The 144,179-nt window shown below is 37.8% G+C and overlaps 6 protein-coding genes across 13 annotated transcripts in view; 3 read left to right on the forward strand and 3 right to left on the reverse strand.

Moving 5' to 3' along the window:
* Nucleotides 1-4,393: 4,393 nt before the first annotated feature.
* CALCOCO2 (calcium binding and coiled-coil domain 2) lies at nucleotides 4,394-35,517 on the reverse strand. 2 transcript variants are annotated; one of them, XM_026710761.2, is made up of 14 exons: nucleotides 35,414-35,517; nucleotides 34,617-34,671; nucleotides 32,361-32,434; nucleotides 23,778-23,975; nucleotides 22,178-22,280; nucleotides 21,187-21,320; nucleotides 19,396-19,521; nucleotides 18,548-18,654; nucleotides 13,443-13,533; nucleotides 12,865-12,987; nucleotides 11,104-11,190; nucleotides 7,721-7,841; nucleotides 6,837-6,865; nucleotides 4,394-6,419 (listed from the first exon to the last, which is right to left on the reverse strand). In XM_026710761.2, the coding sequence occupies exons 4-14, from the start codon at nucleotides 23,964-23,966 to the stop codon at nucleotides 6,237-6,239; spliced, it is 1,293 nt and encodes a 430-aa protein (XP_026566546.1). In that variant the 5' UTR covers nucleotides 23,967-23,975; nucleotides 32,361-32,434; nucleotides 34,617-34,671; nucleotides 35,414-35,517; the 3' UTR covers nucleotides 4,394-6,236. The 2 variants fall into 2 exon arrangements, with proteins under 2 accessions (XP_026566546.1, XP_087773600.1); XM_087917474.1 differs by lacking the exon at nucleotides 35,414-35,517 and having other exon boundaries at nucleotides 34,616-34,665.
* A 4,671-nt stretch (nucleotides 35,518-40,188) lies between these two features.
* On the forward strand, nucleotides 40,189-49,663 carry ATP5MC1 (ATP synthase membrane subunit c locus 1). 4 transcript variants are annotated; one of them, XM_026710763.2, is made up of 5 exons: nucleotides 40,189-40,267; nucleotides 41,807-41,855; nucleotides 43,967-44,044; nucleotides 45,605-45,780; nucleotides 49,472-49,663. In XM_026710763.2, the coding sequence occupies exons 2-5, from the start codon at nucleotides 41,817-41,819 to the stop codon at nucleotides 49,584-49,586; spliced, it is 408 nt and encodes a 135-aa protein (XP_026566548.1). In that variant the 5' UTR covers nucleotides 40,189-40,267; nucleotides 41,807-41,816; the 3' UTR covers nucleotides 49,587-49,663. The 4 variants fall into 4 exon arrangements, with proteins under 4 accessions (XP_026566548.1, XP_026566549.1, XP_026566547.1 ...); XM_026710764.2 differs by having other exon boundaries at nucleotides 40,242-40,414; XM_026710762.2 differs by having other exon boundaries at nucleotides 40,254-40,352.
* A 1,065-nt stretch (nucleotides 49,664-50,728) lies between these two features.
* UBE2Z (ubiquitin conjugating enzyme E2 Z) lies at nucleotides 50,729-75,165 on the forward strand. The gene is made up of 7 exons (XM_026710867.2): nucleotides 50,729-52,454; nucleotides 54,398-54,470; nucleotides 58,992-59,179; nucleotides 65,153-65,264; nucleotides 68,594-68,706; nucleotides 70,337-70,427; nucleotides 72,738-75,165. The coding sequence occupies exons 1-7, from the start codon at nucleotides 52,102-52,104 to the stop codon at nucleotides 72,906-72,908; spliced, it is 1,101 nt and encodes a 366-aa protein (XP_026566652.1). The 5' UTR covers nucleotides 50,729-52,101; the 3' UTR covers nucleotides 72,909-75,165.
* A 1,132-nt stretch (nucleotides 75,166-76,297) lies between these two features.
* SNF8 (SNF8 subunit of ESCRT-II) lies at nucleotides 76,298-89,163 on the reverse strand. Of its 2 annotated transcripts, none has more exons than XM_026710869.2 (8): nucleotides 88,989-89,163; nucleotides 87,002-87,052; nucleotides 86,507-86,555; nucleotides 85,475-85,579; nucleotides 83,269-83,341; nucleotides 79,582-79,723; nucleotides 78,740-78,814; nucleotides 76,298-78,195 (listed from the first exon to the last, which is right to left on the reverse strand). In XM_026710869.2, exons 1-8 carry the CDS (start codon nucleotides 89,040-89,042, stop codon nucleotides 78,058-78,060), a joined length of 687 nt encoding a protein of 228 aa, XP_026566654.1. In that variant the 5' UTR covers nucleotides 89,043-89,163; the 3' UTR covers nucleotides 76,298-78,057. The 2 variants fall into 2 exon arrangements, with proteins under 2 accessions (XP_026566654.1, XP_026566653.1); XM_026710868.2 differs by having other exon boundaries at nucleotides 86,417-86,555.
* Nucleotides 89,164-93,398: 4,235 nt separating this feature from the next.
* GIP (gastric inhibitory polypeptide) lies at nucleotides 93,399-123,310 on the reverse strand. The gene is made up of 5 exons (XM_087917208.1): nucleotides 123,172-123,310; nucleotides 98,074-98,163; nucleotides 96,353-96,493; nucleotides 94,224-94,358; nucleotides 93,399-93,495 (listed from the first exon to the last, which is right to left on the reverse strand). Exons 1-5 carry the CDS (start codon nucleotides 123,192-123,194, stop codon nucleotides 93,399-93,401), a joined length of 486 nt encoding a protein of 161 aa, XP_087773334.1. The 5' UTR covers nucleotides 123,195-123,310.
* IGF2BP1 (insulin like growth factor 2 mRNA binding protein 1) overlaps nucleotides 123,200-144,179 on the forward strand; it is a 96,251-nt gene continuing 75,271 nt past the window's right edge. For 2 of the 3 annotated variants that reach the window (XM_026710936.2, XM_087917386.1), the window contains exons 1-2: nucleotides 123,200-123,374; nucleotides 124,871-124,931. In XM_026710936.2, the coding sequence (XP_026566721.1) occupies nucleotides 123,200-123,374; nucleotides 124,871-124,931 (236 nt within the window). Of the gene's footprint in view, nucleotides 123,375-123,682; nucleotides 123,752-124,870; nucleotides 124,932-144,179 lie in introns of those variants that run through there. The other variant, XM_087917387.1, reaches the window with a different exon arrangement.

Consider the following 144,179-nt stretch of genomic DNA (forward strand, 5'->3'; position numbering starts at 1 on the left):
TATTGTTAAAACAGCTGGATTTATGTCCGATGAATTTCTTCTGTATATAGAATTTGAAGAAAGCACTATCTCATATTGAGAGGCACCTGGGATACATTCTTGTCTCAGAGGATGAGAATTCACATTTGTTGAATGTCTGCCAAGGGCCTAGGCACATAGCTCTAAAGTTCCAAAGTAAGCCTGAAAAAGTAAGGTGAAACGTATGTAAGCAGGTGAGTGGGATTGGTAACACCATCATAGAACAGTGACCAGATCAAGTTTTTGCAGTTTACGGAGATGCTAAACTACCTATATTATAGGGAACTGCTGTAAGTTTGGATTGCCTCAAAATGATGATAGACATGCATCATGGTTTGATGCAAACACTATCCTGACATTTAACAAAAGTATTTAAAGGGACCATGCTGTATGTTTCATACTTGTCTCTCTTGCAAAACCTATACAATTTCCTGGCTTCTTTGAAGCATGGGTAGAGATTAGGGGCATTTGATATCAACTATTATCCAAGCTTTTTAAATTAATGAATGTGTAAGATTTTATAAGATAAATAACTTATCAATAGAGCTTGAATGAATTTGTTTGAGTTCAGTATGAGCAAGTAACACCATTTTGGAAAGAGTACTTATATTTGGGGATGCAGTTTATTGTTTCTGCCAAAATAGGCAAATAGTCTAATAGAATATTAAAGCTCCCACAAGACGAGCTGAAATGTAGTTTCTTTTACAATTTATCTTCTGCTTGCCTACTTTCTACATTCCAATGTAACAGTGATTAATTTATTTAGTTCCTAAACCAACCCTTTCCCCCAGATTAAATTTCATGTTTACTTAATGTATTGCCATCAATTAGATCAGATTGATTCTTCAGATTTTAGCTTAAAGATCCATGAAAAACAAAGATGATAGCTGTTCATTTTTGAGCCACCACCTTTTATTTAATGATTCCAGGATGTTGGCTTATATCAGCAAATAAAGTTATCCCAAGAATATACAATGATTTTTGGCATAACGGATTATGGTTCTTGCTTTAAATCATTGACATCCAGAAGGGGGCGAAAAAGTTTCATTTCTGCAGACTTAGAACAAAAGATTATTTCTGTCTTGTTTTTGCAACTAGTGGATGAACCCTGCTTGTAATAATTGCCATGCATACTGGTTGAATTTACACACACACTTACCATATTCTTGCGCATGAATCATGGCTAGTGTGATTTAGTATATTGTATGAATCCAGCCTGTTTAATTAATTTATAATTCACTGTATTATTAAGGTTTGGCAACCAAATTAAAGATATGGTGTGAACTCAGCCATCTCTTTAAAAAAAGAGTATCTTAAAACAACCTGTCAACATAATTGTTGCCTCATTAAAATAATTCAAAACTTCATTATTATGTATAACTGTAATTAATTACCAGTATGTTAAAATGGGAGCATCAAATGGAGTTCATATTTCTAAGTTAGGTTTTACTTAAGGTATTTTCTGAGTTTCTAACCCTTGGAAGTTATTTTGTCAATGGACAAGGATATAACCCTTCATTGTTATTTATCTGTAAATCAGTAATGGCACAGACACTATGAATTAATAGTGGGAGAAGGAAGGCATGCAGCCAACAGCAAACTTCTTCCTATAGGCTTCTCTTCTCTTTGCAATAGCATTCAGCCAAAGATAAATCTCACATTCCTTCATGCCCCAAATCCTTCATAAAAGTGTTTTAGCAAAAAGCAGAGGGGCATGAATGCAGGAATGCCAACCTGTTCTCCTTTCCTACACCGACATCTTGAACTCTGGATATCTTTGAAAAGGTAAGTGAGCGATCGTTGACGGGGTTGGTGTGAAGACCCAAGCAGTTATGGGGACCTCAAGGTGTGAGAAATGGACCATGGGATGGGTGAGGAGAGGACTTGGGTGGCCAGAAGTCTTGTTCCTGCACTAGTTTTCCTCCCCTGGTTTTCCCCACTCCTGAGGCACTCTGGGTTCTCTTAACGATGAATATATGGGGCGGGGGGGGGGTAGGGATGAGGGCTCATTTACTTAATATAATTCACTTAATGTTCTCTTGGCTTATGATGGCAATGGACAACTCCATTATAGTTGTAACTTGAGGACTACCTGTATTCTTTTTGATAGGGAGAGTGGTATATGACAACTCTGCAGAGTAGTATCATTCAGTTTCCTGCTATACTAGGATTCACAGCTTCTGGTACTGTATGATTTTTGGGTGGAGGTAGATTATAAAAGTAATAAACCATTTTCAAATTATCCCATATCTTAGCAATCTCAAACTATCAAATGATGTTATTTTATACTTCTGAGGTTTCAAGTAGGAATAAATATATAAACAGCAGTTCGGTGTAGTTGTGAAGATGCTGACCTAGAAACTAGGAGATTTGTGAGTTCTAGTCCTGCCTTAGACATGAAAGGCAGTTCTGGGTAACTTTGGTAATCTACCTCACAGGATTGTTGTTATGGGGAAATAGAAGAGATATGATTTATGTAAGTTCACCACCTTGAGATATTTATAAAGTAACAAAGATGGGATATATTTGTTATATGTGTGTGTAGTGTAAAATTTGACAATTTATGACTTTTTGTGCATATTATGGATGATAATAATGAGTTAATGCAGGGGTTAGCAAATGAGGGTTTATCAAGTTGTGTGAGTTCAATGACAGGATAGTTCATTGGGTATCTCTCTATATATTTTGAAGGCCATCTGCCAATATAGCAGGCAGCACAACTTCAGGTATGCTGGATGAAGTTCAGTAAATTTGGAAGATCCCAACCTGTGCTTTATCACCTTGACTATAAAAACATTGCTAAATGCATTTCTGTATCACAGAAACACATTTTGGATTTATATCCACCTTTCATTCAGGAGTTCAAAGTGGCATTATGTAGTGCTCCTTCACCAATTTTTCTCCAAAAAATCCCAGACCATTAGGAAGCATCTATTGTGAAGGATGGACCAGAACTTAGTGTCTGTTTCTAATCCAACACCTTCACCACCATTTTGTATGTCTAGATAGGGATAAGAAAATTCAATATAATTTTAAAAATAATTTTAATTACTCCTTCAGCTCTACATTCTACCTCACTAGTTCCCCAAATTGCACAAAGAAACCTTCTGAATGTTTAAATATTTGTGGAGTACCATATGACATTAGCAGAACTTTCAGACTCTGTTGACTAAAGTACAAAAATAATAAAAACTTAACATGAATTCAACTTTAATTTTAATTCAATGTATTTTACGAAACGCCATTAAAACACACAGTCATTGCATAGGCGATGGAAGTTTCCTCACTATACAAAAGTTAATAATTTGGGGTGGAAAATGCATATTGGTGAGGCTGGTGCTCAGATGAGACTGAAAAGGAAACCAGTGGTATGACCTAAGGAGTAAGGTGGGTGGCATGCCACATTTATGGAAGAAGAAAATAGAAGAGGGGATTGTAACAGATGAGAACCTTGGTGGGATAACAGGAGCTCTTGGGGCAGGGAATGCAGAACAAGGAAATGTAGAGGGCAGTGGTGATAGTTGTGCTAGTAATAGGACAAAAAAAAAACCACCCAACCATGGGCAGTTCAGGATTGCAACTAGGCTGAAAAAAATTACTCTTAGCCAGTAGGAAGAAGAGAACTGGCCTAAATCAGTTGTGAATCTACCTCCTAACACAGTTTAGTATTTATTTTCTTCCCTATACTTCAGACAATAAAGCATCTGTGTCAGCAGAAGAACCATGTGGCTTGTTTTATTCTCCATTTTTGATACATATTGTAGATCCTTGCAATAATTCCAGGGACCCCCCCCCCCAACTCAGAATTTAGGATTAGTAGTTCAACTAGTTGCATAATGATAGTAGGATCTTCTTTTCTCTGGAAGAAAATGTTTATATTTGGTGTTCCCCAATAAGTTAATTATGTATATTCCCATATTTCATATTATTACAGATTGGAAATTGCCCAAATCAGATGTGGGAAGGATAGATAAATGAGACCTTCTCCAATCCTGTCACAATGCTGATTGTGTGTGTGTGTGTGAGAGAGAGAGAGATGTTTGTGTGTGATTTCCTAACAGGATGCTGCAGTATTGGCTTTATCATTAGACAGGCCCTGGAACTACTAAGCAGTAGCTATTGCTAAAAAATGAGACCTGGATATGTCAGAAACTGGTTTATTGCAATTTCATTTGTGTAAACCATTTTACATCTGTGCGTCATTGAGGAAAAATTCTACTGCCAATCCATTCAGCTTCTCTATATGAAACTGGGAAAATAAAATATTGGGCATTACTTCAGGCAGCAAAATATCTTAAGGCATCTTTATACAGCACATCTGTTACAATCTTTATGCAGCTCCTATGGTAGAAATCTCACCAAGGAAGACCAACAATTAGAGAGTATCCAGATAATAATTTTATTTTGGTAAAAGCAGCCAAGTGTGTAGACAGCCAAAGTAAATTTTCAAGGAAGCTACAGAACTTAATCAAAAGAAACAGATGGCACATAGAACAAACAGAAAATATAAAGGAAGAAACTACTTTTACAACTGATAAGGCAGGATGTTTAATTTATTTCTGAGTGTCTTCTGGAAACTAGACTAATCCTGTTTTTTCTGGTATGCTTAATTATCTGAGTTAATATATTAAGTAGTAAAATGGTCTCATTAACTTTAGTAGTAGAAGGTAAAATATTTAGAATTGACTACATAGGATTCACTGGATATGCATATCTCTATTCTGAAAAGAATTTGATATATTTTCAATAAGTAATCAATAAGTACTTGGAAAAGATCATCCAAAACTTATTTAATTATCTAAACTGAATTAAATTAAATGCTCTGTTTGGCCAAATATGATTAGACACACAAGGAATTTGTCTCTGGAACAGAAGCACTCGGTGTATATGCAAAGCAAAATAATCATAATCATCATAATGTAAATAAAAGAGCAAGTAAAGAAAATAAGGATAAATAATAACACTATAACCATGCTATATGGGTTAATATATATAGAGATATTAGACAGCACTGTGAGAGTGAGGTGTTTAGCAGAGTGATGGCAATGGAGTAAGTACTCCATTGTTACAAACTGGAAAACATTTCCCCAATTTATAAAGCAGTAATAGAACTTAAAAGACAAAAATATTACTAAAATAGATTTTGCTACATATAATATTAATTATTTAGCTAATCAATACATAGTATATAATCTGTATGTAAACAGCTTATCTCTATTACAGTATTCAGTCTTAAAGAGTAGAAAGTGCACAGTTAAACTAAAAAATAATATTGTGATTTCTCAAGAAAAGGAATTCCACGCATGTGTTGTGTTCTAATGCAGTATTCTTAATTATAAGCGTGGTCTTTTGACAATCCAGTCATATAGAAAGAAAAATTTCAACAAAACAGCACATTTCTACATTATCATAAAGAGATTCTGGTTATAAGATTATTGCAACTCCTTAATGCTGGAGATATGATACTACAGTCCAATCTGAAGAATCCAATAAATTGACTATGCTGAAGCCCTAAAAAGTATTAATATTTTATTTTAAAAAAACATTCTTTTTTATTTAATCCTTTCCATACAGTGACAATACTGGTGAAAACTTGTCAGTGCCTTTATCAATCTCAATGTCATTAAAAAATTGGGTTCATTCTTTAGATAACTTTCTGATATGAGAGTGAGCTCCCTGACAACAGTTATGGCACATTGTTGCTTTGCCTAAACAGGCATAAAACAAGCAAAGCAAGCAAAAATGCAATTTTTATTCTTTACGACAGGCAGAGCTAGAAATCACAAAAGAAGGTGAATATACGTGTCCCAGGATAATGTTGTAGGATCCAGTCTGAGGGACCAGAGGTTTTCTCTCCCAAACTTTCAGACTTGTGCTGGAGCCCATATGCTAGAGATATTCTTTCTAGCAAAGCTAGAAATCTCTACTTATCATGAACATGATCCATTATTCATGGAAGATTTAGGGTGGGTGGGGGGGGGAGGAAGCATCTTATTTTTAAATATAAGATTTAAATATGGAAAATTCTGCTTCCAAAGCAACAGCATAATCTATTATTTAACACATGTATCAGCACTTCAGGCCCAATGATATGTCAATTTTAGCAGATCAAGTATCTATCCCTGCCAAATCATACAAAGGAGAGAAATGGAAAAAGTGGGGGAAAGAAATAAAAAAGGCATTAGTGTAATAGTTTAGGGCAAGTGATGCAAGCAGGCTTAAGCCTGGTCTAAGCGATGGCAAAAGACATGGTCATCATACACTTGCTTGTCGGAGCTGTCAAAGGTTTTATTGCAATATGGACAATCGAGAATGTGATTTTGCACATGATCCAAATATTGTTGTTGTCCAATGTCATTAGGGAAGACTTCCTCGCATATGGGACACTTTTTCAGAGAGACCTGAAAGAAGACAGTGGAAAAGTTTGTTTTCCCCCCGAATTGTTTTGCAATTGCATGATATACAGTACATTTATGTTAAAGGGATGGGAAGGCTTTATTCTGTAGTATTCTGGCAAGTGATGGAGTGGGCAGAGAAAAAAGAGATGGATACCTCAAAACAACAAGTGCAAAATGTTAAGTGACTAAGGACCCACAGCACCAGTCTGCCTTTCCTTTAATTCTAAACAAGGCTGGTTTAAAGTACCAAGAGATAGGGATAGGATAATGACTATAACCAACAATTGCGGCTTCAACAATCACGTATCTTTTCCCTGTTTTCTCTGACTTCTCTTCACTGTGTCATTGTCTTTACTGGGTGGTTTCAGGGTTTTTTTTGCATTGTGCTCAATAATAAAGACATTAAAAGTGAAAACTCACCGGATTCGTCTGAACAATTTTTGGTGATGCTGTAAGACAAAACCATACTGAGAAAAGTAAATCACTTTAATATTAATTAATTTACATGAATTATTTAATGTTCATTAATGTTAATATATAGTATCAGTGACATTTCAAAATACTGTGTGATGTAGGGAAGGAACAGTGATGTCAGAAATCAGTCATGGAGTCTATACATTTGAATATCAGATTTGTAAGATCTGCCAGTACATAATCTATTCCATCTTATCTGGATGTTATAACTCAGAATCTGCCAACGTCTGTCTCAGGGCATTGTTACTATTTCTCAGCAAAAGATAGCATATCCAAAAGAAGTAGCACTTCTCATAACTGCAAAATTTGGTACTGCAGTCCTTCACTTATGCTTAGTGACTGTTCAAACTTAGCATGGAACACCACCACCCCTAGTTATAACTAAAGGTAGTTATAACTTGATTTCAGTGATTGCTCCTGCCTACAGTCATGTGACCTCATTTTGGGTACTTGGCCACTGGCTTGCATATACAACCATTTGCAGCGTCTCAGGGTCAAGTGCCTGCAATTTACGAAGTTTTGCCAAAACCCTTTGTTTGCTTTTGATTTTTGGCAAAAATCCCATAGTGAACAATGGATTTGCTTAACAACCATGGATTCACTTAACAACCGCTGCAAAAAAGGAACATAAAATCGGGTCAGTCACCTGATGACCAACTTTATGATCATCATGACTTATGTCAATAATGAACAGGTTCTATTACAGCCATAAGTTGAGCAATGACCACCTGAGCAATTACGTGTTTTTAAACAGCCCAGCACTGGGTTATCAGTTAGCATACTTTTGCTGCTAGTTGGAACCCCCCAACTGGATGGCAAAGGGCACTCACCAGAATATGGATTTTCAAACAAGAGCCCAGAATTAGGTGGTGACTGGGATGGGAGTCCAGCAGATGAACTGTGTATTTCACGGATGGTTGCCTTCAAGTCTTCATTTTCTTGCCATAATTTCTGTAAAAAAAAAAAAAAAGCTAAAATGCAAAAACCAGTAACTTTGGAAGTTATGATATATAGATAGTTGGGCCCAGGAATAGTTGTTTTTATCTGAAATATAGCAACAAAATTCACTGCTTGCACACAGAAGTTGGTTTCTCACCAGTCCCATAACATAGTTTCACAGTGGGAACATCCACACAAAGATTTGCAACAGTTCAGAAGCAGCTGTAGGTTTTTCTGATTTCGTACAGCTAGTTGATCCAGGGAACTGGAAAAAAATTTTTTTTTTGTTCTGTAGTGATTTGAAACCTGAGCAAAATTGGATGCCACCCTTTGCAATACTGCAGCACTTATAAGCAGGCTCTTCTTCCATACTTGAAACTTTTGCTTATCCCACCTTTTGCTACCAAAACTCACATTACTTTTTCTTATCTCTTCCATCCTATAGCATCAGTGTCTACAGATAAAATTTAGTACGCCCTTGCCCACTGAAGCAACATTCAACCATAGTTGTAACAAATGAGTTATAAAAATGCTAAACCCCAGCCTAGTTGAAAATTACAGACCAATCTCCTTATGCTGCGTCACCTGTCAAGTCATGGAATCAATTATTAACCAATCCATTATCCTCCACTTAGAGACAAACAACCTACTCTCTAATAAACAATTTGGTTTCAGAAGAAAACTACCATGTAATCTGCAATCCTTACACTGCAATAGCATATCGACTACAAACATGATCAGGGCAAAGCAATAGACACAATCTACATAGACTTCTGTAAAGGCTTGATTCAGTGGTACACGAGAAACTACTACTAAAACTAAAATCTTATGGTATCTCTGGACACCTACATAACTGCATAAAAGCATTCTTCTCAAACAGACAACAAATGGTCAAAATTGGGAATGTCCTATCAAATTCTGTACCTGTCAATAGTAGTGTCCCCCAAGGCAGTGTTTTAGGACCAACTCTCTTCATACTCTACATAAATGTGATCATATTAAGAGCAACTGCGTTCTCTTTGCTAATGATGTAAAGCTGTTCAACACCACAGACAATACTGCTACCCTCCAAAAAGACCTTGACTATGTATCAGAATAGTCAATCAAATGGTAACTTCAAATCTCAACAAATAAATGCTCTATCTTACATACTGGCAGAAAAAAATCAGAAAATAAAATACAAGCTAAATAGTCAAAACCTTGTTGAGGATCCAAACTTTGTCAAGGATCTTGGAGTACTCATCTCAAATGATCTAAGTGCTAAAGCCCACTGTAACTACATAGCCAAAAAGGCATTAAGAGTTGTTAATGTAATCCTACGTAGCTTCTTCTCTGGTAATATCACTAGAGTATACAAAACATTTGCTAGACCTATATTGAATACAACTCATCAGTCTGGAACCCATAATATGTGATATTAACACAATTGAAAAAGTCCAGAAATATTTCACAAGAAGAATTCTCTGCTCCTCTCGTTGCAGAATACCTTATGCCACCAGACTTGAAACTCGAGATCTAGAAAACCTAGAACTACACTGCCTCCGGTCCGATCTAAATATAGTATATAAAATCATACATTGCAATGTCCTACCTGCAAATGAATACTTCAGCTTTAATCATAACAATACAAGAGCACACAATAGATACAAACTCAAGGTAAACCACACCAAACTTGACTGCAGAAAATACGACTTCAGCAACAGAGTGGTCAATGTTTGTAATACTCTACCTGACTCTGTGGTTTCTTCCCCAAACCTTTAACCTTAGGCTGTCTACTATTGACCTCACCCCCTTCCTAAGAGGCCTGTAGGGGCGTGCATAAGTGCACAATCGTGCCTACCATCACTATCCTATTGTTTTTTATTTTTCTTATAAGTATCTATCTCATGTATTCAAAGCTATATTTATTCTTACACCTGTATCTTGTAAGCGATTGACAAATCAAATAAATACAAAAAAAAAATACTAAATACTAAATTTAACTTTTTATAATTTGCAACAATATTGTAGAATATTGCACTGCAGAGTAAAGGAACTTTCCTTCATAAGGACCACTTCGTTTTGTTTCAAATCATCAGACTAATGGACACAACATGTATTGAAAATATGTACAGATATTAGGAACTAATTTTATTTCTCTTTGTATAAGGGGATGGCATAATAACCTCCTTGTTATGGGAGGTTTTATTGTCTTTCTGGGAAATAACCTGGAAGGAGGTACCCCACATCCTTTGATGGCACCGTTCAATCATCATGATTTTTTATTCTTGCTCCAGGATCTGTGTTAGCTCAAGGGCAGGACATCTTTTGTTTTTGTTTTTACCATGTCTTCTGTTCACTACAGATAGACTCTTAAAGTTCCATGGGTTCCCAGCAGTTCAAGAAGGATTGGGGAATAAAAGCCGAGTGGTACTTTAGTGCTCAATGTTGGAAAATCTGTATCAATCTATGAGAAAATAATTTTTAATGGCAATTCAGAATAAAAAACTTTCATGGATAAGCCAAAGCAGATGGGGGTGGGGGGTGGGGGTGGAGAGTTACTGTTAATAAAGGAATGTGTTAGTAAAGGAATCATGTGCAGCCATAAATAGTATTTCCAAGAAGTCCCTAGTACAGGTAAAGATAAAGAATCAAATCATTTTATAAACATCTACACAGTAATATATGTGCAAAGCAACAGATTTGGCTTGGTGCTCAAGATTGAATTATTGTTTAAGAAAACAAGAAGCATACCTGCAGACTGTACTAAGCATAATGTTCTATCTAAACATTTTATTTTTTAATACCAGATTAGGCTGATTAGTAGTGGCAGAAAGAAATATTAAAATGATGGCAGGGAAACTCTATACTTTGTGAATTATTATTGTGTTTTCTGGAATAACAATGGATATGAATTAATGATTCAACATTTTTTTAGAGAAATTAGGTGATTAATCCACACTCTTTTAGGTTGTATGTTTCCTGGTACTAAAATATTGCAAGCTTTATTTACAAGCTTTCTTTCATAAGCAATCACATTTATAATTAATAATATCTTCCTCAAACACACCTCTCATGGGAAAGGTCAGGATCTCTTCCCTGTTGAGAATCGTGGCTTATCCAATCTGTATTTGAAATGTTTGGGAATTAAAAATTCCAGAATTTTCAGCCACAAGAAGACTATAAAAAGCTACCCCAAGCAACTTCTATATTTCCCTAATTGTACGATACTGCCCTCTTCACAATAATCCAACAATAGCATCTCTCATCACTTCCCATATGACAAAGTTTGCACCTGATTTTCTTGCTCTAGATCATCTTTTTGCTTCTTCAGGATTTGAAGTGTAAGTGTTTGTTCTTCATGGATCTTGTTCAACATTTGCTGAGAAAAGAAAAAACACTGGAGCAAAATTAGAAGCCAAAGGCAAATGGTAAACATTTTTCCACCACTACCTCCAAACTCTTATTTCATACTTCTTCCACTAGAACTTATGGTTAAGATCTATTCATTCTTAGTGCAGCCATGTGGAAGTTTAGACTGCATCAGATTAGACTGAAAGATAACATGGAATGCAAGATCTTCCACTATGTCTCAGGACTGGGAATTTAAATTGGGCATGCTCCATCTCTAATTATTATACAAGCCAGCATTTCCAGAAGGATGCTAGCATTCACACTGGGTGCCCTAGTTGAAGAATCTCTATATAGTTCTCAAGCACTGATAGGAGGTTTTGTCGTTTTAGGCACAAATAAAATGGGTGGTGGGCAACAGGAAGACATTAGAATTGTCCCAGTTTAAAATATGCACCAAAACTCTCTAACAGTAGGATTTATAAACTAAGTGAATAGGCACTTAGTTATGAGAGAGAATTTTTTTTATAAAAGGACAAGTAGGTGGATGGATGGATGTATATGTATGTCTACAAACACACACACAACTAATTAAAGAGAAATGGACCACAAGGTGTTTAGGACAAGCTTCAGTATAGGGCAAATAACAGAATGGTATGGCTATGGAGGGGTATTTTTGTCCAAAACTGGAGAAAGAAGTTCATCAAATGTTTTAATGAACAGTATATACAGAGAAAGTCAAAACAATGTGGATTATCCTCCAAACATAGCTCAAAATTTCTGCCATAGTTGATTCTCATTTTTTCTCCTTAATTAGGCACTGAAGGAAAACAATGATATTGAACAGATTGGGAGCCTCAAACTAAAATGTTCACAGATGCTGAATTAAGGACTAACTGAAAACTATACCTAGGATGATATAACCTATGACATTCATCCCACTGTCCAAGTCTGGCTTATATTTTTCTTCTTATTGTTAAACAAACTAATTCTTCGTTCCTGTCTTTCTTTCTTGTTTCTTTCTTTACTTTTAGCAGAGGCTTTGTTTGCTAAATTCTCCTTCCCCCTCTTGGCCCAATAGAAAAATCCTTATGGTAGAACTGTGAGCCTTCACCCTTTTGACTGCCTTTCCTCCCCTGGGCAGAAAGTGCGTCAGCATAGTCTATCACACCAACTCTTACTGCATAGACACAGTCAACCACAGACATCTGCAAGGTTAGTCTATGGAAGGCCACTGCCGTCATATTGTGCACTTCAGAAAACGATGATTGTGAATTATGGTGAATTTGAGTCCATTGTAGACAAAACATTTTCTGGGTGCTTATAATCTGACAGCGGTGCCTGAAGTCTGCAACAACAACAAAATGCTGAGGGAGGTCAGGGCAACCGAGAAGGAATTTAGAGGCAAATAATTGTTTTCATTCTTATATACCATCCAAGGAAATTTGTCTCCATGACTGACTATATCTATGGGAGGAAAGGTGGTGTGATAAACTATAGTGAAGTGGCAAATTCCAAGGAAACTTTTTGCAGAGTTGGAAAAGCATGCATCAATCTGCAGCAGCTAGATTATCTGGAGAATAGGATCTCTATGGAGGGACTGCTTCATTAGATTAATAATGCTGTTTTAGTGAAGAATGCAAATTTAAAGTTATTTAAGGTTTAAAAAGTATATATGAAAAGAAAAAAAATGCAGGAAAATTACCTGTCTAAACAAGGCAGCATTTAATAGATAATTCTCTCCCTTCAATTCTTTCAGGTGCTTTGCTTTATCTTTAATTGTCTCCTGCAGGTTGTCTATCTCCTTCTTTTGAATTTGCACTTGTAACTAAAAAAAGGGAGAGAGGTATATCATTTTCCAAATGCAGATCAAAAAAAGGAACATTAGACAATCAGGCTCAAAGTTTTATGACAGCTGTAAAATTTCCAAATTTGATAATTATGAAATTATAATCCTGAGAGATATGGAAGCTAGAAAACCTTGACCATTTTGGCAGGTGTTTTGATTAATGCCATAAAATGATTGAACTCTTTCAATAGCTAAGGCGAGTAGAAAATAAACAAAAATCTTCTGTATGTATAGATTATTTAGAAATCCTCTACTCTCTATCCTCTGAAAATGGTGTTCGGAGCTGTTGGACGTTCCCCCCCCCACTCCCCCCCGGTTGTTGAATAGCTACAGAATCTGCACTGCTGGTCAAGTTGGCTGACATATCTGGAGACAACGTGGTCAGAAGCAATTCTTGTAAACCCTTAAGAAAGATCCCAGAGTTGTTAACTCACTTGAAATTCTTCTTTTTGGCACAAAGTGGTTTTCAGCTGGCTTTCCATCTTTTCTTTCTCAGATAATACAGATTCTTTCTCTTCTTTGATCCTGTTTGGAAATAGGTATAAGAGATTATTATTCTTTATTGCATTTAAATACTGCCAAGAACAGCAGTTTTCTGGATAATTCAGAGGATAAAAATTATACTATAAATGCAGATAGCATGCAAATGCAGTATTTATTGATATTGGTCAAGTACAAGTAACCAGAAAGATTCATGAAGAGGCCCAGGTAGATACTTTACTGCTGATCACCCACATTACAAGAATCTCGCCAGCCTCTCTGCCTTCTCTTGGGAAATGGCAGATATAGATCTAAGGCTTTCCTCCTTAAAATTGACTTGAAGCTAGAATGTTTTTTACTCCTCTAGAGGGGACCTGTTTCCTTCATCTGGTGATTCTACCACATCTTGTCCTCCTCTCTAAACAACCCCCCTCTTTCCTACGTTTTGTCTTCTTTGTCTCCTGGGAACTGGACAATGGGGACAGCAATAGCATAACATGTAAGAAGAGCTTTCCTCCTCCAAGTCTGAGGAATTCTCCCAGTTAGGTGGTTCTCCCTGCAAAATATCTAAAGCATTAGAAGGGTCCTCCCCCTCCCTTTCCCTCAGAAAGTGAAGATCCACAGTTAAAAGACTGAACAACTGAACAACAAGTCCCCACAACAAACTGCCAGTCTCATGTCTCTCCCTAAAGAGTACCCTTGAATAGTTAACCCCTTCACTCACTGGTTCTCCTCAGGCTCAGGACTGAAGCTGGTACTGGGAGCATGGAAGTTCTTCAATCACTTGAGACTTTCAAGAAGAGATTGCCATTTGTCAGAAATGGTGTAGGGTCTCCTGCTTGGGTGGGGGGTTGGATTAGATGACCTACAAGGTCCCTTCCAACTCTGATTATCTGTAAATCTGAATCTGCTTGAGAAGCACTTGTGAAAATTTTATTAATTCTAGAGCATCCATGTATTTTGCATTTTCTCACAAATGCTCTGTTTCTGGGTAGCCCTTCTAGTGAATCAAACACTATATTCTTTTCTTCTGCCTAATACTTCCCTCACTTTGAATTCACTTGGTCTTCAATGTTCATGGGTGGAAGCCATGTGTGGAGGCTGCCAATAACTACAGAGTGCCTCCTTCAACATCAATGAAGAATGAAAATGGCTGCACTTTGATAGATGGTGGCAATTGCCAATAAAGGTCCATAGAACTGACCTATCATAGTACCTTAAAAATGCCCCCAAGTTTTGTGTGTAGCTTTTTTGAGGGTGTGGAATCAGTTTAAAATGTAGTAGAAAGTCACACACTGTCCTCCTCTGTAATTGCCAGAGTCTTTTATATTGTTGTTGTGTGTATCTAAGGGCCTGTTGGAAGACAGTTTGTCTAGCTGCTCTTTCAACAGTGCCTGAGCAGTGCATTGCTCCTCTGGAAAATCCAAGCCCCAGGGATGCAACCCTAGTGTGAGGTTGCAGATAAAACCCGTGTGTGTTTTCCATGAGGCCTGGAATTGGGTCGTTGCAATTGATGTATGGATAGAATTATTATATACAAAATTGGCTAATGGGTTAAATGATGGCCAACTGTGTTGGCTGTATGTACAACAACATCTCAAATACTACTGCAACTTCTGGTTGTTAGTGAAGAGATCCTCCATCACCAATATGGTTATATAACCTGCACTGGTTGAAAATCTATTCTAAAGTCAAATGATACGGTATGCCAAGGCTGGGAGGGGGTATTTTTAGAGGCTTGTCTCTTTGGCACACTTGTCTTTAATTCTTACATCATCCTGGGCCACCAAAGTCTCTTAAGGTTCTGTGCAGTGTCTTGTCCAGCCGTCTCAGTACCATTTCAAAATTGCAGCACATCCTCCCTTAAAAGGTACAAGCATGAAGATCCTATCTTTATGCTGCAGATTTTCCATCTTTGACCAAAAACAGATAATGTACTTTGATGAGTCCCCAAGTGGTCATCCATCCAAGCCTGAATGTATGGGTCTAGCTGCTGCTATGTCTTGATTCTTGTAAATAAATCCTGAACCTGTTATCCTGTCCCCAAATTTCTTTGCTAGTATTTGCTGGTGCTGACTAAAGTTGCAAGACTATAAAATCCTTGCAGGGTGGTGCTTATTGCAATTGAAGATATTCGGCCTACAGAATAGGAGGGCTGGGCAACAAATATAGCACTGCCTGCATCTTAGTAAATCTGCAGACCATTGGTTGAAATCCTATAGCCTAAGTAGTCCAATTGATGGAGGGTAAAGATGAATTTCTCAAGCGTCACGAGCAGCTTATTCTCCTGTAGCTTTCACAACATCTCCCTAAAATGCTGCACACGTCTCTGCATTCTGAGAGCCAATAGAGTTGTCATCCAAATATATTATTGCAAATGTGTCGTATCCGGGGAAAAATTGGTTCATGAATCTAAAAAATACTACTCCACAACTAGCTAATCCAAAATGTACATGGGTAATCTCTCAAATTACAAACCCCAATTAAGCCCCAGATTTCAGTTGATAAGCAAGGCAGTTGTTAACTTTTGGCCCATTCCACGATCTTTTTGCCATAGTGATTAAGCAAATTTCTGCAACTGTAATGTGAATCATCTGGTCATAAAGTGAATCTGCTTTCCCACACTAATTTTGCTTGTGGGAAAACAATGAGAAAGTTAAAAATGGTGATCATATGACCACAATACAGTTATAAATGCATGTTAGTTGCCAAGCGACTGAATTTTGATCATGTGAGCATGGGGGTGTTGTAGTGATCATAAATGTGAAAAACAGTTACAAGTCCCTTTTTTTAGTCCTGTTGTAACTTTGAACAGTCACTAAATGGATGGTTGTAAGTTGAGGACTTTCCATAACTTGGTATCAAAGATTGTCTTTGTTATAACGAGATTATACACATTCTGAAGATCCCAAGTGCTTGGTAAATATGTGAGCCCTCTATAATCTGCCCATCAAATCTGAGAGCAGGAAACGATCTCTTATTGTGACATTGTTGAGATTCTTGTAATAGTGGACTCTAAGCATCGGAACATCTCCCTTCAAGTTTGGAATATCTGCCTCCTGCTTCTTTGGAACAAAAAAAGTAGGTACTGAAGATAGTGATTTAGAAGGGCTTTTCTCTAATTTTGAATACAAGTGCTCGACTGAAAGCTTTTTTTTGCTAATATTGGATATTATCTCTGGTTTCAGATCAATATTACAGTCATAATACAGGGTGAAGATTGAAGCCTCATCTCCTCCCAAAATGTCTGCAAAAGTGGCATGCATGGCTTGGCTATATAAGCCCCTCTACCTCAGGGTATCCAGTGGAAAACTGCAGATTGTGCTGCAGGCTGGAGAAAGGAATGACGTTGCTCTCCTCTCCCCATTTACTCTTGGATTATGTAGCTTTAGCCATGCTGTCCCTAAGATGATCAGTGCCCAGAGTCAAAAGATAATTTGAGAGAAACAATCAAGAGTGTACTATGGTCTAACATGAGCTCTCTTTACAAGATGAATGGTCCCTTCTGTGAGCTCTTGAGAGAAGGGCCATTGTTGTTTCCTTAAATTGGTGATTGATGAGAGGAATGAGGCTGTTCTGCATCTTGGTCAGCTCTCCAGCTCTCTCTCCATGGCTCCTTGGCTGGGCAAGCTCTGACGATATGCCCTGATTTGCCGCAGTAAAAGCAAGCCGCTGCATCCCGTCGTCTTTGTCTTTCCTTAGCAATGGCCATTCTTCTGGCTGTCTCCAACTGCATCGGCTCTTCCACCTGCCTACTGGTTGAGGCGAGAGGAAAGAGAGGGGGCCTCATGAAATTTGATTTAACCTTAGGCCTGCACGATGTCTCCTGTTTCCATTTCAATTCTTCCAAATGGGCATCTATGAGCAAGCAACTGTGGAATAACTCATCTAGATTCCGTGGAACTCCTTGCTTTGCCAGCTCACTCTGAATTTCACTGTGCAAACCAAGCTTGAACTGATCAATCAAGGCTGACTCATCCCAATCAGCCTCCGCTGCCAATAATTTAAAATCAGCAATGTACAACTGCACTCTTCTGTTGCCCTGCTTAAGCTGCTGAATCTTTTGACTGGCTGTGACTGTTTGGATCAGATTTCCAAAATACGCTTTGAATCTCTCCATGAAGTTTTGATAGTTGTTCATTATTGGGTCATTGCTTTCTATGATTGGTTGTGCCCACTTGGCTGCGGATTTCTTTAACAAACTCAATATAAAAGATACTTTTGCATGATCTGTTGGAAATTCTGCAGCTCGGGTTCCCATAAACAATTCACACTGACCAATGAAGTTTTTCATTTTGTCTGCTTCTCCTCCAAATTTCTCTGGCAAACCACTATGGGAGGAGACCGGTTGCTCTACCAGAGCTATTGGGACCACCAATGGCTGGACCAATTGAAGTATCGTTGCTTGTAACTTCCTCATTTCTGCTTCCACTTCATGTTGATGTAGAAGTAAGGTGTTCACCATCTCTTGTGAAGACATAGCAAGTGCTTGCGATTCTGCTGCCATATCCGTTGTTTTCTCATTCCCAGAAGCGCCGAGTCTGGCAAGATTAATGTCAGGTGGAAATAACCAGAACCATTCCATGAACAGCCCCAAGTAGCTACTTTATTGCTGATCATGCATATTATAAACAAACCATCTGCCTTCCCTATAGGTTTAACCTTAGATGTTTCCTCCCCCGAACCAATTCCAAGTTGGAATATCTTTTAACTCCCCGTAGAGGGTCCCCTCTCCTTTAGCCAGTAATTCCACTGCAACCCAGAGAATAAAGTTTTTAACTACAATATTCATGTTATAGTGTTATTAGTCTTATAGCGAAACTATATCTACTAAAAAAACAACAACCCAGTTTCATTTGTTTTCTTTTTGCATTTGTTTCCACACATAACATAAAATATTGAAAACAGAATTAAGGGGTTCCAAAAAATTTTTTATAGCTGCATTGAAAAGAAAACAGGGATTTCATGCATCCAAGGCTTCCCTAGGCTTTGATCACTAAAGGTTTACTTAGTGCTGTGTCTGAAACAGCTATCTCTGGGAGGAAAAATAAATACTTACTGCATCAGGTCGTCCTTTATGGCATACTTCTCCTTTTCCAGATCTTTCATTTGGGATTCAAATTTCTCACATTTGTTCTCTAAAGAGTTCACTTTATCTTGAAGAACCTGAAGTTGCAGGGCAGAAAACAAATAATAAATATTTCCATTTATTATAATGTCATAGATAAGAAAAGAGTAATTGACATTTCTGTTTTACTTGTTTAGCATATAGTTATATTTTAACCTTGTCACCTTACTGTATTTTGGGACAATCTATTAGCTATTCTACAGTGAATAATCAGTGGGTTCTCATTTCTCTTTGTTTTGCGGTTTTTCTATAGCTTTCATTATTAAAGCTAATTAATTCTAAGGAAACCTAGTTCTAAATTCAGACAATTCTTAAAGCACTATGGTCTCAGCCATCAAAATATCCTGTGTTCCGAAGCTCCTTTATTTTTCTTTGAACATACATCCAGAGTGTCCTAACATCAATATTATCTTAGGGACTAGGATTCCACCAACTTTTTCTAACCTCTGCATAATTTGTCCTCCTTCTATTTTTTAGACTTGCATTTTTAAAAAGAACTGCATAGTATTACATGCCTCCTTTTTTAGTAGCCTGGATATTAAACCAATACACATTGTCTATATAGTAATCGACAATGGTCTTTCCTCCAGATTCTCCCCAATCTGGGTGGATTGTTTTCTTAGCACTTTGAATAGCACATAGCTATTTCTACCTTCCTCTAAGGCAATTTCTGTGGAGACTGTAAACTCTATATCATTCCAGGAAGAAAACACTAGTTAAATGCATTCAGTTTTCTTTTTCGTAGTTGTGTTTTGTTATGCTTTGGAGAAGGTTCCTACCTTAGCTGCCACAAGTTCTTCTTGTAGATGCATATTCTGCTCCTGGAGATTTGCCAGGTTCTTCTTCAGGTTTTTGTTTTCTTGAAGCAACATTGCATTTTGCTGCTGTATTTTCTCCACTTCTCCCTGCAAACCAAAATCAAAAGAACCAAAGTGCATGGTATTGATATGTTCTGGAGAGGTATGCTAGATCCTTCTGGATACAAATGGTTTTTCTGATCTAAATGTTTATTATATATTATATTACCAATATTATGTATTTGTAATAAGTCCTGAGTTTATTAGTCTTTGATTACATGCAGTGCTAATTGTGTCAACAGAAACAGTACATTAAGGATGTTTTTGATCTCTCTAATTTGGTCAAACCACCTCGGATCCATTTTCTGAAATATTAAACAATAAAAAATAGAAGATCACTTTAGTTAGTCACCATGCTTCCCTATGCTGCACTATCTTAGTAAGCATTATTTGCATATTTTATCATCTGTCACAGATGAAGCACTAGCTGTTTGAATTACTGGGACTCTGACATTTTTTAGATAGAATAATTTAACTTATTTTATTTTTATAAATGCGATGTACTACTTAATTTAAGGTAAGTCACCCAATATATGCAAACAGTGGAAACTGCTAAGACATCTCAGCAAAGTCTTTTTTTGTGTCCATTCTTATAATAAGCAGCCACTACTGGAATCAGTCTGATAATACAAAGTTTTGCTGAAAAAGATGGATTAAAAAAAAAAAACTAAAAATATTCCTTCGGTATCTGAATTCCTACTGTTGTAACCATAAGAAATGCTGATGATTCATTCTACTTATTTTAAATGTTGCTTTTCCATCTCCTTTGTGCTCAGAAGTAGATTAAACTAATATTTTTTAAAATGTATACATTAATGAGTGTTCAAAAAACTTTCCCAGTTGTCTAAATAAAGATTACATGGGAATACATACTAGCAAGAGTTTAACCAAAGAGGCCATGGAGATAATATGGATTAACCCTTTTCCCACTTCCCATGTTAGCATGCTGCACCCTGACAAAGGTATGAGAATTCGCTGTACATTAACATACATTCTGTTCTGTATGTATGTTCAATGCCTTTACCCTACAATTATTTCATCAAATTGTTACATATATTTAGTATTAATTTTGATTAGTTTTAAAAACATATTTTTACTCTATTGGATATTTCTATGTGAGTGCTTGATGGTTTTATGGTTTTTATATCTCAATTTCAGTAGCACTGAGAGACAAAAGAGGCCTGCCAGTTCTTTGCTACTCAAGCTGATCAGATTATAGATAAGGTGGAAGAAATACCTTTCTCTGTCAAGATATGTGTAATGTGCAGACCTCTATACTCCAATCAACCAGCTGCCCATTTCTATTGTATGGAATCTACTTTTTTTAAAAAAAATTGCTATAATGGAAGCCAGATTGGAAGGATTTTCTTTTCCCCAAAAGGGTGTATTTTAAACAAAGAATAAAGTAAAAAAAAGCATTCATTTGATGGGTGCAGATTACTGTATCTCAGGCAAACCATTATAAGAATGCAAAATGTTTTCAACCTGCTCTGACTTTGAAATGCTTCCCTTAAGGCTTGAAACAACTGTTTCCAATGTGAAACTATCTGAAGTGGATTGGGGATGTTTCAATTCCCAATGAAACACTTCCAAAATACTCAAACAGCTGTTTTATGCTTAGAGCCACACATTTTGAAGACCTTAACACCCTAACCCATTCTGCACATTCCTACAAGCCTTTATTCGGTTTAGGACTTAAGAAAGGGAACTAACCTCTTTAGTAATGACAAGTATGTCATCATTAGCCTCAGTACGGAATTGAAAAGGGTGACTGGTCCCATTGATTTGCCCATCTTGATCAACATAGCAAAACTGATAATACTCATCATCCTTTGGCAGATAGTAGCCTGAAAGAAAAAAAAGCCACATTCCATGTTTAGAGTCTCGATCACTCAGAAAAATACAAAAATTACCTATCTAACACTTAGTTATGGCTTACCCTTCAGAGATAATCTGCTGGATGCCAAACAAAAGGAAGGCTGACAACTAATTTCTCTCTTCCCCAAGTGACAAAGCTGACAGTTCTAAGTAGATATCTGTCAGGGTCTTTTGCACAAGGATTTTGAAATCCTATCCAGATTAAGCCTAGCACTTAAATAAAATAAAATTAAGTCTAGTGCACCCATCCTTCTTTTCTTCCTTTTTTATGACTTCAGTCTCATATTCTCATACCTCAGGCTCATGTCTCACCATAGTCATAGCTGAAGCGGTGAACAAATGATATCACCAGATTTCCCAGGACACAATTTTTTGCTGAACTACAAATCACTTCCCAAGAAACAGCTTTCATTTTTCTTTCCAGTGGTAAAAGTTACCAAGCTAGGAAGTACCAGCCATATAGCATGTATAACAAGTAATTCTATTAGCACTAGGTGAAATCATACTTTTTATCTTCTATAGAAAGTAAGGGAAAGATGAGAGATGCTAACAGGATTTGGAGGATGATTTACAATCCTATCAGCAACTAACTCTTACTCTGGTCAAATAATAATACAAGTCATAAAATTAATAAACCCAGCAATTGGTTTTACAGGTTCTTTTTAAGAGACTGTTAGTGAATAAAGTCTAGATATCAATCAACTCATTTAGGATGCCACAGTGCCACTATATGCAAGGTTGGTTTTCAGGAGATAGGAGTGCGACGATTACTCCAACAGGTTTCCTGTTGCAAAACTGCCCCACCAATTCCCTTCCCATCACTGACCTTTAAAAACCACCTGCTGTGGTTCAGCATAGCCAGTCTCAGAATATCTGGGCTCAGGGGCCCACATGAATGTGAAGTATTCACGAGTTGTCTTCCATCCCACCTGTAAGGCAACAACAAAATGCACGCGAAGGCTTCCAACTCCTGCTCCCACCAACCTTGCTCCCTCGAACCCAGCTTGGGTTCCTCCCAGGGGTGGGATGCTACCGGTTCTGCCCAGCTCTATAGAACCTGTAGCTCTGAAGAGCAGCAGACACAGAACCGGTTCTGAGTCTGCTGCTGTTTGGTCCACCCGCCTGCTTGGGCTCTTACCTGTCCTTTATTTCCTGCTTTTTCAACCTCAGCTGTTTTGCGCGGCACAGCTGAGGTTGAAAAAGCAGGAAAAAAGTGGCTTTTCAAATGCTGCGCACCCACACACAGTGCTTTTTAGCTGTCCAGGCAGCACAGGTTAAGGTTTTGTACACATGTGTGCAGTGCGTGTTAGGTGCGCATGCATGCAAACTGCGCATGCATGCTCAAAACATAATCACCAAATCGGTAGTAACACCAGTTGAATCCCACCCCTGGTTCCTCCACACATGCTGGAACAGCTAAAGTTTATATTAACTATGGATCTGGGGAACTGCAATCCAAGCACATCTTCAAGGTGCCAGGCTGGAAAAGACTGTCCAAATCTTTTAGAGATGCTGTGATATATTTGTTTTGCATCCTCTTAGTGCCATCAAATAAATAGTTACTGAGTGAAGGGATTATAGGCTGTATTGACACAGAGAAATCTTATGTGAAATTTATGTTGGAAGAAGAAAGAAGAAATGATCCATGTTGGCCCTGTTCATTTGCTGCATTCAAGGAAAGGAGAGGAAAAGACTTCATCTTTCAAATTACAATGAATAGAAAGGAATTACACCTACACTAGCAACAGGGTTAGAATCAAATCCCAAGAGCTTTGAAGACAGATAGGAAAATTATAGGGCTTTCAGAGAGCAAACTTGGTCCTAACACATTTTGTCCAAATCTTTGGAGCTGGAAAACACTTTACCTGGCAAAATGTTTAATCTGCATTTCAAAGAACCTGTAGTGGCATAACCTATCATTCTGCTAAAACACCGTTTTTCATGAAGGACTTCAGAGAACTTTAAGTCTTTTATTTTGATCTCTGGATAACTTTAGGAATTCTTTCTCAAAGTGGTTTATTCATAATACCCATTCACAATTTTGGGGAAAGTAATATTCAAGGGAAAGTAAAACTCTACTTAGTTTTGGGGAAAGAACCATAAGATAAATGTTGACTTGGTACTAAATCGCAGAGTAACAGCTGAAAATGGCACAAGCACTACTTATTACATGGTAAAAAGACATATAATTTATTAACAAAAACTGTAAATCGAATGGAAAAAAATAGCTTCCCTCCTCTATTATTTCTTCTTTACTTCAAGATATGGATCTCAGATAAACCTAAAAACTACCAAGTCTCAATTTTCCTTATAGCTGAATTTTTTTCTCCTGATGTATTTATCAAAAGAGATCAACTATCCTACATCAGTTCCAATGGCTGTGTTTTACAATTCAAACACCAGTGGATTTTGCAAATCAAACTTACTTTGAATATGCCCACCCAATCCTTCTTGCGAGGCATGAAGTACCGGGAAAGGTTATAATAGCAAGTTATATCTGTTCCAGGAACATAGAATTTCTCTATGTTTCCAAAGATGACCTGACAGAACTGGCAGCTTTCCAACATGACAGAAGTAGGTGGTTCCTCCAAATTGTTATAAAACTTATCCGCCATACTGAAGTCCTGTAAAGAAACGAACCAAATATAGAAACAGGGGGAGTCGGGGAGAGAATACAAAGGCAAAATGATTAAAATGCTTCATCAGTCTTGACTTCATAATGCGAAGCTATGCGACTCTTTCTTGGAGTTATATGAACTTATTAAATTTCTGCTATGGGCAGTTATTATTGAACGAGCAAGATACTGTACTCCATATTGAGATGAATCACACTTTAAAGTTTCAGCAACCTGTGCTGTCCATGTAATGTTTTTAACTAACATTTTAAAGTGTTAAGAAATAAAATGGCATTACCTAAAATGGCTCCAAAGATTTCTGATGATCAAAATTATCTCATGATAATCTGCACATAAATGACTTTCCTATGTAATATGATAACAACTTCTTTTAGGTAGCAGTGTTAAGGGCAACATCAAAGTGGAAATAGCAGATTTGATTCATAAGACATAATATAATGAAATAGACTTGGCAGAACAGTGCAGTAAACTATGCCCTCATTGTTCTAAAACTAATAGCAAACTCATTTTTAAAAATAATACTCCTGCAATCAGAATAATGTCGTCAAACCCAAATAATAGATCAACACTCCCAGACTCCTTGCTTTTCCCTTGAAAACAGATAGATAAGATTCCAGGGGGTGTCAGCCCTGGAGCTCTTGCAACTGTGCAATTATTCAAGGCTAATAATTCCCCAACTGATTCTTCTGCCCTGACTGGCTGGTCATTTCCTATCAGATGCCAGCCAGATGGATAAGAGAGAAGAAATATCAACAATTCTCAGAAATACAAATTGTTAATAGATACAGAATGAGTTCTCTGAGGTTGGAATGGGAAACATAAGGGGGAGTAACACAATAAAACTGAATGCCTCCAGTGTTTCGGATCAACTCCCAACTGCCCTGTCCAGCACAACCAATGGCAAGGGATAGATGTAGTAATTCTGTACTGCTTATCACACAAAATATTATCAGGGAAGAAAACATGGCTGAATGGAACAAGTACACCTATTTAGTGTTTGGCACAGCAACATACATTTTATGACCATACAGTGAAACATGGAATTTCTCAAACCTCCTTTCCCAGAAACACTCTGTTTACACTCGCCTGCCCACTTTCCTGACTTTATGTAGCTGACTGGTAACTAGTGCAGCCTACAACTATCTTTTTGGGAGATGTCTTTTCCTGCTTCCCTTATCTCCAGCCTATGTGATAGGACTCGCTATGGTCTTACTTGCAAATAATTGGGATATCACCAAAGTAAAATAATAAAGATGAAAAAGAAAACTAAATTCTATAATGCCAACTCTTCATCTTGTAGCCTCTAAAGAATGTGATTAGAGAAATTAGCCCCTCTTCTTTAGGAAAAGGATAAAAAACATAAATCTGCCATTTAAAAATATTGTTTTTAAGAAAAAATTAAAACTTTCTTTATAACACAATCAAATGCAAAACCCTTCTAACTTAATAGGAAATGAAAATAAACTGGAAATGATTTCATTTGCCTAAAATTCATCTCTGTTTTTTATTACTACCATTCATTAATATCTGAAATGTATCAATTTATAATCAATTTATAATTCAATTGATTTTCATCAACAATAACATGGATAACAGTGATTCCTAATTTGTCATGTTGTGAACCCTTTAATTGAATTGTACACTTCTACTTCTTTGCATATAGTTATCAAGTCTACAAAATCAGACCACCTTCATTCAGATCTGTTATAGTTTTCTTCTTCCTTAGTTTGGCAGACATATTTTTTTCTTATATTTTTACTCTTTTATCATTTCCCCCCCTTACATTCCAAGATGCAATTTTCTTAAAGATATTAGATGGGCTTCTAAAATATTGATCTCTGATACGTATAATGGCTTGAGTTGCTTAAAATTTTCACAAAGCACTTTTTCAGTAAAATAAAGTATAGTCCAAGTTACCTGATGGTGCATCTGTACCAGATCCGTAACAGTAAAGATAGTGCCACTCAAGTTTGAGCACATTTTGGACAATATGCCACAAGCACAAGCATTGTCCAGTTTACCCACAAGCATGGTTATCCTATGTTCTGCAAACTAGGCTGTCTAGAGATTAACTTGCAAGCCAATATACTATTGCTTGCATTACTAGAGATTTTTAACAAGAGATTGTACAACTATTTGTCTGAAATAGTTTAGTCTCCAGCTTGAGCAGGAGGTTGGATTAGAAGACTTCCAAGGTCTTCTATTCTGTTCTATTCTATTCTGAACAAGGTTGCAAATGCAGTAGTTATATATCTAAAATATTATAACCTACGTCAATAGATTTCAAGGTGAAGTCAAAGATGAAAGCAACCCAAACAAACCAGAAGTAATAAAAACGTAGCTATGTGAATGGCTGTGCAACCCAAAATAAAGGATGGTTAAAACAAAGTCAGATCTACCAAAGCTAGGAAGAATGCCTACTTTTCACTTGCCATAGTGAGAGTCAGGCGTAATGGCTTGTGAAATACTTGCCAAATTGGCTTGCAAACAAATCATTAGGAACTTTTGTAAATCATGAATTGGCTGCTCCATTTTTATCAACTTGTCTGTGCCTTTGCTAGACATAGTTACTAGCAGTTAACTGATGTCTTCTTTAACACATGGTAGTATGAGCCAGAGGGGATGACAACAAACACTTCATAGGTTAATCACATATGTAGACTAGCTGGAAGAATGTAGCTTTGTATTCTTGCGAAGGAATTCTGCAAATGGGCCTGTTAATGGAACAAAGGAAAGTAACATGGCATTTAGCTGAGTTTAACAATGTGTCTGCAAATGTCCAGAGATAAAAGGAAGGTTATCATTAGTAGGTTAAGAAAAATATATGTGATTTTGTCCACATGTAATTTTATGGCATAAAAAGAACTTGCTGAATTTCAACAAGTATACTTGATTTGAACTTGGGTCCCAAGTGTATCCCTTTACTTCTGTAACAGAAATAAAGAGTTTGCATTACACCTTATTCTGCATGAATTCATTGGCCTATAGTGCTGACTAACTTGAACCCAGTGTTGGATTGTGCCAACAATTAAAACAAAACAATACTGGTCTTATCATAGTTTTCTTGGAAAGAACAATGAAAAATGGGGACTTTCCACCAGTTCTCTCAGCCCAACAAACCTCATAGGATTGTTGGGTGGAGAAAATAAGAAGAGCAGGTATATGTTTGCTATCTTGAGTTATTTGTAAAACTAATAAAAGTGGGATACAAATACATAAAACAAAAAAAGGGAAGCTGCACGATTGTTGCACGATTTTACATATTACTTTTACATTTTTGTGAAAGATGATAAAAACATGCCTTAAAACTATCTAGAGAGACACTCATATAAGCCCTCTTGAGCAATAGAGTATTGGGAGACACATAAGTTCACCTTATTGTGTCTCCCAAGACTATTGGCTCAAGAGAACATATAAGTGTCTCTCTAGATAATTTTAAGGCACATTTTTGTATTTATTAATAGGGCTTTCAATGGTTTGGATTTAACTGGGAACAGGAACTTTGGAAACTGCAGAAACACAAGCATCTTTGCCTACAGCTGTTTCCAGAATTGTGGAAACCTCTGAAGCAGCTGAGTGATGTTAGAAAAAGATGTGACTGATTAATGGACTGCAGACAGGTGATTGTGAAGAGATACTTTGGGACTCAAACAATCTAATTCAAAGCATAGCACAATGCAACCCACTAGTTTACTCTTTAAAAATCCTCTGACAATTTTCTGTAAATGAATCCTAATGATTCATGCACAAGGTTGGATGGAATTGGGAAGTAGCAATGAAGATGGTGGTAGTATCAGGGATGATAGTGAATCTGATTGGGAATAACAAGATCTCTCAGAATCCAATAGTTCTAAGCAATATGGATATCAAATTAAATCGATGAAGCTTGCCAGAAATAAATTTTAATTTCCCAAGCAACAAGTAGCTGATTGATATTATTTATAGGAGAAATTTAAAATATGGTAAATATACAAGGAACATGTTTGGAGGAACATATGTCGCCAACCTGGAAAGAAAGAAAAGTTCCCAATCAATTCAACTAGGTTTCAAGTTTCTGAATTATAGTAGTCCTGTCTTTTTTGTATCTGGAATTTGGAATAAAGACCAATATCCTCCTAATAGTCATTAGCAGAGAAGGATAGAAGTGGCCCTACAAAGAGAAGAAATTCTTAAACAGCTGTTAGAATATTTTCTAGACTATAGTATTGGAATATTTTATTTGAAGCATTTACACTTTTACTTAGTTTGAGAAGCCATATCTTGTTTTAAGACTTGTTGACATTCTTACTCTTCACTGCTCAGAGGCATTTGAGACAGCTTGTCCCAGAAAGTGAGATAAGGTATACACCCCCAAGGACAGCTTATTAGATAAATGTGGTTTCAAGAAAATTGGACATAAGAAAGAAAGTCCTTGATATGGAATCATTTGAGGGGGGAACTTGATGACTGGACAAAGGGGGTTAATAAAGAAGGAACAGACTATAATGTCTACAACCTGGGCTGGATGGATGGATGCTTGCCACTGCTCACCAAACAGCTTGCTTTCATTATTTTTGACCTAACTACATTTAACTGTCTGCTTTTTTTTAATCATCCCAGAATGATCTTGTTAAGAATAAAGAAATTCCAACACATCCTCAAAAGATACATTGGTAATTGTTAATAGTAGCAAGAGTCAGATCAAAATAGTTAACTACTGATGTGTGCTACTGCTTCTTGATTATTCCTTTTATTAAAATAAATAAGAATTTACATAAGACAAGTTCCCATGGAATTGGATCTTGATGTTCAGTGCACAGGATTGCACTGAGTTTTTTAATTCAGTTCCCATAATAAGTGGGACCGATTCTGGTGATGGAGGGGGCGGAAGCACAAATACTCATAAACTAGGTTTGTGTGTGTAGGTTTGTGCATTTTGATCAATAATAGCAACAGCACTTAGACTTACTGCTTCCCAGTGCTTTACAACCCTTAGAGTCAGCCTATTGCCCCCAACAATTTGGATCCTCATTTTACCCACCTCAGAAGGATGGAAGGCTGAGTCAACCTTGAGCCTGGTGAGATTTGAACTGCCAAATTGCAGACAGCTGCAGTCAGCAGGAGTAGCCAGCAGTATGCCACCATGGCTCATAATAAGATGATTTGCTGGATTTGTTCAACAGGCAATAGAAGTAACTCATCTGAGAAGGGCTACATAAGAATTGGGAAACAGCACTTCTTTATGATCTGCCTCCTCTCAACACATACTGCCCTTGCTAGTGGAAGCCCACCTTATTTTAATTACTAATTTCAGCAAATAATAAGCAACAGCCTTTCTCAAATGTTCTTCTCCATCCATATCCATATTATCCATATTAGATAACTAATTTGTGTTTTACTTCAAGAGAAAGAGTTTTTTATATCTTAAACCTGAGTTGCTGTCAAAATCAGTAATGTGATCTGCAAATGAAACTAAAGCCACAGAGGCTTAAGATCAAGCGTAGGCCAAAAAATGTTTCTTGGTCTCAGCAGTTTCTACCAAGCAACATTTTTTTAAAAAAAAGCCATGTATGCTTTCTGCCTCAGACTTTGGGGCCCTCTGATTGACTGAAAACTTAGGCTTACCTCTTTTGGCCCTGTAGCGTCTGGCAAATCCTTAGTTCAGCATTACATAGCTTTATTCACTGAAATAAGGTAGCTTCCCCCAGTTAGGGCTTTCTCGTCTACAATTCTCTTCATTTGAAATTTGGGCTGAGGATAATTGAAATAGCCTTTGTAGCTGCAAGACAGGGAAAAGGTGTTCCAAGGAGACAAAGCTTCATGGAGCAGCTCTTAATGACCCCAAATAATGATCGGGAAGAAATTACATTCTGAAAATAGCAGAAGCCCAATACACAGCCCTTCAGATGATGCTGGATCATAATTTTCAGCTGCCACAGTGAGCATGAACAGTACAAATTGCAGAGAAATATAGCTTGGTTCATCGAACTCAAGTGGAATCTGAATTCCATAATATGATGAAAGGAATATAGCTGACACCATCCTCTTAGAGATGCTGCTGTTCCTCTTGGCTCCTGTGCTTTTAATACTCATTAAAAGGTGTTTGATGTTGCAGAGGGGAGTTAACTAAGTTGCAATTCTGTTATAAACAGCTTCTACAAATATCTCTTCCAGCAGTTGGGCTGCTGGGCTGGAAGGGATGCTTGTAGTGATTAAAATATTGAGCTATTATTGAGAAAGCCCATGTTTAAGCCTTTTTCAGTAGCTAAAACTCAAGCTTGGTTCAGATATTAAAACAAATTCTCAAACTCTGGTTTTGGGTCTCCTAATATAACTCATGTATTAACAGAAGCTATAGTAAGCTCTGAAAAAACTATGAAATACAGTTATGAGGTATTTATTCACATGAGGAATAAATAGAGATCCTACACTATATACGCCAAAGGCAGAAAACAAATAATCCATCTACTTAGCCATAAGTGAAATCAGGTATGAAAATATTAGTCATATGAAATACTTGTCAATTATTTGCATACATTTGCAGCAGCTTTATAGATTTGCTATATTATGGATAATATGCACTGCTGGCTGGGGAATTCTGGGAATTGAAGTCTACCTTTCTTAAAAGTTACTGAGTTTAAAAAGTGGATCCAGGATTCAGTGCAGGCTTGGACTGAGATAATCTCTAGTCCATAGAGAATAACAATTACTCCATGAATGTTTCAGGTAATTCCATTTTAAAGAGAAGAACAGCTTTGATTTTCATTGTATAATTTCTATATTTTGATATTTAGCTTGAGATTTCCAATCGTGCTCCACATTTATTTTGACTCTGCATATTTTTTAAAACAAAGTGCAGAATTCAGGAAGCAACTTTACTGGAAATCCAGTTTTTTAAAAGGTGTCAGAAAACAGATCAGGAATTAACAAAATTAACAGTAATCTCAGTTTAGTATTGAAAAATTGTTTAATCATACATTTGCACTTCTGTTCTAATCTGGAAAGATAACATACAATGAGTAATATTGTTGCCTGTTATTGTCAGTGTCAGTTATATGAGTCTTCTAACGGGATGAATGAAGAAATCTAATTGACAGTTACTGGTCCCCTTGACTTCCAATTCTTAATTGTGTTTGGTGTTTGTAAATCTCTTACTTCCCTCACCCCTTCAGCGTCAAACCCCTTTTCCCTTCCCCTCCTTCTGGTTCCCTTTGCAGAATGAGAGCCAAATTAATAACAAGAACTTTGCACAGGAACTATCTATTCTCCAAACATGATCAAGCTACCTTTAACACTAAACACAAAGCATTCATGCCCTTAGGCCCATATCTTATTGAGAAAAGAGGGCAGAACAACCTTCCTTCAGGCTATTCAGATATAATTGCAAACTATTTTGCGGCCAAGATAACTTATATTCATGTTGGCAGAAAAATATCACAGCAATGACTTGCAAAGTAACCACAGATTCTCTTGACTTTGTGTTATCCTAGGAAGAGAGACAGAGACCTTACCTTCAATCTATGTTGGCTGGACTTCTTCAGACAGCCCTACCACAAACTATTTTTCAGCCAAGATAATTTATATTCATGTTGGCAGAAGCAAGGAAGATATCATGGCAATGACTTGCAAAGTAACTACAGATTCTCTTGACCTTGTGCAATCCTAGGAAGTGGGGCAGAGATCTTACCAGCACCTTCAATCCATGTTGGCTGGACTCCTTCAGGCAGTCCGACCACCAACCAAGCTGAAGTGGCCCCATACTGGTAGAGCTTAGTACAGGGGTGGGCTTCAAATAGTTTAGCAACTGGTTCTCTGTCCAGTTGCTGGGTTGGCATGGCCATGGTAGGCATGCCCTAGTTGGCCTCCTGCATCACCCTTGTTGCAAAAATGGGCTTTGCGGGGGCATTTTCTCCCCCCCCAAGGCTCCAGAGGCTTTCCTCGAGCTCCTAGGAAGGGGAAAATGGCCTCCCTTGAGGTTCTCTGGAACTTATTCCGGAAGTTCTTCTGGTTCTTCTGGGAGGCCTGTTTTTCACCCTCCCCCAGCCTCCGCACAGGCCCTGCACTTACCTGAAATCCAAAACGTGCCATGTGGGGACTTCTGGGAGGGGCGGGGTCAGCCAAGGGTGGGATTTGCCAGTTCGCTAAAATTAACAACCAGTTCACCCAAACTGGTGCAAACCGGTAGCAGCCCACCCCTGGTTTAGTAAAGTAATAACGAGATAAGAGCCAACTGCTCAGTGAGAAAGCATTTTAAATATTTTTTTTAAGAACTAAAGCCAGTACTGTATTCTACTTTCACTTTTCACATGCTAACAAAAACCACACCGACTTTTAACAATTGAAACAATGGGATTACTAATTGTGTCATGAAACCATCAAGTAAATACTACTTACCAAACAGCAGGAACAGTTCTGAACTTGTGCTTGTCTTAACAGCTCTGTGACAGGCAGAAACTCAGCTCGATGTCCTTAAATACGGATGCAAAGGAAATTCAATATTAATTTCAGGAATCTACATTTCTGCATCGACACACAAGTGGGCTATATCTGCTTGAACTATGTTGTGGCATGTGATCTCCAGCAGCTAGAGCAGGGGTGTCAAACTTGTGTCTTCATGTCATCATCACATGATGTATCACAACTTTTTTTCCCTTTGTTAAAGTGGCCATGGGCATGGTTGGTAAGTTTGACATCCCGGGACTACAGGTATCAAGATTCAGAGGGAAAAAAATAGAAGATTTGGGGAAGTGAAGGGAAACAGAAGTTTAAAAACAAAATTTTTAGGGAGATTTTTTCACCCCAGATTGGCAAGTTAGTATCATATTGTCAAATATTTGACAATGCCATTCTAGCTTGCCAATCTATCCCTGCAATTTCATTAGAAAGAACCAATGTGGTGTTTTGGTTAAGGTACCAGACAAGGAACTAATCTGTGCACTGATTAGACATATTCAGAGCAAATGAATTGTCAATCAGGCCAAAACAGATGTCTAGTGATGGTGTCTTTGATAGCTAGCCTATAGCTAAAAAGAATAGTATCAGCAATGTATTTTATTTTATTTTTATTATATTTATTATATTATTATTATTATATTATTTATTATTATATTATTATTATTTATTATTATTATTTTTATAAACAATTCAAGATGGTAAGCATGTATAATGTTCCTATTTTCCCCACAACAGCTGAGAGTGAGTAACTGGCCCAAAGTCAGCTGGCTTTCATGACTAAGGCCAGACTTGAATTCATAGTCTTCAAGTTTCTAGCCTGGTGCTTTAACCATTAGATCACACTGGTATGTTTAACAGGACCTAGGTAAAGTTATGCTTTCCTCTGAAAACTGCATGCAGTTTTCTGAGAAGCATTTTCAGAAGTGATTTGTCAACTTTTCAGGGCTGGGGGTGTGTGTGACAGGCTTAAGGTTAACCAGCTAACTTTATATCTAAGGCAGGCCTGAAACTCAGGTTCTCCCACTTCTAGTCTAGCATGTTAACCACTTAAAAACTACACATCATTGTGTAGCATGGGAAAGGGGAAGATGAGAGACAATAATATCGTGGAGATGGAGAGCAGACTGTTCATGGGGAAGGTGATTCCACCTTTTAAAACCAAAATGCCCTGTGTTCTGCGATAATGCCTTGTGATCAGAGCCCTAGTGGTTCCAGTTTTGGGGCATTACTGTTGAATGTAAGTCTGTCTCTAATAAGGCACCTCTCATGTGTGATTTAATTGTGAATGAAAAGGTTAATCTTGCATATATTGCTGAAACTTGGTAGAGCATGGGTTTTTTTTAGGGTTTTCTCAGAAACACTTTTGGCTGGGTAATAGTACTGCCAAAATAATATTTACTTTCTGTACTGGGCAAGCTCCAACTCCTTTCTAGAAACAATGTCATCTAGTGGGACCCAGGAGGCATGCCTTCTTTGTTGCAGCACCTACCTCACAGGGCACCAGACTTCTCCTTTATTACTCTGGATCAGAAATGAACAAGTTTTTCAAAGTTCCAATACAGAAAATACATTAGGTTAAAATAAATATAAACACAAAAAACAAGTGTTATTTTACTCTAATGAGCACTCTTTAAGATGAGAAACCTATAGGTAGGCAAATTAAGGGGGAAAAACATCACACACCTCAGCAGAAGTTCTAAAACAGTCATAAATTGCTAAAAAGACTCTTTAAGGGAGATGGGCAGCTCAGAAATTGGAAACAGGAGTAAAATAAAATACAAAGAAAACCTACATTCTCTGGAAACCCAAATTCTCCCTGAGTAGATGCTATGATTAAAGACCAGGACAAAAAGAAGTTGGGAACTCTGATCCATTCACACATTATGAAGCTGAAAATTTGACCAGAACCAAGTTAGACTTAAGCAGCTATCAGGATTATTGCAGGAAAAACTCTGAACCATTTGGCAAGAACTTGTTAGAAAATGAGCAATTAATCGAATGACCTACAACAATAAAAACCACCAAATCCAATTTGAAACTTTTCCTTACATTTTTTATGCTTAGGCATGACTAAGGAGAAGCAAAAATAAACCTATGCAATTATGAAACATTATACTGGATTTTAGTAAGGTTCTGTTTCAAAACCCATTCCTATGAGGATGCTATCTTCTATACATTCAAACAATTAAGACTCACCTGATCTGTTATCCTAAACAGGTAGTAGTTTTCTACTGATTGAAGCAAGTCCCACCTGCAAAAGTCAGAACACAAAATAGGGCTATAATGTGTGCAAAGCAAATCTGTATAACTTTTTGTTCAGTGCTTTGTAGAACACTGTACAATTTTTGTCTCAAAGTTCCTCTCAGTCCTTTGGTACTCTTGTGGGAAACATAGCCTAGTTAAAATATAAGCAATCAAGTGGAAAAGGCATATCATAGTGCTAATATGCATTACAAGACTTCTAGCTACATCTTCTCTATGGCCTATTTGACTTTTGCAAATAAATATCGTTCGTTTCCGGAGCCTACCTTCAAGGATTACACTTGCATGAGTGTAACTCATTTCTCCTGGTGAGAAATCAAAGCAAAAGGTAACAGAAGCTTTGATGCATTGTTCTCTGGATGAATTCAGCCCTTTGCTTTCTGAGACCCGGTAATCATTGAATCACATTTCCCGATATAATAATAATCAGAAAAAACACAGTAAATATACAATATCCCCTAGATGTATGTCCCGGAGAGTCGAAATGAAATCCATCCGAACGGCATGAAGTTGGAGGACTTGCGCCTTACAGAACTAGGTGAACAGCCATCCCAGAACAGTCAATATAGCAGCGAACCAGAGAAACAAAATACACAGCTAGAGTGTAATAATCTTTATAACATCCCTTCTGGACATTCACCCTGTCTTTAAAAACACTTTTCTTCCTCGTACCTGCTAACGAAATAGTTAGTTTGTTGTTAGAACCAAACTTTTCTTAAATTCTTACTCACTTCTTTGCCGGTGGTTAGCAGAAGCGAAGATCTCCCATACGAAGCGAAGAACTCCCACACGAAGCGAAGACCGCCCAAGTCAAAAGACTCGCACAACTCCGCTCTTAGTAAGAGACGCCTTCTCGGTTTATAAACCCCCCACGCCCATTGTGGGATGATACAACCTAAAGTGTTGCAAAGAATGCTGGGAGGTGTAGTTCTGAGGTGCAATTTTTAAAAAAGCTTTTTTGATGTCACGCCTATAATCTGAGTTAATAACTGCTGGGGTTCAGGACGAAGAAGGATCAAGGACCACTTTTAGCAGATTCTTTTTTGAAACTGAAGCTTGTCAAATCACTAGTTCATTTGTAATACAAATAATAAAACGGACTATTTCTTTTTTTTTTTTCCTTGTGGAAGAAATGCTCAACTGCTTTTCTTAAAGCATCAAATCTATTTCACACAGTCCACAATTATTTTGTCATTCTTTTAAAGTAATCCTGCCATCTCCCATGAATATTGAATTTCTTATTCCATAAAAAAAATTGCAGAAGAATATGGTCCCCCCACCTTTGCTATACTTACCTTTGAGGACAGATGCAATTTGTCCCTAGCTAAGCCATCATTTAGGAATCCACTACTTTTTAAATTTCCAGCTAATAACAGTAATGAAATAAAGAGTAGGATGCTCTTCATTTCTCCTCATTAAACCTCCTACTAAAGTGAAAAGAGAGCATGGAAGTAACAGGCAGTAGAGAGAAAATAGAGCTGCTTAACTCATTCTTTGCATCAGTCTTCACACAAAAGGAAACTATAACCTAACCTACCTACAACTATCAAAGACAGAATAGAAATAAAAATTAAAATAAGCAAGAAAATTATAAGAAAACACCTCTCTGATCTTAATGAATATAAATAACTGGGACCTGATGGATTACATACCCAGAGTTCTGAAGGAGCTGGCAGATGTTATCTCAGAACCCATTGTATCATATCTTTAAAAAATCTTGGAGCACTGGGGAACTACCAGAGGATAGGAAAAGAGCTGATGTGGTTCCCATCTTTAAAAAAAAAAGGGTGGGGGGAATAGATCCAGGAAATTACGGAATAATTAGCCTAACATCAATACCTGGGATGATACTGGAAAAAATACTCAAAAAATATATATGTGAACATCTAAAAACAAATCAAGTTATAACTAGTAGCCAATACAGGTTTGTTAAAAAAAGATCATGCCGAACCAATCTTATTTCATTCTTTGGCAAAGTGACTAAATTAGTAAATCAGCAAAATGCTGTGGACATAGGATACTTAGATTTCAGCAAGGCATTTGACAAAGTAGACCAAATCTACTTCTTGGTAAACAAGAAAAATGTGGGATAGACAGCAACACCACCAGATGGATTTGTAACTGGCTGACAAACTTTACTTAACGAGAAGTCCTTAATGGTACTACATAAACATGGAGGGAAGTAAGCAGTGGGGTACTACAAAGTTCTGTCCAGAGGTGGTATTCAGCAGGTTCTGACCAGTTCTGGAGAACCAGCAGTGGAAATTTTGAGTAGTTCAGAGAACCGGCAAATACCACCTCTGACTGGAGATTTTACAGTATCCTTCCCTGCCACTCCCACAGAACTGGTAATAAAAAAATTTGAATCCCATCACTCGTTCTGTTGCAGGCCCAGTACTCTTCAATATCTTCATAAACAACTTAGATGAGATAATAGGAGAACTCATCAAATTTGCAGATGACATTAAACTGGTAGGAATAGCCAACACCCCAGAAGACAAGCTCAAGATCTGAAAAGATATTGACAGGCTTGAACAATGGGCCCTAGCCAACAAAATGAAATTTAATGTGGAGAAAAACAAGGTTTTACACTGTGTAGGAAAAACCAAAGGTACAAGTACAGATTAGGTGAAACTTGGTTCCAAAATAGTAACTGTGAGAGGGACCTTGGAGTCTTAGTCTTTGCTCGCTTTGAAGTGGAGACATCAGAGACAGATAAAATACAATTACCACCCAACTGTAGCCCCCACCTCATTGTGGAGGAATAGGAGGTGAGAAGCATTCTGAGGGCTATGGACCCTAGAAAGGCTGCCGGTCCTGACAGTATCTCTGGCCTAGTGCTTAAAGACTGTGCTGAACAGTTGGCTGGAGGATCTTCAATCGGTCTTTATCCCAGTCCACTATCCCAGTTCACTAATCCATCTTATTTGAAGGCTTCCACCATTGTTCCACTGCCAAAGAAGTTCCCTATCAATAACCTCAATGATTATAGACCAGTGGCACTCACTCCTATCATCATGAAGTGCTTTGAGAAATTGGTCTGCCAGCACATCATTTCTGGTCTTCTGCATACATTTTGATAAACACCAGTTTGCATAGAGAAAAAATAGATCTACAAGAGGACGCTATAGCCATCAGTCTTCACTATGCTCTGATTCATCTAGAACAGCAGGGGGGTCTATGTGAGGATGCTTTTTGTGGATTTTAGTTCTCCGTTTAATACAATTCTTCCACATAGACTAGTGTCTAAACTTCTGGACCTTGGGCTTTCTAATTCAATCTACCTTTGGATTATGAATTTCCTGTCTGACCGCTCACAGAAGGTCAGATTAGGTAATCACACCTCTTCAGCCTTTATTCTTAACACTGGCACACCACAGGGTTGCATGTTGAGTCCCTTACTCTATACTCTTTATGGGCATGACTGCATTTCCTCTTACACTAGTAATACTATTGCTAAATTTGCAGATGATACAACAGTGGTGGGACTTATCTCCCGGGGATGAGTCTGCCTACCAAGATGAGGTGGACCGGTTGCTTTCATGGTGTGGAGACAATAACTTGGTCCTCAACATCAATAAGACCAAGGAACTTATAGTGGATTATAGAAGGAACAAATTAGACATCCAGCCCTTGCTTATCAATGGAGACTAAGTGGAGCAAGTTTCTGGGTGTTAGCCTAAAAGAGAATCTGACCTAGGGTGCCCACATTGCAGCCCTGGTCAAAAGGGCCCAACAAAGATTATACTACCTGAGACTTCTCAGAAAACAACAACTGAATGAAAAACTGCTGGTAACCTTCTACCACTGCACCATAGAGAACATTTTAACATACTGCACCTCTGTATGGTTTGCCAATTGCACAGTGGCAGATAGGAAAGCACTCCAGAGGGTTAACATCATTGCCCAGATCATTGGTTGCCCTCTTCCCTCTTTGGAAGAGCTTTCTAGCTCCCGCTGCCTTAAGAAAGTTCAAAACATTCTCAAAGATCCATCTCATCCTGGGAACCCTTTTTTTTAACTATTACTAACTGGCAAACAGTACAGAATAATAAAAGCAAGGACAAATAGGCTGAAAAATAGCTTCTATCCCAGGGCAGTAGCTTTTTTGAATTATAGTGTACAGTACAGTGTTGGTGTGGTGTCAGGGGTTTTCAGTTCAATGTGTGAAGGGTGAAGGATATGTTTGTGTTTATTTTCATAGTCATGGTCATGATGTACACTGAAGATGGTGTTTGATTTCGTTGTACGAGGTGCAATGACAATAAACTAAACTAAACTGTGAGAGGGACCTTGGAGTCTTAGTGGACATCACTCAAACATGAGTCAGCAATGTGCATCAATAGCCAAAAAAGCTAATTGGTTGTATAAACAGAGGTGTAGAATCAAAATTGCGTGAAGTATTACTACTTTATAATGCCTAAGACTACACCTGGAATATTGCATCCAGTTTTAGTCACATTACAAAAAAGATGTTGAGACTTTGGAAAAAAAAAGTGCAAAGAAGAGCAATTAAAATGATTAAAGGCCTGGAGACTAAAACATATGAAGAACAGTTGGAAGATTTGGGTTTGGCTAGTCTAGAGAAAAGAAGGAGTGGGGGGGCATGATAGTAATATTCCAGTATTTGAGAGGCTGTCACAAAGAGGAGGGTGTCAACTTATTTACCAAAGCACCTGTACACAGGACAAGAAACAATGGAGGGAAACTAATCAAGGAGAGAAGTAACTTAGAACTTCCTAACAGAAACTTCCTAACAGTGAGGATAATTAATGGAACAGCTTCACTGGAGTTTTTAAGAAGAGACTGGCCAGTCACTGCAGTGGTATAGGATCTCCTGCTTGATTGGGGGCTGGACTAGAAGACCTCCAAGGTCCCTTCCAGCTTTATTCTTATTCAGAATGAAGGACTATTGGGTATACAAAATATTAAAAGTTGGATAAAAACAAATTTGCAAGCTACAAATTTGCATCTCTCTCTCTCTCTCTCTCTCTCTGTCTCTCCCTCCTCCCAACAGTTGTTCACATTCAACTATCCCTCAGAGCTCTGGAGGTAAGATATAGAAAGAATCTGAAAATAGCAGATTAGGGAAGACCGGCCCTTGATAGAAAAACAGCAGGCAAATCAAATCTAAGGCGAGAGCCTTAGGAATATGCTTGATGAAAACCAAAATTTATTACAGCAACAAAAATGACACAGACGGCTATTTCGCACACGGAATCTCCCATGCATTACGAATCGTGGCTGGTCCCTTTTCTGCACAAGTAGACTCCCCCGTTCCACGCCACGAAATGACCTCAAATCTTCCAATGAGAGAATATGACCCACCCTTTCTCTCTTGCTTCGTCTCTAGCATAATCTTATGAACCGTCTTCGACAGCGTAAGGGAGCTAGCCAATGGGCGATTGGCAACTCTCCCTGAGTAGTGGAGGTGGGGGGGGGGGGAAGGAGCGCGCGGAATCCCAGCCCAGAAACTTGATTAGTGAAGAAAGTTATATCCCGTCAGCCACTGGGCCGCGGCAGGACGGCGTTTCTTGCGTCGCGTCAACCAATAGGAGCGGAGGACGCAGTGATACATTGGCAAGGTGAGCGAGGGCGGGCTGGGTTTGTCTTTACGCTGGTTGGGAGAGCCGCGATTTTGAGGGTTCAGTGGAATCTCTGTTCTAGAAGGTGAGCGGCGTAGCGCTTCGGAGAGACGGCGCAAGCAGGAGTAGGCGCTGCACTTGAAGGAGGTGGGGAGTTGTGCAGGAAGCCAGGGTACTTGAGGGTACAGACCGCTAGAAAGTAATGATTAATGATAATAACAGAGAATCAGAGTTGGAAGGGACCTTGTAGGTCATCTAGTCCAACCCCCCGCCCAAGCGGGAGACCCTACACCGTTTCTGAAAATGGCAGTCCAATCTCTTCTTGAAAGTCTCAACTGATGGCGCTCCCACAACTTCCGAGTTCCATTGGTGTACAGAGATGCAATGAAGTCAGATAGGACCGAGACCCCCCTCCCCATGGTATTTTCACACACCCCCCAACAGGTTCTTATTTCTGACTAACCAAGATAACATGGCTTAAAATCTCTCAGGGTTTCTAGAAGTTGCAGAGGCTCTTCTCTGACAAATTTCGGAGACCTCCCAACCTGTGATTGTTGAAATTACTGTTATTGAGTTAGATCTTGTCAAGGTATAATCCTGATGCCAACAAGGAATAGCTCCATTGAACACGGTGAAATTGGCTTCTGAACAAATATATATTTGACTGATGTAGGGGAGAACAAATGAATGGGTGGCTCTACTCTGATCCTCAAAAGCTGTTTATGTTGTGCTGTACCCATTTTGAGAAACTGCCAAAACAGATAAAGAATGAGAGCTTAAATGGGAAAAGAGAAATGAATAGTGCATCTAAATTGGGCAGGTTGGGTATTTGTAAAGAAAAAAAATTAGTGGGATGCTATTAGTGATGTGTTCTAGCATCTGGAAAAGGTTTGGTTAGAAAGTAGAACTGAGAAAAGAGATTTTATATGAGATAGCTGTAGTTGCACATTTGTAACAAGTTGATAGTTTTCTTATCACTAACTATATATAGCCTGTAAAAAAAAAGGAAAAAGAATTCTGTTAAATATCATAGCCATTTTAACTTATCTACTTTTCTGGTAGCTTTTCATTATCTTATGGTAATTATATCAGTACAAGTCAGTGTGACAGAATTAATAGCTATCACATCCCTCCCTCCCTGTTCACATAAAGTAACTTAATGACCAATCCTTGCATTTATCATCCTTCAAGGTTTGTAAAACAAAGGAAATCCAAAGTACAGCCATGATTTCATTTAGCAACACATTGCTTAACAACTGAATTGCCAGTCTCAATTATGGTTGCTAAATGAGAACTAAATGTACCATTTCTTTTAAATCTGCCATTTAAGTTTGTATTTATACTTTGTTAAAAAATATATTAGTAATGGGGAGCCAACAGATAAAAGAAAAAAAATCTTTATAATGGCAAAATATTGCCATTATAAACGTTTTTTTCTTTTATTGTCCTATAGTGGCAGAGATGTGTGTGTGTCTTTTTTAACTCCGTGATTTTTTTAAAACTATGTGTACCTCATTGTAGCTCTTTTCCTTCATTCAGGACAGTCAGAATGCAGACTCCAGTAACTCTTCTGGCTTCACCAGCTCTGGTATGGAATGTTTGCCTTATACCTGACTTAATGGAAAAGTAATAAATAACTTCATTTTTCTTAAATTATTTGATCTTCATTTCAATATCCAGCAAATATCCAGCAATATCCATGCATCTAATTGATGCATGATCACCAGCATATAGATTGAACAAAAATAGTGATAAAATACATCCCTGTCTAACTCCCTTTCTGATCCTGAACCAATTTGTGTCAACACTGCACAGAATAAAAGTTTCTTACTGTTGTCTCCTGATCAGTGTACAGTATTCTGATAAGTCTGATCAGGTGGGTTGGAACACCAAAATCATGCAAAGCTGGCCATAGCTTATTGTGTTCTACACAGTCAAAGGCTTTTCTGTAATCAATAAAACAGATATATAGATTCTTTTGATATTCACATGCCTTTTTCATAACCCATCTAATATTGGTAATGGGAACTTGAATGTCACACTCACATCCCAGACATAAACTGTTTCAACTCCTTCCCTCAAAATGACGCTATAGAGTACTGCACCAGAACAACTAGATACAAGAACAGTTTATTCCCGAAAGCCATCACTCTGCTAAACAAATAATTCCCTCAATACTGTTCAACTATTTACAAAGTGTACACTATTATTACTGTTAATCTCTCATCTCTCCTTATCACCCATCCCCTCCCACTTATGATTGTAGGACTGTAACCTTGTTGCTTGTATCCTTACGATTTATATTGACTCTTTCCTAGTATGATTTGATTGTTGATTGTACCCTATGACTATCATTAAGTGTTGTACGTTATGATTCTTGATTCTTAATGAATGTATCTTTTCTTTATGTATACTGAGAGTATTTACACCAAGACAAATTCCTTGCGTGTCCAATCACACCTGGCCAATAAAGTATTCTATTCTATTCTATTCTATTCTATTCTATTCTATTCTATTCTATTCTATTCTATTCTATTCTATTCTATTCTATTCCTCTTTCTAAAGCCAGCTTGTACATCAAGTAACTCTTGATCTATGACATTCTGTGGCCTCTGTTTAATGATCCTTAACAGACTCTTGCTTGCAGGAGAAATCAGTGCAATCGTACAATAGCTGGAGCAGTCTGGTGTTTCCTTTTTTTACTAATGAGATAAAAACAGATCTTTTCCAGTCCTGGGGCCACTGACATGTAATCTATATCTCTTCACATAAGGCAGAGATGATATTAACTGGCACTGGTCATAGTAATTCTGCAGGTATTCCATCAACACTTAGGGCTTTCCTAATTCGGGGGACATCCAATTCTAGACCCTGATTTGTATCTGTTCAAATACAATGTGTACCGAGTCTTTTTCCCATTGCAGTCTTTAATAGTTCCTTGCCATGCTGAAAAGCTGGATCACATATTTTTCACTATGGCAAACCTAGCTACTTCCAGATGTTGACATTGCTTCTCCCACCTCCTATTTTTGTCTTTCCCAGCTTCAGGTTGGAAAATTGCATTCAGCTTTTTAACTTCACCCATATTACCTTTGGTTTTGGCCAAAAGTAATAAGGGCAAAGTTTTTGCTCTTCGCTGATCAGCTATTTTGGTGGTATGATCAGAAAGCCATTTGGCATGATACATGCAATCCAGCAATGTCAATGATAGATTGGATCTCTCACTACTGTTCATTTGGAACTTTCTAGATTCAGTGGTTCAAAGCTGTTCTTAACTTCTATGGCATACATAGGTGAAATGTTGTTCACATTGAATTTTGGGGAGATGGTACCTTTTTTCACTCTGTGCTTCAGTTTAGCCACTATTAGCTGGTGGTCTGAGCTACAATTATAAGCACCAGGAAGTATCTTAAAAGAATGCAACCAAACTTTCCCAGCATTGTTGGCATAAGATGAAGCCTATCTGATTTGTCCATTTGGTGCTGTCCATGTGTATAAACGTCGCTTGTGTTGAATGATATAAAAAAGATTCTTTTTTTGTATGTGCTTGAGAACATATTGAAGGTCACTGTAAAAAGTTCAATGTGAATGTAAGGAATTTTAAATCGATTTGGATTAGTTTAGCTTTGATTATCTAGCTTAGGCTACTACATAGATTTGTATGTAATTGGATATAAACCAAAATACTTTTCTCTCTAGCTTCGCTGTTGTTCTCGAATTCTAACTAGGCCAGCTTCCCTATCTTTATTGAGCAGGCCTGAGACTCAAATTGTGCAGGTAAGTATAAACAGTTATTATTATACATTATATTCTGGAAGGACATAAATGGGCTATATTTGACCCTTGTATCTATATGATATTAGTAGTTTCCTGTTACATTATTTTACACCACTCAGAGCATTAGAAGAATTTTATATAGTCCGATGCACATCTGTGTTGGTCTCCCCAAAAGAGAGCTATGGCATTATAGGAAACTATTCTTTCCGTATGATCAAGAATGTTTAATGTTACTTAAATAATACCAGAAAGAATTATTTTGTAATGGTTCATAAACCACAAGCAGAGGTGTACACAAACATGGGAAAGAAGAGAACATCCATCCTCATACTATTTGCCACTAGCCTTTTCAGTGTCCTAATTGCCATCTTCTCAACAGGTGTATCTTTACCTTTCACCCTCAGTATAAAAATTACTTTGAATTAGATGGTTCATGAATTTCAACTTCCAAGGACCAGTTAAATACCATATTTTTTGGAGTATAAAACACTCCGAAGTATAAGATGCACCCAGTTTTTGGGAAGAAAAACAAGAAAAAAAAATCTGTCTCTGCCTCCCAGCAATTTGCCTCCTTGCAGCAAACAGCCAGTTTCAGTTTCAGCACAGCCTTATTAACACAAGAAGCTGATTGTCGGTTGGATCGGTTGCAGAGATTGCCATAGCCTATTGCCACCTCCATGCACCCCATTTTTGGCCTCCGCATCCCATTTTCAGCCTTCGCACACCCTATTTTCTGCCTGTTCCAGATGGCGGAGATCGGAATGGCAGGAAAACAGAACACACGGAGGCTGAAAATGGGGTATGCAGAGGTGAAAAATGGGAGGCGGAAAAGGGATGTGTGGAGGCGGCAATAGGCTATGGCAATCCCTGCATCCTGAAACATCGGGAGGCCGATCCAACTGACAATCAGCTGCTTGTGTTAATCAGGCTGTATTGAAACTGAAATAGGCTGTTTGCTGCAAGGAGGCAAATTGCTGGGAGGCAGACGCCGAAAGGTGGAGGCAGGCAGGTCGGCGGGGCTTCAGGGCTTCGGCAATATTTGCTGTATAAGATGCACAGACATCTCCACCCACATTTGGGGGTGGAAAAAGTGTGTCTTATACTCCAAAAAATATGGTAAACATTCATTCATTCATTCAATGTTCATGCTACTTGATTCCAACTAGCTGTATTTCTATTATTCTTGTTCAATTCTTTTCTGGAGTTTCCTCTTAATCATAAAAGATCACACAATTAGGATCTCTTAAGGACTAAAAGCCTTTAGTCCTCCAGATGCTGTTGAATGCCAGTCTCTATCACACTTAGTATCAAATATGCTAGCTGGGGCTGATCAGTGTTAAGAGGTCAACACTATAATGAAAGTTACATTTCTTCTATCTTTGGCTAAAAGTTTGGCAAGACATTAATCTTGCTGTTATTTCTTTACCCTCACACCTGTCCTTGATATATCCTAATACGTTGCCAGATAACTGCTGAATTACATATTTTTGTGCAAGAAAACCATGGAACTTTCAGATGTTTGGCTCAAACTGTACAAATAATTATTTGCTTATTTCACAGCCTTTCGGCTTTTCCACTCATCAGCTGACTCATCGGGAAATCCAAACCAGCTCTGTTTCCCGTGATATTGATACAGCTGCTAAGTTCATTGGTGCTGGTGCTGCTACAGTGGGAGTAGCTGGTTCAGGAGCTGGAATTGGAACAGTGTTTGGCAGCTTAATCATTGGTTATGCCAGGTAAACTTAACATGCAAGAACTATTTCTGTGTAGTTCGAATCTATTTTATGACCTTTATCCACAAATAAATCCATCTTCTAAGAAGTAAATTTTGCTGATATTTGAGAAATACTAGAAACCTCGGTTAGGGAAGACTGCAGAAGAGACTAGTGAGTTCCAAATCAAATTTTGTATTAAATATCTTGCTGAGGGGATATACAGATATCATTCCAGATCCACTGTTTATGTCAAATCACCCTTTTTAAAATCAGTACCAAGCTAAATTTTATAAGCAGACATAATTATGTATTGTGCTAAAGTTCCTGCTGGAGAGCAGGAACTGTGCATACTATTTGGTAGTAAATCCTGAAGTTCGGAAGTGAATTAATTAAGGTTGTGCAAGGTACCCTGTAAAGCTGGGAATAAAAGAGGGCATGCTTAATGGATTCCAGTTATCCTGACTCATACGGATATAATGGTGGTGATATCTTTTTGTGTACTTTCCATTAATTCTGTAAGGAAGGCATTGCAGAAGAGTAGACTCAAACCATCAAATTGCAGGAGAGATGCAGCTCATGCTGTGATGTATCCCATCCGTCCCAAATCTTTGTAGCTTGGTGGTCTGGCTGGGGGGACGGGAAAAGGGGAACCGGGCCATGTGAATGGCGGGCTGGTGTGCACACATGCTTACAGCTCAACTTATGCAAGTCAAGCTGCAGGTATATGTAGGCTGGACCACGGCCCAATTGTGAATAGGCCGTGGGCTGGTAGAGGGCTGGGGCTTAGGAACCCCTGATTTATCCATTGATTAAGAGAATCATAAACAGTTCAAAAGTTTGCAAAGCATACTTGTCTTAAATGCATGCTTTTGTCACCTGGGACACTATCTTCTTTTTTCACAAAACAATTATATTTCTGTTCCATTGTCATTTTCCCCTGTCTGTATGGTATATAAAACACATATCTTTGTAAAACTTTGAATCAAAAAGCATGTCTTGATGCAGGTATTTGACTTAAGACCAAAATTGACCCTGAATTTTCCATTGTTAAGCAATGATTGTTATTAATTTTGCCCCATTTTATGATCTTTCTTGCCACAATTAAGTGAATCACTGCAGTTAACAAGATTGTTAAGTGCATCTAGCTTCTCCGTTGGGTTTGCTTGTGAGAAGGTCACATGATCCTGGGACGCTGCAATCTTCACGAATACATGCCAATGTCAAGCGTCCAAATTTTGATCACATGACCACAGAGAGGCTGCAACAGTTATGTGAAAAAATTGTCATAAGATTTTTTTTTTCAGTGCCATTGTAATTTTAATCAGGCAATAAATGAATGGTTGTAAATTGAAGACTACCTGTAAAGCATTTTGCATTTAGGAACATCTATTATTGAGTTTAAACTTAAGGGAATACTGAGATTGTATTCAACTCTTTCGGTTTAAATCAGTGGTTCCCAAAGCGGGCCGTACTGCCCCCTGGGGGTGGGTGGGATGACTTGGGGGGGCACTAAGAGGCAAGGGGGGCGGCAGGGGGGTGCTAAGAGGCAAGGGGGAGGGAGGAGGAATGCTGAAGGTGGGCCTCTTGCAGGGTACAATTCAGGGGTGGGATTCTACTGGTTCATTACCATCCCTGGTAATATGGAGAACCAATAAAACAGGCCCCTGGCTGGCCCTACTCCTCTCCACCCGCCCTCCATTCCCTGCCCAGTCAGTCCTTATTGCGCATGCATGACAATCCCTGATGGCCACAGCAGCACATTGGAGAAGTGGAGCAAGCAAAGCCAGAGGTCGGTAATTTTTGCTGCAAAAAGCCTCCAGTCGCCGCATGTTTTTTTTGGTGCAGCCGCATCAAAACAAAGAGCAGCGTCTGGAGGCTTTTTGCAGCGAAAATTACTGACTTCCAACTTTGCTCTGCTTCTCCAATGCGCTGCTGCGGCCACATTCTAGGCGCCAGCCATGCAGGCTCATCCCATTGACTCCTGCACCACTCCATTCAGACTTGCTTGGGCAAGTCCCTCCAGTGCAGCAGGCTTTATGGGATGGACCTGTGAGGCCGGTGCCTACAAAAAACTCCACCTGCACCGAAAAAAACATGCGGCGGCTGGAGGCTTTTTGCAGCGAAAATTACTGACCTCTGGCTTGGCTTGCTCTGCTTCTCCAACGCGCCACTGTGACCGTCAGTAATTGTTGTGATGTCGTGCATGCACAATAAGGACTGGGCAGGGAACAGAGGAGCGGGCAGAGAGATGCCTGCAATCCAGCCGCACTGAAAAAAAAGCAGCAGCTGCAGGCATTTGTGACAAGGGCAATGTGGGCTGACGGGGAGCCCAGCGACAACTATGGCTCAGCCCTGCCTTGCCTGCCCTGGCTTGCCTGCCCTGGCAGCCAGCCGCAGGAGGAAGGTAAAGTCACAGCCATGGGACAACGAAAGAGATGGTCGTGGGGGAGGAAACAGGCGAGATTAAGGGCCGGGGCCTCTGAAAGGGGAAACAGGGTGATGCAGGATTAGCCCAGGCCTTTGACAGATTAGGCCACGCCTTCCTGGTCAGAAAATAGGTAGATAGGTTAGGGAAGGGATAGAGAGAGGGAAAGAGAGAAAGAGAGAGAGAAAAGAAAGAAAGAGAAAGAGAGAAATAGAAGGAACAGACAAGAAACTAAAGGAAGAAAAAGGGAGAGAAAAGAAGAGAAAGGAAGAAAAGGGATAGACAAAGGTGGGATGGAAGGAAGGGACAGAAAGAAAGAGAGGGAAAGAGAAAAAGAAAGGGAAAGAAAGAAAGGGAAGGAGGAGAAAGTGAATGGGATATGGAGGGAGAGAGAAAGAGAAAGGGAAAGAGAAGGAAGAGACAAAGAAAAAGAGAAAATGGAAAGAAAAAGGGAGAGAGAAAGGAAGAAAGGGGATAGAGGGGGCGATGGAAGGAAGGGACAGAAAGAGAAAGGGAGCGAGGGGAAAATGAATAAGATATCTAGTCCAACCACCTGCTCCACCAAGGTGAGAAGGGTGTGTGTGTGTGTGTGTGTGTGTGTGTGTGCGCGCGCATGGCTGTCATAACTCCAAAAACAGGTCAAGTAGCTCTGGGGAGGTCAGTCATAAATTAGAACACTTGCTAAGCAACTGGCCATTAAGCAAAGACCACTTGTATTTGGTTTGCTAGTCACATGGCCACTTGGCCATGCCCACCCAGTCATATGGCCACCAAACCACATCCACCCAGTCACGTGACCATCAAGCCATGCCCAGCTAGCAAGCCACAATCACCCAGTCACATGACCACCAAGCCACACCCACAAATTAGGCCACATTCACAGAACCAATTCTTAAAAAAATTGAATCCCACCCCTAGGTGGCGGCACTAAGGATGAGTTTGTAGCACCAAGAGGGCGGTGGACTGAAAAAGTTTGAGAACCACTGATTTAAATGATCTTTCTTTTGAGAAAAATAATTCCAGCTTCATTCTAGCTTCCCGAACCTCTCCTTCCATTCACTCTAGGGACAAAGACACCAGAAGAAAGGCTAAAATATGTCATCCACTGCTGGCAAAATAGTAGTAGTTTCCATGGATATATAGTCTTTATTATGGTCAAGTACCTATGATCTATGCTGTTTAACACTTATCAGTGTCCATGATGGTTTGGAAAAAATTGTGTAATATTTTATTCTGGAGAATTCAATAGTAATTTATGTCAGGCTTTTCTTTTGTTTCTACCTACAGGAACCCGTCCCTCAAGCAGCAATTGTTTTCTTATGCTATCCTAGGTTTTGCCCTTTCGGAAGCCATGGGGCTCTTCTGTTTGATGGTGGCATTCCTGATTCTGTTTGCCATGTAAAAAACCTCTGCTGTCGTCTCAGTTTAAGCCTGCTGTTACAGATATAAGCAAACTTTAATAAATATAATTCAAGATTTTTTTTGAGTTTTGTCATTCATTATTCTTTATGCTTCATATAGAAACAGGGAATTGTAGAAAACTCATATGACAGAAAATGACCTAATGGTTCATTGAGTCTGACTTTTACGTATTTATTTTTAGTTTTTAAATTTTTGTCAGATGATGGACATGTGTTTATCCAAACATGTTTAAACTCAGTTATTGATTGACTCACTACCTGTATTTGAATTTGGTTCCAAGTTTCCACTATGCTTGAATAATTAAAACAGAAATAAAACATGTCCTAGTAAAATAATGTACTGTACTTTTATCCTATTTTTTCTTTACCTCATTGTTTATGAAAACCTTGGGATATTTCAATCATCTACAAAATATATTTTATTCCACAAAACGCATAATAAAAGGGATTCTATATAATATTGGTATTCAAAAGTAAGTAATGAGATTTGCAACTAAACGTTGCTATATAGTTTTGCTTTAAATCGAGAAATTGCCAATCAGCATTCACAGACTCCATCTTCTGATACCCATTTCTGACCCACTTCTAGAGGGTCAAAGTTGATTGTTTCTTGCAAACAATACATTTAATGTAAATAAAGTTTATGAAAATTAAAGCCATATTGAATTTTTTTCTTTTCCATCTGATGTTTTGCTTTTTAGTTCTGGGGCAAAAGCTTGATCTCCCAACACAAGCACAAAAGGTTGCAGAACATTCTGAATATTGCATAGTTCTTCATAAATAAAAAATAAATAAATACATAATAAATAAATAAATGTGGGTGACACATTTGTTTCCTTTGTGTTTTCAGCAATCTTGTTTTGATTAGATTTTGGGACTGACCTAGAGTTTTCTAAAAGTATCTTGCTATGAGCAATGGAGGCCAGTTAACTCTGAGCAATAATGCCTTTCTAAAACGGACTTGAAGTTCTCGCGGACGCCAAAATTAAGAGCATAAAAGCGATGGTACTGCAGATACCCCTTAGCTGGCACGGAGACTACTTCACAGGTAATCTTGGGAACGGAATCTACTTCCAGAAAGGCGCGAAGGCGGAGCTTATGCTTGTTCGCGTCTGAGCAAACTACGCAAGAAGCGGAAGGGTGGTGTCTACACCCGTAAATGGGAATTTTTGAAAAAATTACCTGAGTTTCGTAGGATTAACTATTGATAAGGAGTTTCTTTGAAAAGATATTGTGTTAGGTTTTGAATGCCCGTTCCGAGAAAAAAAAAGGTATAATGTAGGTATTTCGGAGGTTCCGGGTCGATAATCTAGCATAGATGCAGAAAGGGATACAGAGATGCAGGGTTGTTTCCCCCCCACCCCCTTGAAATTTGATTCCCGATGCAAGAGCCCTCCATGTGCAGATCAAGAGAGTGGAAATTGAAGGTGACATCAGAATGGTCATGTGGGAGATTCCGCTTTGGCACGTGCCGTGTGTTCAGAGTCGTGCAAAATGGTTTTATTTCCCCTCATAATGGTCTGTAGATATTTTCAGTCATCCGTGGTTGTCCCAAAAGTAGTTTTTCAGGAGGCAACGGGACTGTCTTTTTTCTTCTTCTTTGAATACGTTTTGCTTCTCATCCAAGAAGCTTCTTCACCTCTGACAGGATGGTGGGGAACGGGAAGGATTTATATTCCTTGCAGGCGGCTTTCTTGGATGGGAAGAGAAACGTCTTCAAAGGAAAAAAAAACCCGAAGCCTGTAGCCTCCTGTAAAAGCATCTTTGGGGTTCCCCCTCATAATCTTTTTTTAAAATGGCGTGCACTTTAAAAAAAATATCACGCTGCTTTGCAAATCAAGTGAAAGATTCAGCAATGAAATGCTTTACCCAGTTTAATTTCTACCTGGCACCTAATTTTTAAAGATACAATTGGGGGTTGTAGTTCTACAAAAATAAGCATCATAAAATCAAAACGATGGTTGCCTGGGAGGAGATGACGAGTTATGTTCCTTTTAAAGGCATTAAGAGATTTGTCGATGCGCCAACACAGAAGGGTTTTTTTTAAAAAAAATGTCCCAATTTTCGTACCCGAACTTCTCTGAATAAAGTTAAGCAGGGTCAGATCTGCTTAATACTTGGACAAATGGCCACGAGGAAAACCCAACAGCTGTCAGAAAAACATCCCGGAAGCTTGGGTTTTGTTTTTGGCCATGCTACCACAGGTAGCAGAAGCTTTTCCCTTTGCGATCATTTTCGTAAGAACTTTTTCACCCACGCCTGATAGAACTTAACTATTCGGAACCGGAAGTGAGGACAAAGCTCTAGAATTTCTATGCAATCAATGTTCCATCAGCTGCGACTTGAACGAATTAACAACGTGGGACGCTCTGGAACTCTCTTCCTCAATGGTTGATATGTCCCCATTGTCAATAATAGGCGGAGCATCGTGATCCGCTCTGCCCACTTTTGTCGATGGTGTGGGAAGTCCCGGAAGCGTAGCCGGGACTGTTGGCGATGATGGCGGAGAGTCCGGCTGCTGAAGAGGTAGTAGCTTCGGCCGCGGTACTGGCGGCCCCGACAGGCGGAGGACCGGGTGCCGGAGCTGGTGGCGGAGGCACGGGCGTCTTCCTACCAGCAGAGCTCTGGGCGGTAGCGGGGTTGGGTTCGGCAGGAGGAGGAGGAGGGTCTGGAACGGGTTCTGGAGTCGGTTCTGCAGGAGCCCCAGTGCCTGGGATTCCCCCTGCTGCTGCCGCCGCTGCCGCCGCCGCCGGAGTGCTCCTTTCGCATTCGGCCTTTTGGGACCCCACGACTAGTGGGGATTGGGACGGAGAGAGACCGAGCGCTGCCTGCCTGCTCCGTATCAAACGGTAAGGAACTCCGTAAAACGAAACTAGGAAGTTGGAGTTAGCAATCCCGTTTTTCCATTAAAGAATGTAGCCAATATCTGGCTAAACGTGAATTGTTAAGAAAGGGCGGTGTTTCTGAGCATGTGCAGAGTGCTTAGTTCCGTTCCCCACCCAAGTGCCCCGCATTTGGGGTTAATGCTTCAGCAGTTCAGTCCTTTCGAAATATTTTATATTCCTGCTGGTGATAGATTGAAGCGTTGGGACAGCTTCATCTCTTTCAATCCTGCATTTTATTGTAAAACAACATATCTCTAAACGTATTAAATACAAATGGATAAGCTTGTGATTACCAAAGCCTTATGCTTTCCAGTCACCCGGCAATTCCCAGAGTCCCTGAACACAAAAATCCAGTGTCATTATTTAAACCTTAATGAAGACACTGAATGAAAATTGCTTTCATTGTAAAACTGACTTTGTTATTTTGCATCAGAAAGCAATTGGTATTTAACATATTTACAACTTCAGTTAAATTTCTACTAATGAGTATACTCAAAGAATATGTTCTGTATATTTATAGCTGTCCAAGGAAGGAGAATTCTAAGCAGTAATTCTAAGCTATATCTTTATTTGATTGCATATTATTTTGTAGTCTTTTCTGTATGCATTTTGTCTTGCATCAACAGCTTTTAAAGGCAAGCAATCAACATTATTTTGTTGTGGAGGTTATTGCCCAAGGACGTATGTTGAATTAGTAGTAGAAATAGATCTGCATTCATTCCTCCAGTTTGCTTTTGTGTACTGGTATTTTATTGTACATGTTTATTCTTATCGTCTCTAGGGTTAATAGAAAACATTTATCTGTTTAAAAGATATTCAACATATGTATCCAGTGGTAACTAAAGGGTGCAGGTGAACAAAGATTTTTTGAGCCTATATAGCCTCTTCTTTTAATTAATCTCATTAAATCATGCCAAAAAATGCAGTAGAACGGAAGTCCCTTCTGTTATATGCCCAAGTAATAGGTAACATATTCTTTAGTACAAACAAGGCCACAAGTTGAATCTTTGCCTGGGCAATTAGATGAAACTTGCAGTGGAGATTCTGAGCATGAGAACAGCTGCGGTGGGGGGGTGGTGGTCCTTGGTGCTCTCTGAGGTTGGTTGTTTTCTTGCAGGTGCTTCATTTCCAACAGCTGCTAAGCAAAGTTTACTAGGCACCTGGTTTAATTAAAGTACACCTTTCTTTTAAAACAAAAAAGTGAAGACCAACTATAAAGGACAGTTTGAGGTTATTTCCATATTTAGGCATACAAATACTTAAGAAATAGTTAACAGTTTTATGTAACCACAGTAACAAAAGTTATATTATTGGAATTATATAGAGCATCAAAATGAAACTCAACTTGCAGGAGTATTTCTCAGAAGTTTGACTGAATGCCTCCAGGGATTTCGCTGTTATTTTCAAGCAAAACTATTCTTTTAAAGTACTATTGATATATATTTTGTACATTTGGGGAATGTAAGACCACTATGTCCCACTTTCAATTTATTTCATACTTTAGTGAAAAGAAAGTAGTAAGAAGTAAGTTGGTGGGTAGCAACTTTCAAAACAGCTTGTCAACATAGACACTTTTGTTGATAAATGTATGCTGACAGATTGAGGGATGAAGAAACAGTTCCTTATGAAAAAGCATGGGCTATGATAAGTTGTTTCATGTTATATCCCCCCTTCTTGTGGGAGATCTCTTTTTCTCTCATTGTGTTTTACACTTATGTGATGATATAAGACTAATAAATTGCAATAAGCAGAATTATGAGTCTTAAATTTAGGTAAAAGATACTTATTTTGAGCACTATTTAGGGCAGATTTTGGACATATATTTTTAGTAAGAGTATTTGTCAGTAATTTAAGACAAAACTTAATGGGTTACAAAATACAGAAATATATTTATATTTCTTTCCTAGGGATATCATGTCAATTTATAAGGAACCACCTCCTGGAATGTTTGTCGTACCTGACCCGCATGATATGACCAAGGTAGGTGGTATTCAAGTGCTCTGTAGTCCTACTAAAAGGTTTTTCTAACCATTTTAAAGAAGTACTTCATAATATAATGACTTGGAATATGTGAACCTGTCATTATTGGGAAAACTGGTATAAATAGCAAAATGAGATTAATTGATTAAAATACCACATTAAGAAACTTTCAGTAATGCCCAGCTCATATTGCATTTATATTGGGAAATTAGTTGAAATGAGACAAAACAAAGGGAGTAGTAGCATTAAAAAAGCAGGATATATATTTGGATTGCTATTCCTAATATTTTTATGTTCTATGCATTGCTGTGAAAAATATAAAGCACAGATCTGCCTTTCAGGTTTGCAGTCAAGAAGACGGAAGTGGAATAGAAAATAGGTGGTAAGGAGGAGATGAAATTGTTAAAAGGTTTATATAGAAATAGAACTGGGCCAATTTTTCCCTTGGTATTGATCTTTAGGAAGACATGCTTAGTCTTGTAGTCTTGATTTTTTTCAGTCACAAAATATTGTGTGTCTATGAAAGAAAAAGGCTGACTCATGGAGATACCAATTTTTAAAATTTATGAATGTGTTAAGTACTACAGAGACTTCCTTACAGATCTCATTTGAGTTCCTTACAGAAAATAAAAATAATAATTCTACAACTCACAAGTTGTATATTCTTCATATATGCCCAAGAATCTGCCACTGGAATTCTACAGAGGAATTACTGAGTCTGTCATTTGTACCTCAGTAACCTGGTTTTGGCCTAGCAACCAAACAGGACAAATAGAGATTTCGACAGATAGTTAGGATTGCAGAAAAAGTAATCGAAATCAGCCTGCCTTCTACTGAGGATCTGTATACTGCACGAACCAAAAAGAAAGCTGAGAAAATATCTCACATTCTGGATATAATCTATTTCCACTTCTCCCCTCAGGATGCCGCTATAGAGCATTGCATGCCAAAATAACTAGACACAGATACATTTTTCCCCCATGCCATCATTCTGCTGAATTCCTACAGTATTCCTGTCTCATTTCCCATCTTTTTTCCTCATCTTTCCTATTACCTTCTCCTTTTGGTTGCTTATGATTTATCAATTGTTGTTTGTAGCTTATGATTAATGATTGTAACTATTATCTTTGCCCTATTATTTGCTGTTTATATGTATATTATCAGTTTATTCACTGGAGACATTCCTTGTGTCTCCAATCACACTTGGCCAATAAAAAATTCTATTATGCTATGCTATGCTGTGCTAGGCATCGTAGTGGTGCAGTGGTTGGAATGCAGTAGTGCGGACTAATTCTGCTCACTGCCGATTGCCAGCAGGTCAGCAGTTCAATCCTGAGTTAACTCAGCCATACGTCCTTCTGAGGTCAGTAAAATGAGGACCCAGAATGTTGGGGGCAATATTCTGACTCTGTAAACTGCTTAGAGGAGGGTGTAAAGCACTGTGAAGCGGTATATAAATGCAAGTGCTCTTTCTATTTCTATTCTATTCTGTTCTGTTCTGCCAGATTAAGCTATGTGACATTAAATTTTATCAAGTACTCTGAGCATTGCCATTAGAACTGCAAAGAAAATAATCTGTGGATTTGATTAACTTAGAATAATAAACACATAAAATAGGTAGTGGTAAATCTGAGTAGCATTTATTTATTGCTATTGTATTCTGCCTTTCACTCCAAAAGTTCTTTGATGTACTTAGTCTCCCTCCCATTTTTCCCTTCAAAAATGCCCTAGGAGGAAAATTGTAATGAGCCAACAATATTTAATGAGCCTATATTTCCTAACAAGATTATAAATTAGAGTGGAAAAGTTGTTACAGTCTATTGTTTTAAGCACTGGACACTGAGTTTCAGCATTAGTGACAATATTCTTGTTTTGACATGCCTGCAGTTATAACAGATGACTAGTTTTTAAAAAATGCTCCATCTCTGGGTTTTCCCCAAACGCTGTAAGACAGCAACTTCAATCTACCCTTGGCTGACAGTAATATTATTTTTTAGTTATCATTCACACAGTTTTAGTGTACCTAGAGTCAAATAATGATCAATTCATCAGTTGATCTTACATAATAAGATTGATCTTTATATATATAAAAGCAGAATACCACTCAAACATCATCATAAAATCTCTAGAACTGTAAAGCCTACAAACTTGAAATTTGGCACATACGTTCCTCTTGGCTTCTAGATGCTCACTAAGAAATGATTTTTCAAAATGACCATCAGAGCATTAGTATTTCATATATTATTATTCACACGCTCTGATGCTAAGGAGTTCTATTCCCCCACCCCACTTGAAAAGAAATCTGTTCCAAATGCAAAACACAAGCAGAGGGGAGGCGTTTCAGTTTCAGTTTTAGCTTCACAGCAGCAACCAGTTTTAGTACAGAACAGTTGAGCTAAGCCATGCCCAAGCTCCTTGATGTTTCCTTCTTGATCACACAGCAAATACTTTTCAGTTTCTAAACAGCCCTCAACTCTCACACATTGACAGGATGCTAGCCAGATGAATACCGATGGATGCTGGTAGGCAGAGGCAGAATTTTTTCCCATATTTTCTCCCAAAAAACTAAGCCCGATCATATAGTTTCATAGCGAAGCACAGGTGTCAAGCTAGTATGATAATATAATTGATCTAACAACCAAATAGCGTGTCAATTCAAAGTTGATATACCAGTATACTCCTAAGGATCCCTTGGAAATTGAAATTCTCATTGAGAAACCTCCATATTAATTTGTAACATTTTTACTAAGCATTTGAATTTTCAAACAAATTTGAAATTTAAATGTTTATTTACTTTCAAAATATATTGTCCCATTTTTCATTCAGAAAAGTTTCCAGCGCAATTCATAAAAATTAAAACATCGCTTTTTCATGGTAAACTCTTGCTGGGTTAACTAGCCCAGATGGAAATGACCCTGACACATTTCAAAACCAGACCTCAGTGGAATTCTTGTAAGCAACCTAGTGAGGCAGCGTTCCTCAGAATGGCCCTCATGCAACCAGAAGCTAAAGCTTTGCAATTACCTTCTTATTTGATGATATTATTTCCAAGCAAAATTTAGAGTATTGTAGGACAGCTGTAGCTGATCGGTGTTTGAGGGAGAAGATGGGATCCAAAATTAAAGCCATGTAACTGGTGAAGATAGAGTGGAACCACATTAAAAGTCATGCAGTAAATAAAACAGGTGAAGTAAAAAAAAGTTTTAAAATTGCACTTAAAAGCAAAGCTAGAATAAAATTTGTCTAATTTCAGTGGGAATTCTGTAGATGTGCAGTAGATGCAGAATTGACAAACATGTCTTGAGCTTGCCAACTATTAGGAATCTACAAGAGTCACTTGACTGATCTCAAAAGTTAGACAGATTCACATTGAAGAGGGGAATACTTCACATGTTCCCAATCCATTCAGGGATTTAAAGATCAAAACTATTGGTTTAATTTAATTATAGATAGTCCTGGACTTAGGACCAGAACTGGGAATTCTGAGCAATACAGTTGTAAGGTGAAATGTCATGTGACTTAGCAACCGTAATCCTAGTAATTCCTTTTGCCATCATTAAGCAAATTTTACCGTTGTTAGCAGAGGATCCATTCCAATCCATTTTAGGCTTGGTTCCTCCCACTTCCGAGTAAGGTAAGGAAAAGTCTCTCTACTCATTATACCTACCTGTTCCCCCCTCCCCCATTTCTGTCCTTTTGGCCTCCTTACACCCTATTTTTCATGGTGGCAATCAACCTCAGGACCGCATGGCTTCGCCATGCTTTGACAGCCACCCCAGGCCACTCTCAGTTGCCCTTGTCATCGTGAACTCTGAGAGTGCCGCTACCCTATGCACAGTACCTTCTTGTTCCTTCTGCTGGGCTGAGCTGGGGCTGGCTGCAAAAAAGGAAGAGAGCCTTTCCCTTCTTTTTTGCAGCATGAAGCCAGCTCCACTCTGGTCCAGCAGCCAGGCTAGCCATGTCTTAAAAGCGAGAACAAGAAGAGGGTGAAGGTCAGCTGGGGTCAGCAGGGGCCCCAAACGGTATAGACAGGGGAGCTGGGCAAGTGGGGAAGTTGCAGTGCTCTTGTGGTCGTAAGTGCATGTGGGCTGCAAAGTACCCCAATTTTAATAATGACTGTGAGGGTGCTGCAACTGCCGTAACTTCTGGCGTGGGTCATAAGTCTCTTTCTTCAGTGCTGTTGTAAGTTTGAACAGTTGCTAAGCAAATAGTTGTAAGTCGAGGATTAACGCTAAGAAAAATAGAAGAAGCTAGAGAAGCTATTGTGGAATTCTCCACCACATTGCAAAGCAGTAATATTTTTCACTGCTTCAACTAAATAAGTAGTAATGAAATGTAAAGTAATGAGACTTGTACCATTTAACGAAGTGTTTTGAGTTTTTTTTTTTTTTTTTCTGACTGCTTGCAGAGAACCTTCTCTGCTTCTCCTGACTTCTGTCAGCAGCTGTTGGCACTGGGCAGGTGCTGCCACTGATGCTTCCATCAGAAGTGTTTGCGCAAGCCTGGGCTTTTCTCTTGCAGATTCATGCGTTGATCACAGGCCCCTTTGACACGCCTTACGAAGGGGGTTTCTTCTTGTTCCTGTTTCGCTGTCCTCCAGATTATCCTATCCATCCGCCGCGGGTCAAACTGATGACAACTGGGAATAATACAGTGAGGTTTAACCCTAACTTCTACCGAAATGGGAAGGTCTGCCTCAGTATTCTAGGGTAAGGACACATTCAGCTAAAGCTCTTTTCCAGGGGATGCCCAGGTGCGTGCTTTGGAAAGGGTTTTGAGCAGTTCTTTTTCTCAAGGACCTTATGCGAATGTGTGTTTTTCAAAAGAATAGGGAAGAGGGAAAGCATGAAAATTACAGCACAGTTGGGCAGAATCAACCATATAACTGCAAGCTATCTCTGGCCACAAGCTGCTGTTTCTCATCTTTTAATAAAGAGGCAAACTTGGGGCAATTAAATATGCATACTTTTTTCTATACCCTTTGGTCAGCTTTATGCACTTCCAGTGTTATGCCAGAGACACAGGGTCAGTAGTGCTTCTTTTAACTTTCTAGGGCAGAGGTCACCAACCTTTCGACCTCAGGGATCACTAAATTCATAATTTTAAATCCCACGAACCACTAATAATGAATCTAGTGCTCAGCTCACTGAAGCGCCTGGACTCCCAGGGGTGGAGTGGGGTCCTTCAGGCTCTTAGCTTGGCCACCTGTTTCTGCAACCTTAAACACTCAAAGAACCATTTGGACCCGTTTCCCACAGAAAACAAAAAAACGGTATCTGTCTCATCTTTCCCCCCTCTCCCCCCCCTCTTCTCAGCTCTCTCTCTCTCTCATATCTCTTTCCCTGTATCTCTTTTGTTCATCTCTCTCTCTAATCTCTCATTTCTCTCTCCCCTCTCTTTGTCTCTCTCTCTGTATCTCTCATCTCTCTCTCATTCTGATTCTCCAGTGCTTTCCGAGTCTTGTGGGTGCTTCAGCTGTTATTTGTGCTGGATGCACCTCAGTCGCTTGGAGGGGACACACGACCTGCTCTCCACCACAAGACACTTGCCCAACTCAGCTGCAACTGATGCTCTGAATTGTAATGGGCTTTAGGAGGAGGAGGGAACACTGTCTCCCCCATTGTGAAGTATGCTAAATTTAATTCTGCTGCAAGATCAGTGGGAAGGCCATGGAGCTGCCAACAGCAGTGGTGGGGATAAACAGCTGGGTCGGGTCAGTGTCTCGAGGCTGAGAGGAAGTCACACATTTCCCCGAGCAATGCACGCATGAAGAAGAAATGCCTGCAAGACCCAGCAAAAGATGAAGCTTTGCTCCCACTCTGGAATCTGGAGTGAGTCTCCATCCCCTTCCCTTCCCTTCTCAGGCCAGGCGAGGAGTGACTGGGAGGGGAGGATGAGGGGTGGGACCAACCACTGGTGGGTTCAGCCAACAGGAAACCACAGCAGGGGGACAAAAGAGCCTCAGGTTGCCAACACCTGTTGCTTTGGCCTGCCTGCGCCACCCCCCCTTGCTGCAGCAGCACCATTACCTTGTTCTGGTTGGTGAGGGCTGTGCTACTCCTTGCACGTTGCGCCACTTGCAAAGTTGCAAGTTGCGCGTACCTCCGTCTACAGCAGAGATTTCCAGCCCCACCATGAGCTGTCTGGCCAGTCTCATATTCCAGAGCTCTAGTCACAGGACTGGCCCATTGGTCATCCCAGAGCAGCTCCTCCACCAGGGTGCGCTGTGGACCACCAGAATTTTCTCATGGACTACCAGTGGTCTGCAGACCACCGGTTGGTGACCTCTGTTCTAGGCTGTGTTTTTTTTTTTTCCAATCTAGCAATGAATACTGTTAAACTTCTGTATGTTTGTTGGAATGTATATATACATTTAGTTATATACATATAGAAAAAAAGAAAACGCACACATTCAAAAAATGCATGTATACTGTTTTAAACCATAAAGAAATTACTTCAAAAGATTGCTCCATACTCCTGTATGCCATCTGCTTGTTTCTAGTACTTGACCTTGTGTGGATCCAGTAGAGGAGAAGGCTGCTTTGGAGCTTCAGTTATGATTCTTTTCTTTTTTAAAGAAAAAGAAAGATAAACTAATTAAATAGAGAATAATTAAATAAAGGAAGCAAAAGTGGTTGCTGTTATAACCATTAAGTTTGTGGCCCCTTCTATCAATACTATATGTGTATCAGTTTAAAACAAACAAGATATATCTGGAGAAACTGTGTGAATGTTCCAAAGCTAACCATAGGCAGCACTTGACCAACCACTGTAATTGGGACTGGCCATAAAGTGTGATATCACATGACCACATTCCCAAGGGCATTCCATTTGCTGTTTCAGGCAAATCCCACATGATCGTTCTGCATGATGTCACATGATCACCATTTGTGACCCGCTGGCTTTCATTGCCTTTACTTGTGAGAAACAGACAGTAAAGATGGCAGATGGCAATCATGTGACTGAAGGATACTGTGATATCAAAACTCTTAGCAGGTTGCCAACCTCCAGAACTGTGATTGCATGACAGCCACGTCAGATCATAAGTCTCCCCATTCAGCACCATTATAACTTTGAACTGTTGCTAAATGAGGACTACCTATAATTGCTTTCTGTAGTGTTTATTAACCCACAAGCATAGATACATTTGTGAACTTTTTATTTGGTTAACTGTTTTGTTCTTTGATATTGAATGTATCAATTCACAAATCTCTTCTTAGGACTCCAAATCCAATTGGAGCCCAGATCAGTCCTTGTGCCATAAAACATCTTAAGTGTGGAAAGCAGTATTCCCAACAGCTGTAAATTCAGTCAAAGGAATGTCAAAAATTGATGTCTCGCTCAGGAAGCTCTACACTTCCTACAAGACAGATATTCTGTGCTTAGAGCCAACTTTTATAATCGTGGTGAATTTAGTCTTTATTTGAATTTTGGTCAAATTCAGGTGAAAAAATGGAGTTCAGCACTCCAACTGGGCTGCAAGGTTTCAATCACTGTAGTATCCAGGTGGATCAAAATATAAAGCATATCTACCCCACATTGTGCGATTATGGACTGCTATCCTAGAAGTATGGTTGCATTGGCTATCTTTAAACTACTGTCATTTGATCCTCCATGTTCCCCTTTAAGAAATCCTCTATACTGTTACTTTTCATCTAAAATGATAGTAGGTTGTTGATAGTAGGTTGTTGCCAAAAATAATTTCCAGCAAGAACTCTCCATATCTCACCCTGTCTAGGGACTTTTGGTACTTTTTTATACTTAAGAGACAAAAGATAAAAACAATAACACCTTGGGATGGTTTGGCAGCACATCTTATCAGAGATTTAATCATAACTTTAGATAGTTGAACTTCTGCTAAGGATAATTTTGTTCTTGGAGATGGTGTAATGATTCGAAACCCTAGATAAGTATGTATGTGCTAATCATTGGGTATTTTCTATAATGGCAGTCCAAGCTTTTGTATTATTGTATCATAAAAACAAAAGTTTTCTAGCTGACAATTATTAAAATATTAAATTTGATGCCTGCTCAGAACATTAGCATATATTATGGTACTTTTGTGAGACTGCATATCCAGTCTAATCTCTACACTGAGTTGATAACCAGCAATCCTAAATTTGATAGCTTCACATCTCAGGATTTTGAAAGAGCTGCAAGATGTAATTTCGAAGCTACTGAATACAGTATAGCAGGGGTGTCAAACTCACGTTGTAGTGGTGGCATCACGTGATGTATCTGGACTTGCCTCCCCTTTGCTAAACCAGGTGTGGGGTGGCCAGTGAATGATGCATCCAGCCCGCAGACTGGGAGTTTGACAGCCCTGCAGTATAGTCTTTCAAAGATCATGTTACATAGGGGAAATACCAGAGGACTGGAAAAGAGTTGCCATATTTCCAATTTACACACACACAAAAAGGAAAGGAATGAATCCAGGAAATTATAGGCCTATCAGCTTGACATCAATACCTGGGAAAATCCTATGAAAGATAATTAGGCATAGGATTTGTAAATATCTAGAAACAAACAAGGTGATTAGCAGAAGCCAGTATGCCTTTTTTGATAAAGTAACTAAATTAGTGGATCAGCCATGTGCTGTGGGCATAGTACATTTCAGCAAGGCATTTAACAAACTAGATCACGGCCTACTTCTTGATAAGATAGGGGATAGACAGTATCACCATCAGATGGATTTGCAATTGGTTGGACAACCACACTTAGTAGGTAATCTTCAATGGAACTACATTTACATGGAGGGAAGCATGCAGTGGGGTACTTCAGGGTTCGGTCTTGGATCCAGGACTCTTAAATATCTTCATAAATTATCTAGAAGAGGGGATAGAAGAGGAACTTGTTTGCAGACAGCACCAAGCTGGGGGGAATAGCCAATACTTTAGAAGATAGGTTCAAGATTCAGAAGGATCTTTGCAGACTTGAACATCTATACCAGCAAGATGCAATTCTGTGGTGAGAAAAGTAAGATAGGCAGGAAAACCCAAATGCATGGATATAGTAAAATGGTACCTGGCTTAACAGTAGTAACAATGGGAGAGAAGAGTCCTAGTAGATCAATATTTAAATATAAGTCCGCAATGTGCTACAGCTGCTGAAAAAGCCAATGGAGCCCTAGGCTGCATCAACAGCACCAAGACAATGAAAAGCGATAATATCACTTTACACTGTGCTTGTGAGACCACACTTGTGAATGAAGGCAAATATACATGTCTCAGGATAATGTTGCAGGATCTGAACTGGGTCTTCCAAGCCTTCGACTCCTGTTGGAACCCATCCTCAGGGAACTTCTCTCTGTTGGACATTCCCTGAGGATGGGCTACAGCACAAGTCCGAAAGCTCAGAAGACTAAAGCTCTGATTTCTGTGACTGATCTGGATTGGATTCTGTAGACCACACTTGGAATATACATCTAGTACTGGCACCACAATACAAAAAAGATGTTAAGATCCTGAAAAGTTTGCAGAGAAGAGCAACAGTGATAAAGCATCTGAAGGCAGAATTGTATGACAAAAGGTTGAGGGAGCTAGGTATGGCTAGCCTATTGCAGAGGATTGGAGGGGGCATGATAATTGTCTTGCAGGACTGTCACAAACAAAAGAGGATTGGCCTAGGGTACCAGAGAGCAAAACAAGAAATAATGGATAGAAACTGTCAAAGAGAGTGCCAACCTAGAAGTAAGGAGAATTTTTTTTTACATTAAGAGGAATTAATCAGTGGAATAGCTTGCCCCCTGGTGGTGTGGGTGTTCCATGACTGGAGGTTTTCAAGAATAGACTGGACAGCCATTTGACCAGGATGGTATAAGGGTCCTGCCTTGAGCAAGGGGCTGAGTTAGAAAACATCTGAGCCCTAAGATACTATGTATATGGCCTTAGGCCTAATTACAGAAGATTTTGGCAATTAGTTCAGATCTATGGTAATGTATTCTTTCCAAACAGCTCAGAAAAGTCAGAGAAGAGAAGGCATACAACACATTAAGGTCTAAACTTATCTGTTGCTGACTTTGGACGACTTACTTATAGCCAACAATCTTCCTAAAGAGAATATTTTCTGATTAGGACTATCTTATCTCAGGTTACTACATTGATTACTGCCTATAAGTAAGTTTTCAATAGCTGTTAAGGCTATACATTATTGCTGGACAAAATATATTGATCTTTATCGGTATTTTTCTTCTTCATGTTGCTAAACATTTCATAAATGTAATATTTTTCTTCTTTGTTTCTAAGTCTTGACAAGCTTCAATTTGATTTACCATTTTGTTGACTAGATACAGTGCTTTCAATTCAAGCAGAAAAAGGTACTTGAGCCTCTTGGAGGATTGACATGGCATTTATCTGAAACTCTTTGTAATGAAGTAACATCTTTTCCCTGCGTATATTAGGTGTCTTTTGCAGTGGCCATATGATCCCAGTAAAAGGCACAACTGCTTAAAGACTTGGGGGACAGGTATTATCTACGTGTCCCTGAAAGTTTTGAAGTACCTTTTTTGCCCTTGAATCCCAGGAGCTATTTCCCCCTACTACGTAATATCTTTTTTATTTAGCTGGGTTCATAAATGTGATAAGCTACATCAAAATACATTGAAGTCCCTATGTGTCCATTAAGAAATTATTTTGTATTTGCACCTGTGGAAATAAGCTTATTGTTTTTTTGCTATCTCACAGCACATGGACTGGTCCAGCCTGGAGTCCTGCACAAAGCATTTCTTCGGTACTTATATCTATACAATCTTTAATGACCGAGAATCCCTATCACAACGAACCTGGCTTTGAACAGGTAAGGAACCCCGATTTTGAATTATATGTCTAATGGGACATTTTTTCATTGGGTAATTGAAAAAAATGGTGTAACATGTAGGTTTAAAGAAGCTAGAGAAAGCTTGCAGAACATGACTTCTAGACTTTTCCCTCCGTTTTTAAATAATAGCTTCTCTCTCGATTACATGACCAAAAAGGAGGATGGAGAAGGGGTTGTAGAATTGAGGAATCATCAACGTTGCAATTCAGTATTGGACTATTATACGATAGAAATGCATTGGGGAAAATATTTCCTGCATTCTTTTTTCTACTTCTCAATATTTTCAAACATAAAAATACAGGAATACAAACACAAAATACTAAGAAATCTGGCAAATAGCAAGATATATTGAGCACCTAGATATTCTTTTAAATACAGATTCCAGTTCCAGAGATAAAGGGACTTTCAATTTTGTATCTGCTTCCTAATTATAGTTAAGACCTATTATGTTATGAGACATATCAAGAATTATTAAAGAGTTATGAAGCCTTCATAGGATACTAAAGGACAAGGAACTCTTTTAAAAGTAAGGATTGTTCCCATGGATCCTTATCAATGGGATTGCAGCTGGATTGGAGTTAGCACTGTGTGCCATTTTCTTTCAGCTTCAAAGTCTTTCATATACAGGTAATCCCCGGGTTATGAACCTTCTCATGCTACTGATCTCTCATGATCTCCTGATACTTTAGGCCTCTTTTCTCTGCACACGGGAACCTGCAGCAAAAGATCTGCAGCAAAAGGCTTTCCAATTGGAGGGACGCACTGAAACCTTGAAGCATTCCCTCCATTGGCAAAGGCTTTTCCATCTTCGCAAAAAGCCTTTGCTGCCAAGAATTGAGGCCAGGAGGGACACATGTGTCTCTGAAGCTTCGTTTTGAGAAAAAGGCCTTTTATCAAGGTCTCTGCCGAAAGGGAATGGAGCCCAAGGAGGGAGAGCACATTTCCTGGCAAAAACAGAGTGCCAGAATGAGGTGGCGCTCTCCAGGGGTTCTGTTCTCTTTGGCAAAGGCCTCCTCAAGCCTGATGGAGTTCTTTAAAGTGGCGCCCCAAAGGCACATAAACTTTTCTGCAAGAGGCTGAAAGCTTCTGGGCCCCATGATCTCTTGCAACTTCAGGCACCCATTCGCTTTTGCAGAGAATGTGTGCCTGAAGTCTCGCAAGATTAGCTTCCAGTCAGTGCACAAAAGTTTTTGCATACCAGCACAAAGCTTGAAAGCTTTGGAGGAGAGTCATCGAGGCTGCCTGCCACTCCAAAAGTGGCAGGCAGCTTTGGTGAGTCAGAGAAGTTGAGCAGGGCGCGCTTGTCCTACTCTCCCTCTGCTCTGCCAGGAGTGGGCAAAGAAATGGGCTGGAGAGGAAAGAGATCTTCACAAGGTAAGTGATCAGCATGGCAGGATGGGGGACAGCAATTGTGGAAACCCCAGGGGAGGGAGAATGAGGTATCTCGGTGGGTTGGGGAGGCCTTGGGTGGTCTGAAGTAGTTGGCCAGTTTCATCGCTAGGCCCCCCCGTGGTGTTCCCAACCTGAGATATCTAATGTGCACTTAACAAGCTATGCATTTGATTAGCGAATGCATGGGTGAAAGGAGGGAGTGATTGTATTCAGATTACGTAATTCTATGAATCCTTGGTTACAAATGGAATGGGCGGGCTCCATTACATTCGTAACTCAAGGACTAGCTGTAATATAATTTCATATAATAATATTAAACATCTCAAATACTTTGGCCACCTAATGAGAAAATAAGAAACATTGGAAAAGATTGTTGTGGCCTGCCAGCTGCCAGTGTAGTTGGCGGCAGACTTGGACAGTGAAAAGGTTTGGGAGGAACTTGGGCCAGTCCTGGAGTCTGGGGAAGGCTCTGATGGATGCTCTGCATCTGAAGCAGAGATAGGGCCAGGGCCATCTGACATTTCCCAGCTGCTTACGGAGTCGGAGATAAGTGGGGAAGAGGAACAGCTGGTGCATGTTCCAGATGCGCGTATATGCAGTGTTGAGGTAATTCCCCGTTAGGAGAATGAGTGCACACAGGGAGATGTAGTGAGAGTGATGTTGAATAACGCACGACCAGCACACAGATACACTGAATAGTAAAATGTAGGTTTTACTTCCAGTAAACGGTTAAGCAAAGTCCAACAAATAGTCCAAGTCATTCATGATTAAAGCAGTCAGTTTTCAGTCCAGGGATAATCCAAATAACAAAGTCTAGTATCATACACAGTTCAGTAACAGATTTACAGCAAGCCAAGGAGAACGATGATCAGTAATAGTCAATAGGGAAAATGCAGAAACCAAAAACAGTGAACAGAACATCTAGCAACTAGCAACTACCAACAACAGAACAGAACAACCCAGGTTTCTGGCTCCATCTTATGGCCGTTTGAGGAACAACACCCACTTACAGTTTTAGCATTCCCTTAAAGAGACAGTATTAAATGTCTATCCTGATTTATATATTTCCAACCCAACTGTTAGATGACTATCAATTCCTAAAATGCAGAACTGTCAGGAGAAAAATTAAGAAATGGGCCAACTCGGAAGAAAAGGCATATGTGGATGCTGAGTGGCCATTCTCTGGGGAATAAATAGAAGCAAAAGGGGAGTGGTGGTTGCAGGAGACAATTGGTTCATATTTCTTTTGGAAGATTTGCTTATCAGAGTTCGTGCCTCACAGAGACTCCTTGCCAGGTATTTCATTTACAGCTTTGGGACTGGATGCTCTCAGCCTGGCAACTATCCAATGATTGTTAAGGTCTGTTCTTGCAATTAACCCTTGGGAGGATTATTGCTGGGACTTTTCTATGTGTGAATGCCATGAATTCACAGTAACTAAATAAAGAGGGGCTTATCGGGACAAGCAGTCTGTTTCTTGGTTCTGCTAAGCCTGGGTCAGAACAAAGACCCTGATGTTGGGGAAAGGCTGAAGGCAAAATGAAAAGGAGATGGCAGAGGATGAGATGGTTAGGTAGTATTGGTGCAATGAACATGCATTTGGGCAAATTCTGTGAGACAGTGGAGACAGGATGGCGGGGAGGCTGGCATGCTATGGTCCATGGGTTGCAAAGAATCGGACATGACTTAGCGAATAACAACAAATGTAAGATTATATATTACTTTATAATGATTGTAAATATATATTGACATATATTAATATTTTTGTATCCAATTTTTATTTTCCTTTTTGCTGAATTATTTATTTTCATGATAGTGGGATTAATATTGGTGATGGGGTATATTGTGAATAATTCTTTTTTCTGTTTGTTTGTATATGATAAGTGAAGAGGTTCTCAGCAGTTGTTGTTTTGTAGGAAAGGCATCCAGGAGACAGTAAAAATTACAATGAGTGCATCCGACATGAAACTATTCGCATTGCTGTATGTGACATGCTGGAAGGGAAATGTCCTTGTCCAGAACCTTTACGGTATGTTTGCAGAGACATCATGATTTAACTTTCAGGTTCACTTTCCATTTAAAAACTCAGAAAATATATTTCTGAACGAGGCTTAGCTCATTTCTAGGGAAAATGGCAATATAATCTTCACCATTTGAGTGTTCATTCTCCACTGCTTTTATAGCCACATAATTAATATTCTGGGAGATTCTCCATGCCAGTCTAGAAAAACTTTGCAGTTTTATAATACAGCTTCCCAAGCCTTGTATCTACCAGTTATGTTGAACGTTGGCTAAGGGTGATGGCTGTTCTAGTTCAACATGTTTAGTGTGTACCAGATTGAGGAAACCTGGTTTAGGTAAGTAATGAGATTGCAGTGTGGTAGATACAGCAGTACTTTTCTTCTTTTCTTTTGGTCAAGATGGGAAAAAAGATTGGATCCAGCCAAAAAAATTGGTAGGGACCAAAGAAATCCCTTCACATGCTGTTGCCCCCCCTTTAATGAGTTTAAAAGTTCTGATAATTAGAAGGACCCTGTTCAGATTTCTTCTTCACAGTCTTAGGCCTTTAGTTCACTCCCTCTTCCACATTCCAACCTTTTAATAGAAAAGTACTAATATCATCAAGTTCAATTTTGGTTTCCTAATGACTGCACCAGCAGTTTCAGTTTATCATCTTCATTATGTTTCCATCCCCCCAAAATTAGAACAATTTATAGAATGTTTGATTGATTTATATATTAATGAACGTATATGTGAAATATATTTGTGATCCTTCACTGATGAAAGCATTGCCAATATATCAGTGTTTTCGTTCTCCAGGTGTATTTTCAATAGCCATGCTGGCTGGGAATTCTGAGTGTTGCAATCTATCTGGAGCTCACTAGTTCCAGAAATGTTGGTGCAAGTTGTTTTCAGAGACTCACCTGAAAATGAGTTAATTAATGCAACTAATGCAGTTGATGAGAAAATGCAAAGTGCTTCTCTAGTGTTAGGCTAATTTAAAGTAATAGACTTTTTGTGAGATTATGAAGTTAACATATTTTGTCAAAACAAAATAAAAGCACAAATTAAGCTGGCAATGTATTCATTCCTATTTTATTACTTGTGGTTCTTCAAATTTAGCTCTTGACATCTAAATCAGCTAAATTTGTTGTTCTCTAAACAAACAAAAATAATATTTTTTAAAAGATTTTCATATAGTAAATAAGCAGCATTGGAAGGATGTAACATTTATGGATGTTTTCTTGAAGCCAACGTTGGAGTAATAAACTAGCACACTTGCTTTGAATAAGATTGCTGCCTTTTTACTTATATAAACACAGCTATATAGATATTTTTAATATTTTTGAAAGAAATGACCTTTGCATAGTGAAAAAAATTCTTATTGTTCTTAGAGAAGAAAATAGTGTGATCCATATAGACATTTAGTTATATGTAATAAACATAAATGAAAGGATGATCTGCCCTTACATCGCTGGACTTAGGAATATTATACATAATGGGAATATCCTTGTTGAAGATATGTCCAGTTTACAAACTGTTGTTTTGTGTGTGTGGGTTTGAAAAGAATAGTTTTCAAAACTGGGCATTAACTTTTTGATGGGAAAAATGGCTTTATTGCTGGTAGGTCTCATACTTCATTGTTTCTTTTCTACTAGAGGAGTTATGGAGAAGTCCTTCATGGAATATTACGATTTTTATGAGGGGATATGCAAAGAGAGGCTTCGCCTCCAAGGACAGTCCATGCAGGTAAGGACGAGTTCATGTGTACATGTTGACTGGCAAAGATTTGTTAAAACACTAGCAATGATCAGGGGTTGATTTATCATCTTCTGATCTGAGAAAATAACTTTTCATTCAGCAGAACTTTTTTTCTGAACAGGAATAGGAAAATCTGAATTATAATCCTCATATTGTTCAGAGATGCTAGAGCAGTAGGTGCTAGTATATTATAGTATGCAGGAAATGATTACGAACAGTGGGAGGCAATTTGGATCAGTCTTGACTTGTTGGACAAGGGGAATATTCATTTTTTTTCATATATATATTAAAAATAAATCCTATTATTTCATCCACAAAATGTATTAAAAGATAAAAATAAAATACAGGTAGTCTTTGACTTATAACAAATCATTTAGTGACCATTTGAAATTACAACGGTGTCAGGTTTAGTTGAGTGTTGACAAACAGTGCTGGAAAAAGTGATTTAGGACAACTGAAGCATCACCATGGTGACGTGACCAAAACTCAGGTGCTTGGCAACAGGCATGTGTTTATGACAGCTGCAGTATCCCAGGATTATGTGATCACCTTTTATGACTTTCTGACAAGGAATGTCAGTGGGGAAGCCATATTCATTTAACAAGCATGTTACTAACTTAACAACTTTGCAACAATTCACTTAACAACTGTGGCAAGAAAGGTTGTAAAAATTTTCAGTGAGGGGCTCAATTGGGCTCAATTGTGGTCATAAGTTGAGGACTACCTGCATTAACAAAAAAATAAACCTCTACAACTTATTAGTTTCCTCCCATGGATAAGTAAGAAATATTTTTTTTTACCAAATGTAAATTAACTTCATAACTCTTATTGTCTGAATAAAAATGTCTTTGCTGAGGGAAGAGAGCTGAGGTATGCAATCAATAAACTTGCATGTCATATTTCTGTATTATTCTGCTTTAGTTTAAATACTTCCCTAAACACATGGAATGTTGGAATAGTAAACAGAAAATTACTGTAAACCTCTTCTCTATTAACTACTGGCTTGTTCTATATGTTTGCCTGAAAATTAGTTTACCTCTTTTTCTAAAAGAAAAAAACTCTGCTTCCTAAAAAAACATCAGGAAAAAAACCCCAAGCATCGTGGCCACATATATGTGACATGACTGTACCTATTTTGGACCATTGCTTTTGCTCTCCCCACCATATGTAAAATACGAACCTATGCTCACCAAAAAGATTGCTCATCCCCAGTCTAAAATAAGTTTGTTTAGAGATGCCATTTTCTTCACAGAAAGAGCCATCACAGACTTTAGATTGTTTTTGTACTGGTCATATTTTCTCAATGCAAGATCCTAAATGTAGACTGTTCATTTGATACTGATATTTGTCAATATTTTTGATACCGACAAGCTCTTTAGTAGTTTTTAGCTATTGGCTGTTGTTCAGCTCATTGTTCTCTTATGTATGTTCCTCTGAAATTATTGTGCAAGAATTTTTTTGGTGAATTCTGTTTCTAGACCATAGCAGCATCTTAAAATGCATGCTGGATATATACTCAAAGTTTCCATTGTAGATAAGCTATATTTGAGTTTATAGGATGCCATTGGGAACCCACATCAGGTGTGTGCATAGACTGACTGGGAACACACAGCATATTAAGCTACCTTGTGTTTGGCTAATTGGTGGCTCAGTATGTTGTTTGAACTAAGTCAGTGTGGTTATTCTATGGTTCATTGTGTTATGCAAGTTAGTTCAAACAAATCATAGTTATTAGATTAGCCATTTTTTCTCCCCCAAAGCTCTGCTGCCAGATCTCTTCCTTCCCTCTGTCCTCCTTTGAAGCAACTCATCCTAGCAAAGAGCCCGCTCTGTAGGGATTTCAGTTTTAAAACATCCCTTTCGGAGTCAAGGCAAAAAATGATTGAAAATGCCTGATGCAGGGCAGCAGGGCCAAAACCTGCCCACTTATTTTGTCCAGAACAAGATTGTAATTGTCCATGCAGAAGAAAACACTGCTTGAATAAATAGAGGATGTCAGAGATACCATTCTACGGCAGGAGCAAGGATGTCATCAAGAATGCCAAAGCAGCTGAGAAATCAGTACTGGTACTTAAATTGAAGAAATTCTGAACCCACCAATTAGTATTTCTCACAGAATTTACGTATCTCTTTCCAGCTTTTTTCAAGCTCTTTTCATTTGTTAATGTAATTTAGAGTGAATATAGAAGAATAATTTTATTACTGGAATAATTAACTTGATGGATGCTTAAATTCCTTTTGATTTTTACTGGTCTGCCAATGGCCCTGAAATCTGCATTTTTTTCCCTCCCCTTCCAGGACCCCTTTGGAGAGAAGCGAGGACACTTTGACTACCAGTCCCTTTTAGTACGTTTGCAAGCAATCCGCCTGAAGGTTCAGGAGAAGCACCAGCAGGAGAATCCAGAGATAGACTCAGAAAGCAGCTCTTCCGAAACAGAAACAGACACTCAGGGGAGCATTAAGATTTAGATGCCTCCTACCTGATTACTTGGGAATCCAAAACGTGAGGGTGGGATCTTCCAACTCCAGGTGCTGTGGAGGACCCCAGAGAGACCTAAGAACTGTTTAGGTTCCAGAGTGAGCACACAAGTGGAAAAACAGCCTTTTGTTACCCTCAAGGGCTCTGGTACATCCTGTTAAAAGAGCTAACTGGGCTTGGGAGAGGCTGCATTTAAGAAATCACCCTTCCCTCTGCTGGACACCTCTGAGTGAATGACACGCCAAAAAAACAAAAAAAAAAAAGCATTTTGGAAAAACCTGTAGGCAGGTTTATGTCTCCCTTTCCACCAAGTCTCGAAAGAGCATGAGATAAAGCATGGCTCCTTGTCCTCCATTGTCCTTGTTTCATAAATGTACTGCATATTCCTAGCACTTCCCTCCCAGCTTGTTTCTACATTTTGATGGGCTCCCAGTAATTGAGTCTGGTAAAGCACTTTTTGACTCTTTGTACATCACATCTTATTTCTTTAAATTTAGTGCACTGTAGCTTACCAGTTGGTTTGATGTTGCCTGTCTTAAAGACAGACCAAAGAGGAAGAATTTCTGCTGAAACTGGGTTTCATGTTTTCTTTCATTTGGAATTTTTCACAGCTTTATTAAATTCTCATTTTCCTGACTTTCATCCAAAGTCCCGGCAGGAAGAATAAAACGCAACCCAGGAAAAGAATTAAAATTTATGTTTAAACCTATTGTGCATGTCAATCTTCAGCTTTCCAAAGCAAACTTTACTTTACCTCATTTTACTGACCATTTTTGGTGGCACTAAAGGAGGAAAAAAAATGCTCTCCTTTGGTAAGATGGACATAATTTTGGAGATGAGTATTGTATGGGAGAAGTAATGATTGCAGAACTGAAGTACAAATAAATGCATCAGCACCAACGAATTAGCATGTTTATCTGAAGTAGTTTTAGCTTCCATGCTTTATTTTTGGGAGGCAGGGAGAACATAACTAGGAGCTTCGTGACAGAGAAAGAAGAAATATGGTCAATGCCTCTTAGACTGTTAAGCCTAGGGAATACATTATTGGAACTATCCAGTCAAAGGATCAGGTCTTATTCTAATAAGAGTTTATTGAACCTGAAATATGGAGTCACGGTAGTGGATGAGTTTCTATAAAATCTATCCTAACTCCATTCTTCCAGATTGCATCTATGACACAAAAAAGGATTCCAGATTTCTGGGGGAGGAAATTAATGTAGGAATTTTAACTCTTTCTATAGAAGATCCAGAAGACTTAGCACTTTTAGAACTGGCTCTAAGCCTTTAGAAAATTGAGGGAATTGATGTTGATTACTTGATGCACATGTGATCTGAAGCAGGAGCCATTCTCTATAGGAAAGACTATATTCAGCCATCAGCCTAGTAATATATAGGATTCCATGCTTGTACCTGCCATCCATCTCACCTCTCCCTTTAAACATCCTGTACATTCATAGGCAGTATCCTTCCAGCTGTTCTTGTCCTTTGGGATATAAGAGAGGGCATTTCGCAGCTCAAAATACCCTTTAGCTTTAGGTGAAAAAACTGATTACACCTAAGAATCTCTCCCCAAAAGGAGTCTGTCCAAGGAATATAAATAACTGGTAGTATCTGGAAAAAAAACCCATTGCAATACAAGTTTACGTGTAGATGCCTTGTAAAAGGGAAGGTCTTGAGACAAATTTTTTTATCATGTTCATTTTAATCTCTTTAGATACAATCCAACAAAAGTCAGATTTACTTATCTTTCTCACTTCCTTCAAAATTAAAGGAATCAGTGAGACTTAGGCCTTATGCACTTTGTGCCAACTGAATAAATTTGGGTTTCGCCATGTTATTCACTAGGGCTAGAAGTGCTTCTGGATTAGAGTACTATGATTTCAAGGCATCTTAACTCCAGATGCATGTTGGCTGTTGAAGTATTGCATACATTTCTTTAAAACAAAACATGGAAAATGCCTTATGTGATTTTTTTTTTCATGTGGCTCGCATGTGGGTGTAAGAAAGGAATCTGATTTTGTAGCTGCCCATAATTATCTGTCTTCTGAACGTTTCCATTTTAAAAAGTGACAATCCTAGACGACTGATCTAGACAAATGTTAGTGACATAATTTTAGACCTAACAAGCTTAAGAAAAAAAAAACAAATGCACAAGGATCTTCAAATAAAGAAACCTTGTTTATATACAGTTGTATATAAGGAGTTTTTTTTTTTTTTTTTGGTGCAATAAAGTTTGTTTTGGCAGGATCTGGAGTTCAGCTGTGTCATATCTGAAATATAAAAATGCCACCTACCCATAATATATGTTAGAGACTGAAAGAACTATCTAAATATACATAATATATGCTATTTCTCCAGCATCATTAGTAGATCTGCAATGATGGGATTTCCTACAGGAAGCTAGATTGTTCCTCTCCAACCTATGATCTTGAAAGAGTTCTAAATTCTGTTCTTCCAAAAGCAGTGGAGATAAAGAGAAAAATCCTAATAAGCATTCTAAATAACTCCCATTGCAAAATCCAGATGACATAAGAAATATGTGTATTAGATGTGTGTAACATGTTCTCAGGGCAGCATATAAACATTAAATCCCTTGGTGCTTCCATTCCCCAAAGCTTCCAAAGATCATGTGGCCAAAGAATGAAAATACAGACCTGGATAATAAACATGTGAATTTAAGAATACATTAAATAAAAGCACCTTTTTGGAGTATAGCTTCCAATTAAGAAAAAAATGTCCAGAAATACATTGAGCCACACTGCTTTCCTGGGCAAATTGCAAAATAGTTTCACATATTACTCTAAGCCATAATGTAAGCTTTGTTTTGGCTGGTTAAATAGGTTTTCCATGCTAGGTTCTGGGAGGATTTGAATGAGTTGCACAAGAGAAAGGGGAAAAAAAGCCTTCTAACCTGCCATTCAATCTCGTTTTGACAGTAGCTGTCACTAGCATTTGCAAGCAATTCACAAGAAGGGACTACCTTTCTATTTGTGAACACATAAAATTTGACTCTGTCTTACCCCAAATTAAAAATAAAATTCTGATTCTGGAAAAATGATTGTGATGATTCCCTCCTTTCCCCTTCATGTTCCACACTATAGAACAGTGTGTGCATATGGGTATGTGAATGTGTTTTAATATTCAAGGGGATATCATATACACATGCCTACTTAGGAGGAAATCCTATTGAGCTCTATGTGAATTAGTAAAGAAATTTAGGATTACACTGTTTGGCTGCAGTGCATGTATACTAGAAATTACTCTGGAATACAACTTTCTCCAGAGTAAACTTATAGAACTGTGTTTGCAAAAGCAATAGGAAGGTGGTGCTTAAATGGCTTCAAGCAATCACAATGGAAGAAATTCATGCCATCAATAATCAAGTAGATTTTTTTTAATTAGGCCTAATAAATAGAGAAAAATACAAACTGATATAATTTCAGAGGAGACAGAAAAAAAAGCTAAAGAGATTCCAATACTGTTAGGTGGTGTTTCTTTTTATAGCATGAGTTAAGCTCAATCACAAATAAGAAATAGAAGCATCAGATCTTATATCAAGTTTGGTTTTTGATAGTCTTCAAATATTGGCTAATCTGAATCCTGAAAAATTATAAGGCATCTGGAAACCATACATTTCAACCTGAAAAATAAAAGTTTTGTTTAAAAAATAAGTTGTGCATGAAAGGAAAATGGCTTTTTGTATATTTTTGGTTAACAAGAAAAATGCCCAGAGCACTGGTCTGCTTTGTTAACAAAGTAATCTTCCAAATTAATGTGAAATTCAGATTTTATTTTTTGTACATCGGAAGTACTAATTTTACATTCAAAATAGTTTCCTCTTCATTTTATTGCCAATATTTTATCAGTATTGTTTCTCTTGATAGGGAATTATAGGATACCAATAGTAAAGTAAAACATAGCTTAGATTGAGTTCCTGCACTACAGTATGACTCTGTCCAGTAATTTTTGTGGGAAGTCATTAGCCTATTACTTGCATATTCTAGATAAGTAGCTGTCTTTTGATCTTTTCATAACCTCAATACCATTGGATAGAGCATCAATCTATAGCAGGCCAACTCTGTACATAAATTATTCCCAATCAATTTTCCTTTGTATTTTGTATGAAGTCATAAGATGATTCTTAGGATGTTAAAGGAAGCAATTTCTTCTTCCACATGGCATGATCTGTGAATATAGCTACAGGAAACTCTTTTACCAGGCTAAGTGTAACTTTTCAGTCAGTCCTCAAACAAGTTTTATCCTGGGTTTTTTTGTATGCATGAATTATATAAGAATATAAACCTATTGTTTTATGGAAATTAGTAAGACTTCAATGCAGTCAATAGCTTTTCAAATGTCGATAAAGTTTTATATCCACAACATGAGTTTAAGACATAGCTTTATGAATTTCAACTTTGTATGTGCACTGCACAAATATGGAAGGGTATATTTACTGTTTACAGATTTCAACATGCTAAGGCACAACATGGTTACGGTTGTGAAGATATATTTTCACACAGTATCTCAGGTCAAAGGAATCCTGACTGCCTGAATGGCTGAAATTGGACTAAGCATTACCCATGACTTTCTAAACAGTCTTTCCAGATACTTTTGCTTTTTTTAATGAAATTGTGGAAACCTCCAATTATGATTAAGTTGGAAATAATAATTTGGTCCTTTACCCAAAATCTAAGTATTAATTTAAAAATTCAGCTGTTTCATAATACAGAAACAACTTAACACAGAACCCTTTACAAGTAAGGGGATTCAGTATGTATATAGTTCAGTCAATATACTACTCAACAATCTTGGGATAAGCAATTGAAAAGAAATCAAAACAGTTTTAGCATCCCACATCAGTCCTCATCCTAAACATTTACAATAACTGAAAGAAAAGGCTACAATTTTGGACAGACTCCCTCATCCCCATTACAAGAACCAGGAATTTGCTAATGAAATAAAAATCTTCATTTGGCAGAAATCCACATTTAGTATCAAACATGTGAAATCAGGTTTTAACAAAGCAGAAATTTTCTTATGTTTTGAGATCCAAGGTAATAACTACTGTTCAATATTACCATATTAACAACCAGCAATTGACCTAATTCTGTGTTCAGTTATTACACATCTTTGATATTGTCAAGGTAAAGCTTCCTTTGCTTCTTCGGGTGTGATTTCCTGAGAGTACAGTTCCGTAAAGAGGGCAGGTAGCCAATACTGTGGCTCTCCTGGAGCTTGTGTATCAAGCCAGGCCATCCCTTCCTTCAGCAAATGATCCTATTGGGGAAGAAAAGAGAACAAAAAAAGTAATCAAAAGTAAGTGAATTATGGCACGAACTGTAATAGGCACTGAGCTTATTTAGTGACCATGAAACACCGGCTCATATTTGGGAGAGAAGGTGAGAACAACAGACTGAAATGCCAAATAGGGAGAATTTCATAATTACATAATTATAAACACCTTGTCACAATGCAAAACTCAGCTGCCTTTTTATGCCACTGAGTCATCTCAAGCAACTTTATATATTATTATTTTAAACAGTTGAAAAAGCCTATTTTATATTTCAGTGATATTGCCCAAAATCTCATGGCTTTGATGGTTGCCTAGAAACAAGAAATATTTCAAGAACAAATACTGAAATATTACAAAGTATAGTGTAATGCTGGTCCCATTACTTAATTAAACAAACAAGATGCCATATGAGGATTCTGTAAATGTTATCAGCTTCTGGAGAAAACAATATTTCCAACTTTTTAAAAATCTGAATTTGAAACCCAAATAAAGGCAGTTCTTTATTATATGTCCAAATTACTGACATACCAGCACTTGCTTGGCTCGTTCCATTTCCCACTTTAAACTGGACTTGATTTCACTTATAGTCACATACCCCTTTTTCTGAAATTTAGAACGGAAAAAATAGGATTTCAGTAAATTTGCCAAGGCAGAAAAAGAATGCATAAAAAATAAAAAGAGAATAAAATACAATTAGCGACTGCTGTTTTGGAGGAGATATAGCAAAAACAGAACATGTGCTTTGCATCCCCAAACATCAAATAACACCCTAATATCTCAGATTTAAAATTAATTTTAGAAAATATTTCCTTACCAGTTTTTTTCCTAATGAAACTATAAGGAAACAGTATCATGTAAAATAGCACTTACTCAAGATTTTTCACAGAATTCTAAAATCTGTCTGGAGAAAGAACTGAACTGTACAGATTGGGAAAAAGAACTGCTCTGTTTAAATGCTGTCTAATATGAAACATACAGTAAGTTTGTTTTTTGCTTAGCGCGGCACTGAATAGAGATCTGAATCTATAGTTTGTTTAGGGTAATAAAATAGTTTGAAATAATAATTTGGTATTGGCTTATTGACTGTGGGTTCAATATGATGTGCATAGTTCTGTGAAACAAACATATGTTAGATGAAAGAAATTGTGAACTATGAATACATTAATCTTTTGTTGACCTACTTACTTTTTTATTTTTAAGAAACATACAGGACCCAATACAGATTGGAATTGCAGCATGCAAAAAGGGTGAATTATTTCTTCTCTCCCCAACTAGATCATATAATCCCAAATTTATCTCCTCTGTAGTAGTTCCTATTCAAATCTCTAATTCAACATGCAGAAACACTTGTTCTTTTCTAGTATAGGTACCTCAGCAAGCTGTATCACAACAGTGTGATCCATGTTTAGTTCAGCTGGCACAGACTGGATCAGGTATGTCCCGCCAACAGGAAGAATCCCGAAGCCATTTCCTAAAACTTTCAGCTTCTTAATTGCTCGGATAAGGTCATCTCTGTGGAATCAGGAGAGGGAAAAATAAGGCACAAATAACAGAAATGTTCAACTGTTTCCAGGGCAATACATTTCAATTCTTCAACACAACTTTACACAAAATACATAGAAAGTTGCACTGGGAAATATAGAATGCAATCTCCAACAATCATTGTAATTGTGTCAAAGCCTATGCCCCAAAAGACAAATTTCTAGCCTTTATGGTTATAAAGATGTTGTGAAGCCAATGTGGACCCTCAAGAACTCAAACAATGGAAAAGTAAAATTTGCAGTGAGATACAGTCTAATACATAACAATACAGTTTAACACATTCTTTAGCTCAGTATTTGTAAACAGCAATGGATCATGCCCAGTATTTCCTAGTCGAACTACAGACAACTACAATGATCTAATACATATCGATTTTACAGAAGACAATGTTGAAAAAGCACTGCGCAATCTAAAACAATCTCTATCCATTGGCCTGGATGGAATATGTGCCTACTTCTTAAAAAGCTATCCACTGCCATAGCCAAACCTCTAAGCATAATCTTCGAAAAATCTTTCAGGACCATCTCCTTGCCAAAACTCTGGTCACAAGCCATGGTCATCCCCATCTTCAAAATTTACAGACCAATCTCTTTATGCTGTGTCACCTGTAAAGTCATGGAATCAATTATTAACCAATCCATTATCCTCCACTTAGAGACAAACAAACTACTCTCTAATAAACAATTTGGTTTCAGAAAAAAACTATCCTACAATCTGCAACTCTTACACTGCAAAAAAAAATGGACTACACAACTCGATCAGGGCAAAGCAATAGACGCAATCTACATAGACTTCTATAAAGCCTTTGATTCAGACAAACTACTCCTAAAACTAAAATTTTATGGTTTCTCTGGACACTTGCATAACTGGATAAAAGCATTCTTCTCAAACAGACAACAAATGGTCAAAATTGGGAGCGTCCTATCAAATTCTGTACCTGTCAACAGTGGTGTCCCCCAAGGCAGTGTTCTAGGACCTACTCTCTTCATGCTCTACATAAATGACCTCTGTGATCATATTAATAGCAACTGCATTCTCTTCGCTGATGATGTAAAGCTGTTCAATACCACAGACAATACTGCTACCCTTCAAAAAGACCTCGACTAAGTATCAGAATGGTCAAACAAATGGCAACTTCAAATCTCAACAAATAAATGCTCTATCCTATATATTGGCAAAAAAAATATCAGAAAATAAAATACATGTGGAATAGTCAAGACCTTATTGATGATCCAAACTCTGTCAAGGATCTTGGAGTACTCATCTCTAATGATCTAAGTGCTAGAGCCCACTGTAACTACATAGCCAAAAAGGCGTAAAGAGTTGTTAACTTAATCTTACGTAGCTTTTTCTTTGGTAATATTATGCTAATAACTAGAGCATACAAAACCTTTGCTAGACCAATACTCGAATACAGCTCCTCAGTCTGGAACCCACATTACATATCTGATATTAACACAGTTGAGAAAGTCCAGAAATATTTCACAAGAAGAGTTCTCCACTCCTCTATTCGTTGCAGAATACCTTATGCCACCAGACTTGAAATTCTAGATCTAGAAAACTTAGAAGTACGCCGCCTTCGGTCTGATCTAAGTATAGTATATAAAATCATACATTGCAATGTCCTACCTGTCAATGAATACTTCAGCTTCAACCATAACAAAACAAGAGCAAACAATAGATACAAACTCAAGGTTAATCCCACCAAACTTGATTGCAGGAAATACGACTTCAGCAACAGAGTGGTCAATGTCTGGAATACTCTACCTGACTCTGTGGTTTCTTCCCCAAACCCCCAAAACTTTAACCTTAGACTGTCTACTATTGACCTCACCCCTTTCCTAAGAGGTCTGTAGCGGGCATGCATAAGCGTACCAACGTGCCTACCATCCCTGTCCTATTGTTTCTTTTATTTTTCTTATATGTATCCATGTATTCATAACTATGTTTTTACTTATACCTATTATCTTGTAAGCACTTGACAAACCAAATAAAATAAAAAACAGTGAAGTTTAAATTTGTATAACGCCTTACTGTTAGAGATAGGATATGAGAGAGAAAGGGGGGAAACTCAAGGTGTCTTTTTGAGAACTCCTTCAGACTCTCCCCATATATTAATTGTATTGCTTTCCTGGGAAAGATCTTGAGCATAGACTATATTGACTGTCTTCCTTTTGATGAGAAGGACCAAATGACTCTCATGGATCTCATGGCCATCATTCTTGTTGATGCTATATGTGTTTTTCGTGATACAGCTTCAGGAAACCATATAGCCAAATATTTAAATGAACTTTACCATCTAGGGCAGTGGTGGTGAACCTTTTCAGCACCAAATGCTGAAACAGGAATAGAAGAGCAGCTCCCCACCATGCGTGCGAGAGCACCGGAAAGAAGAAGTTTAGCTTCCCTCTGATCTTCCGGTTTCTAATGCGCATACAAAGACCAGCTGGCCAGTGCATACATGCGCACCAGGGAGCTACTCTTCTGGTTTCTGGCACTTCTATGCACATGAAGACCAGCTGGCCAGTGTGCATGTGCACACCAGAACCTGGAAGAGCAACGGATGACGGTTAGTGTGCCTGGAGAGATGGCTCTGCATATCACTTCCGGCATGTGTGGCATTGGTTTGCCATCACGGATATAGGATAAATCTATGTCTCCTGGTCTTTTGTCAAAAATGACTACCTTGGTTTTAGAAAAGTTTTATCTGTAAATACTTTTTCCTGCAGTATATGCCTCATTTTGTCAGGATTCTTTTAATTCCAAATAATGATGTTGATATATCATGTTGCTTGCATATAGTAATTAGGGGCCTTTCTTGTTTTAATTGATAGGGCATGCAAGGAAGTATTGTTAAACTCTTCTACAATGTTGTTTATTCAAAAATTAAAGAGGAAGGTGTCCAATATAGAGCCCAGGCAGACACATTTTGTAGTTTTAATCTGATTTATTAGGGAGCCATTGTAATTTATTTATACTTGTATTTAAGTGTCTTCACACAATGTATACGTTAGGTAGTCTTTCCTTCTATTTATTATATTATATAGATCAATAAATTTTTCATATAAATATTTTGAGGGCCCATTTATTGATTTGTGAATCAGATGTTGTAAGGTAAAGCAATGATCTATAGTACTGTGGTCCCTTCTGAAACCAGCCTGTTCTTCTGCTATTATCTGCTTAGTATCTGCCCAGTCAGTCTATTTGGAAGGTATCTTGTATATAGCTTACTCCTTATGTCGGTAAAGCTTAAAGATACAGTCTTAAAGTTGCCAAGTTTAAGCAACTCAAACAAACCATATCTGGTACAACAAACTATTCATTTTTATACAATATATTGGAACTATAGCTCAATGCAAAAACTTGGTCACTAATGAAAATACTGTGGTCACAACATATTACCATAATTGTTATGGTTAACATGATCAACTATTACCATTAGCTGCATAATTTTTTCATTAATTGTTAAAATTACAGACCCCCACAGAAATTATAGTCATGAATGCAACACTTACTGGCTAACATCTTGAGCAAATTTTCCTCTTCCTTTGAGCACTTGTTGATGGAGTTCATCCAATATTATTAATCCTAGAGGGAAAAAGGAAACAACAAGCAGATTTTAAGAAAAGTTGACTCTTATGAAATATTTTTAAAATTAACACTGTAATTGCATAAATCAATTTTCTCCAAGTTGTTGCCATCTGTACATGTCAGGACTATAATATTGGTAAAAATTTAAGTGAGTTGTAATCTAAATGGAAACTAGATTAAAGAAGAGGTGTGTGTGTGTGTGTGTGTGTGTGATGACCCAGGGTGTGACACAGAAATAACAAAGTCACCAAAGTAGAGTAAGTTCCCTTTAATACCTCTAACTTGGCCCCAATGTCCAATTATCCTCAGCTGGATATCAAATTCTTCAAAAAACAGTATAATAAAAAAACAACACAAACCACATTGAAGTAATTAACATGGCAGGCCAAGATGATAAATTGCAGACTTTAAAAGGATAATGCAGCACCCACAGTTGGGAGGATGCCAAAACCCAGATAAGTCTCGACCAAGATAATGCCCGCTTTGCTTCCAGCAAGAAGCTGTTGTGCATATGCCCCACTTATACTCTTTTCTCCTACCTGCAACTAAAGAAAGGGATCAGGGCCTTTTCCTCTCCTGTAAGCCATGTTACTCCCTTCTCCTTTCCTCCCTGCGTGCCCTAGGATGAAGAGGGGATGGCCCTGGGTCTTCCTCTGAATGCCCAGCCAGACTGTGCCCTTCCCCCATTTCTTCCACAGCCACCGGAGCCACACTCCCACTCCCTGTCAGCTCCTCAATCTCCCCCTCAGAAGCAGACTCCTACAAGGGCATGACAGTGTGTGTGTATATATAATCCAGTTAATATATTAATAATTCCGTTAACTAAAAGGAGGCTAATTTCTTAACAGCATGCACAAGATTTCGCTGCCATCCCATACACACTTACCAAGATTTAAGTTCCACTGAACATAGTTGTATTTGCTTCTGAATAAATGTGTATAGGATTGCAATGCATTTTTTAAAAAAAGAGCTTTAAAAGCATAAAGCCATTTTTTGATGCCACTAAAGCAGGCAGTCAAAATTATCAATGGTTTAGGGAGAAAAATGGCAATAATCTGGCAAACACGGAGCTAACCACTCTGGGGGTCTTTAAAGGAGCTGCTGGGCTGCACTTAGTGTATTCATCTTGACTTAGCAAAATGTGTGAAATACGCTACAAATATGAATAAAGTTTTTAAGGATGCTCTCTCAAATTAAGTGTCTCCAAAAGCAAAAATAGATTACTTGGTAGCAAAATATTTTGTATGTTAACCCATTACAATGGATCTATTACTTGGAATCCTGACATTGTATTTGGTTGCACGTACTTAAATTAATGGAATTACCTTTTTAATTATGATATATAACACTGAATTGTTAATTTTTCTGGAAAATAGCATTCATGTATCTATAAAATTTGGAGGCTATGATAATTACAAAAGTGCATTAGAAGTAGTCCTCAAGTTACAATCACAATTGACCCTAAAATTTATGTTGCTAAATGAAACATTTGTGAGTTTGTCCAATTTTACAACTTTTCTTGCCACAGTTAAGTGAATTATTTTAAGTTAGTAACATGGTTGTTAAATGAACCTAGCTTCCCTGTCAACTTTGCTTGTCAGGTTGCAAAATGTGATCACATGACTCTGGGATACTGCAACCAACATAAAATATGAATCAGTTGCCAAGCATCTGAATTGTAATCATGTGACCATGGGATATCACAATGGTCGCAAATGTGAAAAACAGTCATAAATAACTTTTTTCAATGCTGTTGTAACTTTGAAAGGTCACGAAATGAACTGTTGTAAGCAGATGACTACCTGTCTTACAGAGATGGGCTTAAGAAAGTGGGTTTAGGAAAACTCAAGTTTCTAAGGCTTGAAGGTAAAATTATTGGAACAGAAGTAACATCACCATACCAGGTGAGAAAAATGAACTTTCCCTTTAATTTTAAGGGAATGAGACTATGAGGATTCTCGCACTCCCTTAATATTGCAGAAAAACAAAGAAGGCCTAAGAAAAACATTAATTTGGTTGGGGGAGACAGGTGGGAATGGAAGCAGAAGGCTTCCTACATGTAGAACATTTTACCAATGAAATTCATCAGCAGAAAGTTGGGGCCTGCACGAAATTACTGAATACAATTACCTCCATTTCTGTGCTTGAGAGCCAAGCAGACTTCAATAATTTGGACACCCAGCTCATAATAAAAATCTCCTACACCCAACATTTCTGACCAGAATCCTTTACCAGCTGCAAAAAAAAAAAAAAAAAAAATGTAGGTCATTTTAGGGAAAAAATGAGCCATTTTCTCAGCGGGACATTCCTCTCCTCACCAAAGTCTCCTTGTGCTTAAAGGGAAATCTCTTTATGCTTTAGAAACCATTTCCTGTCTAATGCTGATCCATTTCCTCTCTTATCCACCTGATCCATTTCCTCTTTTATTTTCATTTCCTACTGAAACAAGCCAAGACAGAACAGTTTACCTTGCTGCCAATGATAACAAGGAATTCTATGTACGTGAATAGAAAATGATGAAGGATGGAATAAAACAGTATTTCTCAACTTCAGCAACTTGGGATGTTTGGAGTTCAGCTCCAAAAATTCCCCATCCCAGAGTTGAAGTGCACATATTTCAACATTACTGAGTTTGAAAAACACTGAAATAAACAATGTTATCCATTCTGCCATCCATCTTATTTCACTGCATCCATACTTTTCCAGTCACCTTGGTCGGTAGTTATTTTATTATTTTACTATATTATAATCCTACATTTCCACATGATTTTCCCTTTAAGGCCTTTAAATCTTATTTAGTGAGAAAAACTCTGAAGACTAGTCATACTTGTGAATTAATTTACTAGGCTATTCTAGAGATTTCTCATTTGCTAAAAAAGCTTCATGATGATTCTTTATTCTAAATAAATAAGGCTCAGAAGAGACCATTTTTATATCTAAAGCACACAGAAGACCAGATATTGCTTAATTCCTGATACCTGCAGCTAACTGAGAAATGCTAGGTTTATTCAAGCTCAACTAAAGAGCTATGATACCCCCATCAAAGTTTTCCATTCCTTCCCCATTGCTTACAGGCTAGTGGATCAACACCAATTGTTGCACACATGTTTTGGAACTGGACTCTGAATTCAGGATTTTTACGGATTTCTTGTTTGTGCTTACTAGCAAACTCTTCTAGGTTACTTTTAAACGTCTCCAGCTGCTTAGACATCTGTAAATTTATTTGGAAAAGACAATAGAGCAACAAAATTAGCTGGTTTGAAACACTACTAAAGATTCTTTTAAATAATTTTCCACACAAGACAACATGGCACAACATTGTGAATTACCCAATTCAAATATCAATGTTGAAAGCATTGATTTAATTCAATGGATCATCTAACCCAAGCAACAATCTACCAAAAATGACCACAATTTATAGGAAGTTTGCAAGTATTTAAATATTACTATCACACATTTTCTACATGGTACTTTTTTTAACCTTTCTCCAAGCTGCTGATATTCTTGATCATTTGTAATTGATCAATTTATAATTGATTTCCATAAATTATAAGCATATTTTGCATAGAAGGTTAGAGTTACAGCTTAATGCCTGGGATCACAGCTACAGATATCCTTTCAATTCCCAAAACAAATGTAGGCATTTTCATATCTCACCTGGGCTAACTGATCTTCAGCCAAAACTGTCCCACGTTCCTTATATTTGGCCTAAGAAAAGAAATAATTAATTTTTAGTATTATTGATAGTTTTAGTCATATTATGATTGTGCTATTCATATTGACTCTTAATGACCAATTTTCTCCATGGCATATTTTGATACTGAAGGCTTTTTTTTTTTATCAGATAGGGATATCCTTTTCCATAAAGATTTTATATAACGCTTTGTTAATTATGTTTGTACAACATACTAAACCATAACCATGGTTAAAAAACAGAGTAGCTATGTTCATGTCATATGCTAAGCTAGGACAAACAAACCACATTCTGATGTATCCAGAGAGGGACTTATTCATAAAAGGCACAGAGACTGTAAGATCGGTATTATAATTTCTCCTCCTACCACTTTCCAATGAGGAACAAATTAATAACTGTTTCTTTAAGAACCATACTGGATAAACCAATTCATTATGAAAGAAGTGGTCCTGAAGGTAACTGGGAGCCAAGCCATATCAAACTTTTAAAAGCCAGGTTAAAAACAGTATGCTGAATTGCATTGACAATATTGGAAACCAATGTAGGGCCCATAACACAGATGCAAAATATCTACAATAGCTTTAAGTCAACCAGGTCACTGCATTTTGCCTCAACTGCAGTTTCCAAATGGTTTTCAAAGATAGCCCTATGTAAAATGTATGATCCACCTTCACTTGGGCCATTGGCTCCAGCCAATGTATCAGATTCAATGATAGTATCTAGCCAACCTTGGCTAATCTCAAAAACCTAAACAAGAATTGACTTTTTAGAACATAGATAGGAAACCTCAAGGAAATGTCAAAGCTATAGGTTACCCTGAAGAGTTGCAACATCCTGGAAGAAAATTAAGGCATCAGGAATTGACCTCTACTCAAGGTAGTCTTTATTCTAACAAATCCAGCCAGATAATACATTGTTTTAGGATGTACCATAAAATATTGAGAATGGTTAGAAAACAGATGGTTAGAAAACAGTGTCACTTCAGTGCCTCTGGAAGGCAAAGCTAAGTATGGGATTGGCTGCCCCGCTCGTGCTGGCCGAAGAGGCCTACTGTGGACCCCATCAACCAAGGACTTGCAGTTGGTGGGATACAGGAAAACAGACTTGATCTTTGAAACATCTTACTGCAGGAGATGAGGTCTGTCCCCATCCTTCTGGCCTTCAGGGAATGTCTTAAAACTTGCCTATGCTGGAAGGCCTTGAAGGATAAGCTCTTGGCTAGAGGTAGCTATTGTAATAGCAGAAAAGTCATCACCACCACCTTCTGCTCTAAACCTGTGGTTCTCTAGCTAATTATTTGTAATTTTAATCTGCTTTTATACCTGTATTTTTTACATCCATATTTTTTTATGTTGTAAGCTACTCACTTCAAACCACGAAGTGAGCACCATATGCATTTGATTAATAAATTTGATAAAATATCAGTCCTTCTAAAGTATGGGTCATTAATAGAGGAAAATAGGATGTAGGAATTTTCAGAGATAAAGTTACTCAAGAATGCAGAATGGGCTAACTTTCTGGAGCTGATTTAGCACAGGAAATGAATAAGAAAAAATAAATTAGAAATTCCACCAGTTAATTTCTAGCACAATCATTCCTGAAGTGGAATATACCTCTGGGCATGTGCAAAGTGTCTTCCCCTCACCCTAGAGCAGGGGTTTCCAACCTTGGCCTCTTTAATCTGGCGGATTTCAACTCCCAGATTCTGGGAATTGAAGTCCTCCAGACTTAAAAGTGGCCAAAGTTGGAAACTCCTGCCCTAGAGTCTAGTAGTCCCTGTACAATCCCGACCCAGACCTCCTCCCCACTTGGATACACGGCACTCCCGAGGCGGAAAGGCCTCGCCAGGAAACTCTCTGTTCTTTTCTCTAGGAAGGAAAATCCTTTTCTTCTGGAAAGCATAAGAGAGGAAAGAAGGACTTCGCTCCTCTGAAGGAAAAAGGACCTCACCTCTGCCAACTTTTTTTTGGCGATGGCGCCGGCCCCCACGCCCCGGCGGTGCATCTCTTGCACGGGGGTGGGGAAGGGAAAAGGAGAAAGCAGCACTCGGACCCGAACGGCTCGCCGACGAAGGGAGCACTGGAGGCAGCGGTACACCGTCTACCAAACCCCGTCCCTCCTCATTGCGTCATCAGCATGCGACAAGCAGGAAGTACGCCTGGATTGAGTAGTTTCCTTCGATTCTTTCATCGCTCTGACAAAGAAGGAAGCCGTTTGACTCGAAGTGGGGAAGGTTTCTTCCACTTCATTTGTCTGATACTGAAATCCTAAAAAGGGGACCGGAGGCTAAAGAGAGAAATTTTCGCCAAAGCCATCTTCAACGGACTTCCTCCCAACCTTTGGCTGTCTAGACTAGAGCAGAGGTCTCCAACTGGAGAATTCTGGGAATTGAAGTCCACAAGTCTTAAAGTTGCCAAGTTTGGAGATCTCTGGTCTAGAGCCACTGGACTGCAGCTCCCATGATGCACAACCTTCCGCGTTGTGGGGGGACGACGACTGTCGCAACCCTGGTGAACGTCAGCCGAGGAAAGATGTTCAGAACGATAATGATAAAAGTCCTGGCACGCTTTCGGATCAATTAGTTGAAAGCCCGAAAGTAGCCAAGGTAACATTGTAGGAAATGTCCAGGTGTCAAAATTCCACAACTGGCTCGCTAAGGAAATAGATTTTTCTCTCCCAAATTCAATCATTTTCTAAGTTCCTGGGAGTTTTTACAATCAAAAAGTAAGCAACTTCAATAAGTAAAAAAATGGGCTGCAGCTGTAGTCTTCGAGAATTTTGAGAAAGTGTTACTTTTTGTAACGTGAGAGATTAAAATAAGTAGGGGGTGTGCATAAGCGCACCAACGTGCCTACTGCCCCTGTCCTATTATTTCTTTTTATTTTTCTTATATATATACATTTCATGTATTTATAACTATGTTTATACTTATACCTGTTATAATTGCTTGACAAAATACATACATACATACATACATACATACATTTCACTGTATTGTGTGAATCCAACTAATGTTGGAGTAATTTAATAAAATGTGGCCCTACTTCTGAAGGCAAGCTGTTCTATTGGTTGATTGCTCTCACTGTTAGAAAATTTATCCTTATTTCCAGGTTCAATCTCTCCTTGTTCAGTTTCTATCCATTATTCCTTGTCTGGCCTTCAGGTGCTTTGGAAAATAGCTTGATCCTGTCCTCTCTGTGGCAGCCCCTCAGATATTGGAACACTGCTATCATGTCTCCCCTGGTCCTTCTCTTCTAGACTAGCTATGCCCAGTTCCTGCATTGTATGTTTTAGCCTCCAGTCATCTAATCATCTTAGCTGATCTTCTCTGCACTCTTTCTAAAGCCTCAACATTTTTTTTATAGTATGGTGACCAAAATTGGATGTAGAGCTCTAGGTATGGTCTTACTAAGGCTTTATAGAGTGTTATTAGTACCTCACTTGATCTTGATTGTCTTCCTCTGTTAAACTAGAGCTGTAGACTTTTACAGATGTTTTAGGATCTTAAGCTCCAAACCTCCCAGCATTGAGAATTTCAAACTAACACATTTGGAGAGTGCCAATCTGGGGAAGGATACTGTTGAACATGCTTACGACAATGTTTATAGGATTGTATAACCCCCTTGTATTTAATTATTCCTTGACAATGGTACTTTCCTGCCTTGACTCCTTTAGCTATGCCTAATAAAACCTATTTTTCTCCTTGTATAAACTATCCCACATCTTCAAGATATATATAATCTGTACAAGTAGTTCTTGATTTAGACCCATTTGATTGGTGACTGTCCAAAATTGGCACTGAATTGCACAGAACAAAGTGACTTATGACCAGAGGTGGTATTCAGTAGGTTCTGACTAGTTCTGGAGAACTGGTAGTGGAAATTTTGAGTAGTTCGGAGAACTGGCAAATACCACCTCTGACTGGCCCTGCCCACATCTATTTTCTGACTCCTGAGTCCCAGCTGATCCGCTGAGTCTTCTTTTGTTTCCCTGAACAAGAGAATGGAAAGCAGATTAGTGGGATGGGGAAGGAATGGGATATTGCAGTATCCTTCCCCTGCCATGCCCACTAAGCCACACAACGCCCACCAAGTCACGCCCACAGAACCGATAGTAAAAAAAATTTGAATCCCACCACTGCTTATGATCAATATTCACACGCAACCATTGCAATATCTCCGTGGTTATATGATCAAAATTTGGGTACTTGGCAACTGTCATATATATATATATATGTCAGTTGCACTGTCTTGGGGGCATGTGATCACCATTTTAATCTTCCTTCTGACAAGCAGAGGCAATGGGGGAAGCCAGATTTGTTTTACAACTGCATGATTCACTTAGCAACTAGACTTTGAATGTACTTTGAATGCTCCAGGCTGTTGTGAGCATGCTTCATTTCTTTTTAAAAAAAATACAATTTATTGATTTTACAATTAAAATAGACGAACAACACATACATCAGTGTAAGAGAGAAAAAGAGAATAAAGAATAGAAAGAAAAAGATAGAAAACAATTAAAAACATTTTCATCTTCAACAGTTTGTGAGACCTCCTTTTTATCCTTATTTTATGCAATATACACAATCGTTGCATATATCTGCATATCACTACTATGATTCTATCATATCTTCTTTTGCCTTTTAATGTGAAATCTATCTTTGGTCTATCCATTTGTACCAGCAGTTCCAGCTGTCATAATATATTGAAGTGTCTTTATCTTTTAATGCCAAGGTTAATTTGTCCATTTCTGCACAACTTAAAGTTTTTTGAATAATCATCTCCTCTGATAGAACATGAGGCTGTTTCCAACATTGTGCAAAAGCCAATCTGGCCGCTGTCAAAATATGTATTATTATATATTTCACTTTTTTTGGTAGTTGTTTATCAAAGATCCCTAATGGAAAGGACTCTGGGTTAAATTCGATCTGTTCTCTTGTCATTTCCTCCAGCCAATTTCTAATTTTCTGCCAATATTTTTGAGCTTCTGTACAAGACCACCACATATGGAAGAAAGTTCCCTCTTTTTTTTGCATTTCCAGCAGTTCAGACTCATATGGGGGTGCATCTTCACTAATTGCTTCATTTCTTCTAGTGACAGGACAACCCCCAAATAAGCTATCTCTTTCTCACCATTTGCCCTCTATGCCTTTTTGTTTTGTGTTCCTTTTATATTCCTCATCCTATCCTTGACATTAGATTCCCTTCAAGTGTCCAAGGAGACCAGGAGACAAAGCCAAGCCCTGCAACTTTAGTTGAGGAAGAAGAGGCTGTACTAATCTACTTTCACACAATACATATCCTGAAATGCATTCCATTTATTTGGAGTTGCAGAAGCTAAACTTTTCCTCATTGCAGCATTCAGAGAATTAGAGATTTTTGTTGCTTATTTGCAAATTTATCTGCAATTCCCAATTTTGAAAATACTGTATTTCTCTTCCAAATTATTTTTATTTATCGGGATAATTGAAGGCTTTGACTCTTAATTATATATAACCTCAGATTGGTTGTTTAAATCTAAACCTATGTTTGAGATGAAAGTTAGAAGCCTCAAATCATTGAATGACTTAGAAATAAAATGTGAACCTCTTTCAGGATTTTATACACAGCCTATAATAGCTCACCAATTAACAGATAATGACCTTTTCCAACCAGATGTTCTTTTGTTTTGTTGGACTACAAGCTCTGTGAGCATACTGACTGGAAACAATGGCAACTATTAATGGCCAGTACTGTGGTTCCCATCAGAAGTCTCATATCCCCATTTCTGTTCTTATTAAATAACAAGCTAAACATTTATTGGCTTGAGAATAAATCATTTATTGTCATTGTCAGCATTGGCAAACTCATTAATAAAGGGTACAAAATAGAAAGTTCAAATTAAAAAAGAAAAAGTAGATCCAGCTTCTTCCTCTAGGGATCTATGGAATCCTGAAAAGTTATAAATGAAGATGGTGAAAAATCTAGTTTGGTAATAGCCTGATGTTTTGAGGAAAAAAAGACAGCGTATGATCAGTACAACCATTTTAATACATAACTTATAGATCCCAAACAAAATTTTCCATTTGAATAGTTTCACTATATTGGTTAAATGAAATTTCTGCAAATAATTACAATAAACTGTATATCTGTATATATCTGTATATTTATCTGCAATAAATATATAATTACTGACTAGCAACAGTGAATAATACCTGAGAAATTCTATCACATATATTTTGACTGTGGACCCCCTCAGTAGACAGGATAGTGTTTTTGTGTTTCAGTGAAACAGCCATGAAAACTACCATGTGTTTTTATGTACAGTTGGTACGGTCCTAGTCTTCCGAATAAGGAAGGTGTGAATAAAAGAGTGATTTACTCACACTAGCTTACAGAGGTCAGCAAAAATCAGCCACACCAGAAATTCTTGCCTCTGGATGTTCTTCCATTCATCTGAATCCATTGGAAAGGAAAGTCTACAAGACAAAGACTTTGGAATCTCAGAGACCAAGACAAGCAAATAAAAGAAAGAGTTACTAATTTGCTGGATGGAGCTGTGGGGAAACCTCCCCCCCCCCCCATTTCATAGTTGTCTAGGCAACCAAAAATATTAGGCCAGTATCTAGTATACAGAGCCCATTAAGGCATTTCATAAGAATTTTATACTTGACAGCTATTTCTGTCTACAGCATTTAGAAGAGATTGATACCAATTTGTAATTGGTTACAATCATCAAACTTAATCTGTACAGCAGGGGAAAAAAACCAGTTCAAGAGCCTAAATTAAAACTGTTACCATTGCTTTGTATATAGCAAAGGTGGAGTTTATGCCTAGTTAAATTGTCTCAGTAAATATACAAAAAGTGAGTTGTATTCTTCACTTTTATGACATGTTATTTTTAGTCTTTCCTGCTTTTTTTTTTTTGCTTAACCAAACTGTGCGATCACAGCCACTGTAGTTTGTAGTCCAGGGTTTTCAAAGCCATTATAGTGAACTGGTTAAAATGCATTATTGCAGTCGTAGATTTCCCTCAGTCAATGTTTATCTTTCCTAATGTTTGATTGAGGTTTACAATAATTGTAATCCAAAATAATTGGAAATAATATGGTTACTTAAGAAGGCTGGTTTTGTTTTTAATCTGGAATACAAACACTTCTCTTGTGATAAAAATAAAATAAAATCTTCAGTGGTTATCTTTTCTCACCTCTGCTTTCCTATGATTTGCAAAAGCCATCCAACATAGTCCTTTGCTTCCTGAGTCTTTTCAGCTTCATCACCTTGATTCTTTTCATCTGACATTGTAATATCAGCTTCTCTCTTGGATGGTTCAAGTTTGTTTCTGTCGTGCAGAGGGGTACAAAAGGTTTAACTTGGGAATTCTAAGTGCTTTATATATATATATATATATATATATATATATATATATATATATATATATATATATATATATATATATATATACTAATTTATATTCAGTTCTAACTAAGAGTTAAATGAAGCAACATATTTATCCCATCTAATGCTATTCCCACAATAGAATATTTGGAATAATATTTTAAATATATTTTTCTGCATGCAGACCTGCATTTTTCTGCATTTAATCCAATCCTCTAGTATAATTTTCACTATTTGCTTTCAGTGTAGAACAGACAGATGATTCTTTTTTTTCTCTGGGCGAATATTTGTTTAAGATTTTGGGTTTTTGTTAAAACAATAAAATACTTAAGTAGGAATGGTATTTATATTATATCCCTTCAAGGATGGATACAGTGAAATTTTTATATCATTTGTGGTCCAAGAGTCTTTAAAAGTTAAGGAATGTGTTAAGGATACATGTGCATTAGGATACCTATTTTATTTTATTTTTAGTTAAAATCAATAACAATTGTACCAATACTGCTCAGAAGATTGGCACCCTTGAAACTTTATGCAACATCTGGTCTATGGGTTATATTTTATCTGTCCTTGTTATATCACTTCGGTTCTGAAAAATTTATCTGTCTTTCTGGTTATCCCTCTGATTTTATCATATTAAGTTCCCTCTTATTTCTGAAAAGCTGATATAGCATCCAAAGAGGTTATTCCATTTAAGAATCAAAGTGACCTCAGCAGAAATTTTTGTCCATTAACATGGCATTCTATCCATGAAGCCATACTAAAAATATGTAAATTCTTTCTTTCTTTCAAATATATTCAGTATAGTATTCGATAAGAATATTTTGTAAAGTTACAGCACTTAATCATAATTAGAGGTTGGTTTACCTTGAAGAATTTTCCTAAGGACTGAAACTTAGTTTAGAGTTCCAGAAAATCTGAACTAATGCCAAGGTTACCTTTCACATATTCATTTCATTTTCTTTATATAAATGAATTATTTCTAGCAATTAATTACATCAGGAGGTAATTTGGAACCATAATAATAATTTGGAACTCATAATAATTATTTCTTGGTGTACTCATAAGGTGAATTAATGTAATATAGACCTTGGACAGTAGTGTTGTTTAAATAAGAATTTTGGGTAAAGAGTTGAGAAATTTATCAAGAGGTAATTGCAAGGCCATCTAACTTTTGAGACCCCACTATAATATCATTAAGTCTAATTCATTATTTTAATTAGAGTTTAAAATGGCTTTGCTGCGTGAGTGATTTTATCTTAAGATTAAAGCAATGGATACTATGATTCATGCCAAAATGAAAAAATAAAATAAGATCTAAAGAGATGGCCAAAGTTTCTAAAATGTTTATAATTTGAGCCCTAGCATGTCACATATTCTTTTATAAAATTGCACAAGATTTCAGTCATTTATAATTTTAATTGGAAATTTGATTTTGTCCATTCATAGACACATCCAGAAAAATTGCAAATAACTTATATGCCTATCCTACTCTTAACTAGCTTGCTAAGTTCTGGGGAACTTTTTTTTTACAAAAGAAAAGCATATTGTACACATGAAATACACTGTCGGCTTTTGTTAATTTTTGGTTTACAAATCACAATTAAAAAAAATACTTCATACCAACATCTAGATATATGATCAAATATCATAATGGATGGAGACTTACATAATTTGCAGCACGAAGTTGTGGAAGATTGGTACTGAACATACATTATAGCTGAAGTCAGTCTTAAATTCATTTCTCCAATGTTACTGGGCATATTTACAGTATATTCAAATAACTCATTTTTAACACTGCTATAAAGTAGAAAAACAATAATGATCTTCTTATATGATTTTCCTTTTCTTATGTGTGCACTCAATCTTTCAAGCTACAGATTCATTAATATATTTCTTATCCTGGATGAATAAATAAAAATTGTGATATTGACTTACTCATTCTTGTTTTCCCTATGGTTCAAGAGCCACTCCACAAAGTTCTTCTTTAGCATGTTGTCCAAAGTTTGACTATAATCACTTGCTAAAGTTCCCTCAGAATATCGCCTTTGCAGAAACGTGGAGTCTCTTAGATTTTCCCTAAGAATATAGAAGAAAAGACATGGGTCAAGTTTACATATTGTGTCAAGATATGTTCTGTAAAACTATGGTTTCTTGAACAAATGCTATTTGATTGGGTTTGCCCTGCATGATAAGCTAAAACTAGCCCTGTATGTTGAGCACAGTGACTGACCCTAATCAAATATGTACTTGCATGTATGTGAGAAATCAATTCCTCTTTTCCATTTAGGGAGATAAGTCTTCTAACAATTTATTGATTCAACATAGTTTGTCATAATAGGAATGCATGCAGGGGAAGTACCAAAAGAGAAAACCATTCAAAAAACTTCAAATGATTATTTGGAAAACCATCTCAGTTCAGCTTTAAAATCTGAGACCTAGAAATGTTAAGAGTTGGCGTACAAGTTTAATTAATAATAAATAATTATGATGATGATAACTTTTTAATTTAATATCATTTAAGTCAATATTTCAATGTGACAAGAAACAATCTGCAGATTTCCTATAGTCTTAAACAAAATTCTGTATTCCAAAAGGCAGAGAAATTGGAAAGAGTGTGGAGAAGATCAACAAAGATAATTACGGGACTTGAGACTAAAACATAAAGAATAGTTTCAGGAACTGGCTATGTCTAGTCTAATGAAAAGAAGGACTAAGGGTGAAGTGATAGCAGGATTCCAATATATAAGGGGTATCAGGAAAAAGAGAGGGTCAATCTATTTTCCAAAGCTGGGATCCCCCCCTCCCCCTCCCCCAGTACCAATCCATGGCCTGATAGAACCTAGGCTGTATAAATTAGTGAAGCTTAATCTGTACATGCATGGGATCCGGGTAGCATGTAAGACTATCCTCCCCGGTCTGTGGAAAAAATTTCCACAAAACTGGTCCCTAATACCAAAAAATTTGGGGACTGCTGTTCCAAAGCACCTGAAGAAGTAACACATGGAAATTAATCAAGGGGAGAACCAATCTAGAACCAAAGGGAAATTTTATGACAGAACAATTAATCAGTGGAACACCGATTAATCTTCAGAAGTTGAAGGTGCTTCTTCACTGGAGGTTTTAAGAAGAGATTTGTCTGAAATGTTATAGGAGCAACTTTCAACTTCTGGGCAGATGATGGAGGGACCAATCTACCAAGCCTCTGGAGAGCTAGGACAGGACCACTCTAGTGAAACTTCAGTTAGCAGAGCGACAGCACTGAAGTGGCCCCCATTTTGGCAAATTTCTATCCCACAGGGATCATGAGTACAAATTTTGGATGCATTCTATGCATTATCCCCCTTTGGCTGAAAAATTGTTGCCCTTTGGTGCACCATTTTGCCCAATTGAAGATTACAGACTGAGAGTTTTATAGATACAGATGAAGCTGTTATATCTTTAAATGCCCTGATTAAATATGTTGGGTGAACATAGCCATTTGTAAACATATTTTACACATGTAATATAGAAATATATTTGAGTAACCATGAGGAGCATTACTAGATGGGTAGAAAAGTGAAATCGAGTTTGATTGTTCAATATTGACACAGAGGTAATTTACTAATGCAATTGGCAAAAAAAAATGAATATCAAAGCATCCCTATTTGTGTATTTACCTGGTGCCATTTTCTTCCATCAGCACAAAACCCAGAGAGATCAGAAGGAGAGAGACAACTTTGAAAGCTACCATGTTCACAACTGGAGTTCTGCCATTTAAAAGCAAAGGAAACAGAGAAAGAAATTCTTGTGAACCAGAGCTTGAAAGGAATTTCTTCTATTATGAATCTTCCAAAATACAATTTTCAGAAATTGTGTACAGAATTATAACGCAACCTTATGTGGAGAATATACATTTGCATCTAAAGTCAGCAGAATGAAGCAGGTGCCACAGATTCTAGGATCATTTTTTCTTGAATTCCTAACTGTACTCCTAACCAGCCTTCTGTAATCTAGTGCCTTCCAGCTGTGCTAATTTTAACTTCTATAAATCTCAGCCAACTGAGAATTTGGCAGCTGAAGTCCACCCTATCCAGTGATGAATTTCAGATGAAATAAAAGACTACTCCCTTGCCCACATTAAAAATAAGATTCCAGTAGAAATAGTATTGTCTTCTGTGTGTAGAATGGAGAGGTAGATTGACTGTTGCCTTGAGGCTTAGAATTGTCCTCATCAGTACTTACAGCCAAACATATTTATCAGCAGTTTATCATCTTTCTACATGGCGAGCTACTGTATATTCCTACAGACACCACCATATAGCACTTATGTGATGCTCTTCTGCTTCATAAGGGCATAGATTTGGTTTGGGGGGGGAGGAAATATCAAACTGCATTCTGTGGATGTAGAAACTGCTCACATCAGTATTGTATCAAAACTTCAACACTTTTGTAAAGCATTTTCTCAAACATTTGGGAGGAAAACATTTTCCAACAAAGGAAAAAGTAGTAAAATTGTGGGATATAGTATTGTTCCATGTACATTAGTCATGAGATGACTGTGGGCTGTTGTTTCTCATGGGTAATCATTCTATTAGGGATGATTATTTTGTTTGTTTTAAATGAGAACAAACCAGCCCTCTGACCTTTAGAACCCATCTGCTTATTCTACTGAATGATACTAAGGGCCACAAAACTAAATTCCTTTATAAGGACATCATTACCTACCATAGGATATATTTACTCTGTGGAAAGATTGTTTAACTCCTGCCAGGCTGAGAAATTCTGCTGCACGAATTTTGTTCAGTCAAATGTTAATTCAATTTAAGGAAAGAAAATTGGTTTAGATTTTTTAAAAAATTGAATGTCATGGAGACACTATCTTGGGGAAGGAAGATTAGAAGAGGAGCAATATCAATCTGGATAACAATTAAGTAGCCCATCTACATCACACTCATCATCACTGCCATTTCTTTATTTCAAATCGCTTTCTTCCCTTTTCCAAAGGGTCATTGAGCAACAGCATTATTTCTTAGTGTAGAATCTGATCCCCTGACAGATGAATGAAATCTGAGAGCCTACCTGGTCAAGCTGCTTTTCATGAGAGGATCTGGCATCCAGCAACAAGGATTCCTTATATACCCAAGGGCATGACAAGGCAAACCATTTCCTTAGGAACAACACAGGAAGCTCTGCACCTAATCAAACTAAATTAAAAGCAATTTAGGCTAGCTACTTTTAGGTTCACTGACCTTTGGAGCATGAAAATGCCCTTTTAAATTATGTTTGTATTCCTGGCAATTAAACTTGTGCTGTGTTGCTAAAATGAAGATCCGGTGCATTTTCTATAATTAAAGCCATTAAGCATCCAGATTTCCCCAGAACCACTCCTCAGTTAATTAACAGAACCTAAGGGACCATGCTACTGTACTTTGTCCTGGCTGAGACAATCCTGCATTTGGGTTGCTTTGCTTCTTTGATTTTAGTCGGTTATCTTTCCAGCTGACAAAATGACGGATGGTTTAGTCATTGATCCAGTAGCAGGGAATACAAGTAGGTACCTAGCAGTCTATTGGAACCATATTTTTTAATATTTGTTATGGATACATACAAAGCTGGAAAACTGATTGTGACAATTCTTCCCATTTTATTTTATAGAAAATAAAATAAAGTAGTTTCACAGAAAATAATACGCCTATGTTTTATATTATTTTTTTATCAATCAAATGACTCCCTCTCCCTTATTTTTAAATGCTAAATTTTGCTTTACATTTGCATTCCTTGCTTCCTCATGTAAATAGAGAACAGCAAAGAGACGGAAGGAAGAGAAGAAGAGGCAGTGGAAGGTGTATTTCAACAGGGAAGGTTAGCAGTAGCACAGGTATTATATTTTCATGTTTGCAAGTTTCTGTCAATGTAGCTTTACAATAATGTTGAATTAGCTCACCCACTTATTATTGCTATCTGGTGTACTCCACGAGGCCAATATCAATTTTGCAAATATAGTATCAATTTCACCTGTCTCTTTTATAGCCTGAGAAATTGGGAGATGGTCTCTTCTGGACATCCACTATCTAACTATGCACTATGCTGTTTCTTATTTGACTGTTTACTCTGTAGTACCTCCCAAGTCTTTGTCACATAAGTGGTAAACCATCCCATTCTCACCAAAAAGATTATCCACGGAGACAGCAGAAATGGGCATTTAACACATGGCAGTTTTGAAATTATTTTGTAATGGCTTTACTGTAGCTTTGGGATTCTGGGACATTTACCAAGAGAAGTCTGACAATAGCATCTGACAATAAAAGGTTAACCCCCTCTTAAACAGAGGATTATTTTTTAAAAAGAGCCATTCTCTTTAATGTTCCTTGTTATTCTGTACAGAAAAGATAGATTGTCACCTGGTGCAGGAAAAAGTGTGGATTTGGAATAATATTGGATCGATGCCACATATAAAACAGTCCAAACAGCCAATCTAAGCATTATAAGCAGAATTGGTAATCAATTACCAATGGAAGCTATTTAAGTTTGAAAACTATTTAGCTGAATGATTTTATAACCTGTGTGTTCCAGGCCTTGCGCTCCAAGGCAAACTAGATATCATATCACGTTTCCACAAAGTACTACTTGCACAATTGTTTCTCCTTCATTAAGTGCTTCTATGAAATGGAGAGTAAATAGCATGGAATAAATATCTTGTAATATCACAGACCTGCTGTTAGAAGCAATTGCTTCCCCTTACTTCCTATCAGCCTGTTAGAGCAGCAGGAGGAATTTACTTTGGGAAAGGCAACACTGCTCTGAAAACATCTTATCACACATTTTATATATAGTACTTGGAAGAAGAACCATCATTCTGGCAACTGTGAAATGTTTGGTTTTCGCACCATTTTATAGTCATTGCTGTTTCCTTCTAATTGTGCCTTTGGTGGAGCAAAATGTTGAACAAGTTGATTACCCTTAAAATGATTTATTTGCTTGGGAAGAGGGGGAAAAGCTATACCCATAATCTTCACTTTCCAAGTGCATCTTTTAACAATGATTCATACATAAAAAAGTAGATTTAGGTCTGGTCCTCAGACTTACAGTCATCTCAGTGTGATTGTGGGATCACAGTTCAGGCACTTGGAACCAGCACACATTTATGGCAGTTTCAGTGTCCTTGGTCACATAGTTTCCATTTGTGACCTTCTTACAAATGAGAAGCAAACTCCTTAGGAAAACTGGCGATAGGTTGTAAGTTGTGGTCATGTTATGTCATCCTTAATGGCAGTGGATGATAATGGCACTTAATGATTGCAGTGAAATAGATGTCATAAGTTTGATGCAGTGTGATGTTTCATTTAATGACTACTTTGCTTAATAACAAAGTTGCCAGTCCCAGTCATGATAATTAAATGAGAACTATCCATACTTTTACTGAGTCAAGGATACTTCAAACCCTGCTGTTGCAGACCTTCATGGCAATACCTTGGGTTGATTCCACAGTCAGTGACAATATCATGGGACAATATATACTTATGAATACATCCTTAGTGATCTGGGAGTTCATATATCTCCATAAATACAATACCTTTTGAACAGAACTGGTTTCTCCATTAAAGCTAGAATAATTGTGAATAAAGGTTAGAAACCTTATTGTGAATAAGATTAGAAAGCTGACTTTGCAAATAGAATTCATCATGATTAAAAAACCTTAGCCCTATTTTTAGTTGTTGTGATGCGTGTTTTTTTTCCCCTTGAATGTCAAAATAGAATATACAAAATCTTACCTCATCCCATTTCTGATCCAGAATGTAGGATGAAATTGTGTGACTGCATGAGTTATTATGCAAGGTGGAATCAAATTATGGCTATTCTTACATGAATTCAATTTATAATCTAGGAAGCAGGTAGAATGAGACATGTAGCTACCTCATGGATAACAAATGGCCTCTTTCACAAAATTAATACAAATTAAAATGTGTTCAACATTTGCAACTCGAGCTCCTTTTTCCTAAAATACCTTTTAAGTACTGCTTCTCTCTGATATTAAATCTTTCTGATTCATTTAATTGATTCTTCTTCAGGCAATCAGATTAATTCAGTATTGAGTTTTCATTTCCTTCCCGCCCTCTCTCCCTCCCTCCCAAAATTGCAATCTGCAGAATGTTAACCTCCAATGCCACCAGAGGGGGCCAGTTGGTCATTTTCAATCTAATATTCTTATTTCAGGGTGAGATGGGGCAGGTAGAGTTTCAGCTTCTCTGAGTCCATTAAGCCTGTGGAGTACTTTCTGCTCTCGGCCATTCTCCACAGGACCCTGCCTCCCTCCTTTGCCTTTTGTATAGCTAGAAATACCAAAGGGACAACATGCTGAATTAGAAAGACCACACTCTGCTGAATGAATTAAGGCAAGGAAAACACCATAAACTTGCCTTACATTTTGAAGAATATGACATGATACACTTATTGTGCAGTAGAAAAAGACATTATTACAACTCCCCTCATTGCATTTATTTATTTATTTTAGTTTGTCATTTATTTATTTAGTTTCTCAATGTATGAGAAAACAGATACAAGTATAAATATAACATATGAACATATAAGTATAAACAGATATAAATATATACATAATAAATGAGTATGAATAAATGGGAACAGTAGAACAGGACGGTAGGCACGCTGGTGCACTTGTGCACGCCCCCTTACAGACTTCTTAGGAATCATGGTGAGACAGTTTAAGGTTAAAGTTTTGGGGATTTGAGGATGTAACAATAGCGTCAGGCAATGAGTTCCAAGCGTTGATCACTCTGTTGCTGAAGTCGTATTTTCTGCAATCGAGTTTGGAGCAGTTTACTTTGAGTTTGTATCTATTGTTTGCCCGTATGTTATTGTGGCTGAAGCTGAAGTAGTCATTGAGAGGTAGGACGTTGTAGCAGATAATTTTGTGTATTAAGCTTAGATCAGAACGTAGGTGGCGTAGTTCTAAGTTGTCTAGGTCCAAAATTTCAAGCCTGGAGGCATAAGGCATTCTATTGCGAGCTGAGGAGTGGAGTACTCTTCTCGTGAAATACCTCTGGACTTGTTCAATTGTATTAATGTCCATTATCCATGCAGATGAGCTGTATTCAAGAATTGGTCGGGCGAAGGTTTTGTATGCCCTGGTTTTCAGTTGAATGTTCATTTGTACTAATTCTTTGCACATCTTGCAAAATTCTTCTTTCTCTTCCAGTGTGAGAAACAATATATTTCTGAAGTCCAAGATGGCAGATATCCAAGAATATAGGGTTACTGTTTGTAGCATTGTCTACAGGGAGTAAGAAATGTTATTATTACACATGTTAAGCAGTGTAAGTATAAATTACTTTCTTTTGGTTTTTTTGCTCACTCACAAACAGAGAGAGAGCTGTTTGGTTGTTTTTAACCTGACGTAGCCAATTACATTATATTTTAGTCCAGGAGTTAGGGGTGTGATGACTGGCCTGCTCAGCTCTTTTGTATCAGAAAATAATGTATTTATTTGTTTATATATACTTTAAAGACAGAAAAATTAGAAGAAGAAAAAACTGAGAAATTTGTTTCTGCTTTCTATCAGCTGTATTATTTTCCTCTCAAAAGGAGCATTTAGAGAGAAAAAAACATGTAAGGAGGAATTACTCCTTAATAAGTGGTGCCAGTGGTGAAAATTATGACAGAAAGAAGAAATGCAAAATATAAAGCTTCAATTTATAAAGTAATAGAGAAATTTCTGAGGTTAAAATCTGTTTTTTATGACACACATCCTCCTCCACATTGAAGTGCAAATTAAATTTACTAAAAACATTTTAAAACAATTACCATAAAAATAACTTATGGTTAACAAAAGTAATGATGTGCTGAAACATAATATTATAGTATGTTCCTTAGCAATACTCAGCCTATCCAGCCAAGTGTTCCTTCATCAAGTTGTACTACTGACCCAACCAGTGTTGCTTTTTGTTTTGAAATGTGTTATCATTCTGTGATCATTGTACATAATTTTTTCTCATTGGACTACTTTTAATCGCTTCTTCTCCTCATGTATTAATTGGTCAGTAGATTTATTAAAATCAAAAGCAGTTTCTTGAATCTCTGTTGTTAAAGGCAAATATCTAGATTCAGTCCTTCACAGAGATAGTTGGCATCTCTCTGTTGTCTGTTGAGGATGTCCTTTAGGCTATTTTAGAAAAGGTACTTTGAACCTTGGAAATAGGGACATTATGAAATAATATTAAATCATCCTTACAGTTGTTATTAGAGGTCTTGGCTTTTGCTAATCTTCATAGTGTTTCCACTGATGTATGCCAATGGAAGCGGGTATAACTAGCAAATCTTAGTTTAAACCCATTACTATGAAGAAGGATGAAGGATTTCAGAGAGACTTAATGAATTATTTGTTTCAGCTTTTATTGTAAAGAGAGAGGAGGGGTGGGGAGAGAAGAGACAAAAACTTGGGAAAGCTGTGGCATTAACTATGTTTTTGTGGTTTCTCTTTATTTGTTGTACTTGTTTGTTATGTATGTAATATATATACATATATGTGTATATTTAACATTGTTAGCCACGCAGGGTCATATTTGAGATAGGCAGTCATATAAATCTATTGTAATCAGTAAGTAAAACTAAATAACTTACTTATATCTCATTGTAACAATTCATTTGAAAGTTCCCCCAAATAATGAAAATGACAAACCATTTAGAAAATTAAAACTCCTGAAATATTAACCTTCTTAGTTTTAACATTGATCCCCCTGATCTTATGATAAACAGTTAAATCTCTATAAAAGGAATTGAGAATGGTGGCAGCAATCCATACAATTTACAAAATATTAGCAGACCAATCTGTAACTGATAAAAATATACAAGCGTACTTGTATAAACAAAATTGTGTCTGTTTAATCTTGTAGAATTATCTGATATAAATTAGGAATGCTCACCATATGGCTTGGACTACATTGTCCATAATTTCTGTTAATTATTTAGGCACCACCTCTGAAGGACATCACTTTGGAAAGACTAATATATATTTGTTTGACCTGGTCTTTGACCATAAATGTGTGTGTGTATTTATTACCTTGAATTATGTATAAAAAGGCCAGAAAAAATAATATAATCTTGGGTATTGACAAAATTTCCATCTGTCATTACAAAAGGCTACCCTGATTGGATCTACACATATACTGTGTTGATACATTACCATACTCTAAATTCTGGGAAGAACTTGATACATATGCATTTTTTTTGCAATACCAGTAAAGAACTGGCAATTGTGATTTCACATTGTTGTGTACATAAAAATAATTTTTAAAGCCCATAAATAAATAATAATGTACTGGATTTTCAAAGAGATTTTTTTTTTTGCAAAAATGCATTTGTTTGGAAACAGCTGTCAGTACCTGTTTTAAACGTTTGTTTGTTTTGGTCCATTCAAGTCAGTTTTAGACTGCTGTAGATTTCCTGGACAAAGCCCTGCAATTTTCTTAATAAGATTTCATTAATGGTTTGTGACTGCCTCTTTCTTAGGCTGAGGGAGAGTTTGGTTCAAGGTTACCCAGATGGCTTTGTGTTTTGTGTCTAAGATAGGTCTAGAACTCATGGTCTCCCAATTTCTACCCTAGTGTCTTACAATCTTTAAATTGATGGATTTTAGGATTAGAAAATGATTAAATAACACAAGAGGCAGGAAGGATTAGTGTAATATTGCTTTACTTTGGAAATCATAGGAATTGGCACTAGAGTAGTATATGGAAGGGTAACATACAAGGAGAGATAACCAACTTCAGAATTGAAATTCTAAATATAATTTACTCAGGCTACTTAAGAACCTCAATATAAACAATTACAGCAAATGTCATTTAATAGAAAGAAATGGAATCTGTAACATATTTTTATAGCTTGGGATGCTGGTGCTCAAGATTGCAGTTGCTTCATCCCACCCTAACCCCTTGTGTGTTTTTTTCTGTCTTTTTAATTAAAATTGACTGCATATTTTCAGTCTTCACTGGACATCTTTTCAATGGTTGAAATGTGTTTGAATATTAGTAGTTTGGGTTGGTAATTAGGCTGTGGGTTGAAGCTCTGAGCTTGGCAGTTTGGTTGCAAATGTTTCATCACCATTTGGGAAAACATCACAAGCACAATTCAAAACGCTCTGACAATGTCTCCTTGAATGGTGACGTTTGCAACCAAATTGCCAAGCTTGGAGCTCAAACCAACAGCCTAATCTTAGTTTGCTCGTTAGATATTTTTTCCCCCTTCAAATGTCTTCTATTGTCTCAGAAAAAAATGTAACTAGCAATTTAAAATTATTATGGATGTATGGGTATATGAATATATAAAAACAGCCAGCAATACTCACTGTGGAATTCTAAGAGTTGAAGTCCACATATCTTAAAGCCACCAAGGTTGAGAAACACTGCTATAAAAAAGGGGATGCTATATAATATTTTTACATCAATCTCTGGTGCATCTATGTTTAGATTATTATGCACATTCTGGTTTTTTTAAAAAAACAATTGTATAACATAATAATATAAAAAAGATGTAAACAATTCTATAAAATTTGGGACCTTTTCTATCAATGGTTGGATGATAAAATACAATAATAGAATATTTAGAATTTTAGATAATAATGAATATATAAAGAGATTTTTTTCCTTTTTTATTTGATATCACATCTATAAAATGTCTTCAGGATAGATTTGGTATGATTATATGATTTTTTATAAAATAAATTAAGTAAATTATGGTTATCTCGCAAAGTATGAATGAATAAAATCATAGTCAAATGATTGTTTAATAGTGATACTAGGGTATATAATTTTTGATTGATAATATGAGTTATTATGTAATGTAATTGTAATTGAGACTACAAAATGAATGCACAAAAACTGGTAAACCAACCGACACACTGTTTGTATATTTATGAAAGAAAGCTGGATGTTTTTATGCTTTGTTTGTTTTGTTTATCTTTAAAAACTAATAAAATTGTTTTAAAAAAAAATAATAATATAAAAAAGATGTTGAGAATGCAGAAAAAGGTAACAAAGATGATTAGGGAAATGAAGGCTAAAACATATGAAAAATGGTTGTAGGAATTGAATATGTCTACAGTTTAATGAAAAGAAAGACTAGGGATAACATTATGGGCGTGTTGTAATATCTAAGAGTTGCCACAAAGAAGAGGGAGTCAATTTTCCAAAGCACCAGAAAGCAAACAGGAAACAATGGATAAAAACTAATGAAGGATAGAAGCAACCTAGAACTAAAGAGAAATTTCCTAACAGTGAGAAAAATTAACCAATGGAATGGCTTGCCTTCAGAAGTTATGCATACTTCATCACTGGAGGAGTTTAAGAAGAGATTGGATAACCATTTGTATGAAATAGTATAAAGTCTCTTGGTTGAGGAGAGGGTTGAATTGGAAGACTTTCATGGTCCCTTTCAACTCTTTTATTCTGTTCTATTTGTGATATTGGGAAAGGAACAGGAAACGTATAGTTGGAAGCAGCAAGAGTTTAAAACATCTTCTACATGAAGAAAACTTAAAATGTTCTTCCCTAATCTCTTTCAAATAAGAAATGGGCTGAAAATTCAGAAAATTTCAGTCTCAATCTATTTGGGCTCCAGGTTGGGAAGGCTGTCTGAAAGATATGGGATATTTTAGTTAACAGGTGATAATTTTGATGGTGTAAAACTTTGCAAAATGATAAATGGAATGAAGAGAGGAGATCATTTAACTCACTGTTTTTCAAATTTGTCAATTATAAGATGGGTAGAATTCAACTTCCAAAATTCTGGCTGGGGAATTCTGAGAATTGAAGTCCATTCTTCTTAAATTTGCCAAGTTTGAAAAACCCAGATTTAACTCTTCTCCATGACTGTCCCTGAAGATGTTTTTGGTAATACTTCTTACTTTTAGTGAGGGAGAACTTCTTTTTAACTGAAAATTGCAATTTTAGAGAGGCAATATCTATGGAGAACTGGTGTAGGGTTTCCTGCCTAAGAAGATTGGACTAGAAAACCTCTAAGGTCCCTTCCAACTCTGTTATTCTAATTCTAACTGCAAAGGTTATGAATTGTAGAAACATACATTTGTAGTTTATTAATGTGTACAGATTATGCTTTTTTCACATTCCCCAAGAATGTGCATTAACAATATAAAAGCATAACATACAAATATACATAATTGGGATGAAAGTAATAATTCAAATATGTACTGACAAGTATTTGCACCTTAAATACATTGATCATGCTTTTATATGCATTTGCAGGTTTGTACATGCATTTGTATGGAAGACAACACTTATAGGTTGTGAGTCTTTCTATTCCTTATATGTTTCTGTGCAACTCTCACTGTGTAGGTATTTTTCCATTCAATTATAGAATTTCGTTTTTAACATAATTTTAAAATAAAAATATTGTAAAAGTAGCCCTGTGTTTTGGTAATCAGATACAAAATAATAATAATAATTACCTCTGGAAAAATTGCCTTGTGACCATCCTTCCTGTGGCATGGATCTATGGAGCAGTGACATTTATGAGGACGAGTACAAAAGGAGGAGGGGGCTGTTGAATCCACAAGCATTTATAACTGCTCTTGTATCTGTGTGACTTTTCACTCATTCCTGATTGTGCTGAGTGAGGAAAAGAAAAAGCAATCTCTGGGCTTAAGAGGAGGACATTTTGGGGAGCTGTCACCTCTCTCTTCTTCCCTCAAATGAAAGCTGCTTGTAAAACATGGGTATAAATTTACCAAACAATGTACAGAACAGGGAATGCAGGCTACCAATAAACAGTTGGAACAAGTTGGTAACTGCCTTTACTGCGGTAAAGAGGCAGATCGAAGGGAAGTAGTTCTAAGGGAAAAGATATAAGGCCCCCAATGTAGAAAAGTAGATTTTTTTTTAACTCCAGCATATTCTCACATATTTTGCTTGTGGGGCCAAAACACCCAAAGAAACAGTAACTGTATGTGTGTGTTTTTGATTGTAATGATAATACACAATTCCCTTCCTGCCCAAAAGCTCTTGTCATTTTCAACTCCAGAGCTCCCTCAAATTAAGCCCCTTTTGTATAAGTTGTATTGTGCTGGTTAACACTATGGAGGTACATAAGGTTAGTGATGTAATAATCTGACTTTCAGGATGAAAGGTTCACTAGTGTCTCTAATACCCTGCACTGACCAACTATATTGATATCATTGGGTAGGATAAAAACAGGAAGATGGCACTACTAACTTTTCTGTGTACATATGAAAGGTGAATATATGACCACGGATTTGCAAAATTAATGATGTACAGATTGATAACTTTTTTCTCTTAAGGCATCGGTCATAAAGACAAAAAGCTTGATAGCTTTATTTCAAGCTTCATTTCCAAAATAAACGAAGAAAATTTTGTGTAATTATTTTCACCAAATTATTCAGTTCCAATATGCAGCACTACTGTCTCATTTAAATTGTTTCTTAGGTATGTCAAACTTTATCTCCAGAATGATTAGATGAAATCTAATCCCTCTAAAGATTTACATCATTATAAATGAAGTTGTTTGGGGCAATATTACATTACCAGATAGAAAAATGAAAAGCTTATACTGTACTTGATAAAATTGCCTTTAATAGTATTTGAACTAGAGTATCTCTATTTCAGTACTAGTGTCTTTGTTTGAAGATTGTGTTTTTGCACAAAGTGGTAAAAACTTCTGTTCTTCATTGCCTTTCTGTCTTAATTCACAAGTAGGATATATATTTAAAATGAAATGAAAGAATGCCAAATTATAATATGATGAGGTTGGGTTAATTTTGACTTGCACGTTTGCAAATTTAGTTACTGTAATCTCTTAATTATGGTTTATGACTGAGATGTTATATAACCTACAGTTGTGGCTTATTAAATAACCCATTCTTAACCAAAGTTTCATTGCAACAAAAACAAAATACTGATAGCAGATAAGCACATGAAATGCATGGGTTGATTTACTAAGGCAACCTACTACCTGCAGATATGCAGTCTGCTAGCTAATATTGATTTGATTTGTAATCTAACACATCTAGAGAAAATCAAGGTTGCAGGAGGTATTTCTAAGGTTTAATTTTAAAAGGAGAAACTGCTGCCTAAAATCATGTTGTCTAAAATTAATATGTAACTTTCAAATGGAATGATATATCCTGATCAATCTCCCTTCAAATATTTTTAAGAAAAGAAACCAGTTATTCTGAAAAATAGGCTCAACATCTGATCCAATACAAAAAAAGCTTGTGATTAGTGAGAATAAATGAAGTTTGGAAATTGATATAAATATCAAAGGTGACAAGGTGAGGCTAAGGCTGGGGGAGAAATATTTCTCCTTATATCTTTGTCCATTTACTGAAATGTATCTTGTTACTGGCTCTACTTGGAAAACATATCTGAATTAATTAAAAATCAAAAGCAGCTTAAATGATAGTTTTTTAAAAAGACAATTATTTTTATTCTTTCTAGAACTTACTAATTTCTATGTTCAGAAAAATATAGATTTAAATTTTATTAATTTTCAGGGGACAGGAAAAACAAAAACTCATAAAGAGATTGCATTAAATTTCAGGTGTTCTTCTGACACGTAGTGAAATAAATTTTGAAATAATCATTTTGATATAAGAATCTCATATCTAAACAGTGTAAAATAATCCATGAATTCCCAGACTTTCACTCTTTTTGTTCCATAACCAATACACAATTCTTTAGGGTGATTTTTTTCTGATTAAAATTCCTGTTTGTCTTACATCTGAAGTTCTGATACACAGTTCCTTGTCAAACAAACTTAACTCGTTTTAAACTATAAATGTTTCAATGTAATGTACATTTTCCTCCTCAGTTTTCAGCACACATTTGTTTATCTGGAATTTTTAAAGAACATTTTATTTATTTATTATTAAGTTTATTGGCTACTCATCTTACCAAGGATAACTGATACATTATATCTTCCTGGGCAATCTATTTACAGATACATTCCTAGGGCTGTACTCTTATATTTAAATTCAGCTGTTTAAGAAAATAGTAATTGGTTTAGCAGGTAATGAGTTTTCAGCTAAAAAAAAACTACCTGAAATTTAAATGTTTTATCAATTTCAATGGTGTTCAATATATTTTAATGTACAATAAAATACATTAAATGTGTCTTATATATACAAAAAAACAACTGATTTTTGCATGCATTTGATGCAAATTTGCCATATAAAACTAATGGCTTATTGAGATTGTAAAGAAAAAAAAATTCAAAAGTCTTAAAAATATAATTTTTAGTAAATTTATATTGCTTATGAGGGAGCCTAACAGTACTTCAAGATTAAAGGAAATGAAAAAGGATTGCTTTATTAATAAAAATAAGTTACACTGGGCTGTTAACCATTAGAGGAAAATCAGAGAAATGGGAATTTCAATTGAAAAAACATTTGATGTTTTCAACTTAACTTTCTTATTTAAAAGAAGTATCAATTTCCCAAAGTACTTTGAATATAGTAAGTTAAAGGAAATATAATTAAAAAAATGAAGACAGCAGAAAAGTTAGTTCTGCAATATTCTGAAGTTAATTAGAGGCAATGTTTTAATTTTAAGAAAAGAGGGAAAAGGGAAGAGAAAAGAGAAAGGCTAATATACGCTTGATAAAATTAATCATTGAATGTTAAGTTATTGTTAGTTCTTTTTGCAATGAGTATAGGCAGATTTTCCCATTCTTAAAAATGATTCTGCAAGTTCTTATAGTTTAATTATTTAGCTATATCTACTGAAATTATTCTGCATCTATTGAATTCTTTTCACTCAAGACTTAAATTTTCAGTCAGAAAAGGAGCAAAGCCTCTTGGCATTTTAAAGACTAATGGGTTGGGACCTAGGTAATATTTCCAGTTTCTCTCTCTCTCTCTCTCTCTGTCTTTCTCAGCCTCTTCCCTGCCCCCCTTACACAAAGACACACTCACAGAGAGAGAAAAGCGAGAGAGAGGGAGACAGAGAAAGAGATGGAATTATAGAGGACTACATATGAAAACAAAACAAAATTAATAACTTTTAGACTTTTACTAACTTTATAATAAAAATATTGTCATGTTTATGTTGAAAGGTGTCAAAATGCCTTTCTTTCAAGGATTCAATTTTCCCGCTGGGAGAGGTCCAGCGCAAAGATACGGACAACTGCTTGAAAGCTGGATCTTTTTAGTTTTCAGGAAAGCAGAGGACAGCGAGAAGTCTGCGTTCCTGGGCTAGCTAGCTTTTTATGGTAAGCCCCTGTTTTTTAATACCCTTTTCTCCCTTTGTAAGTTGATTTTGTGTAAGTGTATTTGTGCCTAATGTTTCAAATCCTGTTTGTCTTTATTTCCGTCGGAGGGCAAACTCCGCGGGGTGGCCAGATTGTATTATTGGTTTTCTGTAATCTCTTTTAGCTTTAAGATAGTTTTTCATATTTGTTCTGTGGCAATCTCCTGTCTGTCCCTTTTGTAATTTATATTTTGTGTCTTTTGTCTGTTTGTTTTGCTTATTTGGTATGTCCTGTGTTTGTAAGGGTTTTCTAAAATATCTTTTGTTTCCTTTTCCTATTTGCCTAGTTTTCTTAATTAGGCTTTTGTCTATAGGGATTCTTTAATACTTTTTATTTGATTCCTTTTCCTATGTAAGTTTGTTTTCTGGCTGACCTGATGTTCCCCTTGGGCTTTTCCTGTTTTTTGTGACACTACTGCCTTCCTGAAATTCCCTTTTCACATTTATAAGTAGATACACACTTTTAAAAGTTGAAACAATTATATTATGAAAAAAATAAATTCAGTATTATCATCTATAAATAAGTCATTGAAATTACAAAATGTTAGGTGTGCTATTTTTGCAGGCATATGTTTAAAATCTGATGTTTTAATATAAGTTCACAAAAGTTATTCAGGACACCTTGCTTATTCAATCTTAAAAACCAGAAAGCATAAAAGAATAAAACTTCTCTTCAATTGCAAGCACCTATACCTCAAGGGAAGAAAAAATCTGTCAGAAAATTATTTTAAGATTTTTACTGAGAAGATAAATTGGTTTGGGAAATGAATTCAACTTTGATATTCAAATATATTTATTTAAATTATAAAAAATAATTTTAAACTACCTTCAGACTGTTTTTTTTAAAGAAGTTGCTAGTTTTAAATATTTCTGTAAACACTTGTTAGTTTTTGCATGGTTTGATATTTTTAAAGTGAAATTTAGACATAATTTTTAGGGGGAGTTTTAATAAAAGTAGTTTAATAATTATGGAATCTTTCTTAAATAATCAAAGAAGGGCTTATTAAGTTGCATTCACATTTGCAAAACAGTTCGAATTCATTTGTGGACCTTAACCTAAAAAAGATTTTACGTAGAATTTTCTACCTGCTGTTTAAGAATTATCTCTGTCTACATCCCCATTACTATGAATTTTATTCATCCAATCTCTTCGGAAGACTTAAAAAGATCAAAGCCCCTGATCGCTACCATTTTAGGAGCCCCAATTCGCATTTCTAAAAGCAGAACGGAATGTCAAGACTGCTGTTCTCTGTAGATCAAATTTTGTTTGTTTTCTGGCTGACCTGATGTTCCCCTTGGGCTTTTCCTGTTTTTTTGTGACACTACTGCCTTCCTGAAATTCCCTTTCCACAATCCTTCATTTTTTTTTTCTCTAGAGGGCGGTCTCTGATTGAGTGTCTGGGTATACTTGGTATTCGTGATCAATCTGGAACATCATTATGGCCGCCTTGTGTCTCCTTCGATTTTCTCTTCTAAGAGGGGATATAGGCCTTTAGGCAACTAAGGCAGGGTGGTATGCATCAACATGAGGGCTCCAAAGACACAAATAGTGACTATGGTTGTTATAAGGATTTTGAGCCAATGGAGATCTGGTATCCACAAGAAGAGCCATGAAAAGTCTAGGAATGATTGCTCATGACCAATATTTTGAGCTAGCTCTTTCAGGTGGTGGATGTCCCTCTCTATGAGTCCTGAGGTTTCGTCTAGGTTGAAGCAACACATCCCGTGGAATGTTTCGCAGCCATAATTATACTTCAAGAGGAGGAAGTCTATTGCTGCCCTATTCTCCAGGGTGGCTTGTCTGACCTCCCTCAGTTCTCTGTTAAGGGCATCCAGGGCATGGGAGGTCGAATTCAAGCCTTTTGCTAGGGTACATGCTAGGCTATCCAAATTTCTAGAATTTCGCACTGCCAATCCAGGTACCCTCACTAGGGATATTGCCAATAAGACATATTCTGCTTTGGTGAGAAGGGAGACTTTGGAGTCACAGTCTGAGTCTAGGGCTTGGAAGGCTCTCCTGTGCCGTCTCTGTAAGGATGGCATAAGCATGGTTAACCTTCCCAAGGTGCAAGGGCCATTGGTGGCATTTGCAGGAAGGTATGATTAGGCTTTTAAGCCACAAAGGAAAAACCACCCTGGTGGGAGTTTCAGGTAACTATATGAGAATGATATGGTCCCTGTGTAGTTGCATTTTAGTTCTGTGTTGCTAAGACTGGTGCATTCTGTGACCCTACGTGTGCTGTACCCAGTGATGTTAAAGCATCTCTCAGAGGTGGTTTCAGCAGCAATATGTAGGGTGTACAAGGTGTGGTCTTTGGTTTTTTATAGAGTGGTCCCAGCTAAAAATGCTTTCGTAGGAGTCAGGAAGGTTTCTAAATGTGGTGTAGTTAATGATGTTATGTGGTCTAGTTGCCACTCCCATTAGGCATGTGGTTAAGATGTCCTTGACTGGTTTCCCTCCTGCTAAGCAAAAGTTAGTGGTGTTGAGTATTTCCCTTGCTAAATATTCCCATACGTTTCCTTTCTCTGGGATAAGCTTTGGTTCCAGGAACGCAGTTGCTTGTGCTACAAGTGTTACAATTGTTACAGATAATAATACATAGTATATATTGCATTTCATGTTTCCCATTGCTAGATTCCTTTTCTCCCCCCCCCCCCTTTTTTTTTTGTACAATGTAAAAAAAGAACAACAAAATGTAAAAAAAAGGTATAGGTCAAGACTCAAAAATTACTAAAAGGTATGGCTCAAGTCTCTTCCTTGTTTAAAAAAAATACAAAGAAAAAAGGGAAAAAGAAAAAAAATGGAGGTGAGAGAAAAATATAAAAAAATAAAAATAGAGTTTTATAACTCAGCACCTGGGAGTCCAGTTTTCTATAATTCAACGTTGCACTTGGTTCCTCACAGTTGTGTGGTTCAATGGTGTTGAAGAATGCTGCAAGTGTCCATTGATCTGTGTCCAGATTTTTCTTGAGTTTGATGGGTGGGATTGATTGTGGTGGAGTTTGGCTATGGTCTATGACTGCTGGCTTTGCATGTGCCCAATGTATCCAAGAGTCTTGTTCTGCAACCTTTATGGCGGTGTGTGTAGTTAGTAAGATTTGGTAGGGTCCTTTCCACCTGGGTTGTAAAGGTGAGGTTCTGGTGAAGAACTTGATCCACACCCAATCTCCTGGCTCATATGGATGCAGGGTTTCTTCCAGGGGTAAGGTCTGTGTCAGCGCACTCTGGGTCCAGAGGGTCTGTAGGCTCTTTTGCAGGGCTGTAAGATAAGAAGATAGAACCCTATCCTCACTATCTAAGCAAAGGGAATGAGGATCTAGGCCTTGTAGAGTATCGTGGGGGAGCGGCCAACGTAACTCACGCACGTGTTAGACTCCTTGGTCCATGTTTCACTTGGATAGTAATAGGTGTTGCTCCTTTAAGTAGTCCCACTTCTGATGCATCCCAGCCCCATAAGGAGGGTGGCAGGCTTTTTAAATCTTCATGAAGTCCTGTGTTACTGGTTATCAGCATGATTGTCTTGTGTGTGCCTTTTCCTGGGATCTCCAATTGCAGCCCCTGTTTTCCACATGTTATGGTAGCTCCCATTTTACATAGGAGATCCCTTCCTAGTAGGGATAGTGGGGGCTGGGGGCAAATAGTGAAGGAATGGTCTAATGTGAAAGGTCCTAGTTCTACTGTTACGTTGTGGGTAAATTCTACAGGGATTATTTCCCCCCCACTCCCATTATGCTATCCCGAGCCCCTTCAGCCACTGAAGCTTTATATGGTAGTTTAGTAATTAATGAGGAGGTGGCTCCAGTGTCAACTAATTAATTGTATTTTTTTTCTTCCTATAAGAATGGTAACAATGGGTTCCCCTTCAGGGCCGTTTTTTAGGGGAATAGCCAGCCCGTTAAAGGTAGCCATGAATTCAGTGTTTTCATTCTCATGTTCTAGTCAGGAAAGGGGCAAGTCATTTTCCCTTCTTTGCTCCCATTGAGGTCCATTGTTATGATTTATTTGAGGAAAAGGAGTGTTGGGTGGTGCATGATGATTAAAGCTTTGTTGTTCAGTGTAATGGACTGGATTATTGCCTGGCTTCATGTTTGTAGGTGGTGGGTGATACCGGTTGCGGGAAAGGTGTTGCCTACATTGCCTGCTGAAATGCCCTTCCTGTCCGCACCTATAGCAGTGCTGGCATTTGCCTTGTGGCCATCCTGCTTTATCACAATGCCAGCATTTCCTTGAATTATAGGAGGTTTGTCTGGCATCATGTTGCATTACAGCAAACATTTTTCAGTCCTCATGTCTTTCTATCCTCCTTTTCCTATCTTTCTCTTCCTCTTTCAGTTTGTCTCTTTGTTCATAGACAAAGTTAGCGATCCTGCGCAACTCTGCTATTTCTAATGTTGGCCAGTTAGAGACAAAGCGGTGGAAATGCTCTTTGATATCCATGGTGGACTGGTCCACGAAGGCTGAAGCTAAAATCCTTTGGTCCTTCAGGCAGCTAAGGTCTAGATGGGCATATGCAATAGCTGCTTCTGACAGGTGGACCCAAAAGGCATCAGGGTTTTCCTTTTCTCTTTGTGTTGTTTTTTGAAATTCTGACCAGTTTAAAGGCTTTTTACCTCTTTCCTCTAAAGCTTCTAGTAAGTTATTATTTGCTCTTGTGTATTCATCCCAGTGATTGGTATCATTGTAATCCCAGTTAGGGCGATGTACTGGCCATACGATGCGGGCTGGGGCTGCCTGTCCAGGGATAGTTGGTAGTTTAGCTATTTAGTCTGTTTTTTCAAATAGTTTTAATAGTTCATCTTTAATTAGAAAGACTTGTACCAGCTGGGTCATATCACCCCAGGATGGATTATGGCTGTCTATGATAGATTTCAGGGTTTGAATTACTGTTTGAGAATCAGCCCTGAAAGCTGGGGTATCCTTTTTCCAGATGACCAATTCAGAGGCAGAGAAGGGAGTGTGGGTGAAAACGTATTCTAATTGTCCCCTAATTCTGCCTGGCACTGGTTTGCTTAAAAGGGGAGCCATAATCCGTACCTCAGTCTTTCCTTCCAGGGAATGGGTTTCAGGTTTTTCCTGACTTTTTCCCTCAGTCAGGTCTTTGGTCCTAGCCACTTTAGCCCAGCAGTCCCAATAGGGTACTGGGTATTTGGCTGGGTTTAATGTGTGTTCTAAGTGCTTTCAGGGTTTTATAATCTAAAATACTGCTATCAGGCCAAATTTGTCTACCCATGTCATCCCGCAATAAAGCCCACTTTTTGCAAATTCGTTTTGCTTCTTTTTTATGCATTCCAGTCAGGACAGGCACTTGCCTTTTGTCCCAAGCCTCAAGTAATTTATCCAAGGGGGTCTCTTCCATTGCCCTCCAGCTACAACTTCCCATATTCCCTGCTTGATGAGGTGATTACTTTAGTTTAGCCGGGCTGCAGCTGTCAGTTTTCAGACAAAAAAGGTCTGGAAAGGACTCCGGTTTCCCTACACACGGAGTTCGGGCCCCTTTCTTTTAGGGAAACTCAGCCGTCAGTTTTAAGACCCCCCCTAAAAAACAGGGATCTCGGAGGACCGTCTGCCCCCTAGCAGCTTCGGTACAGGCCCCTCCCTACACTCAGCCGTCAGTTTTCAGATCTCCCTTAAAGGTGGGGATCTGGAAGGACCTTTTCTGCTTTTTTTAGACAAACTATTTCCAATTTTGTTTGCAAGCAGCCGGTACGGGCCCCTTCTTAAATGCACAGGGCTTTGCTTTTGGGATGCACTGGGACTATTTTTCCTCTGCTTTTTATTTATTTCCTAACACCAGTTCCTTTTGCAGCCCGCTCGGTTTTTCTTACGTCCTTCAGGACTCACACTCTGTGATCACCCCTTGCGTTCCCAAATCCAGCTAGTAACGGCTTGTGTTTGAGCTAGCAGCTGGCTGGGGTGCAGCTGGCAATCATGGAGGAGGTGAGGTCCCGCTGTTTCCGCAGAGAAAACCCACAATCACACACCTGGTCCACTCACGCTTCTACTCCCCTCACTAGTAAGATTATAAATTTGAAGCGGTATTCACCTGCTTTCAAGCAGCTGTTGAGCGGAAAAGCCCAAGGACTCCCTTTACTACCCTATACCTTCTGGGCTGGGTCCGTGGATGTTGTCCCTGGGCAAAGAAGGTCCATGCCAGCTGGGTTTGGATTCGCGGGCCTGGTCCGGTGGCAGGGTTGGCTGGAAAATCTTCGTGGTCGCCAGTTGTTGAAAGGTGTCAAAATGCTTTTCTTTTGAGGATTTTATTTTCCCGCTGGGAGAGCTCCGGTGCAAGGATACGGACAACTGCTTGAAAGCTGGATCTTTTTATTTTTCAGGAAAGCGGAGAACAGCGAGAAGTCTGTGTTCCTGGGCTAGCTAGCTTCTTATGGTAAGCCCCTGTTTTTTTATACCCTTTTCTTCCTTTGTAAGTTGATTTTGTGTGAGTGTATTTGTGCCTAATGTTTCAAATCCTATTTGTCTTTATTTCCGTCGGAGGGCAAACTCTGCGGGGTGGCCAGATTGTATTATTGGTTTTCTGTAATCTCTTTTAGCTTTAAGATAGTTTTTCATATTTGTTCTGTGGCAATCTCCTGTCTGTCCCTTTTGTAATTTATATTTTGTGTCTTTTGTCTGTTTGTTTTGCTTATTTGGTATGTCCTGTGTTTGTAAGGGTTTTCTAAAATATCTTTTGTTTCCTTTTTCTATTTGCCTAGTTTTCTTAATTACTTAGGCTTTTGTCTATAGGGATTCTTTAATACTTTTTATTTGATTCCTTTTCCTATGTAAGTTTGTTTTCTGGCTGACCTGATGTTCCCCTTGGGCTTTTCCTGTTTTTTTGTGACCCTACTGCCTTCCTGAAATTCCCTTTTCACATTTATAAGTAGATACACACTTTTAAAAGTTGAAACAATTATATTATGAAAAAAATAAATTCAGTATTATCATCTATAAACAAGTCATTGAAATTACAAAATGTTAGGTGTGCTATTTTTGCAGGCATATGTTTAAAATCTGATGTTTTAAAAGACTATAAGTTCACAAAAGTTATTCAGGGCACCTTGCTTATTCAATCTTAAAAACCAAAAAGCATAAAAGAATAAAACTTCTCTTCAATTGCAAGCACCTATACCTCAAGGGAAGAAAAAATCTGTCAGAAAATTATTTTAAGATTTTTACTGAGAAGATAAATTGGTTTGGGAAATGAATTCAACTTTGATATTCAAATATATTTATTTAAATTATAAAAAATAATTTTAAACTACCTTCAGACTGTTTTTTTAAAGAAGTTACTAGTTTTAAATATTTCTGTAAACACTTGTTAGTTTTTGCATGGTTTGATATTTTTAAAGTGAAATTTAGGACATAAATTTTAGGGGGAGTTTTAATAAAAGTAGTTTAATAATTATGGAATCTTTCTTAAATAATCAAAGAAGGGCTTATTAAGTTGCATTCACATTTGCAAAAAAGTTCGAATTCATTTGTGGACCTTAACCTAAAAAAGATTTTACGTAGATTTTTCTACCTGCCGTTTAAGAATTATCTCTGTCTACATCCCCATTACTATGAATTTTATTCATCCAATCTCTTCGGAAGACTTAAAAAGATCAAAGCCCCTGATCGCTACCATTTTAGGAGCCCCAATTCGCATTTCTAAAAGCAGAACGGAATTTCAAGACTGCTGTTCTGTGTAGATCAAATTTCTAGTTCAATTAGAAAATCGATCTTTCCTGGCCACCTTTTCACACTCAATAGCTGTAATGGGATTTTTGGTTAGTCATATTTTGCGTTTAAACAAAACAAAACAAAACAACCTCCGGCAACCTCACTGCGAGTTCACTACAAGGACTCAGGTCTTCCATTCATAAGTCCTGTGCAAATCAAGAATCCAAACGAAAGTTTTACTCTAGCCGGTTTATGGAAGACAGCATGCACGCTGACATTCACACGGCAGCCATTTAAAGGGCCAGCACATTCCGACGATGCAAGCTCCCCATCCCCCCCTTGCCATTTCCCTTTCCCGCCCCTCCCCCTGCCAGTCCCTAGATTGGTGGGTTGTGACTGGCATGCTTTAAAGATTTCCATCTCTGCTTGATAATGGCAGGCACCCACGTTGCTGAGGGACAGTTGGCGTCTCTTCAGAGGCAACTTAGCTATTGCCGTGACTAAATCCTTTCATTCCATCCCCTCCTCCTTGGGAAGATGGAAGAGCATTAAAAGTGAGGCTGGGGGTGGGGTAGCGACTAGGAGGGTTGCATCCACCATCTTCCCCTTTGTCCCCCGCTTCCTATTCAGAAAAGCGTCCTTGTTCTGCCTGCATCTTGCAAGCTTCCTTCAGCTCGCCTAAGAAAGAAAAGCCGCGCGATTTTTCTACCTGCATAGAAAGGTAGAATGAATTCACGGGACTTTCTTCGTAAGTTATTGTACCGGAACGCTAAACGTTAGTCTTTTAAAACCTCTTGAACCATTACACAAAATGGGACAGGCGTGCTCTCCGACTGGATGATAGATTCCAAGCTGAACTCAAAATGTTTTTAGGCGGACGATACATTTTCCTTTCTCCGACTCACGGATCAATAAGACGGCTCTGCGCAGCCCTCCCCTTTCTGTGTCAACCAAAGCGCCCTTTTCAATAACCGGACTCGCCTCCTCCCCCAAAGAAGGCATATGGACGGGCGCTTCAAGGGGGTGGGGTGGGGGAGACAAGGTGCACATGTTGCCTCGCGCGAGACAAGGTTTAAGCGGAAGCGGCTTCCCTCTCCACCCTTTTGGTTGGTGGAGGAATAAATAAGATTTTTTTACAAATGTTCATTCGTGGAACCAAGCGAATATTTGTGCGCCTATCTCGGAAGCCCGTGCCCCTTTCTTGTCATCCCCCCACTTCCTTTTAAAGTATTTGTATTGTTAGTTCGGGGAGTAAAGAGTTGATGAAGCAAGAAACCAACCAGTTAGTCATCTCGCCCTACAAATTTAAGGTGCGGATAAACTGGACGGTCGTAAGAAACAAGGTATAGGGCGAGTCTAGCGGGTTTTTTTTCTTCATCCATTCCGGTGAAAGGAGTGGGAGAGCAAGAATTCCCATCTCTCCCATTTTAAGAGGCGAAAAGGAGTCCTCGAGCCAAACCGTCCTTGATTGGGGGGGCAGGGACGGGGACGGACTGGTTTTAAGATACCGCCTTGTGGTTGTAAAAAAACACCGTGGCGTGCCGGTACGGAAATAACTTCGACTGTTATCTTCTTGCTTGCTTTCGCGCGGCAATTGTATAGGCATTTACAACTATCCAAAAGTGGAAACGCTTTTCTACCTTTCCTTGTGGTCAACACTGAAGCGGTGGCACGCGTAAATAAAGATCAACTTGTAAGCAAATATGTTTATGGGCACTCAAGCTCTTTTTTCCTATACCGCAAGTTCCAAGTGTGCTGGTTTTAGTTCTTGAAGATTCGCACCTCTCAATTTACATCGGTAGAGGAGGCACACCTTCACATACCCCTTTGTCCCGCGTCATCCATTCCCACGATTGTGTTTGGCCAATCCCAACTTTTTAAAATCCCGTCTCACAAACGTGATCCAAAGCCTGAAAAACGGCAACTGGAAGTCCAGGTCTGGTGCGCCCACACACTGAGCGTCACCTTTCAGTCCTTTCGCTCTTTCCTTTCTAGGGAAGAACTCCGATTAAGTTTACACCCAGAAAATCTCATTCAAAGAAGTTGGGGGGAGGGTGGGAGAGCAGGCCAGGAAAACAGGAGGAGGGGTCTGCGATGGGGGTTGGGTTATGGCCCTCCCGGCAGGGAGAGGAAACCCAGAATTAGCGTCCTTATAGCTGCGCTTCGCTGAAGAAATGCGGTCGATTGGAAAAAGCGGAAAAAAGTCTATCTTCACAGAACCAACGGAAACTGTAAATAAAAAAAAACCTCAGTAATACTGAGAAAAGATAACATGCCTCGGAACAGGAGTATTCTATGTGTATAAAGGGTGCCCCGCCCCTTTTTTGGCTCCACCACGTGGCTTCCTCTTGCAAACATTTTCACTCATTTTTCCAGGTCGATTTTATTTAGGGGCGGCGCTAAGTCCTGCCTCACAGTCGGAGACGTCCTTTGCCTCTTTCTCTCGGTGTGCGTGTGTGTGTGTATGTGCGCGCGCGTGTGCGACACACATGAGTTGCGACTCAAAAGGAGTTGGGGGGCCACTGGAAAAAAAAAGAGCCATTTTCCCTAGCCCGCCATACGAACTTGCATCCAAATCAACCGTCCCCATTGATTATACAAAACAGGGAACATCCCCCTCCCCTTTTCCTTCCCACAACCAAAATAGCTGGTTTTTCTTACTTTCCTAGGCCCCTCAACGTAGAATAAGAGACTTTTAAAATATAAAGCAATTGTTAAAAGTTTCGGAAAGCCCAGTCGTCTCCCTCTCTCCCACACCCGGTGTATGTGAGTTATTTTCTTCTTTCCCTCCCACCTCCCGTGACTCATTCCCGTTTTGGACCTACCCAACATTTTGTGCAAAACGCATCAGCCATGAACAAGCTGTATATTGGAAACCTCAACGAGAACGTGACTCCGGCGGATCTGGAGAAAGTCTTCAACGACCACAAAATATCCTTCTCTGGCCAGTTCTTGGTGAAGTCTGGCTACGCCTTTGTCGACTGCCCAGATGAGCAATGGGCTATGAAAGCCATCGAAACTTTTTCTGGTAAGCCAATGGATTTATCGCTCGCTCGTTCTGTCTTTTTCATCTCTTTTTCCTCCTTTCCTTTGGAAACCTTGGAGATTTTGGAATGAACAGTTGCTTTGCAAAAAAAGGAGCAACCCCGCATAGTTTTATAAAATGTATATTGCCACTCAGAACTGCAAATACTAGCGGGCCGGCTCTTTTTATATGTGCAAAGACTCGTAAAACGTGGTGTTCAAAGATGCGACCAGGCAGCCACACTTTGCTCGTACTCGCGCTTCCGCCCTTTCTTTCTTTAGCTCTCTGTAGTCATCAATGAAAGTTACTTTCGTTTCGTATTTTACCCTCATCCACTAGGAGGGGGGTACCCCTTCGATTTCCCCCTCCCACTTTCCTCCGTGAGTATTGAACTAGGTGGCGAATATTTTAACTTGTGGGCCTACAATTTCCTATCAACTTCCATAGCTTTCTAGAGGGCTCTTGTTTTTATTATTCAGCCAAAATGTCCTCCTCACTAAGTACCCCTATTCTTCTTCTACTACTAGGATATTACATAAATCAGGCCTTTCCTATAAACAAATTTTCATTTGGCAAAATTTGAATTAATATTCCATGTGTCTGTATGTAGGGGAATGGGTGATGTTTTCCCCCCCTTCAGAAACCCCCCTCCCCATTTCTTCCCTCCAAATTAGCCATCTCTTAACAGATAAACAAAACTCTCCATCACTTTAATATCTTCTCTGGGATCAACGCTGTCCCATTCCACGTTCTTTCAATGCCATTTGGGATTTATCAAGCAACCCAGTGTTGTATTTTTGCTTGTTAAGCGTGTGTGGTACTTCAGGGTGGGAAGTGGGGAAAAAGGAGGGGAGGTGTTGGACTTTGGCCATTTTGATTTAAACAGGGGTTTCCTGGGGCATGTGATGGGTGTATTAGCCTGAAGGTCGCCATGCTGTTTAGAGATTTGAGACAAGAGAAGCAGAGGGAACTAGCAGAGCAAACCTAATGTTGACTTTTGCTGAGACCAGATGTTTTGTTCCCTATTTAAAATACCACATCAGAGTTCTGGGCCTTTTTAATGTCACTTTTCTCAACTGAATGTTTTCATTTATCTTCTTTAAAAAAAAAATGAAAAGAGGATATGAATTATCTTGAAAACCAAGCAAGTTGGACGTAGGAACAGGCCTTACAATTCCTGTTTGTTTCCTCCTTTTCCTGGTGAACCAGATCTTTTAATGTGTTAAAATGAGTTAAATTATTGCCCTTTGAATAAGATGTGTTTGGTTTTTTTTATCATATATTTTCCATTTGAAATCCATTTTTTTAAAATTAAGAGTAGAAAGATAGGAATGTCAAACAAGGAGTTTTTATGATAAAATGCACCTGAATCTCCTTCTTGGTTGAATTAAAACATGGAGAGTAGAGGGAAGGAGCAGAAGTTGAGTTACATATAACCATTGCTATCCTTCTTTTTCAGTATACATTTTTTTTTAAAAAAAGCAAACTTGTGTTTTTAGGCAAAGTGGAGTTGCATGGGAAACAACTCGAGATTGAACACTCAGTCCCTAAAAAACAAAGGTAAAAGGTGTTTTCTTTGAATTTATCTATGTTGAAATACAACAGAGAAGATAAAATGTGTTAAAAATGCTAAGCTGGTATAAATAAAGCTAAGTTGCAAGAAGAATGTATTTTACATTTTTGTTTTACACTCCAGAACAAAATTACTTGAAAAACAAACACATTTTTAAAATTCTTAAACTGCTTGTTTATTCCTTTTCACCCCAAATTACTTTGGCTTCATTAAAGAAACAATTACATACAGATATGTTATTATTCTTCATTAACACTAAAAGTATAGTTCTTTGGATTAAATTTCAATGTTACTTATACTAATTTCAACATGACATGACTTCCTTGTGCTATGGTTTTTTTAAAAAAATCAATCTTTTTAGTTTTAAATTCTTGTTAAAATTGAGCAAATTAGAAATTTATTGGCCCAATTTTGAATGTAAAAAATACTTGCTTTGTACTTATTTCTGTAAATACTTCGTATTTTTGTGTATGTATGTTTTATGTATGTTTTTATTATAAATATTGCATTTTATACATTTTTGATCTTTTCATTCTATTGCTTATCTGGCTTTATTTTAGAATCTTTCAAAAATAAGTTATAGGAAATATCTTTTTCCTTCAGAGAAAAGTTGCAATTAATCCTTCGTCATATCAATCCTAAAAATTGAACATAAAATGTAAAGTATATTTATATTTGTGATTCTTGTAAAAGAAGAAAAAGAATTGTGATTCTTTTTTTTAAGAAGAATCTAATGGGAGGGAAGGGTAGCTGCCTGTTCATGTAATTCAAAGGATTATTTTTGTGCATGATTGACATCACAATTTCCTGCTCTTGTGTTCACACTGATTCTCATACTTCTTGGACTTCCAAACCTTATATAGAATGTATTGCTGGAAGACTTAAAAAATATTACATATTCTGAAACATTGCAAGAGTCCTAAAAGCTGTTTGATTAATTTATTGGACCAGTACAGTGGATTTTGTATAATGGATGAACAGTAATGTTTGTAAACAGTCTTTGTAGGTTGATATACAGAGTATGTAGAGTGTTAAAGTGTGTCTAAGACAAATGTATTCAAGAAGCCAATTCCACAGTGAAAAAAACTTAAGAAATATTGTGGGGGGATTGGTAGTTCAAGAAAAGGAACTTTTACTCCTTAATAATTTTTTACAAAACATTTGTATAGATTATAGATGATTCTGAGAGATGATTGATTCTTACATAATGCTGAAATCAACCAATGTATGTAAATTAAATCTATTGAAGAATTGTGTACCGAGTGAATTATCTTCAATGCTTCTAAATATATAAAAGATATTTTTCAAAAAAAATAATAATTTTCCAGACTAATATTACCACATTCTACTCACTAATTATAATGGTTGTGTTCAAGATTTTAAAATCTGCCCAAAATTTTAGACCATATCATTTACTATATGCTATATGTTGTTGATAGATTTCTTTGATATATTTTGAATGTTGTGTTCAAATATCGTAATGAAATACGTAATGATTTCTTTCAAGAAAATTTATATTTAATTCTTATAAAAATAGATTGTTGATTCTTCTGGATTGCTAGATTGAGTTTCGTGTCTGTCTGTGTCTTTTTCAACTTGTCTTGGGACTTGATTTTCCTGTTTGGAATGATAACCAGAAGAGGAACTAGTTAATTCAGAATGTTATAATAGTCTCAATAATAATGTAGCTAATGAGGTATATTTTTTATCACTTATCAAAATTTATAAATGTTTCCAGTAATTTAGGTAATGAAATATCTAGGAATAGTGCTATATATCTTCCAAGTTATCAAAATAAAATAAATCACACTCTGCTTATTTCATTTAAAAAAACATGTTCAGCATTCTTGAGCCCTGTTCAAACTGTTTCCAGATGCTTTGAACTGTAGTTCCCAGAATCCCCTTCTACCATGATTCATGCAGGCAGAGTGTTTTAGTTCACCATATCCAGTAAGTGCAGGTTGGAGAAAGCTGAATTAGACAATGAGAAATTCAGGTTGTCTAAGGAGGATAGTCTTGGTTAGCTTAAATTTTTATTAAATCAGATGCAAAAAATTGAAAAAAAGGCATTTAATATATATCTTAAAATTTATCTTCACTAGTATTGAATTTTTTTTTCAAAACCCTTCCTTCATTTTATTGAACTGGCTCTTGAAAAGTACAGTTTGATTTGTATTGTATGCCATCCATCAAAAGAAACAAATTTGAGATCATACATCCAGCATAATTAGCTAACAAATGCTTTTTGAGGTAAATGTTTTGCATTTTAAAAATAACTTTTAGGTAATGATAATTATTCTCAATCTTAATTTATTTTAAAAAAGTTGCATTGATTGAAAAGAACTTCTTCCAAGAAAGTGCTTTAATTTGCCACTTGAATATGTATAGATTTAGGGGTGGGGAGATATTATTTGTGTTAGGAATGTTTTCTCTTTATTGAAAGAAAAAAAGTTGGAGAAAATTTGTAATTTTGCCTCTTTAAAAAGCAGCAAAATTCTGTTAGTGAAGGAAAGAGTTAATTAAAACAACCTCAGAGATGTTTTAAGAACTCAAGAATGTTAAGAAATGTTTGGAGGTTAGGGGCGGGGTTGTCTCCCTCTGAAAAGATTGAAGTGGATAGAATTAGAGAGAGGTTGGGGAGGAGGAGAACAAATAAGAATGGGTAAAAAAAAATAAGAGGAGGGGAAATTAAGTGAATCCATCAAGCAAATATTCCAAATAAGAGGATTGGAAGAAATTACCCTAAACAGAATAAATCTTTAAGAACTGAAGTAAAAGAAATGTTTCAGAAGCATGTTTTCTAGCAAATTAGAAATAGGTATGGTTTTAAATCTTGTTACCAAAGGATTTTTAAAATCAGGATGTGTGTGTTTGTTTGTATGCTGATACTTCCTATTGATAAAATGTTATATAATTTAGTGAATAATTAAGTTGCCCTGTGCCTTCCATTCTTTTCAAAGAGTCTGGGTCCCATCATGACAGAGCTAAAAGGATCATTTAAGAAGGACATTTATATATTAAAAGACATGTATATTAAAAGACATGTATGTACATCTTATGTATCTACTCATTTATGTTAAGTTAAAAAAAATATTATGTCCTATCTGGACTGCTATGTCTTACCAGATAAGTACCACTGAGCATTTTAAAGATGAATATAAATATTCAAGCTTCTGTAAAAAGGGAGGATGAAATATTTTGATGGATGTTTGTGTAATCCTTCATAGTTTCAATTGAAGTTGGTAGTATCTGGTTGTACAAAAAATAAAGATATACTTTATTAACCTGTTCAGATTATGCCATCAATATTCCATTGTAAATGTCTGCAGATTTACAATGATTTACAACAATTTACATTATTTTCTTTATTTTAGTTTATGTTCATTGTCTTTCAGTTAAAAAAATTAAAATGATACTTGTTAGCATCAACCATAATAGCCTTAGCAAAAGATGAAATATCTTCTTGATGCTAAAAGAATTTTTAAAAAGTTAAAATATATTATTCTATAATTTTCTGTTTTGCTATCTGTAGAAACCATTGGAAAATTTATTGGTATCTCTTTGTATCAGTAAGAAATAAGCCCAGTTTATCAACTAGGTTTGCATGTAGTAATAAACTTTAAATAAGAGCAAGCAAGCAAGATAAAAATTATATGTTGACTTTGCATGTATGTATTATGAATTGATTTCAATTCAAAGAATTTGAGGAACAGCTGAATACTCACTTCCCATTGCTGTTCAGAAATAAATAATGAACTCTCAAAATAATTCCACTGTTACGCAACCAACATGGAACCATAGATATGAGAACATATGATCAAAGACATCTCAGAAACACAAGTTCCTGGTATAGAAATGTAACCTCATTCTGTTTGGGATAATGCATGATTCATATGTTATGCCATTACTGGATATGTACTTATATTCCCATGCTTTAGGCATAATAAATCCGCATAAAAGAAACCTCACAGGAAAAAAAACCCTTGCTTTTTTATTCCTTTAGGTTAAGGATTGACATCCTATAGATCACATGCAGCAATCAAGATTCTGCCAGAGGAATTCACTGGCAAAAAGGCTTAATTTTTATCTGGGAGAGGTTAACAAGAGAATTAAGACAAGTTTGCCTTTGAGAGGTTCACCCACACATACCTTTAAAGTCTCCCTAAAACCAAAACAAGTTCAGAAAGAGTTGATTGTGTCCTATCTGGTGATTTCCCAGGATTATTAGTTGACTTTCGTTAGAGCAGGCTGTCAAATCCTGGCCTACTGGCCAGATGCATCACGTGCTGGCTACGCCCGGTTTAGTGAAGGGGAAAAAAGTCCCAATACATCACATAATGCCGCCATGACAATGTGAGTTTGACATCCCTGCGTTAGAGTGCTGTAGTCCTGAGCCCTCAGATGTTGTACACACTACGTTTGACAATTAACAGAAATATATCTCTAATCAAAATGTTGAGTTATATTGTATAGATATTTGAAGTGCAATCGTGTTGATGTTTACTCAGAAGATAATTGCATGTGAAATTGCAATCTTGCTGAATTTTTATAATTTTAGAGTGTCAAGGGAAGGAAGTAGGAAGTTGCAACCTGTTTCATCTAGTTAAAACAGAATTTTTTCACTACTAAAAACTGTTTAGGTTTGCAAAATAAAAAAGGAATAGAGTTAAATTTTTACCTCAGAAATTGGATTTTTGTTGTTGCAATCAGTACTTAGTTTACAGAAGAATAATGAAAACTATACATTCACTTTTGAAAATCCAAGCATAAGAGAAAATATATAAGATCCCAATTTTAGAAAATCTTGTGTAAATGACTTCCACTTTGAAGAAATTTTCAGTTACGTCAGGTACTACATTTGATTAAAAAAAATTGCAGTGTGAGAAAAAGTAGAGGTTCATGACTTTGGGCCATTTACTCTATCTCAGTCCAATCACAAGGTTGTTATGGAGAAATAAATAAATAAAACAACGGTATATGCAATGCCTTGAATTCCTGAAGGAAAGTGGGATATAAATTTAACAAAATAAACAACTTTATCTAAGGGATAGTGGTTCTTGTGTTAAGCTATTTAGATATATTAATATCTGTATGTGAACAAATTGCTTGTGCAAGTATTAAAGACTGGTAGAATTAAAGCATATTTTTCATATTCTACCTTGTGCTGAAATCCATTTATCAAGTTAGAGCATTGCCAAGGCTAGACTGGAGAATTAAATGAATAAATATAATTCCTGAGATCCAAATTGTCTTGAAAAATTGCAAGTTGCAATCCTGTGAAATTGCACTCCTGCAATATGTTTCAAATTTGCTGTTCCCCATTAGTGAAATAATAACAGTAATCATCTTCAGAGGTGAGTTATGAGAACTTGAACTTCAGAAAAGATCTAAAATAAGAATTGGCGTGGATAATGGCTTAGTGATATGAGCCACTGATAAAGATTTCTTCACCTCAAATCCTGCTAGTGTTATGATAGACTTAGACAAACCATCTTCCCTCTATATCAGAGGTGATTGTATTGTTTTTAGCTTACAAAATTTTGTAAAAACTACAACTAAATATAGCACATAAAGTACTGAATATATATACCCAATTAATCCACAGTAAGCTCTACTGAAATGTGTAGGACTTACTGAAGGGAATTACTTGGGTTAATAATAGATTAAACCCTAATGATTTTCAGTAGGATAGTAACTAATCAATTTTCTGAAGATGTAGAATAACTAAATTCCAAAATTTTGTACATAGTAAATAGGAAGATTTCAGTATGTACGCTACTTTACATTTTTTTAAAAAAATGCTAATATTCAAGGCCATAGCTTTTGTCACTAGAATAATTTATTTGAAGCGATTACCACTCTGATCTAATTACAATGATTACAGCAACATACGGCTTCCAGTCAATGCATACATACTGCATAAAAACATGCAGACAGTTAGCATTGGTACCCAGGTGCTTAAAACATTTAGCTCTGGTATCCATAATGCCAGTATGCATAACATAGTCATGTTTCAAATAGTAATAGTGAAGAATCTTGTAGCAACTTAAAATAACTCCTTGTTCTTGTAGCACACCTTGGGACCTCTTTGTAAGTTTTTAATATGAAAGCATATTATCTTTGAAATGTGTGTGTGTGCACGCGCACATATTTCAAATAACATTTCTAAATTACAACTAAATTACAACTGGTTGCATAGGAGTCAGAAGAATATGACACCTAAATTTAATTCAAACTTGCAGTGTGTTACATTGATAAAACACTGCAAGTTTGAATTAAATTTAGGTGTCATATTCTTCTGACTCCTATGCAACCAGTTGAAAAACTTAATTGATTTCATTTCAGTTTCTACAATTTCCAGTGGGATATCTCATATGTGCTAGCAATGGAAATTGAAGACAAATTCCTCATTAATTACATGAATAAAATAAAAATTTGCATAAAATGGACTATGTTATATTAAAACTATGTTGCCTGAATTGCATATTTTAAAATTTTATGTTAAAATATAGAAGTAGAAAAAAGGATATGTGTGTGTGCTCATGTGATATTTTCAGGTTTATAAAGTCTTTTTTGTATAAGAGCTTAGTGTTACATATGTTATTAGCTGTTATGAATATCTGTAGTAGTTTCAAGCATATCTTTACTATTTCAGGCATTGTCTACTGTATCTTTTGTTTTATTTTTAATTTCACCCAAATTTTAGCTCAACTTTTAGAGACATTGAATCTAGAGATAGAATATGCTGGAGTGAATGGGTTGAATCATCAAGGATTGAATTCTTTTATCCATATATAAGATTCCAATGGATGTGTCTTTGCTCTTAAGCAGGCTATTTTATTAATAATAACTACAACAGCAACCATAAAAACAACACAAAATTAGCTTGATAGGAGATGGAATTAGCTAAAGAAGCAAAATAGAGGGAGAATAATCCGGAAAAAGGAAAGCAAGACAAAAGCTTTTAAAAGAAAACAGACAAGAACAAAAGTGGAGGAAAAAAATCCCATATCTGTATGCTAAAAGGGCCACAGCTGGCAAAGGAACATGGCTATGGAGTCAGTACTGCATTGACAGTTTTAAGAGATCCTCCAGCAATGCCTCAGGGATAGATTAAGCACATAGGAATAGCTGCCTAAACCGAGTAAGACCATTGATGTTTTTAGGATAGTATAGCCAACTTTGAGTGGCAACAGCTGTCCAAGATTTTCAAACAGCCCTTTCTTGGCCCGATATGGGGTTACTGAGATCTGAACCACAGATTTTTGATAACCGAGGCTGATAATACTCTATCACCGAGTTATGCCCTTTCAGTGCACAAGAGCCAACAGATTTATAGGATGAAATAAACTGTGATTGTGCCATTATATTGCCTGATCAGGTTATTTGGAAGATAAAGTACCGCTCAAGGGATCTCCACAAAGTAGCATAGCAGACAAGGTGCCAGGGACTTTCTGTTCCAAAAATGGTGGCTGACAGAGTAAAATGTTCTACTACTGATGCTTCTATTTTTATCTTATTTTTTGATGCTTTCGAGTCAGTCTTGACTCCCGGTGACTGGTTGAACCAGTCCTTGTAGTTCTCTTGGAAGATTTCAGAAATGGTTTGCCATTGGCTTCTTTGTGGGGCTGAGAGATAGTGACTGGCCAAGGCCATCTAATTGCTTTATACCTAAGGTAGAACTAGAACTCATCATCTTCCTTGTTCCAAGCCTGGTACTTTTAACTATTATATGAAACCCACTCCCTCTGCGTTCCTAATAGCTGTTGTTAAAATCTTATCAGAGATCCTCAGCCCTGTGGAAAAATTAAAGTAGTAAAATTCCTTGTTATAGCAGTTAAATGTTTTTACCAGGGTATTGTCTCTGTGGTAATGGATTTCAACAGAGGTCTTTCAAGAATATAATTATCTTTTTTTACAAAGTACTAAGAAATTCCAATTCTTTAGAACTGGAGTGTCAAACTCGCGATCACACCCTGGCCACACCCATCCCTGGTTTAGCGAAGGAAAAAATTGTGATATACGTATGACAACAACATGATGCCACGAATTTGACACCCCTGCTTTAGAACTTGGTCACTATTTTATACTACTGGTACTTAACTACAATCTTTGGCAGAGACCTTATTAACAAATCTGGTTTCATAGAGTCATTCATATATAGGTAGTCCTCAACTTATGACCACAATTGACCTCAACATTTCTGTTACTAAGTGAAACATTTGTTAAGTGAGTTTTTCCCCATTTTACAACTTTTCTTGCCACAGTTGTTAAGCGGCAGTTGTTAAATTAGTGACACAGTTGTTAAGTGAATCTGACTTCCCCGTTGACTTTGCTTGTCAGGAAGTTACAAATGGTGATTACATGACCCCAGGACACTGCAACCATCATAAATAGGAGTCAGTGGCCAAGATTCAGAATTTTGGTCACATGACCATAAGAATGCTGCAATGGTCATAAATGTGAAAAACAATCATGTCACTTTTTTCATTGCCGTAACTTCGAATGGCCATTAAATAAACTGCTGTAAGTCAAGGAATATCTGTAGGGGGAACTGGATATCTTTTTTGTATAACCAAATGGGTCATTTCCCTTGTCCCACCTTCCTATACAAAGCAGAAATACTTCATGCGGATGTTGTCTTCTAAAATCAAAGGTTCCGATGTGGAAAAGCCTGACATGGACCAACTTCAATGCACTGCTCCCAAGGTCACAATCTTTCAACTCCTAATCCTCACCTCCTCTACTTATAGTCTCTATATTGTACTCTAGCATGAGAGGGAGGTGTGCCATACAAATGTGTTAGTAACAGAAGTAGCTCTGGATAAAGAAGTCTCACTCGGTCATTCGCTAATCTTAAAGGTTTTCCATAAAACATAAGGGGGATTATTTTCTGATCCCAAACGTAGTTGATCAGTGAGATGTGGATTTTCTTTTTCATATTATTGCAATTAAGAGATTTAGGCTAGTAAATAATTTGACAGTTGCTGTTCTACAGTCCAGCCTCGCAGATGAGATCTTGGACTTGGGCCTAGAAGATTTTATTTCAGCTCTGGGGCTTATCTGAATGATGAGCCTAAAATAGGTTACTATCATATTTTAGGTATTGTGGAATGGTCTTTCAAAACATGCCTTAAAAGTTTTATCTAAATAAAACTCCTTTTTATTCATTTTTCTACATATCATAAAAATCGGATTTTGCCAGGAGAAATTTTAGAGTGGTCATATAATTAAATATTTTAGACTGGTCAGTAAGTATCTTGGATATGTAGTTCATGATAGCACTTCATGATTTGATCTTTCCACTGCATCAGTTATAGGCAATTTATAATAATACCTTATGGGACCGGCTGATATGCAATCAATCATTTCAACTTAGTCCTTTCATACAAAAGTCTAGGGTCAGTTATAACTTAGCAGGTTTATTTTAGCACTCCATGTTAGTCTTTTATCGCTTGCTATTGTTAAATAATATGAGAAACTAAAATCCTTAGGCTTATTGACATTTTGCAACTAACCCAGAGAACTGCCAATATAAACCCTGTTCTATCTATCATCTTTTTGCTCCATCTGGCTCAAGTAGCCAGAAAAAAGCAGCATTTCTGCATAATAGAAAGGTATTAACAGGCTTGGGGCAACCACAAATACTGTCTTAACTATAGCAGTTTTTGAACACAACATCTCAATGAGGGGAGGCTTCCCTCTCCATACAGTACTGACTCTTGGGAGGTGGGGATTGACAGAAAACCACAGTGGTTGGGCATGGAATGGAGTAGCTGGAGTCTGGCTGTAGAATTTTGTGTATTCTGAATTCTTAGATTCTTTTACTTCATAGGTAGGACAAGTTCAGTGAAAATCCAATGCATGTTTGTTTATCTTATAACTGAAGGGGAGGAGGTTTCCCCAAGACCCCTTTTTCTCTTTCAGCAGATGCGCCATTGATTTTATTGTGGAAAGTTCAACATGATCAGGAATAAAATGAATTATTTAATTGCCTGCCCAATGGTTTCAAGCATATGTTTGTAACAGGGTGGGCATAGCATGCCTGGATAACCCAATTTAGTGGTAGGAGAAAGAAACAAATAGTGATTTTACCTAGGTGATATAATTGCAGAGGTGATATAAATAAAGAATATATTTTAAACAGTTCTTCTCCACACGGATACAAGTAGGTCCAGATGTTTTCCATATAGATTATTATGAGTGAATATGGTATGTCAGCACACAGTACAGAAAACTTCTACATAATTCATGTATTTCTTTAAATGGATTGCATTCACTGGACTGATATTTCCATACAACTCTGCAAAAAGTCCAATATATGAGCCCAATATGATTTTGTAATCTTAACATCACTATAACGTGTCAAGTTGGGAGAGGCTGGTCTGAGCTGCCTCTGTAGCTTTCTGTGTCCAGTAACTTTTTCTATAATGCTCATTATGAAGATCAGTATGTTGGGATAGTAGGAATCGAGGCATAATAATTTGGAGTATGATAGTTGTCACATTTTATTCAATAGTCACTCAGAATTATTGATGGCAATTATTCTGTTCCTGGTGAGAACAGGTGCTACAGTTCTGACTTGATCCCAAGTAGAATATAAGAACAAATATTGTTTCCTTCACAAATGATACTTTTTTTATTTTTTTTGACTCGGGGAATGTGCAGGCATTGCCCTATTGGCTTGAGTTAATTTAGTGGATCTAAGGTATTTGAGGTGCCCATTCATGAATAGCACACCAGATTTCAAAAATGTATTCTGTTACAGCTTCATCGCACTGATTTTATTGTCTTTCTAACCCTCCAAAAATCCACCAACTACTTGATCTAAACTCAGCATCCACTATAAACTAAATGGCAATTGCAGACATCATATCTCTAGTCGTGCCCAGACAACTAACTGCCAGCATGTTGGGACCACTGAGCTGTTATGACTTTTTTTACTTGCAGTTTCATGGAAAACTACTTGCATAAAACAGGGCTCCTGGAGGAAGCTATGTACCATATGCTAGTCGACTAGACTCAATGCAGTCATTTGTATTTTTTGATTGCGTCCTTTGAATTGAACTTTAGAATCATTTGAGAAAAAGTAGTTAATTAATGTTTAGATAAATTTTTAAAAATTAGTCTTGCTGTTCCTCTGGTATTCAGAGTCAAAGTTGGCACCGTGTAGTCCAGTGGTCCCCAACCTTTTTTGTACCAGGGACCAGTTTCACGCAGAAACACTTTTTCAAGGACGGGGGAGACTTTTTCAAGGAGGGGGAGGAGTCCGAGTTTGGTGGTTTGCTTGCAGACGCTTCATTACCTGACTAGATATCTGATATTGTTACCTAGTCGGGTAATAAAACGTCTGCCAGCAAACCACCAAGTTCAGGGAGGCTCAGGACAAGTCCCTGCAGGATGGCTGAGAAGCCCTGCCTCCCTCAGCCTCATCCCTCAGGTGTCTCCCTCCCTCCGTCCCTCCCTCCCTCAGCCTTATCCCTCAGGTGTCTCCCTCCCTCCCTCAGCCTTATCCCTCAGGTGTCTGCCTCGTTCCTCTCTCAGTGCTCTCGGCTCCTCCACCAGCCCAGGAAGAAACTGCTTCAAAGAAGCCGGCAGAGTGGCTTTTCCTGTCGGTGCAGCTCCTCCGAAGCTCCCGTTCACCCCCACCCCGCTGCCTGCGGTTCAATCCAGTGCTCCGGTCTGCCTGCGTGCCTGCCTGCCTTCGTTTCTGGTTGTTTCGGAGCAGCTTCGGCTGAGTAAAAGAGGCGAATAGTTATTATTCTCAGCCAAAGCTACTCCGAAACAACCAGAAACGAAGGCAGGCAGGCAGGCAGACCGGAGCACTGGATTGAACTGTGGGCGGCGGGGTGGGGGTGAACGGGCGCTTCGGAGGAGCTGCGCCGACAGGAAAAGCCACCCTGCCGGCTTCTTTGAAGCAGTTTCTTCCTGGGCTGGTGGAGGAGCGAGAGAGCGACTGAGAGAGGAACGAGGCGGGAGGAAACCGAAGCCGCTGAGCCGGAGAGCAGGACAGGCTTTGGTTGCTTCCTCCCTCCCCTTCTTTCATTTGTGTCCTTGATCCCTGATCCCAGCAGCGTTCACCGAAGGCGAAGAAAGCCGCCATTTTTATTTTATTTTTATTTTCTTTGCGGACCGGTACCAAATGATCCACGGACCGGTACTGGTCCGCAGCCCGGTGGTTGGGGACCCCTGGCGTAGTCCAGTCGGTTTCTGTCCATTTTTCTGGAAAAAAATGTTATGACTATTTCTGCAGAGTCATCGAGAGAGTTCTAGCATTGAGGTAATAATCTTTCAATTATGCTTTTTACCTTTTGGAGCAGATACGTTTAAACTTATTATTAGACCTCTTTGTTATTCCTTTGCCATCCCTTGTCCTTACTATTTCTGCTTGTACAATACTTGTTCCCCTTCCTCTATATGCTTTGGACTGCAACCTCTGTGGGTACTGGTCAACGCAGGTAATGGAAATTATAGCTCAATCTGAAGAGCACAAGATGGGAATAACTGTTTCAAAATGGGTTAAATAAGTGCTTCCTAAACTTTATTTCATGATGGCCAAATTGCTTTTCAAAAAGTCCTTTTTACCTAATGTAGATAAATAAATTTAAATGCTCCCACTGTGATTGGTTCATGAGTTTGTATGTGGTTATTGAAAGAAAAACCACTTTTATCTGATTTTGGGAATTTACTCGTGTTTGAGAAGTGCTGAGTTAAAGCATTTCTTTACTTTTTCATTTGTGTTTCTTGAATATCTCACAAGTTTCTTGTAAGGGTGCATAGCTATGATATTGTTAAAACAAGAATGCAGGGAAATTCAACTTGCAAATCTTTTGAATCCCTATTGTAGTACAAAGCCCCAATACAGTACCATGTCTTAGCACTGTGATGGCAAACGTATGGCACATGTGCCAGAGATGGCACACAGAGCCCACTCTGTGGGCATGTGCACCATCGCCAGCTGCTCTTCTGGTTTCTGAGGCGCCGGAAAACAACCTGAAAAACAGCCAAAATCGGCCCAAACCAGGCATGTGCGCATGGCCAGCTGGTTTTTGGGTTTCCGGCGCTCCGGTATGCACACATGCATGCGCATGCACATGTGTTCTGGTTGGGCATTCGTTGATGAAAAGGTCCATCATCACTGTCTTACCATTTCTCAACTTCAACAACTTTTAAGATGTACACTGGATGGGAATTCTGGAAGTTGAAGTCCATACGGCCTAACATTACTGAGGCTGAAAAATACTGCCATAGATAATGTACAATGCCTGGAACTAATACAACAGTCAGGTATTGGCTAAGGGAATTTCAGAAGTTGCTGTCCCTGCTCATTTGGACTTTTAGAAATTATAGAAACCATCACTATATAATTGTTAACCCCCCAAAGACCGTTGAAAGATGTTTTGGTCATTTTTTAAAATCAGCTAACAAGAATTAGCTGGCCACACATTTTTTAAAAGATGCTCTACCGGTACCCTTCGACTTATAACAGTTCATAGTGACCATTTGTAGTCATAACAGAACTGATAAAAGTGGCAATTTTTCAAACTTAAGACTGTTTCAGCATCACCAAGGTCACATGATCCAACTTTGGACCCTAGCAACCTGTTCATATTTATGACGATTGCAGTGTCTCACAGGGTCACCTTTTGCAACCTTCTGACAAGCAAAGTCAATGGGGAAGCCAGATACACTTAACAATCATATTATTAACTTAATAAAGTTAATAAGTGATTCTAAGTGATTCATTGAACAACTGTGGCAAGAAAAGTTATAAAATAGAGCAAAACTCACTTGACAAAGGCCTCACTTAGTATAGCAACATAAATTTTTGGTTCAGTTTTGGTTGTCAGTTGAGGACTTCCTATACAATGCAAACAAGTTTTTGTACTGCCCCTGCCCCCACTCCCAAAAAAACCCTGATGGTACTTGCATGCAACTACATTCTGCATGAAATCAACTATAATTACTAATCCTTCTGTTTCTTTTAAGAAAGGGATAATCTCAGATGTCTGTCCAATTCTGAGGCATATTTACTCCCATGAGTATGAGGATAGCTTCTGTTTTTGAGTTTAACTCCTGTTTCTTTTCTCCCTTTGCTGAAATAGCTGCCATTTCCTCTTCTTCCTGACTGTCTAGTCAGTGGTGTGGTTAATTTTGGAGGATTAAGAAAATAGTGGCCATGTTATTAAACTCCTGCTGGCTCCATCATCGTTGTTGGCAAAGTAAAATATATAATGTTGGGCATTACCTTTGTCTTACTGCTAAAGCATAGGAAGTTGACAAACTTCCTAGTATAATAAATTGACACATCTATCTATTCTTTTAGAAGCTAAGTGACCTATTTGAGTTGCCGTGGCAAATAGGTGGCAATACAAATCTAATAAATAAATAAAAAATATTTCCGATAGTTTCTGCATGTTGTGTACAATCAGACAGATTCAATATGTGCCCTAGATCCCTTCACTCTAGAAACAAGCCTTCTCTGTTGTGGCATCTGTCCTCTGGAACATTCACACCCACCCCTATAGCTCTCATCCTGAAGATGATGGAGAAATCTTTGAAAACCTGACTGCTCTCTCAGGACTTGTAGAATTCTGTCCAATATCGAATTTATAATTTATGCACATTTGAGTTTTTTGTTTAAATTTGATAGTTTATTGCTTTTAATATTGCATACCACCAGTCTAATGGAATTTGATGGTCTCTAAATTGCAAAAGATCATAAGAGGTGCCCTGTTGGTTTGGATCCCTGGAGTTGAATTCCATATATCCTGAAATTGCCAAGATTGAGAAACAAGGATTCTTTCTAGAGCTGCCATTGTAAGCAGCTGCAGCCAGCATTGTCAGTAATGGAGGAAGCAAGGAGTGATAAAATTAGCAGTATTTGCCTATTCAGAAAAGAGTTTAATGCTAGGATATGCTAGCGTTAAATTTAGCAATAATGCTAGGATATGCTAGCATTAATTTCAAGCATAATTGAGCACAATTACAATAATAAGTCGTGAGGTCCTAATGCGGTCATTATGTAACCAGACCTGATTTTAAGATGCAGTGATTATTAAGTGAACGAGGCGGTCATAAAGTGAATGTAGTGGTTGTTAAGCAAACTCATTGTTTGTTACGGGACAGTTTTTTTCCTGAAACCAGAAGTAAATACTTGTTTCTGTTAAAAACATGGGATATGACCACAGGGTGCTGCAAGTAGCTGTATCTTTAAACGGTTGCTAAGTGACCAATCATAATTTGAAGACTACCTGTAGTGGACTCATTTTCTGAGTGTGGGTCTGTAACACCAGCAGGATATGATAGGATGGATAAGATAGGGTGGATAGGATCAACAACCTTCAGTGGAAAAAGCAAGGAGCATCCCTCTGGAATTATCTCACAGGTGAACCAAGCATGTGTCACAGGATGCTGGTTGGCTCTTGGAGAAAGGGGATGGAATGGAGTATTCTAAAAATGGTTGTGTCTTATTGGAGTTCTGACGAAGGGCCTTTCACCCTGTACTGCTTGATGTATATAAAATCTATCTGTCAAGTCAGGAGTGGAAATCACAGGAGCTGTCAAAGCTCGTGCAGAAATCCCCCTAGCCAGAAAGTGCCAAGGAAGCCCCTACAATGGCTCTCCATGCAGCTGCTGGTCTTTGCTTTGCGCTTGAGAAACTTGGCTTTATCCACTGGGGAATGAGAATAATAAAAGAGAGGGATCACGATGTTCAGTGCCTGGATTGGATTTACAGCCTGGCACGTGCCCATTTTTCAGTCGCAGCTGGCTTTTCCCAGAGCTTTGCCAAGTCTGTTGGCTCCATGGCTTCTGGTGAGATTGCAGCCTTTGATACCATAACATACAAGGTTATATGTTCCTACCCTGGTTTTTTAACGCTGCCCCTGATGTCTAGGAGGAGCTTTCAAGCTTGGCAGGGCTAATATAGCAACAGGTTGCTGGAGTTTTTGCTCTTTTCTATGTGTGAGAGTCTCCAGTCAACTGAACTTGGCAGCTGGTGCATTCTAGTTCCTTCCTATTAATGTTGATAGAAGCAGACTCACTGCTTCTGAATTAAGCATGCCTACTGTTTGTAATCACTAATTATTCTCCTTTTATGTTAAAGTTGAACTATGTTACAATTAGGGATCCTGGACTAGATGGACTAAAAAGGGAGGTGTTTTTTATTGCTTTTATTCAAATTCTTTACCATTCAGTGCTGCTTTTCTCTTCAAATTCCTATTAACTGAATGATAATTCCTGAAAAAGAAAATGCAGAATAAGATCAGACATTAGGGTTGGCTGTTGTAAATAATGGTGTGGTGTCACAGAAAGCTTTTGCATCTATTAAGAAAAACAATCTGGATGTTATTTTTGCCGAGTTGGAATTGAGGGAAGAGGCCGAAGAATGGAAAAAAAGAAAAGTTGATTAAATGGCTCTTGACCTTTGAGATACTGTAAAATTTTACTTTATCCATTTGTTATTTAATATACACATGGATTCCAAGTGTGTATGCTCATACATACATGTACATGCACTGAAACCTGCTGTAGAAGATTTTGTATACAGATTTGAAGAGATCCCTCTCCTAAGTGAAGTGCTACAATGATTTATTGCCTATTGTTTAAATATCACCATTATGCTATTATCTTATATACCAGTGGTCGCCAACCAGTGGGCTGGGGACCACTGGTGGTCTGCGAGAAAATTTTGGTGGTCCACAGAAAAATGTCACCTCCAAAGCAATTAATCCAGGCTGTGTGGGAACACAAGGCTACGCTGCCCACATGGCCCACAAGAACACAAGGTTTGTGTCACTTGCATTGCGAACAACACAAGGAAGTGAGGGGAGGGGGGAATAGCAGAGGTGGGGAACTTGCCCCACGCACCTTGCCTGGCCACTGGGCTGCTTCTTTCTTCTTCTGCTTTTGGATGCATGCAAGGAAACCAGCAAAAGTCTTTCTCTCCTCAAACTCCTCCAGAAATGAGTTTTTGGGACCCTGCAGGGCATCCTGCTTCAAGAGGCCGCGCTGGCAAAAATTCATTTCTGGTGGAGTTTGTTGGGAGAGAAAGAAAAATTTCTGTTTCTGCTGCTTTCCTTGCATGAAGCCAAAAGTCTCCCCCCCACCCGCCCCCAAGGGAATGGAGCTGGAGACAGTAACCTGCAATCCCAAATAAAGAATGATCGATCGGTAGGAAAACTGAGGTGGGGAATTTTCCTGCAGCCACTATCAGTAAAAATTCATATTAGCAGTTGTAGAATAGTATGTGCACTGATAGTGTAACAATGGACAAGTGCATCAGAGTCTATGGGAATTGTAAATCCTGGATGACTGCTGAGGTACGAACACTTCTAAGACCCCGGGATTCTGCCTTTAAGGCAGGGGACAGGGATATATATATAGAGAGAGAGGCCAGGGCAAACCTTAGAAGAGGCATTAAGACAACAAGACAACAATACAAATATAAGGTGGAGAACCATCTAGCAGATAACAACCTGTAGCAAGTGTGGCAGGGACTGCAGCACCTAACTAACTAGAAGGGCAATACAAGGAACATGTTCAGTGCTGATGCCTTGTTGGTAGAGGAGTTGAATATCATCTTCGCCCGCTACAAGGTGAAAAGACCAGACCCTCTGCCTGCCAGCCTCCTGATTCTTAGCCACTCACCCTATACGAACATCAAGTGAGAGCTGCACTGAAGGTTGTGAATCCCATAAAACCCCAGATGAAGTGCTGGGGATAGTGGTAAAGATTTGTGCCAATCAATTAGCAGGGGTCCTGACAAAGATTTTTAACATCTCCCTACAAACGGTTTCCATCATGCTTGAAAACAGCCACTATTGTCCCAGTCCCCAAGAAAAGAGCAATTAACTGTTTAAATGACTACAGAACTATCACGTTAACATCAGTAGTGATGAAATGCTTCAAAAGACTGGTTCTCCAACACCTTAGAACCTGCCTCCCACCAGACTTTGACAAGCATCAGTTTGCCTATAGGGGGAATAGATTGACAGACACCATAGCTACTGCCTTACATTCTGTAGTGAGCCATCTGGAGAAACCTGGAAACTATGTCAGGATGCTTTTCATCGACTACAGCTTAGCCTTTAATATTATCCTGCCGAGCATCCTTATCAAAAAGCTGACTGACTTGGATTTTCCCTCTTCCATTTGCGACTGGATCAAAGTTTTTCTGAGGGACTGACCACAAACAGTGAGGACTGGGTCTGTCACATCCACCTCCCTGAAGCTTAGCACTGGCTCCCCACAGGGCTGTGTGCTCAGTCCCTACCTGTACTCACATGATGCACATGATTGTGTATCGACTGACCCATCCACTGTGATCATTAAGTTTGCAGATGATACTACCATATTGGGTCTCATTACAGGTGGAGATGAAACAGCGTACAGGGGGAGGTTAAAAAAAAATCCTAGAAAACAACCTGCACCTGAACACCAGCAAGACAAAGGAGATGGTGTTAGAATTCCAGAAGAAGAGAAAGGAACCCGTCCCACTTTACATTGAGAGGGGCTGTGTGGAAAGAGTTTCCTCCTTTAAATTCCTGGGAGTCTGCTTCAGTGAAGATCTTACCTGGAAAACGAACACAACCCAGGTGGCCAGAAAGGCCCAACAGAGACTCCATATCCTTAGAGTCTTGCAAAAGAGTAAAGTGGAACAATGACTGATGACCTCCTTTTACCCATCCACAATAAAAAGCGTCCTCACATATTGCATTACATTGTGGTATGCTGGCTTGACAGCCGCGGATACAAAGACATTGCAGAGGGTAGTGAGCACAGCATAAAATATTATGGGCTGTTCCCTGATACTACTAGATGACATCGCTAGGGCTCGCTGCCTCAGAAGAGTGAGAAAAATTCACTCACATCCCACTCAGCACTTCTTCACTCTCCTACCATTGGGTAAGAGATATAGAAGCATAGCCGCTGCTCCACCAGGCTGAAGAACAGTTTCTACCTGTGGGCTATCAGACTTCTGAATGGAAAATAACTTCATGTCAACATAGTATGACAGACTTGTAGGGCCGGTGTGTTGTGCAACAAGGTCACATAGTGTAATAAAATTGAGACTGGGTTAGGGACTTCTGTCCTGACTGTGAATTGTGTTGGCGGGGTGCACGAAGGGAGGCTCTGCCAATCTCATTGTACACATGTACTCTGACAATAAAAGTAATAATAACTAGTAATTGAGTGCAAATTAAATATCAGTCAGCAATGGGATATGGCTG

The sequence above is a fragment of the Pseudonaja textilis genome, chromosome Z, assembly GCF_049901715.1.
Source record: "Pseudonaja textilis isolate UNSWEBS1 chromosome Z, rPseTex1.2, whole genome shotgun sequence".
NCBI classification, from domain to species: Eukaryota; Metazoa; Chordata; class Lepidosauria; order Squamata; family Elapidae; genus Pseudonaja; species Pseudonaja textilis.

Excerpts from the sequence above, each read along its gene's own strand:
- UBE2Z (XM_026710867.2), top strand. The coding sequence starts at position 52,102 with ATGATGGCGGAGAGTCCGGCTGCTGAAGAGGTAGTAGCTTCGGCCGCG. Across the intron at positions 52,455-54,397 it reads TGCCTGCTCCGTATCAAACG|GGATATCATGTCAATTTATA; the intron begins GTAAGGAACTCC and ends TTTCTTTCCTAG. Across the intron at positions 68,707-70,336 it reads CCTTGTCCAGAACCTTTACG|AGGAGTTATGGAGAAGTCCT; the intron begins GTATGTTTGCAG and ends CTTTTCTACTAG.
- ATP5MC1 (XM_026710763.2), top strand. The coding sequence starts at position 41,817 with ATGCAGACTCCAGTAACTCTTCTGGCTTCACCAGCTCTG. Across the intron at positions 41,856-43,966 it reads TTCTGGCTTCACCAGCTCTG|CTTCGCTGTTGTTCTCGAAT; the intron begins GTATGGAATGTT and ends TTTTCTCTCTAG. Across the intron at positions 44,045-45,604 it reads CTGAGACTCAAATTGTGCAG|CCTTTCGGCTTTTCCACTCA; the intron begins GTAAGTATAAAC and ends CTTATTTCACAG.
- CALCOCO2 (XM_026710761.2), bottom strand. The coding sequence starts at position 23,966 with ATGGCGGATAAGTTTTATAACAATTTGGAGGAACCACCTACTTCTGTC. Across the intron at positions 22,281-23,777 it reads ATTGGGTGGGCATATTCAAA|GTGGGATGGAAGACAACTCG; the intron begins GTAAGTTTGATT and ends GTTGCCTTACAG. Across the intron at positions 12,988-13,442 it reads GCCAAAAAGAAGAATTTCAA|TTACAAGTGCAAATTCAAAA; the intron begins GTGAGTTAACAA and ends CCCTTTTTTTAG.
- SNF8 (XM_026710868.2), bottom strand. The coding sequence starts at position 89,042 with ATGCACCGCCGGGGCGTGGGGGCCGGCGCCATCGCCAAAAAAAAGTTG. Across the intron at positions 87,053-88,988 it reads CCAAAAAAAAGTTGGCAGAG|GCCAAATATAAGGAACGTGG; the intron begins GTGAGGTCCTTT and ends TTCTTTTCTTAG. Across the intron at positions 86,556-87,001 it reads CTGAAGATCAGTTAGCCCAG|ATGTCTAAGCAGCTGGAGAC; the intron begins GTGAGATATGAA and ends ATAAATTTACAG.
- GIP (XM_087917208.1), bottom strand. The coding sequence starts at position 123,194 with ATGCGTTTTGCACAAAATGTTGG. Across the intron at positions 96,494-98,073 it reads ATGGAAGAAAATGGCACCAG|GGAAAATCTAAGAGACTCCA; the intron begins GTAAATACACAA and ends CTATATTCTTAG. Across the intron at positions 94,359-96,352 it reads CATAGGGAAAACAAGAATGA|AAACAAACTTGAACCATCCA; the intron begins GTAAGTCAATAT and ends TCTGCACGACAG.